The 121,896-nt window shown below is 43.6% G+C and overlaps 8 protein-coding genes across 10 annotated transcripts; 2 read left to right on the top strand and 6 right to left on the bottom strand.

Moving 5' to 3' along the window:
* Positions 1 to 1,211: 1,211 nt before the first annotated feature.
* LOC118079672 (zona pellucida sperm-binding protein 3-like) lies at positions 1,212 to 10,615 on the bottom strand. The gene is made up of 9 exons (XM_088656351.1): positions 10,612 to 10,615; positions 8,660 to 8,838; positions 7,217 to 7,329; positions 5,721 to 5,824; positions 4,159 to 4,330; positions 3,591 to 3,702; positions 2,931 to 3,114; positions 2,251 to 2,460; positions 1,212 to 1,536 (listed from the first exon to the last, which is right to left on the bottom strand). The coding sequence occupies exons 1-9, from the start codon at positions 10,613 to 10,615 to the stop codon at positions 1,271 to 1,273; spliced, it is 1,344 nt and encodes a 447-aa protein (XP_088512477.1). The 3' UTR covers positions 1,212 to 1,270.
* A 3,510-nt stretch (positions 10,616 to 14,125) lies between these two features.
* Positions 14,126 to 27,199, top strand: CBLIF (cobalamin binding intrinsic factor). 2 transcript variants are annotated; one of them, XM_060277242.2, is made up of 9 exons: positions 14,126 to 14,258; positions 20,709 to 20,879; positions 21,005 to 21,148; positions 21,679 to 21,828; positions 22,556 to 22,731; positions 22,849 to 23,029; positions 24,716 to 24,860; positions 25,407 to 25,525; positions 26,948 to 27,199. In XM_060277242.2, exons 1-9 carry the CDS (start codon positions 14,189 to 14,191, stop codon positions 27,007 to 27,009), a joined length of 1,218 nt encoding a protein of 405 aa, XP_060133225.2. In that variant the 5' UTR covers positions 14,126 to 14,188; the 3' UTR covers positions 27,010 to 27,199. The 2 variants fall into 2 exon arrangements, with proteins under 2 accessions (XP_060133225.2, XP_034980199.3); XM_035124308.3 differs by lacking the exon at positions 14,126 to 14,258 and adding an exon at positions 19,761 to 19,913.
* A 1,739-nt stretch (positions 27,200 to 28,938) lies between these two features.
* MRPL16 (mitochondrial ribosomal protein L16) lies at positions 28,939 to 33,968 on the top strand. Of its 2 annotated transcripts, none has more exons than XM_035124320.3 (4): positions 28,939 to 29,076; positions 30,441 to 30,506; positions 32,956 to 33,104; positions 33,286 to 33,968. In XM_035124320.3, exons 1-4 carry the CDS (start codon positions 29,025 to 29,027, stop codon positions 33,769 to 33,771), a joined length of 753 nt encoding a protein of 250 aa, XP_034980211.1. In that variant the 5' UTR covers positions 28,939 to 29,024; the 3' UTR covers positions 33,772 to 33,968. The 2 variants fall into 2 exon arrangements, with proteins under 2 accessions (XP_034980211.1, XP_088520617.1); XM_088664491.1 differs by having other exon boundaries at positions 28,939 to 29,298.
* Positions 33,969 to 37,391: 3,423 nt separating this feature from the next.
* STX3 (syntaxin 3) lies at positions 37,392 to 76,431 on the bottom strand. Its single transcript, XM_035124343.3, has 11 exons — positions 76,056 to 76,431; positions 50,571 to 50,651; positions 49,912 to 50,011; positions 49,319 to 49,393; positions 47,958 to 48,025; positions 46,734 to 46,842; positions 46,466 to 46,539; positions 46,041 to 46,175; positions 44,557 to 44,667; positions 42,235 to 42,341; positions 37,392 to 40,006 (listed from the first exon to the last, which is right to left on the bottom strand). Exons 1-10 carry the CDS (start codon positions 76,083 to 76,085, stop codon positions 42,255 to 42,257), a joined length of 870 nt encoding a protein of 289 aa, XP_034980234.1. The 5' UTR covers positions 76,086 to 76,431; the 3' UTR covers positions 37,392 to 40,006; positions 42,235 to 42,254.
* A 5,623-nt stretch (positions 76,432 to 82,054) lies between these two features.
* On the bottom strand, positions 82,055 to 82,996 carry LOC118079727 (olfactory receptor 10V1-like). Its single transcript, XM_035104262.1, has one exon. The coding sequence runs from the start codon at positions 82,994 to 82,996 to the stop codon at positions 82,055 to 82,057; it is 942 nt and encodes a 313-aa protein (XP_034960153.1).
* Positions 82,997 to 88,895: 5,899 nt separating this feature from the next.
* LOC118090297 (olfactory receptor 10V1-like) lies at positions 88,896 to 89,843 on the bottom strand. The gene has a single exon (XM_035125927.1). The coding sequence runs from the start codon at positions 89,841 to 89,843 to the stop codon at positions 88,896 to 88,898; it is 948 nt and encodes a 315-aa protein (XP_034981818.1).
* A 9,764-nt stretch (positions 89,844 to 99,607) lies between these two features.
* LOC118079784 (olfactory receptor 10V1-like) lies at positions 99,608 to 100,549 on the bottom strand. Its single transcript, XM_035104399.1, has one exon. It carries the CDS (start codon positions 100,547 to 100,549, stop codon positions 99,608 to 99,610), a length of 942 nt encoding a protein of 313 aa, XP_034960290.1.
* A 4,526-nt stretch (positions 100,550 to 105,075) lies between these two features.
* On the bottom strand, positions 105,076 to 106,017 carry LOC118079840 (olfactory receptor 10V1-like). Its single transcript, XM_035104530.2, has one exon. The coding sequence runs from the start codon at positions 106,015 to 106,017 to the stop codon at positions 105,076 to 105,078; it is 942 nt and encodes a 313-aa protein (XP_034960421.1).
* Between the last annotated feature and the right edge of the window lie 15,879 nt (positions 106,018 to 121,896).

Below are 121,896 nucleotides of genomic sequence, written 5' to 3'. Positions count from 1 at the left end.
GATGGGAGTTATAGTCCCAAAACATCTGGAGGCACACTGGTTGAGAAACACTGGCCTAAGGCAGTGCCTAAGGCAGTGTTTCCCAACCAGTGTTTCCCACTGGCCTTAGGCCAGTGTTTCTCAACCAGTGTGCCTCCAGATGTTTTGGGACTACAACTCCCATCATCCCTAGCTAGCAAGACCAGTGGTCAGGAATGATGGGAGTTGTAGTCCCAAAACATCTGGAGGCACACTGGTTGAGAAACACTGCCTTAGGCTACTCAAAGCATTAGCATATTGTTTTTCCTCAGCTGGTCTTCATTGGGGGAAGGCTCATTTTAAAGTGAGAAAGAACTGCAGAGGAAGGGCATTCCCACCCTACCAATATCTCCTAACTGCTAGCCCACTTTAGTGTTACATGACAAAGGCAGGTGGGGAACTCCTCTTATTAGTCCCCCTAATTTGTAGTTATTCTGCCCTGATTAGCTGGCTCAGTGGAAGAGGGCAGCAAGCTAGGAACTTAAAGAGTTTACAAGAGAAAGGGGCCATGCTTGTTTCTTGTGGCAAAGGTCCCATGGGTCTGCCTATCTTCCAGCTTGCATATCTGAAGAAGCACACACATGATCACATAGAAATATGAGTGGGTGGTGATAAAATCACAATGACCTCCAAATAGGGGTTGGCAAATCTGTCAGTTTTGATTTCTTTCCATTTCACTTTTTCCAAATATTGAAATCAGTATGGAGGAAAAAAGTCCTCATGAAAACCCATCAGCATGTTAGAGCAAATTTCTCCTAATATACACAGATTTGTATGCAATTTCCCCATCTAGACACATTTTTCATAGCACAATTTTCCTCAATATACTTTTTGCATGTTTTTTTCACTCATATATGCATTATTATGCACAAATTACTTCACTGGAGAACCGCATTGCAAAATTTGGACAAGAGCGAATTTCAAAGGATGGCACTGCTTCAGAACTCGTATAATTTCAGGAAGTGTGAATTTGGTAGGTTCACCTTTAAATGCAAACTGAATCACATTTCTCCATCATTACTTTCCAATTTCGAAAAGGTCCTAAGGTCTTTCACAGGCACACTTGGCAAGCAATTTCTAGAGAGCAAAGGAATACATCCATGGGCCTCCCCTTCCATTTTTGTTTTCAACTCTCCACCTCAAATCCCTTGTGTACAGTTTTTAATAAAATGCCACCACACTTTTGTGTTTTTGCACTGTCAATCATTTATTTGTTAAACAGACGAATCTTCGGAGAGAAGCCATTTGCCCACTAGCTGCCGGCTACTCTCCTGTCAGGTCTCTTGGAGATAGCTCTGGATTCCCCAGAGGAGACAACAGCTACTGAGCCAGTTGCTGCAGGTGCCATGGCAACAGCACTAACTTCCACCAAAGCTGCGCGGATGGTCTTCACGCGATATCCACGATGGGACCATCTGCTGGAGCAGTAGCAGCCCATAATCGACATAAATACAATGAAGGCACAGGTCGTTATTATGACCAGGGTGGCAATGGAGAAGGGGAAACGGAGGTAGAACCCTATTAGCGGAAGGAAAAAAAAAGGAATGTCAGCAGTGGCAGTTCAGAGATGTTATGGAGCTGGTTGTTCCTTACTTCATCCACATCACAGAACTATTTGTACTTCAAAATTTAGAAAGCCACTGTGCATTAAAACACAGAGCTTACTGGGTGTCAAGGCTTTCAGACCTACAGGCCTCCAGTCTCAAATAAAGTAACTGGTTGTTGCTTTTCAGAGGCATGGGAAGTGTGCTCTGCAGATGCCAAAAGGCACATTTGCTGGGGGCAAATACAGGTTTTGGATCTGAGCCCAGGCTCAAATCAAGCCTTATAGAAAGGGAACGTCATCTACTGCATCAATAACAGCCCCTTCTCCACACAGCAGTTTACTGCGGAGTTGGTGCTGTTCACACCTAGATGTCTTGCACCATGTCTACACAAAATAATGCCACCCCATATGACCCAAGTGACAAAACCTAGTTCAAATCTCATGGAATTCCTAGGTGACAAACTGAAGGGCCTGTCCCCCTGCTATAAAATGGAAGAGGGCTATTTCTTAATTCCATCTTATTTCACTCCTAAATCTTATGGCCAAACAACATGCCAGGGTTTTGTGCAGCTGAATTTTGTTGTTTCATGTTAACGCACATAATTACTTTTCAGTATAAATCCGTGCTGTGCTGAAAAATTTATCCCTGTGTTTGGACCATTCTCCATTAATTCTGGAGCTCTTACCAGATTCTTCCTTCACTCTCCCCCTCACGATAATAGTCACCCTCTGGTTAGCAGGCAACTCAGCAGCCTGGGGAGCCTTGAGTGTGGCATAGCTGGTCACCACAGGCATCAGCTCAGAAGTGCTGGAGTCATTCAGTTTGGAGGAGCTGTTTGTTGGCTTCCCTTTCAGTGCAATGGGACCAAGCTTGAGGTTGGCTTCTCCAGACAATCCTGCAAGGAGGAAGCACAAATCAAAGGCTCACGAATCCAGACCTACTCGCCCATTTGTTGTCATCCCACTGCCTTAACACAGTATTTTCAGCCTTCCCTGTACAGCTCTTGTATAGAAATGAACAGGGCAAGCTGTTTTAACTCTCCTCCAAATATAGGACATGGTTGGAAATGTTCCCCCCAGCATTTATGGTGAAGCGAGTGAGTGAAGCCATATAAGTTACAAATAAGTGGCTGTTTCTGCTTGGGTGCCAAATAGAGCCAGTTGGCCAGTGGAAGTCAACATGGTGTCCTTCAGATGTAGACTACAATTTCCATCCATCTCTGACCACTGACCATTGTGACTTGGGAATGTTGGAAGTTGGAGTCCAACTGCATCCCTGCAGTAGGCAGTCATTCTTTTGAACCTTTTGATTAGCAGGTACATAAAGTTAATGATTACAAAATAGGTTTTAGGGAGAGGATTTCACCTTTCTTCTGCTGTTGCCTTCTCTTCCTCTTCTTGCTCCCACATCCACTAGGAGAAGCACAACAGGAGCAATCTCCTCCTTCATAGGAACTCCATGATGCAGTAGTGAGGTCGTAGGAGCATGCCTTGTTGCGAGGGTCCGCAGAGCCAACATGCACCGCCTTCAAGTGACATATGAGGTAGATCTAGACAATCAAATTAGGTTGTACATTAGGTTGTCACTCTGTTCCTAGCATTTACATGCCAGGGAGGGCCGTGCAAAACTAAATCTGACACGCACAACAGCAGGTTCATCAACCCAGTGGCAGAGTGCAAATGTATGGCATGGAGACTCGAAGGCTCTCACCAGCACCGCCAAAACTAGGATGCATCTGTTATTGTGGATGGGCCATTCAAGCCCCTTGTGAGATAAATGGGGGGGGGGACAACATGGCCCATGGACCCTCACAGGATGGGGAAATTGGAAGGCTAACAGAAGTATGCCCTCATCACTCACACAAACTCATTGATGTGAGGCGGTGTCTCATCCATAAAGTTGACACTAGATTTCCCACATGCTCACTAACTCCATCGTCCCCCCAAACAGCAGTTGACCATAAAACTAGTGTAGTAATAGTCCCATATTGGAGGTTCAGTTCCCTTCCCCCCCTTCCCCGTCAACCTGGTGGTTGGAGGCCCCAATGAAGGTGAATGTGTCCAGCTGGAGGCGGGAGATTCCATCTTCCTGCGTGGGGAGGAAACGGGAGTTGCTTTGCTGCCCATCTACAAGGCACCTGCAATACAGACAGAAGCAGGCATGAATGATCCAAGTTCCTCCAACCTATTATTGGTATGAGTGCCACACTCATGGCAGTGCTGGTCTATTTCTAAACAAGCTAAACATCTATCTTTCAAGAAAAAAGAAGCGAATGTACTCTTATTTCAACAGGCATATAGTGTTCAATATCTCTTCATTTCTTTTGCACAACAACAATTTGTAGCAAACTCTGGATCCAGCTAAACACAATGGCGGCAGCAGCACATGGCTCTGCTGGTCAGCGCTGAAGGGAGCTACCCTCCAAAACATCTGGAGGGCCCACAGCTTTGCCACCTCTAGCTTAGAAGAGCTTTCCCACCCTTCACTCAAGTCCCATTTTCAATTAACTTCAGTGTTGAATGTGGTCACAGCTATAGAACCAATTCCAGTTTTCTTTTCCCCATGTCTGGGCCTGCCACTCCCCATCTCCTACCCATGGTTTGTGATGACTTCATATTTCACAGAGGACTCAGCGTTTGGCCGGGCAACACACTCATCAATGTAGATCTTCAGAGGAACATGGCTGCCCTTCCTTACTGATGCTTGGATGTTGATTAGATCCCCAAGATAGTAAGTGGGGTCAGACCTAGGTGCTGACCAGGTACCTGGAAGGAAGAATGTAGAATTGTTACATACATGGCAGTAAAAAGCAAGCCAAGAGCTACATAACTACAAGCCCCCTGCCGGTCTCCCTCGCTAGAACACAGCACTTCACCTGCCAGTATTACTGCCAGGTTATTTGGGAGGACTTGGGTAAGATGTCTTTAATGGGCCCCTTCTGTGTAAGCCATTTCCTCCTTGCTGCTGTCCCTCCTCCATTTTAAAACAAATTTCTATTGGTTTTTAAACAAATACAAATACAATAACCATTAAACACTTAGCAAGCAGCACATCTAATGGTGTTTGTTTTATCCGCTGTCTCTACTCATACTTACACATTCAACATTCAAACATACTGCATAATGTAACCTCTCCACTGACTGATCAGCTGAGAAGGGGCCTATGTGCCGGCGCATGAATGTGTTCTGCAAGAGCATGAGGTGGCCATGCCCACCCCTGGCAATTAGCCCCCTAGCGCAGTGGTTTTCAACCAGTGTGCCATGGCACCCTGGGGTGCCTTGAATTCTGGCCAGGGGTGCCACAGGCAACAGTGGCCTCCATCCCTCTTTCTTTCCTCCCCTCCCTCCTCTGATGCCTGCTTGCATCTCTGCTTCCCAAAGGCTTGCACAGCTGTTTATTGCACCAGCCCTGGCCACAAGCTCCCCAGGCGAATGGTGCCTCTGGGGCTGGCCAGGGGGTACTGGTTGCCAGGAGCTGAAGTGGCCTTGGAGTAAGCAAGCAAGTGGGCGAGGGAGTTCAGATGGGGGTGGAGACGCTCCTTCAGGTATACTGGGCCGAGGCCAAGGGAATTGGCCAATGGTGAATGCAGCCTGTGAGCAGGGGCGTAGCGAGGCACCGCGACATCCGGGGCGGCAAATTGCATGCACCCGGGGGCACGCCATTGCTACGTAATGATGCATGCATGGTGGGCTTTCTGCTTAGAGTTTGTAGCTGGAGGCGCACGGCTTTGGAGGCGTGGGGGCGGCAATACCCCACCACGTAACAGTGCACCATTGGTGCGGACTTTTTACTGGGAGGCTGGGCTTGGGAGTCGCGGGGGTGGGGGCACCAAGTGGCACCCCCCCCAGAGTGGAACCCGGGGCATACCACCATTGCCCCCCCCATTGCGATGCCCCTGCCTGTGAGCCAAAGAAGACCAGCCATTACTGTATAAAAGCTTACCGAAACAAAAAAAAACCTTGCAGAGGTGCAAATGGAACACCAGAAGCAAACGACCCTGTAACAAAACACCTTCTGTTCCCCAGATAAACTATTGTCACCTCTCTCCAGCCAATGTTTAATCAAGTGGGCAACTCTGTTCCTAGGTTTAACTAATATTACAGCTTACTGTAAATTGGAGAGAGGCATGCAAGCCTGCTGATTAAGAGCACTCACTGTCATAGACCTCAAGGGCAAACTCCAAGCGCTGATTTTCCATCACTGTGGATCTGAAAGGGATCCATGTGGGCTGTATTCCAAGTGAGGAGACATTCCATGACCTAGAAGAGAAACCAGGTTTCACCTACTTCCTTCTTATACAATTCAGAAGGCTCATTGCTTTTCCTGTAGGACAGATCTTATGCATCACATGCCTCTTTCTTTTTGCATGCTGTTATTATCCTTGTAGGGACCCAGGTGGCGCTGTGGGTTAAACCACAGAGTCTAGGGCTTGCTGATCAGAAGATCGGTGGTTCGAATCCCTGCAACGGGGTGAGCTCCCATTTCTTGGTCCCTGCTCCTGCCCACCTAGCAGTTCGAAAGCACATCAAAGTGCAAGTAGATAAATAGGGACCGCTCCAGCGGGAAGGTAAACGGCGTTTCCGTGCACTGCTCTGGTTCGCCAGAAGCAGCTTTGTCATGCTGGCCACATGACCCGGAAGCTGTCTGCGGACAAACACTGGCTCCCTCGGCCTATAGAGCGAGATGAGCGCCGCAACCCCAGAGTCGGACACGACTGGACCTGATGGTCAGGGGCCCTTTTATTATCCTTGTAGGCCCCCAAAGTACATGGTGTTTTAGCAGCTGCAGACTAAATTGCCACACTTTGCTAAGGATTAAGCCTGAGGGGCAGACACCAAGGACATCTCAACATCTCCTTAACACAATTCATCCATTAAAACATTCTTCCTAGAATGAAAGATGCTACCGTGCCCAGATAGCCAATGGGAGAAGCTAGATCCACACATTTAAGTATTCGGAGACCAGATGGGATCAAAAGCATAAGAGACATGCTGCCGGAGGCATTGTAGACCCCTCAGACTTTGCATCTGTTCAAGGGCTGTAGGTGATTTATATGACAAAACAATTTCATAGTTGGCACATTCCTACTAAACATGATTTATGAGTACTGGATATATTCCTACCAAACATTTATGAGTACTGGATATTTTTTTGTATACATATGAACCTTGTATCCCACTACTGAATATATGCTACACATTTATGCTACTCATTCTTTTTCTAGCTCTTTTATTTTTATTCTCCTCGGGGCTTTTTTTCCCAGCCGGAACTCTCCGGAACTCAGTTCCGGCACCTCTCAGGTGGGTGCCATGGCTATTCTAAGAGAACAAGTGAGGCGTTCATGGTGAGTTCTAGGACCTCCTTTTCTAGAAAAACAGCACTGATTCTCCTTACTGTTATGACTGGGGTTTTTTAAATTAAAAATGTATTTTAGTTTGCTCCTTTGCTTATTGTCTTTTGCAAATCGAAGAAGAAGAAGAAGAAGAAGAAGAAGAAAAAGAAGAAGAAGAAAAAGAAGAAGAAGAAGAAGAAGAAGAAGAAGAAGAAGAAGAAGAAGAAGAAGAAAGCCCCGCCTTCTTTTTTTATATACAACAATGGGATAGCCCAGCATCTCTCACTAGCACAATATCCCTTCCAGAACCAAGACTTACCTTGGGTAGAAACAATCTATGGGATGTGAGAAGCGACTGGTCCGGATCACACCACTTGTAGCAGAAGGTATGTAGTAGAGAATATTTCTATAGTGGATACGGTCTGGGAGGAACTAGGAGGCAGATATAAGTCTTTAGGATCTTTTACAAGACTGTGAAAGATATCGCATTTCAGGGAAACCCCATGTTATTGAGCCTATTTATAAACTCCCAGTCTTCTTACCACCCACCTGCTCAAAACAGAAATCAAAGCTATGCAGTACAGAGTCAAGTGCACCCCCCCCCCAAGTCCACTGAAGCTGTCACCTACAGCATAATGCTAGAATGTTAAATTTATTTTGTGGTGTCAAACTGCTATAACACAATCAGGTTAGATTTAATAAAGGAGCATTTAAAGAAATTCTGCTCGTCACCCTTTGGTCCCCCTCCTTTCTTTAAAGAAAAGAAAGAACCCTATTATAGCAATATAGCACAGCACACCGAGTCTTTTGGGGGAAAAGAACAAAAGAAACAAAATAGGGTCATAAAAGGGCACACACCACAAAAGGTTACAATGAATGTATGCCATGATCCAGCGCCCCTGCCCTGTGATGTGGATGTAACAGAGAAGAAAAAATTATACACAATGCTCCCAAACAGGGCCATCTTAAGCAGGTCGGGCGCCCTGGCACCGTGGTGCACTGATCGCTCCAGCGCCCCCGCCCCGTTTCTTCCCACGGCTGGTGGGAGGGCGCAGCGCGGCTTCACCGTGCAGCGCCCCCCTGTCCACCCGGCACCCCGCGCCACCCAGCCTACCCCTAGAGCCGGCCCTGCTCCCAAAGGTGTATAATCAACTGCAAATCTACTTGTAGCTTATGGTGATAGTACCATGACTGGCTAGTGCCAAGAGGCATCCTTCTGGAAACAGCCACAAATATAGTTTACGCCACACAGAGCTACAGTTCCCAGCACCTTTAGTGAACTACATTCCCCAAGATTTGGGGGGTGGGGGCGGGGCGGGGAGCCATTCCTGTTTTAAATATATAGTGTGGATGTGACCTGCGAAGTGAATTTTTGGATAGAAATTCCTCTATAACCAGAGCCGTAGTAGTAGCTAGGCGATCTTGCGTCCCTGGCAGAACTGTCCAGATTGCACCCAAGAGCCACTGACAAATTAGCTCTTCTTTCTGCCTCTCCTCCAAACCCGCCCCCAATTCAATTCATCCTCTATTTAAAACCTTTTCCTGTGAGGCAATAATCAATATTTATAGACATATTTGTGGGTATATTTTTTTGGGGGGGGGCTTGCCTGCACCCCTGGCGGGGGCCCACCTCACCATCCCCTAGCTATGACTCTGTATATAACCCAGACAAGTCACAAAGGCTCCTGGAATCCTAGATTTGGAAGGGATCTTCGAGATCCATCTAGTCCAGCTTCCTCACTTCTGTGTAGGATTTTCTTACTTTTCTGATGGCTCCACATGCATGGAGAGGGTATTCGAGCTGCAGCACATCTCGGTGAACAGCAGTCACGGAACAGCCAGATCCCAGGGTCAGTTCATGAACATCAACAGCCACGCCCTTCCCAAAGAGATCCACCGGCACTGTGATCAATACGTGCGAGCTGCCGCATGACACAGACACTGCAGAAAGCACAGGGACGGGTCAACCAGAAGCAACATTTAGTGAACACTGACACACTTCATTTTACAGTCATGATGAACGGAACCAGTATGTTACTGTAAAGAATATGGCAGCTAGTAGGCCAAACACTCAGCCCTGCATCTTGCTTCTCACAGTGGCTAACCAGACACCTCTTGAAATCCCCGAAATAGGATGCCAGAGAGAGTGGCAGGTGATGGAGGGAGCAGCAAACATCCTCACCTTGGTTGGCATAGTATGGCTATGCTATGACGCACCGGGGTTGTCACACCATCCTCCCTTCTTAATTTTAAGAATTTGTAGTTAGGGAGCAGTTGGAGAGATATGTACTGTACACAGTTACAGATGCTTCTTTTGTTTGTTTTTTACTTTTAAAAAGATCTCTTTTTCTAAAATAAAACGGACCTATTGCCAAGTAAATGGGTTCAGCACCAGGTCAGCAGAAGCAAACCCCAATGTATTCCTGTGCTCCTGGTAGTGCTATCATTCATCAAGCGAGTTTCAGCTTAAAACGGGAAATTGCACATGTTCAGAGAATTGCTTTTTCAAACAACAAACAAACAAAAAACCAGAGGGAAACTTGGCCATCAGGCTGAAAAAAAAAGTTGCCCAGAAGGTCACAAAGTCAACTTTAAGGACTCAAAAGTTTGTTCATTATTTTTGAGAGTATATTTAATAACGACCTATGGTAACATTCCGACGGCCCCACTCCAGATGGAGCTACAATTTGTGCATGTTTTGGAGAATGGGAAAGTTAACCTATCAAGAAAAGGTGTGTGTTTTTGTTTGTTTGTTTTGGGGAAAAGGTGCTGATACTCACTATGAAGTTGTTATTGTAACTATTCTTAACAATAACAAGTGCCACACTTTTAACATGGGGGGGGGAGGTGCTGGTACTGCATACCCATGAGAACCCCCAGAAAAGAAAACACTGAAGAGAAGTATGCTAGAAGCAGAGGATTATCCCCTGCCACCTTGGAATGGGTGCACCCTCCAGCCACTAGGCAAATGGGTTTTCTTCACACCCTCCAAGCCCTAGCCCAAGCATCCCCAAACAGCGGCCCTCCAGATGTTTTGGCGTACAACTCCCACGATCCCTAGCTAACAGGGCCAGTGGTTGGGGAAGATGGGAATTGTAGTCCAAAACATCTGGAGGGCCGAAGTTTGGGGATGCCTGCCCTAGCCAATAATACCCAATTTAGCTTCTATCTACCTAGTGCACCACCTAAAATGTATCTTCAGCTTTATTAATATAAAGGCTACCACATATTTCTCTCGAGGTCTGCCTCACAGGGAGTCAGGGGATTCTGCTTCTGGCTGGAGCTAGAGCCTAAGTAACTGCTGGCATTTAAGTTTTCAAAATAATTGTGGGGAATGCTGCCTCTTATTGCTTTGTCCAAGTTGTCCAGTGTGCAACTGGAAACCTGGTGCAGTCCAGTCTAATTAACAACCTTCTTTGTATGCTTCCTCAGAGAGGAAGTCCCACAGGAGTCATGGCAACAGAATGCTGCTGCCGCCCCACCTTCCAGTGACTTTTCGGCTCTTTCTTCATAGCCAGTTTCCCCACTCCCACTTCTCATTTTGTGAAACATAACTCATATGTTTGTTCATCACACCCTGGTTACTCCATCCAATAACATTCTGGTATTTCTATCATAAAGGGCTTTTCTCTTCCTCAGTCCACATCCATCCGCCATTTTGAATAACAGCCTGTCTGAAGAGGAGTTCTGGAAGATTCAAATGCTTTCCCTCACCCATGTTAGTTAGCCCTAGCTAGTAAAGGTAGCCTGCTAGCATGAAACACCCCCCCCCCCAAATGAATTCTATGCAAGTTAAAGAAAGTTGTCCAGCTATCTCCACTTAGATCAATCAATCAATGCTGGCCAGTACCAGGCAGCTTCATAGTAAACATTTGCCACCAATCACTGCCCAGACTAGTTTTTCAATTACAGGTAGGTAGCCGTGTTGGTCTGGATCGAAGTAAAATAAAACAAATTCCTTCAGTAGCACCTTAAAGACCAACTAAGTTTTTATTTTGGTATGAGCTTTCGTGTGCATGCACACTGAAGAAGTTTGCATGCACACGAAAGCTCATACCAAAATAAAAACTTAGTTGGTCTTTAAGGTGCTACTGAAGGAATTTTTTTTATTTTAGTTTTTCAATGACCTTGTTCCTTGGCTGGTTTCATAACAGGAGGAATTTCCTCTAAGAACACCACAAAGCATCTAACAGCAAAGACAAAGTCAACACCAAATAAAACCAACCTCATGAGAGTTAGCATACCATTAAAAAAAAAGTTTCAACAGTTCCTGGTTAACCCTTCCACACAAGAGTATTTCAACTTCCCCTTCTTCCCCCAGCATTTACCAGAGTTATTTTGGGCAGAAACAGCAGCACCACCACCAGCAGCAGCTAAAAGAAATAAAGCCCACAGCCTTAGGTGGTTCTCCATCCTTCACTGCTACAAACCAGGAGCCAGCCAGGTGGGAAAGAAAGTTTCCTCCTCTCCCATTGGCTCCATTTATAGCCCATGCATTGCTCAGGTGTCTCTGCATCCTCCAATGGAACCTGCTCATTCATGGTTCTATTTCCCTTTCTAAACTGGGTAGCCATTTCCTAGCAATTCGTTATGAAACAATTATAATAACATCAGAGGCGCTGTCCTGTGAAAACTGCCTCTGAAAGTTCATCATTGATGGTTTGTATATGGAAGACTTGGTGAGTCCTTCATTCTCAGGCTCGAGGACCAAATGGGGGAGCATGTTGAGTCATGGCATATACAACCACTTGGTTGTTTACAGCAATGGAGAAGGGCAGATGCAATCCTACATGTACTTACAGTATCTGGGAGTAAGCTCCATTGAGTCCAATAGGACTGGGATGCATGGTTGGGAATGCAGTCCAAGTCTAACTGTGTCCAGTGGGGCTTACTCCCTAGTAAATGGTAGTAATTGAAGCAGTGCAGCAGAATCCTAAGCATGTCTACTTAGAAGTAAGGCCCACTGAGTTAATTAAAGCTTCCGCCCAGGTGTGTTAATGAGATTACATGGGCAGCTGTTGAGAAGTCAAATGTGTGTAAGATTATGCTGATGTTCCTTTTCAGTTTTTTCACCACCTTTCCTTCTTGGAGTACTCGAGACATAGAATATTGTGCAAATCAAGAGTTATAGTTAGGTTGAATTTGCATTTCTCTGCTGTCATTATCTTATACCCAGAAATTTCAACTTACTTTAGTAGCATGAAATAATTCTTCACCACTACCTTTTACATCCTAAAATACTGGTGTTTTATTTACTTATTTCACTTATGAGTCACTTTTTAAAAACAAAAAGTAACTGAAAGCCGCTTACAAAATAGTACAATGATTCAAACATGTATGAAGCTAAAACTGAATAAAAACCTTAAAACATGTGAAAGGCAGGTGTAACACATTCCACCCACTGAAAGAGGCTACAAATACATTGTTGCACGCTACCCCAATCTCTGAGTGATGAGAGATTCCAGGGGTTCCAGGCACTTACCCAGAGTTTGTGTTTCCTTTTAGAATGAGGCACAATGGATACTGTGGTGTCTTTATTATATATGGTTTATTTACACATATATAAGCCCTACACAAGAACAGACTGCCTGGCATGCTCTGGTCCATGGGGTCACGAAGAGTCGGACATGACTAAACAACTAAACAACAACAAAAGCCCTACACAATCTTAAACATTCACTTGGATAAGCCATATTGTAAGAATGTTTATGATTGTGATTTGCGGCTATGTGTGTGAGGGGTGCCCTTTTATTCTGGAATAACAGCCTGTGCCTATGCAAATGTTCTCACCCTTGCTTGTTCAATGGCACTTAATTCTAAAATAACGTGCTTAGTTGTAAAGCATTTATTGCTGGGCTGGAGAGCATGTTGCCCTTCAAATGTTCCTGAACTACAACTCCCATATAAGTTGGGGCTGATCGGAGCTGGAGTCCAACAACATCTGGATAATTAAATTTAGATTGTTGCATGTGTCAACCATTTGCCTATAATGATACAGTAATAATATCTACTGCTTTCATGCAGTTTTGTACTTATTCCATGTTCACATTTACTTCTGTTCAGCATTTGTTTATGAAGTGATCGTTCATCAGAAACTACTCTGTTCTTACAGATGTTTCTCTAGCCATAAGCCTGTAGGCCTGGCTCTTTATCAGGCATAGGCAACCTTTGCTCTCCAGATGTTTTGGAACTACAACTCCCATGATCCCTGACCGCTGGCCCTGTTGGCTAGGGATCATGGGAGTTGTAGTTCCAAAACATCTGGAGAGCAAAGGTTGCCTATGCCTGCTCTTTATCTAGCTTCCCTTCCCTTCTGTATCTGCCGAGAACAGGCAGAGGCGGAGCTAGCTGCTCCATCACCTGGAGCGGCGTACATGCTGTGCCCATGGGGGCGGGGCTAGCATCTCAGGGGCAGGGCTAGCTGCCTGTGGGGCGGGGCTAGTGTCCAGGGGGTGTGCTGCCACTGGCAAGCGTTCCTGGGGGGCACCGCCCGCGGCGATGTCAACCCCCCCCCGGATGACACCTGGGGCAGGCCATACCCACCGCACCCCCTTTCTCTGCCAGTGGGAACAGGGAGGAGCTGCCACTTCTAAATAATAATAATAATAATAATAATAATAATAATAATAATAATAATATATTCATACCCAGCCCATCTGGTTGGGTCTCCCCAGCCCCTCCCAACAGAATATTAAAACATGATAGAGGAGGGTGAAAGGTTGTTTTCTGCTGCTCCAGAGAAGCGGACACGGAGCAATGGATTCAAACTACAAGAAAGAAGATTCCACCTAAACATTAGGAAGAACTTCCTGACAGTAAGAGCTGTTCGGCAGTGGAATTTGCTGCCAAGAAGTGTGGTGGAGTCTCCTTCTTTGGAGGTCTTTAAGCAGAGGCTTGACAGACATATGTCAAGAATGCTTTGATAGTGTTTCCTGCTTGGCAGGGGGTTGGACTGGATGGCCCTTGTGGTCTCTTCCAACTCTATGATTCTATGATAAAACATCAAACATTAAAAATTTCCCTAAACAGGGAAGTTTCTACCTGTTTCTACCTCTACCTATGAAACACATTATTAAGAACTGTCATTCTGTCAATCTGTACTTTCCTGCAGGGCAGGGACACACATCTACGTACGTTACTTAGCATTGCTCAATCTCTTTCTTGTTATGGGGAAGCAACATGATAAGGGAGGAGTCCCTTGTACCTACCTCTTTGTCACTGCTTGGTTCCTGGTTGTAGTGCTCACATCCCCAGAGCAACTAAGAGGCATATACTGTACTGCATCTGAGTAATGATGATGGGACCTCTGCTGGGATTGGTGTTTCTGCTTCTCATCCAAGGACAATGCTGCCTGGACTGTAGTAAGTAGGAAAAGCCTGTCAACTGAATTTCACTCCCTTTAGGTCATAATGATACAGTGCTTACAAATCTCATTTATTTTAAGTGATTTATTTTTTAAAAATGTCCCAGAATGGCAGAAATTTGCAGCTTCCCTATAACGCTTCACATCAGCTTAAGTATTTCATTGGTCTCCCTCTTGTCTCTTCTTTTAGCCCTTCTCTTTGTCTCTGCTTTGCACTGCTTCATCTCTCAAGGCAGGTTGCTGGCTTTTGTACTGGTCTTTTGATTGGCAAATACCAGGGAATATAATAGATAAAAGAAGCTGTGTTGGCCCCTAAGAAAAATCCAGAATCCATATTAGCCAATCAAGATGTCACAAAATAGTGTGCAAGCTTTTGAGCTCTCCAGAACCCTGCACCATTTCTAAGGTCTTCCTCCCTTGCTGCCCCATCTTGTCATTCTGCTATCGGGATGGGGAACCTGCTTATGTTAGACTTCAACTCCTATCATCCCTGCCCATTGACCATGCTGGATGGGGCTGATGGGAGCTGAAGTCCAACAACATCTAGAAAGCCACAGGCTCCCAATCCCTACCCCCTCGCAGATCACATGGCCTCAGGGTGAGGTTGTAATTGTATGATACTTCTTCAGGTAACGCACGGGTTGGCACAGCAGCAATATAAAATGGATGAGTTTTATTTTTGTATTTGTTTGTTTTAAATATTTATACACAGTCCTTTTATCCAATTACTTCAGGGCAGTTTATAATAACAGCTTGTTAAACTCCATAGCACAATCATTCCTCTGTGCCTCTTATTCTTGGAAATATATACAGTGGTACCTCGGGTTTTGAACGTCTCAATTGACGAACATTTAGGTTTTTGAACACTGTAAACCCAGAAGTAAATGCTTCGGTTTTCGAACGCGCCTCAGAAATTGAACATGCCAAGCGGCTTCCACTCAGTGCAAGATCCTGAGGCCTAGCTGTGGGCTATTGAGTTTTTGGTTTTTGAACGTTTCAGAACTCAAACAGTCTTCTGGAAAGGATTACATTCGAAAACCGATGTGACACTGTATATAGACAGCATCACTTGTGCTTAATAATAATAATAATAATAATAATAATAATAATAATAAATATTATTATTTATGGGCAGAGAGGGCTCCGTTTTGTTTTGTTTTTTGTTTAAATTCCTGTTATTTTTTACCTATGTTATTTTAAACTGTATTAAGGCTGTATTCTTAGTTTTAGATTTTTATTTATGTGGAAATTGTTTTCCATTCGGATGTGTATTATTTGATGTGGTTTATGTATTGTTTGTGACTTTTATAATTGTGCTATTGCTGTATTGATTTAGTATTCGATTGCGAGCCTCCTAGAGTGGCTGGGGAGACTCAGCCAGATGGGCGGGGTACAAATAAATAATAATAATAATAATAATAATAATAATAATTTATTATTTATACCCCGCCCATCTGGCTGGGTTTCCCCAGCCACTCTGGGCGGCTTCCAACACAATAAAACACAGTAATCTATTAAACATTAAAAGCCTCCCTGAACAGGGCTGCCTTCAGATGTATTCTAAAAGTCTGGTAGTTGCTTTCCTCTATGACATCTGTTGGGAGGGCGTTCCACAGGGCAGGCGCCACCACCGAGAAGGCCCTCTGCCTAGTTCCCTGCAACTTGGTTTCTCGCAATGAGGGAACTGCCAGAAGGCCCTTGGTGCTGGACCTCAGTGTCCGGGCAGAATGATGGAGGTGGAGACGCTCCTTCAGGTATACTGGACCGAGGCCATTTAGGGCTTTTTCACATTAGCATCTTGCTGTTGGGTGAATAATGCAAATGGTCCAGCGAAAGGGAAGCTCCTAAAATAAGAGCAGCACAAAAAACCAAAACAAAAAACAGTTTAAAGAGGGACGAAGAGGAAGATTTCTTTGTTTTGAAAGTACTGCATGCCCCAGAGGTGCACTCCTATGGACATAATTGTGTAGCTCTTCATTAGTAGTATGCAGACAGTCAGTGGCATGTGTGTTTTAGAAGTTATCCCTTGGAAAGATGGCATTAGTTCTGAGGTTTCAAAGAAAGCCATTCCTACAGAGGCAAGGGTGGTGGTTTTGAATCATCAGCTTCTGATTAGGGTTGGATATCTCTTCACTGGAGTCCAATGCAGACCTCCCCCTCAGACTAGGTAAAATGAGGTGACAATTGCTGTGTATGCACACATATCTTGGGGGAGAGAGCTCTGCCTTGGTAAGGTTTTTCCTCTTGCTGCTTCCAGAGTTGCCAACTTTTTTGGGGGAAACCTGATTTCTACTCCAGTAATTTTTACAGCAACGTAATCTGCAGACTTTAGCAAGGTGATGATAATGACGACCTCTTTTCCATTCTTAGTTTTACATGTGGACTTGTGCAAACAAAGCTGCTGTTTAATGAGTAAAAGGAGGCCAGACTGGATTTTTCAAATCAGCTGGCAATCCTAGCTGCTACTATTTACAAGGAAGTAAAACGCAACAAAATAGCTATTACTGTAAAGGTCATCACACAGCTTCTCTTGGCTTAGAGAGCATACTGTATCTTCCTGCTTGCTTTATTATTGTTATACAGTATTCACCCCAGCTCTCCACATGATGGAAAATTCCAGGAGTGCAGTGCAGGGGTGCCAACACGAATAAAATATTGTGGGGGGACAGGTAAGCACCGCCCTGCATATTTGATCACATGACACAGTGCATGCGCACTATTTGAATCAGAATGTCCATCAACTTGGTGGAAGCCCAGCCACCTCAAATATTTTATTGTGGGGTCTGAAGCCCCCAAGGCTCCTATGGTACCCAGGTTTGGTTCCCTTTGGAAGAAGGCCTCTGAAGGCTTTTTGTTATTTTGTACTATTTGTGTATTTTCTAAAAAAAATACCCAGATTGACCATAGGCCATTGAGGTTCAGCATCCAATAGACAACACCACAAATACTGTTAGCTTATAGAGTCCAGTTTCAGCCTACAAGGCACATAGAGATATTAAAAACGAAGAGACTTAAGGAAATGTGTCTAAGAATTAGTTCTGCATTGCTGGACTATTGATACTCCTTTGTCAGGGTCAAGTATTGTGTCAGGGCAAAACAAACTATCCAGACACAACCCAGACTGTCATTATTTTCTGGAGGTATCCAAGCACATACCAGAATTTTAAACATGAAAAGGCGTGTATTGCACGCCTGTAATAATATTAAAAGGTCATGATTGCATTCAAAGGAGACATACAAAAGAAAAAAAAGGGCACTGTATGAAGCAAAATAATTACAATTAATTTATTAACACTGAGGCAGAATCAGAGGTGAGTAAGGCAAGGATTAATGTCAACTTGTATTCCGCATTGGACCAATGGACATACAGGTTTTGAAGATCTGCTCTTTCAAAGTGGCTTACAACTCAATTAAAATAAACATAAATTACAGATGAGGGTTAGGGGTGAGTATGTAATGAGACTTTAGCTATATCATGATTCATCACTAACTTATCCCATTGATTTAAAGGGAAATGAATTTCAGCTCAACAGCCAGGGAAGCAGGGCCCAGAGTGAATTGTGGGTTGTCTTGCCAGCATCATCCCAAAGTATAGAGCTACTGAAGGACTATACCAGGCATCCCCAAACTGCGGCCCTCCAGATGTTTTAGCCTACAGCTCCCATGATCCCTAGCTAACAGGACCAGTGGTTGGGGAAGATGGGAATTGTAGTCCAAAACATCTGGAGGGCCGAAGTTTGGGGATGCCTGGACTATACTATGGTCCATCCCTCCCATTTTCTCCTCAAGATAAGTATTGGGAGAGTGGGGGAAAGGCTCCTCGTGTGATTATTCCCCCCCCCCCTAGCTGTGAGTGTGGAATGGCTCCTCCTGGTGACTGATCTACTGAATAAGATGATGCATTCAGTCACAGACCTATCACAAATCCACCACATGTGGATGTAATCTCATTACATGTTGATGGATCTTCACGGGGACTTTATTTAACTGCTAAATGATTCAGAAATGTACGGAACTGAACTTAAGACTAGAAAAAGGAGAAATGAAGACACTGAAATGGACAGATTTGTACATTTCCAGTAACCACATCCATAGTTTCAACATTCTGTGCAATCCTTGATGTTCCCAGTTAAAGACTGCCAATAACTAGGCACAGGAAATGCCCCTGCCTGTTACTCAGAAGAGCTGGTGCTGTTTACCAGAGTAAGCAGTCCAGAGCATTCCATACTAAGTGTTTAGCGTGGAATTGCCACGCTTGGATCACACACCTTTTTAGGGAGCATACACACCATTCATTCATTTATTCATTCAGCTACCCAGCCTTCTTTCAGACTGCAAATGATCCATCTTAAAAACACACACACAAAAAACCCTTAAGTGAACAGTAGCACCATCTCTACAGGTGAGCTTGCAGAACTACTCTGTTGCCTTTTTAAAGGTACCTGTTTCCACAGCCCTCTCCCAATTCTCCAACTAAGCATACGTTTGCCATTTCTTTTCTGGTCACTGTTGAGAGCTCCTAATATTTTATTCATCCCTGACTCACTCCACCTATCCCTGCCCTGCAACTGCACTCCACAATTGGGGCCCTGCTGCAAGTACTGCATGCCCCAGAGGTGCACTTAGCTTGTACTAGAAAGTGGGCTTTTAGTGCTGCAGCTCCAGTCCTCTGGAATCAATTACCAGCCAAACTTGGGCAGGTGCCTTGTGTCATGATGATTAGGTGTCTACTGAAGGCTTTTTTCTTCTTCTTAACAAGGCTTTCACTGAAGGGTGACCCAGGCATTTATGGAATACAGTATTAATTGTGTATCTGCAGAAATGTATTTATTGGTTTTTAAAATAATCTGTGGATATGGTTCCTCTTGATTTTAGAGCTTGTGTTTTTATGTTTTATTCTACTTTTGTCCACTTGGATCATTTCATGGTGTGAAGCGGTTTATAAATTTGTTTTAAAGAATAACAAGTCAACAATAAATCATGGAATTTGGCCCGGGAGACAATTTTGCAGAGCAGTTTATCTTTCCTAACAAACAGAAGGCTGTCTGAGAAAGTTCTATGGGAGAGATGCCAGCGGGCTTAAATTCAGCCACTTCCCAGATGTCACGCCCAATGCTGAATGCAGGCAGCACCACCTGGTCTCAGTAAGGAGTGGGTCACACTTTATAAACAAACGGCCACTTTCCCATGAATGGTGATTAACCTTCACTTTCACTGGTATCACCTTGTGGAAGTCACAGAGATAAACAAATATTGTGTAAATCAAGAGTTATAGTCAGGTTGAATTTGCATGTCTCTGCTCTCATTATCTTATATCCTGGTCTCAGTAAGGAGTGGGTCACACTTTACAAACAAACATTTTCCCATGAATGGTGATTAACCTTCACTTTCACTGGTACAGTATCACCTTGTGGAAGTCACAAAGATAAACAAATAATACCAGAGATGAGGTGGCAATTGAAAAGCAAAAGGTTGGGAGGGAGGGAACCGGAGCTGCACTCACAGGTTATATAAAGGAAGCTCAAACAGGCTTTCGACCTGCGCCAACGTCTGGTGTTCTTGGAAAGAAAGACACACTCGCTCCAGTCCAAAATGTCCCTCTCGGCTGTTGTCCTTTTGTGCATGTTCTGCACAGTGACCAGTGAGGCTTGCGGTGAGTATTAAAAAGCTGAGGGTGCTTCCAGAGGGAAGTACTGTCAATGGGTCGTAACTGAAGAAGTGTGCATGCACACGAAAGCTCATACCAATGACAAACTTAGTTGGTCTCTAAGGTGCCACTGGAAGGATTCTTTTTATTTTGTTTCGACTACGGCAGACCAGCACGGCTACCTACTTGTAAATGGGTCGTTGAGGTTTCACAAGCAGGTTGTTGGAGACAAGGTCTTCAGAAACCAAATGGATTTCCTCCTGGGAAGGGTAAATCTGGACTAAATGGTGTGTGTGTGACATGGGTGGGCTAGCATTTTATGATAACAATGTCGCAAGGATGCTGCAGAAAACTTTGCATCAATGAGGAGCACCTGTCCCACGATTGATACCTGTCTGTAAGCACCCTTAGTTACCACATGTGCATAGGATTAAAAAGGTGCTTCCACAATACTTATAGTGCTGGTAGAAGTCTGGCAGATGTCATTCCTGCATTCTTTTAGATGTACCTCAAAAACAGTAGTGTTCAGTCTGCTCAGGAACATGATTTATTTTCATTAGCCAGTTCATTAGCACGCTCCTGATGTTTTTACTGAAGCTATTATAGTAGTATTGTGCTTTTATGTTGCACACCACCCAGTTATATTTTCCATCAGATTGCAATTTATAAATGTTCAAATAACATTTGAAAAAATAAAATGCATGTTGTCATAAGTTGAATTGCTGTCCTACTGAAAAGTTAGGTAAGTGCTCTGGGGGCAGTTGTTGCTTCTTGGTGAACGTCTGCTTTTCTCGGTTCCAGCTGTCCCCAGTGCTCAGCAGTGGCTGGTTACAGGCCTCCAGACTCAGCTAGAAAATGACGTGAAGCAGCAGAGTTCACCCAGTCCAAGCGTTGTGATGGCTTTGAACCTGGCTGGGGGCCGAGATTCCAGAGCAACAAAGCGGTTGATCCAGGATATCAAGGGCATAAAAGGTAGGATGTTGAGAATGAGAGGTGTCAGCTTCCCCTAGTTGTCCAACTGGAGCACTAGAGGTTTGTGAACCAAGCCATGTTTGTTTGGAGACATGATATCTGTCTTTCCCCATCTCTTTCTGCAGAGATGACCTCTGGCAAAGTGGCGCTTTATGTCCTATCTCTCCAATCATCCTGTGTGGATCCGAAGGATGTCCCCGCAGCAGGGGGAAATATCAACGTGGTCTCTGCCTTGGAAGAGAAAACCGATGAAGAGATCAAACATTACTGTAAGAAGACAAATGGGTGCTGAACTCCTCCCATCCTTAGGCTGTGTCCTCTCCCAGCTCTTGCATGGATGGTGGCTCTCAGCTGACTGAGTTTGAGATGCCCGAATCCTTCAGGAAGGTCTTCCCGATATGCTACCGATAATATGCCCTTGGATGTGCTCCCAAAACACTGGCTACTTACAACTACCTAGTGCAGTGGCTCCCAATGGGTGGTCCGCAGATGCCGGGGGGGGGGTCTGTGTAACTCACCCAGGGGTCCATGGCACTATTCACAGAACAACAACTACAATAGTGGTGTCAACATTTTCAAAAGTGGCTTGGCTTTTGGAAAACAGGGGGGCCACAGTACTTAGCTAATTGGGAACCACCTACCTTGTGCGACTGAAGCTAGCACCCATCTTTGCCATCTGAGGATGACCACATCCCTAGTCATTATAAGAACCCAAGAGTGTTGGGCTGAGCGTGGGAGCCTGCTGTGGTCAGGAAGCAGCTGCAATGGATAACACACAGCTACGGTATGTTCATTGCAGATGACACTGGGGCCCCCAAGACTACCTACTATCAACTGGCTCTAGATATCCTGGCCTTGTGTGTGGAAAAGAGTCCGGATGCCAAAAATGCCGCCGCCATCCTCATTAAGGCAGTAAAAGACTGCCAGACCAAGGGCTGCTTCGGCGTAGGTAAGATTACCACACTTGACTTGTACTTTTTCTTTTTTTAAAGTAATTTTCAGTTTTATGTTTATTCTGCCCTTTCTCCAAGACGTTTAGTCAGGACAGTGTACACACTTATCCTTGCAATAAGTAAGCCACAGTGGGGTGAGATGGTGACTTGCCCAAGGTCACACACGGGGAGTTTCATGGCTTAGGGGGTTTGAGAGTCGGGGACTCCTAGTGCAAAATCCAAAACTCAAAATCCATCCTGCCATGCGGTGCAATTTGACCTGCTTCCTCCCAGCACCTGCTTTTCAGCAGCCTTCATGCCCAATAGCTGCAGGGCTGACCTCCTTCACCTTGCCTAGTGTCCCTTCAGTGGGTCATCCTTTGCTGAGCAGGACATCAGAAAGAGAGATTTGGCCTGGTGCTCTCTATAGTCACAGTTGTTGTTGTTGTTTAGTCGTTTAGTCGTGTCCGACTCTTCGTGACCCCATGGACCAGAGCCAGAGCACGCCAGGCACTCCTGTCTTCCACTGCCTCCCGCAGTTTGGCCAAATTCATGTTCATAGCTTCGAGAACATAGTCGCAGTAGGCAGGGCTATTTGTCTAGAAAAAAGAGGTGACGGAACTCGCTGTGAACCCCTACTTCGTTCTCTTAGAATGGCAATGGCGGCCACCTGAGAGGTGCCGGGACTGAGTTCCGGCTGAAAAAAAGCTTTGTCAGTAAGCACTGATGATGTGTGATTTGCAGATACTGCCTCCATGGTGGCTTTGGCACTGACTTGTGTGCATGACGGAATGAGCAAGGAGAGCAAGATGGAGGGAGCCATTACTGAGACGCTACGTGTGATCACAGCCCAAATCCTTGGCTCGCAACAGGAGAGTGGCATCATTGGAAACATCTATAGCACTGGGCTGGCAATGCAGGTATGTATCTTGCCATGCATCAGAAGATGAAGCAAGGAGCATGTTCGTCACCGTTCGGGGTGTGTGTGTGTCCCATTGCCTTCTCTCCAGTGCAAGCTTCTCCTACTTGCTTTCCAGGCACTCAGTGTTACCACTGAGTTCTACCCTGCTGGGGCATGGAAATGCAGCAAGACCATTGACGAAGTGCTGAGGAAGATGTATGAGGGAGCCTTTACTAATCCTGAGGCGGGTTCTCAAATCCTGCCTTCTCTAGTGGGCAAAACATACTTGGATGTGGCGACTCTGAATTGCTTCTCAGGTAAGGCTGCACCCCACTGAGGCAATGCGAGAGCAGCATACAAGTTCCTAAAGGTCTGGAGCTGCAGCTTCAGACTTTTGGCATATAGGAAAGGCAAGGCCTAAATCAATCTGGTTTCCGACATAACCTTTTCATGCTGCTATGAAAAAAGCCAAGTAGGGTTGTCAGCTTTCCCCCCTGACAGATCTCCAGCATCTCTAAACAGCTGCATGGCAAATCTGGTTTCCCTACCATCACTAAATTTCCTTGATAGAAACACTTGAACTGTATCCGTTGAGCAATGAATAAAGGCATGGGAACTCTGTCTGGGGAAAACAGTGACAAGTAATATCCCAACGAATATTTCTTCCATATGAATGCTTTCATGAAGAATCCAAAGTTGTTGCTGTTTTTTTAATTGTATTGGTATTTGTCAGCTATATGGTTATTCTAGAATGAGGTAGAAAAACTGTGGCTCTTCTGTTTTTGCTGGGACTCCTACCTCCATTGGCTCCAGCCAGCATGGCCAATGGTCAGGGATTATGGGAGGGCTGTAGATTATCCACCCATGTTCTAGAACAGGCATAGACAAACTCGGCCCTCCAGATGTTTTGGGACTACAACTCCCATGATCCCTAGCTAGCAGGACCAGTGGTCAGGGATGATGGGAATTGTAATCCCAAAAGATCTGGAGGGCCGAGTTTGCCTATGCCTGTTCTAGAAGAACCCATTAATCTGACACTAGGGGTCTGCTGGCTCCTATTAATGGGGTCCTTCCATGTGGGTGAAAAGACAACTGCAGCTTACATAACATGTGGGGAGGAGTGTGTTACACACTCATCTATTGCCACAGAGTTCCAGCACATGCAACCAAATTGTACCTCTGGCTATGGATATAGCACTATTTATGATTCAGGGCAAACACAAGGGAGCTTGAAGTGGGAACTGGCAAGGGCATCCTAGCATGTGTTGGCTCCACTATAGAGTTTCCCCACATTCAGCGCGAAGGTTGGCAGAGGGATTCAAAACACATTTGGGTGAGCACGTTTAGAAGCCTCTGCACCATTGGGCACCTTGAGCATGCAAGGTTCCCAAACACATGGCAGTTTCCAAGTATGTATAAATGAGGTCCAGCTCCAAGGGCCTTCTGGTTGTTCCCTCACTGCGAGAAGTGAAGTTACAGGGAACCAGGCAGAGGGCCTTCTTGGTAGTGGTGTCTGCCCTGGTGGATTGCCCTCCCATCATTGTCTTCTAAAAGTCAAATTGTTTATTTCCTTGACATCTGAAGGCAGCCCTGTTCAGGGAGTTTTTTAAAAATATTTGATGTTTTACTGTATTTTGTTTTTAATGTTCTGTTGGGAGCTGCCCAGAGTGGCTGGGGCAACCCAGTCAGATGGGCTGCATATACAGTAAATAATAAAATTACTATTACTACTACACAATAGGTATGTTTGGTATGCAAATGTTGGAAGTGGCATTGGGGATAGTCCTTTCATGTACGCCCCTCCTGCACCTGTTCACTTGAATGCATGTGCAGAGCTTATGACAAGAAAGGGCATTAATAGCGCAGTGGTAAAAGCTTCAGCTCATTTTCCCAACAAGGTTTAGATCATGTCATGGGCTCCCCACTAGCTCTGTGACTACAAGACTGGCTTTAGATATTAAGGGCATCATGAGATATCTGCTTTCTCCTGTCTTTTTGCACAGATCCTAACATTACAGTGCACTACACTGTAATCAATCTGCTAATAGGACCCTATTTCAACTACTCCATAACAGTGAAGGTGCCCAAGGGCTCCGTACTGCTTGCTGCCTTGGAAGCTGCTCAGAGTGTTAATCCCACTATATTCAGGTAAATATAGTCCATGGCCTGGCAAGGGTGTGTGAGAGTGTGTGTCAACTGTAGCATTTCATGGGGGCGGTGAAACCCAGGATGCAAAATTGTGAAAATTTATTCTTAAAAATAAGCTAATACAGTGGTTGCAAACGGGATCCGTTCCAGAGGCCCGTTCGCAACATGAAAAAGCCGCATCCTGAAGTGCCGCAACTGCGCACACACACGACGCAATTTGGTGCTTCTGCACATGCGCAAAGCACAATTTAGTGCTTCTGCGCATGTGCGCAGGTTACAGACGCACCAAACCCGGAAGTAACCTGTTCCAGGACTTCTGGGTTTGGCTCATCCGTATCCCAAAAAGACACATCCTGAAGCGGACGTAACATGAGGGTATGACTGTACCATGTTTTGAGGGAAACTGAGTATCATTTTTAAACACTAGAATTTGGTGAATTGTTTCCAACATTTCTGAAACTTTCGGGACACTTCCCTTTCTTATTCCCTTTAAATTTATTGTTAATTTATTCCCCCTTAAATGATAGATTTCCCTTTAACTTACAGCTTTCAAACAGAATCGACCTCCTGGGGGCCCATGGTTATTTCTATCCATGGTGTCAATGGCAGCACCGATGACAAGACCTACTGGCAGTTCCTGAGTGGTGAAAAACCCCTTGACCAAGGTGGAGTGTCTGATGAAGAAATCTTTTGAGTCAAAAGAAATGGCCGTTTGCAGTCACAAGGGAGCATGTTCTCCATATAACTTCCACAGTTAATGGCAGTATTTCCTCTATTGTGTTTGAATTGTTAGTAGGACAGAGAGCAAAAACAGCAGCAGGGCTATGCCTGTGTTGTTTTTATATGCAATTAAAGTGGCAAGGAGCAAGGGGGGCCATTAATATTCAAATCTTAAAGGTAAAGGGTCACAGATGACTCTGGGGTTGCGGTGCTCATCTCGCTTTACTGGCCGAGGGAGCCGGTGTACAGCTTCCAGGTCATGTGGCCAGCATGACTAAGCCGCTTCTGGCGAAACCAGAGCAGCACACGGAAACGCTGTTTACCTTCCCTCTGGAGCGGTACCTATTTATCTACTTGCACTTTCTGGCATGCTTTCGAACTGCTAGGTGGGCAGGAGCTGGGACCGAGCAACGGGAGCTCACCTTGTCGCGGGGATTCGAACCGCCGACCTTCTGATTGGCAAGCCCTAGGCTCTGTGGTTTAACTCACAGCGCCATTATTATTAAATTATTAATCTTACCTATTAATAAATGGTGAGACACAAAACAAGATCAAGGGAGTTGCCTTGGCAGTGGCTGGAGTCCATGGATACAGGCTAAAGGAGGAGGTTAGGCAGACAGATGCTTCAGTGAGGTTACCAGCTCAAATGTGTGCATTGCTCAGGAGCTGGAGTTGAATGACGTCCGAGACAACTTTTATTATTATTTATTTCATTTATAAATTGCTTCCCATCAGACGCTGTGAAGTGATTTACAAGACCATAACATGTTACGTGTGATGTAAAAACAGATAAAACAGATAACAGATATAAAAATAATTACTAGAAAGTTTAATATAACAACAGTACATACAAATAACAATACAATTCACATCTGGAACAGATACCAACTGGTATAAAGAGATTAGAAGACTTGATTAAAGAGGACATCTTTAGCAAGGCACCTGCCTGGTACCCAATGGGAGTCAAAGTCAGATATGAATACTAAGCTGAGGCTTGAGGTACAGTAGCAAGGCAAAAAGGATATGACATAGAGAAGGCTGTGAAGCAGAATTGGGATACTAAACTTATTTACGTAGTTCACCTTTCATGTGCTCTCCTCGCAGTGGTAGGCTCTCTGTTTTTCATCTTCAGCTGATGGTACACATCCAGCATGAAACAAGCATGTGCTAGCTACAATGTTGAAGGCAGTAGTCAACAAATGTATCTGATGGGAAACTGACTCCTACACCTGCAGATTCCTGCATTTCAGGGGGTTGGGCTAGATGAGCCTTGGGGTCCCTTCCAATTCTATGATTTTATGAAAAAGCTATATATCCAAGCTGTAGAGCACTACTCACTTTTCAACATCACCGCTTTGTGTCTCCAGGTGTTGGCAGCTACAAGCCCACGGACAACGAACATATTGTGGCCAAATTCAGTACATACTGAGCAACCAACTGCCAACAGGAAGAACTACTTCAAATAAATATTTACCAAAGTACAGTTCCTGCTCCAGGTTAAAGAGATGTGCCAGCTTATTTGAAGATGCAACATTCAGCCATGCTGAATGCTACTTAAGAACAAATGCGCTATCTTGCAGTTCTGACAAGTTATAAATAAAGCAGTTGGGATTCCTGTATATCATACTGTGCATATTTCAGATTGTTCTACACCTTGGTCTCAATTTCAGTTAAGCACTGATTTCATTTATATTCACAAAGTAAGAATGGTCTTTGCCAGACAAAAATAGGAGTAAATATGATTTCTATCTTTAGCTTCCTTCTATACTGGATCACTTCTGGTGAGATAGTATGCAGATACTGTATGGACAAACTACTCTACCTGCCATTTTTTTAACCAATAGATAGGCACCAAAATCAATGAAGAAATGCTGGAATGGAATGCTTCTATTAAGAGTATGAAATGCTTTTCTATTCAAAATACAAAAAAGTTGAATAATAACAAAGATACAACCTACAAGAGAAATACATCGTAACTCTGAAGCAGCAGTAATATGAAAACTAATGAGCTAACCACCACCAAGGTAAGCTCTCAAACTGTCAAATTTTAATGATTTGGCAGAAGAGTATCTGGAATCCCACAAGGCACATTTCCCTAGACAGGGAGCTCCAGAGTTGGCTCATTGTCTGAGAAGGGCCTGCTCCAAGTTAACTGCCAAACTCATGTCGGAAGGGAGGTTTTCTTTGTTCCAGTGGGAAAGAGAACGGATATTGGGGAATAAAAATATATAAAAAGCCATAAAGTGGCTATTATTACATGCAAGGGTTACAATACGCAAGACTTAAATTAACAACACCTAAATTCCACCAGTGCTCTAATTAGCATTTTACTACATAATCACAGCTGTACTGTCCTGACTATACAGGGCATTTTCATGTGTGAGGATAACAGCTACCATTCTAGAAAACAGGTTTCTGAGGTCTTAGATGCATATTACTAAAGATCAACTTGGTGCATGGGTGTAGCTGCCCCCCCCCACAATCAATAAAAATACATAAAAATACATAAAGCGAGGTTCTGCCCCCCCCCCCACAAAAGGCTTGGCTTGCCCCCCCCCCCAAAAAAATCCTGGCTACGCCCACGACTTAGTGCCCTGAATCTAGGAAAACCCAAAAATGATTTCAAGAAAAAGAAGGAAAAATGTTTGCAGAGGATAAGGGTCCCCCCCTACTTAAAACGAAGCTGCTCCCAGTTACCTTTAATGTGCCACCAGGTTCTTTGCTGTGATGAAGGCTGCAAGCTAAGCTGTACCACCCAGGGCTGGATTTAGGTTTGATGAGGCCCTAAGCTACTCAAGGTAATGGGGCCCTTTATATGTCCAGCTGTCCTTTGTCAACAACAAATTGTCGCTGTTTTTTGTGTTGAATATACAGTATGCTATATGGTATCTAAAGACATTTGCACATAACAAATAGGAGCCTACACAACACAAAACACTGTTGCTGTATGTAGGTTTTATTTTATTTGTTCTTTATCTTATATTTTGGAAATGTACATCCAGTTATTTTTCCCTTTAATTTTTTTTGGGGGGGGCCCAAGAAAGTGGGGCCCTAAGCTATAGCTTGTTCAGCTTATACATAAATCCGGCACTGGTATTCACTGGTAATACCCCTCTTGCTCACTGACTGTTGTGCTGGAAACCAAGCTACCTTGTCCGCATGCCCCGTAAACTCTCCCTTGCTTTTTCTACCCACTGGGCAGCCGGGGACCAACCTCGTCCCAGGGAAGAGCCAGAACCGGCCCCCCGGGATCAGTTATTCGCCGGAACTAAACCGTGTCGCCGCTCGTTTCCGTACGTCCCCTTCTCACTAACACCCTCCCCACCGGAAGTAGAGCCCTGCACTTCCGTCGCGCTTTGGGATCAGAGGCTCGAGGTCAGGCGGAGCTTCTTTGCGAGAGAGCCTCCCCGCCCACCCTTCTGGTGCTCACGGCAGCGCCGCACGATGTGGAAGCAGCTGGGGCGCCCTTTGCTCGGCCTCCGCGGGACCCTGGCAGGTGAGGAGGCCTGTTTGGGAGGAGCCGAGCTGCCGGGGCAGAGCAGCCGGGGAAACGTGCCCGGCTCTCCGGTGCCCTCGCTTCGCCGTCCCCCCCTAGGCGGCTGGCTGGGCGTCGCGGGAGCAGCAGGCTGGGCCAGATGGGCTTCGGGCTTCATCCGGCCCCGCTCTTGGTTGTGCTCTCGCAGGAGAAGGAGCAAGGATCATCCCGGAATTTTCTGCGGTAGGAAGTCGAGGGAGAGGAGCCGCGTAGCTCCTAGTTCCCGCTATGGGGATAATAAAGCGAAGATCCTGCCTCTGGTGAAGGCAGAGCTCCTGAAGCAATCATGCAAAAGGGGAAACTTCGAGAAGGTGCAGTTTGCATCACGCAAGACTGCAAACCTACCTGTACCAAAAGATCCCGTTTTACATGATGAACACCAGCTTCGATGGCTTTAGAAGGGGTTTAGGGTGCTAGGGTTGCCATATGTTCTCCCCACCCCCAGGACACATCTTCTTTTTCGTGGGTATGTAAAATGAGAGTCCATAGTGAAAAGTAGAAGTCGGCAAATGTGTCCTTTTTTTTGCTCTATAAAATATAGCAACCCTAGTTAGACACGTTCATAGAGGATGGGGCTATCCATGGCAGCTAGTAAAAAGGACTATGCACTACCTTTGGAATTGGAGATACCATACCTCTGAATTCTAGTCACAGGGGAATAACTGCACAAGATCGCTGAATATACTGAAATAAGCCTTCAGTCAGATCCAGCAGGACTCTTCTAACCAGCAGGACACCCCTCCTTTGTGTCCATAGTGTCATCATTTCTAAGCTCTAGTAGAAAACCTGAATGGTTGTGGCATTCAGTTGAATGTGGAAAGAGAAGTCAATTATTTGTTCTCTGAGCATTCTTTGGGCTGCTGTTGTTTGTAATGTGAAATTGTACCCCTCCCCATGTGTGGACCAATTGATTAAGAATGCCGAGGTGTGGTGCATCTTCCCTGGAATCCAAAGGAAATTAGCAACCAAAGGGCTATCAAGTGTAGGGGACCTTTGGCCCCCCTGATGTTGCTGAACTACATCTACCATCATCAGTTGCTGGGGCTTTTGGGAGCTGTAGTTCAGCATCTGGACGTCCAAAGGTTCTTCACACCAGAGCTAGATGGTCCACAGCATGATGTCTTTGAAGAAACCATAAGAAATTATAACTAAGATTGCCTCTGCAGCACTTAGATTCCCCCCCCCCCCCCCGGTTTCTGGCAGCTTCTCTTCAAAGTATACATTTTTTGTGACGTTATCAGATACCATGTTTTGATGTGTTAAAGAGTGGATCTGTGTTTCTGCTTGACAATAAATTTAAGCACTGTGCCTTCTGTTTCTTCTAGATTCCAGTGGAACCAAAATTTTCACTGCTGGCTTGAAGCAGTATAAACTTCCACCAGATTACAGTGGTATGTTGAGAGCTAAGGGAGAGTGTTAATAAAAGTATGAAATGGATGTTTGATAATGAGTGTTTTATGGCAGGATGAAGTGCGGTAAGCATAATTGGTATTCACTCAGAGGTGTTCGACATTGTAAGAATAAATCAGGAATTAACGCAGGTGGTGCGGTGGTCTAAACCACAGAGCCTAGGGCTTGCTGATCAGAAGGTTGGCGGTTCAAATCCCCGCAATGGGGGGAGCTCCCGATGTTCAGTCCTAGCTCCTGCCCACCTAGCAGCTTGAAAGCACATCAAAGTGCAAGTAGATAAATAGGTACCGCTCCGGCGGGAAGGTAAAGGGCGTTTCCGTGCACTGCTCTGGTTTGCCAGAAGCGGCTTAGTCATGCTGGCCACATGATCCGGAAGCTGTCTGCGGACAAACGCCGGCTCCCTTGGCCTATAGAGCGAGATGAGTGCACAACCCGAGAGTCATTGGCGACTGGACCTAATGGTCAGGGGTACCTTTACCTGAAATCTCATGGAATGAAACACTGGGGTAGTATTGTTCCCAAAAGAATGATTCTCCTCTCTAGAGAGCTGTTCGCAGAACATGTAGCACCTGGAAAACTCTCCCATCTCCTCCCCAATACAGCAAAGACACTGTGCACACAGAAGTTGCCTTCCATGTATGTAGCCTCAGCTAGCTAGGAAATGCCAAGCATTTGAAGATCCCACTGCTGGCTTTCTCCATCCAGCTGCAGTGACTGCATAGGCACTGAAACACAGTGTTGAAATCATACAGGTTAGCTTGGCTACCTTTGGCAGTATTGTTTGAAGGAGTTGTGAGGGGGTTAAGGTTCTAGATTTAACCCCCTCCTCCTGATTAGGAAGAAGAAAAACCTTGATTGAGGTGGTTGGGGCATAGAGTGACTGTTGCTTTCTGGGACCAGAACAGATACTCAAAAAATGCCCACTTTGTTCTGGGCAACAAGTGCACTTAGTGTACATTATTTTCTTAAATATATTTTGTACTAGGCAGACAGTGATCACATGAAATGTGTCGAATATGCTTCCCTGTGTAGTAAGTGGAATCAAAAACACTTAGTAATGATACTGTGCTGGAATGCTGTAGTTAATACAAGCATGTGTGCCCGAAGAGCAGGGGACCCAACTCCCTGCTGCTGTTATTGTTGTAGTAAAAGAGCAAATAGAGCAACTATACTTTTTGCTAAGGTTTGGCTCTTTTATGCAATAGCCCTTTCGGCTGCTCACGCCTGTCCCATTTAACAGAAGGAAATTTCATTCCATTTCAAACTGCTGCCTTATTACAGCAAATATAGCTTCAAATTAACTTCATGAACCAACATGGTGGTAATAAATCTTAACGCTGCAGTCCTATACAAATAGTTCCATTGGTATCTGGGATATTGGTGCCCAACTGAAGGCCAGTTTATGTTAGCTTAGCAAAGTGTGGGCACATACACAGACTCTTGCCTGTATTAAGTCTACAAAAATGAGGGAAGCCCTAAATAGGGAAGCAGTTCTGAAGAGCACCGCTGAGACCCATTTTTCTCTTCACTAGGACCATAAGGGCAAGGAGGAATCTGCTTTTGGCGCAGAAGAGTCCTGTTACCAGTAGCTTCTAAATCCACTACAATTTTTGGTATTGCACTAACTTGCTGGTGGCATCTACTGTCTTCCTCAGGAGGCTCTTAAAAAAAGAGACCCTATGTAAAATCAACTTAAAGGACACAGAAAGCTATTTTTTTGAGGTGGGGGAAGGTATTTGAAAAAAACACACACAAAAATAGTATCGGCTAGCCTGTTTACTGTAGCTGGGGGAGGCAAAGTGATGTTTAGAATCATAGAATTGTAGAGTTGGAAGGGACCATGAAGGTCATTAATCCAAGTCATCCGGATATACAGTGGTACTTACGAATGACTCGACTTGCAAATGTTTCGAGTTACGAACAGAGTTCCGTCCGTCTTTTTGGATGCAGTTTAGATAGGATTTTTTTGACTTACGGATTTTAAATCCCCCCCAATTGGCTTTGACTTGCAAATTTTTCGCCTTACGATGGTCCGTTTGGAACAGATTAAATTCGTAAATTGAGGTACCACTGTAGTCTGTTATCAGCTCAAATGTTAACTTTGACTTAAAATCTTCTAAATATTTGTTAACGTTACTGGCTCTAGTGTTCCTATATAGCAGGCATCCCCAAACTTCAGCCCTCCAGATATTTTGGACTACAATTCCCATCATCCCTGACCACTGGTTCTGTTAGCTAGGGATCATGGGAGTTGTAGGCCAAAACATCTGGAGGGCCACAGTTTGGGGATGCCTGCTGTATTGCTTACAATAGGTAGCTAATCAGGAAGCACAGCTATGGATGATGAGCTGAGATTCCTGGACAAAACTCTTTGGTAGTCTAGGTGGGAGACTGTTATAAGAAATATTGAACCCAGTTTTATTCTTCTAGGCATCACTATTCCTGAGAAAAACAAACTGAAATTTGTTGAAAGAGTTCCAGCTGTACCAAAGGCCAGGCGAGAGTTCAAGAATTTACGTGACATCCGTGGTCCATCTGAAGAAGCCACAGAATTCACAGAAGGACAGTATGGTATTCTGGTGAGTGTGAGCATTGATGTGGCTTCTCACTTACATAGAAAAAGAATATGAGGAGATTAAAGTCATGAAGCTTAGAAAGGGGAGATATCTGTTAACGTGATTTCAGGAGGAGTTTGTGTGCCTGACACATATTTTCCTATTTCTGAATGGTGAAAATACTTTTTCCTCCCCTTGCCTGCAGGCTCTTGGTGGTGGCTATCTCCGCTGGGGTCATTTTGAAATGATACGTCTGACCATCAATCGGCACCTGCATCCCAAGAAAATGTTTGCAGTGTGGAGAGTCCCTGCTCCTTACAAGCCCATCACACGCAAAGGTCTAGGGCAGCGCATGGGTGGTGGCAAAGGTGCAATAGACCACTATGTGTCAGCAGTGAAGACTGGCCGCCTCATTGTGGAAGTAGGTGGGTTCTGTGAATTTGCCGAGGTGGAACGCTTCCTAACAGAGGTGGCCAAGAAGTTGCCTTTCCCTGCTATAGCTGTCAGCCGGCAATCCCTGCAAGAGATGCGGGACAAGGAAGAGGAGAGGAGGCGCAACAACCAGAATCCATGGACATTTGAACGCATAGCCACAGCTAACATGCTAGGGATAAGGAAGTATTTGAGTCCCTATGACTTGAAACTGAAGGGTCGGTATTGGGGAAAGTTCTTTCTACCCGACAGAGTATAAACAGGAAGTCATGGGACGGGCAGTATTCTGCTCCAAAGCATCAATTCTTCCAGAGACTTTCCCTGTATTTTTGACTTTTTATGGACAATGTGTTATGGTTGCTTCCTCACATGTTCTATACTTGGAAATCAAGTAGATGTGGAGGGTGATGGAGCGGCTGTAAATACTTGGCTGAATAAATCTGCCATTTTCTTGTCCATTTTTGTTTTTCCCACACAGATGCAGGGCCTTTAAGGAGGACTTGTCAGTTTGCAATGCAAACTGAATTTGGAAGAGTTGTAATTGATAAAAGTATATTCAAAGCCAAGTTTGCAACTTCTAACCTTTTGTATAGCTCATTTTACAGCCGGAACATTTCAAAGTGCTTGTGAGACGAGGCATGCATAGTCCTGAGATAGCTTAATTTTTATATACGTTGGTGCTGAATTCTGCCATGTTGCCAGTGAAGCTAGATTAGCTGTGAAATAAAAAGGGCTGTATAGGGTAATCGCTTGGGCCTGTGCCTATTCTTGTAAGTCTAAATGGGGTAGTAAGATTTTAGGGGTCCAAAAAAGCTGCTTCTGTACCAGGCAAAAGCCCTCAGACTTCTTAGCTGTCAATTCTTGGGAGTCCTTGCAGTACATCTGGGTGAGGAGCCCCTCCTCTCCAGATATTGTTTGGACACCAGCCCCAGCCAGCACGGGCAGTGCTCAGGGATGATGGGAGTTGCAGGCCAGCAGCATCTGGAGAACCACCCACTCCCCTTCCCTATACAGTGGTACCTCGACATCCGAATGCCTCGACTTCCAAAGGTTTTGACTTACCAAGTCGGCAAACCCTGGAAGTCTTTTCGCCGCATGCGCAAAGCACGCTTCGCACATGCACAAAATGGACGCTTCGACAACCGAAGGTTTCAACTTACGAAGAGCGCCGCAGAATGGATCGCCTTTGTAAGTCGAGGTACCACTGTACTAGAAAAATAGGTTGGTTATGTAGTTTTAGTTCATTTAGTCTTTCACACATAACAGCAGATCAAACAAAACTCTTTATTCCAGAGGATTTCTGAACATCCATGTCTTTTGAGCAGCAAGAGAGTAGCTTTCATAAGTCACAGTTATGAGGAAATGAATAAGCCTTTTCCCTTCCAAGTCCAGAGCATCCAGTGGCCCCTCTTGCGCACGGGACTTCTAATTTTTATAATTCAAAGGGTGGGTCGTCAGGCAGTTGCATATATCTCCCTTCTTCCTAGTGACTGGTTTATCATTTAAAGGGGAACAAACAACCTGAGGAGTTGCCCCAGCTGGAGAAGGAGCTACACCGTTGGCCAGGATTAAAGGAATTAAAAGTGTTCCAGCTACATGCCCCCTACAAGAGAGGTGACGGAAGGGAGGAAACAACATATAGTTGAGTAAATACAGCTTAAGTTGTTTAAATAAATGACCACCTTCCTTCAAGTACGTGAGAAATTGTGGGATAGTTCTATATACAAGTATACATGTTAATACAACCAGTGTCAAATCGGACAGAACACAATGATTTACAAGGGGTGTGTGGCTCCCCTATGGGCATTTGCAGATTGCGCCTCAAGAATTCCCATTGATACAGCAGAATAAACGGACTGGCACTAGGACCACAAGGATGGCAGGAGTCTGCGTAAGCAACATTATTCAGCAGGCGAGGAAACAATCTGCTTCAGTCCATGCCATCATCCAGATGTTCAGCCACACACCTTTTGAGGCTGCTGTAAGAAGTTGTATCCCTTTCAACAAAGCATAAGCAGAAAAAGCAAACAAAACATAAATCACAGGTCTGAAAACCCACAGGCACCTGCTTGCCTACTGTCGATTGTCATAAAGGGAGGAAAACCTGTGGATTTTCTTCCATAAATAACATGAGCCGTTAGGGGTTTTCCCCTGGTGTGTTTTCAATGGTATATAAATCACCTTGAGATGCATGTAAGAGGAGATTCATAAATGAATAAAATAACAAAAGTACTTGGTTTCACTGGAGAAATCTAGGCAGGAGCAGCAAGTGTAAGGGGGAGTAAAGTTCCAATTAGAGCTGGTTAAGTATCAAGAGCAACCAAGAAGCTTGGTTGTAGCCAGAAGGCCCCTGTGCTCGTACTGTTCCCCTTCACTGTCTTACTTGGCTTTATGCTGGTGTACTAATCTCCTGAAATCCAGCAAAAGATTTTGAAGGGCAAATGGTTGGCTGTGACATCTCCATAAAGAGAGGAAGCACTGGAAATTGTAGGACCAAGGGAAGCATGTGTGGAGTGGGGAAGCCATCTTGCAAATCCATCCTGGAAGAAAGGAAACGGCAAGGAGCTGAGAAGGTTGAAGGTAAAAGGAAACAGATGACAAGTAGTATTGTAGCCTAACAACCAGCAAAAATTATGAGATCATACTACCCAGGAAGCTATCGCCCTCCTTTTATAAGCAAGATGCTCTTGACGCTCCGATTTAGAGCCTTTCAGTACATATGCATTTGTGAATTCTGATATTCTACTCTACTCACCCAGTTGGACTGCACAGACTTATCTCCAGCTTGATGGCTCCACCTTTCAAGCTTTTTTTTTTTTTTGGAGGGGGGTATTTTCTGCTAAGGTATTCTGCACCATAGCAATGGGTAGGACTATAAGGCAGTTTGGGAAATAGTAGACTGCAATGTCCATAAAAATGAGAATTACCTTGATTAAACAAACCTCTGGATCAAGCTTCTGCATGCAACTCACCTTAGACAAGTGGTGAGGGACAGGATATGAGCGCTCAGGTAAAGAAGCTGCCGACAGTAGAGGCCAGGATGATGGCAAGAATGATGCAGCATATCATGATCATGATCTTCTTCTGCTCAGCAAGAGGAAACATGAATAGCAATATACCCAGACATCTTTCACTGGTAGGGGGATGGTAGCAGGAACAAGGGGACAGAGGAGAGGGCTTGTGTTTTGTGGGTAACAGGCGGAGGATAAAATTAAGGAAGACAGGAAACTAGGGACATAAACACACCAGAGTTAAGGAGAGTATTATGGACAGGGCTGTTCTTTCACAGGTGCAGATAGCACTGAGACTGTTCCATTTCCTTTTTTATACCAACAGTTTTTTACATAACACAGAAGAACTCCATTCAATTTTGGGGTCCTGTACAACCCTTAAGTAGTTTAGATGGAAAGCGTATGGGTACTGACACTCTTAATGGCAGCCTTCCTCCTCCTTGGGTGCCCAGATGTAATTGGACTATAGCCCCCATCATCCCTAGCCAATATGGCCAATTGGTCAGAGATAATGGGCGTCATAGACCACAACATCTGCGGACCAAGGTTTGGGGAAGGTTGACAGGACAGAATCATCTTACCTGAAAGATCTGGCATAATGACAATGGGGAGCGGTGGTGGAATCCAGCCACTTTATGTTCCAGGTGTATTTAAGAGGCAGTTCCTCAATCCTGTGTTAAGAATAGCAAACCTTCTTCCCCAAGACCCACCCACTGCAAGGTGTGTTGCTGAAGCATATATAGGATATGGGCAAAAGCCATACAAGACCAAGAAAGTACACACCACCCCTCGAAACAATAACTATAATGGCTTGTATGGCTATACCCAGTCCAGAAGTTCAATACACAAGCACAGAGTTTACAGACTATTTGAACATCAAACTCATTTATTAAAAACAAAAAACCAGCTCATTAAAAAAAAGCATTGACAAAACCAAATTCCTATAATCTCTGCTGTCCATAGGCAGCACAGTATTTTGAAATCCAGTCTTCCCCGCTTTGCAGATGGCTCTCACGGGTGATCAGTCCACCAACTTTTTAAGCACCGCTTAACAATGTACAGACATCAAGGCCTAAAGGAAAGGACATCTCTAGGAAGACTTTCCTCTTCGCTCCATCTGTGCACTCAAAGAGGTCACTGCCAGTTGGCAGGAAAGTGTTTGTATGGTTACTGCAACATCAAGACTAGACAGGCTAGATACTGGCTGGAATTGAATGGTGGAACAACGGGTAACCAGCCAGATTTTCCTAGTGTCCAGGAGATGGTCATCTCCCCCAGGAAGCAAATCCTCAATTCCAGTCAAAGGGGCTTTCTCTCCCATGGGAGATAACAGCTACAGCAGACTTTCCGGTGAAGAATTCGTATAAATTAAATTTATATGATTTAAATTTCAACAGAAATTTCAACAGAAACTTAACTAAAGGACCTAAAGCTTTCTTGCCGTATTAATGTCTCTCTATCAACCCTTAGTTCCAGGATGATTCCCCACCTTTGAAAAAGGGAATGTGGTTCATTTAGTCTGTGAGGTAGGCTTCCGTGCAGTGAACTTATTGGTGCTGAAAGTGAAAGGTACTGAAGCATAGGCGCTTGCTTCTCAGAGAAGGGCCTGAGACTTGCTCCCATACAATGGCTAGCCTGAATCAGCCTTCTGTGCATTTTTGCTGAGCTAGATCATGATGCTTTCCTAGCCAAATTCATTTCTCTGTGCCTAATTCACAGTCATATCCCTTCGCTTCTGCGAGTGACACCCGCAGTAGGACACAGATATGACTGAAAATGAAGCAGTGAGGCAGCTGAATAACTTCTGAATAGGAAAAATAATAGCAAAGGGTTTCTCAGACAAAACCATAAAACTCATGTTTGGAAGCAGCAAGCCTTGAGGGGGATTTTACTTTACAAAAACACAAAAGCGTAACAACTGCTAGGACCACCCTTGAGAAAAAACCATATAAATATGCTCTTTTAACAAGCTTGAGGTCTTTTAAATGAGAAAGTAAAGTCTTCCCCAGCAGAAGTTATAGTATCACGAAAACATGCCTTATTTGTATGTCTTATGAACCAACTCACTGCCTTTCTCCACACCAGCTTTTCCCAGCTGTGCAAACCAAATTGGCTGAGTGATGAACAGCAATTTAATGGAGGCAACGTGACCATTCAAACAAGGTAGAAACCCTCAGTAGAAAAACAACACTTCCAAGCAAACAAAGCCTTTCATTTCTTCCCAATTAGTATGTCATCAGACAAACATGCACACACAGGACTGGGGGAGAGAGGGCATACACAACCATGCCTTCAGCACAGAGGCACACTCGCCCAAGGAAAACAAATATTTTAATGCAGGAAGGAATTGCATTCTACTGCTTTCAGAAATCTGAATGCATTCCAAACAAATAAGGTTGGCTACCCATTTTGTAGACCACACATATTCCCAAGGAGTGCTTTCCTCCATAGGCATCTAAGGACATCTTTCTTTTCAAACACAGACCAGTTCTAAGCACCCAAAACATCACACCTCTATTGCAATGCTGGCTGCTTTGAGCCAAGAAATTAGTACACAAGCAGCTCAGATTTGGAGGGCTTGAGTACTAGCGACTATATCCCACCTATGTAGCATGCAGTTTTCACAGCCTAATTTAGGGAAACTGGCTCGATTACCCAGCTGTTTTCATGCCTAGATGGCTGCATTTATGCCTGTGGTCCTAACCCGCTATCCCTCTCCCAAGATTGCCTCGATTGACTGCAAACTGTGCCACTATTTAGAAGTCAAGCTCTCTTTGGGGATAGCAGGGCAAGATATACTGTGGTATACAATAGGCTAAGATTTGTGTCCTGCAAAATATTTATGAGTCGCAAAATCTGCTCTAAACTTAAAAAAAAAAGGCAGAATGCTAGCCTCAGTATACAATGGGATGGTGGTCAGCAGTTATGTAGCAGATCCAGTTCAAGTCCTGGCCCTTAACCTGGGCAATTTTGACTAGCAATGTAATGTCTGACATCTCTAGTAAAGACATCTCCATTGTTAAAAGAAAAGGAAAAGGCACAGCTGAAAATAATCAAGGCACTGAGGTAGGCAAAGGTGTGTCCAAAATTCCGTCATTCCACCGTACTAGAGAATATTCTTGAAGGATGGGGGATTAAACATAGGAAATGCTTGATCTGGAGGCAGCAGGTGTTGTGGGAAGGAAGGGAAGGAAGGGTAAGGAGTAGATATGTTGGGAGGTTCTCTCTGGAGTGCTATGAGATTGCTGTACATCCTGGATTCAGCAAGGTACGTCAGACTCTTCTGGCTGCAGAGCTTTATCCAAGGAGGGAACTGGAACAGTATGTAGTTCTCACAGGAAGCACTGGTGCAAGTGAACTCATCCCGCAGGAAGCCATTCATACTGAATCCAAGAGGCCAAAGGCAGGAGGGTAGGCAGGGGAATGTCACATCATGGTGGTGAGGATCAGGAGGGGGAGTCTTGCTATCAAACCAGGGAGTGTCTGGAGGAAAGGAAAGGAACAAAATGGGAGGGAAAGTTATTCTCATGTAGGGCTGAACAACCAACTCACTATCGCCAGAGGGGTTCATCAAACCTCTAATAGCAGGAGTGGGGAACCTGTGGCCCTTCAATTGTCATATACAGTGGTGCCTCGACTTACGGATTTAATCCGTTCTGACGGCACCTTCGTAGGTCGAAAAATTCGTAAGTCGAAAAGCGCCATTGGAAACGCGGTTTCCCATAGGAATGCATTGTAAACGGAAAAATTCGTAAGTTGAAGCAACCCTATCTAAAAATTCGTATGTCGAAAAAATCCCTATCTAAAACTGCCGCGGTTTCCTTTCGGATGTTGAGACATTCGTAAGCGCACGGCCATTTGCCCCATTCGTAAGTTGAAAAATTTGGTTGTCGAGTCTTTCGTAAGTCGAGGTACCACTGTAGTGTAATTCCCATCATCCCCAGCTAGTGGCTCTGCAGGCGGGAGCTGATGGGCACTGAGTTCAACACTTGGAAGATCACAGGTTCTCCATCCCTCCTCTACAGTATCATAGGGAAAGGAAATAAATATACCTCCCCCTCCGCCCGCCAGCTCTCTAGAGTTCTTAGGGGAAATAGAAGCATCTCTCTCAATAACCCTCTACCTATTGTGGCCTGTGAGCTCAGCTGCCATAATCCTATATAATAAAGTGCAAGTGTCTCTGCGTCCAGTCCCTGTGTTCGCGCTACTGTGCATGTGCCCCACGGACACAGGGATTGGATGCAGAGACTGGACGCACACACACACGCGCGCTCTCCCCACCCCTCCGCCTACCGTTTCCCTTGCAGTCCTCAGAAGAATCGCGGCCTTCTCCTGGGCGCCTGCTGGCCAGCTGGGCTCAGCAGAGTGCCCCAACGAAGCGGCGGCCGTGGGAGGGGCCAGCTGCCCCTCCCCACATGCCGCTGCCGCTGAAAAAGGTTGAATGTTCTAGCGCCCGTTTATTAAACGGGCTGAATGACACTAGTCTGTACATAAAAGATTGAGAGGGTGGAAAGAAAACCATGGAGTTTGAGAAACAGCAAAGGTTCACAATCCAAGTGAGGACCAGAGCGGGGAGGAGCAGGAGCGAAACACACATATATATGGGGGCTGTGGGAGAAACAGCTGTCCTTGACCTGCTGTCTAGGAACTTTGGGGTCAAAGGAAAGTCTCACAAATCAACTAAGGATACCCTCAGATGTTGCACTTATGCATCCTCAGCTGTACAATACAGCCTTGAAACACCATCAGATCTGAGAAATGATGTTGAGAGGACCAGGCAACCCTCCTTGGCCAACACATTTGAGGAAGAAGAGCTAACATGGAAACCATCAGCTATGGGGAAGATCATTGCTTCAGTTGCAGAGCTGTCACTTCTCCGAAGGGCCCAAAAACTTCAGAAACCATACCTTGTGCATCCAGCAGACCTCAGCCTCTCTCAGGCTGATCAGACACTCTCTCCCACCACATCCCAAACGCTAGGAGTTGAGAACCGCACACTCAAGAAACAAGAGCTCAAATGTACTGGTGAAATTTACAGCACAGAAAACAGAGACCCAAATAAACATATCTGCTCTGAAACCAGAGAACTACATGAAGCTCTATTACTACTATTATGCCTCAAAATTCTAGAATCCAGTGGCATCTTTAAAATCCTAGTTTATTATATAATGTTGCTAGTCCTCGTGGTTGTTGATTGTCTACATCAGCTTTATATACTGAAAACGCAGGAATAAAACTAAGCCTGGCAAAAGCTTCCCTATTGTTCAAATCAAGTTATTCCATATGATCCTATCGCTTCTCACAAGCCCCAAATCACCAATACCCTGACACTTTATCTATGTCCTTCCCTTATACCCTATGTGCTCAACCAAAAAAGATGGAATAGATTTTTGCAGTACAGCCCAATTTCTGTAGAATCACTCCTTGCACCCCCAGGTCACAAAGGTCGAGAGTCTTAATACAGAGCGCTAGCTGCTCTCTAACATACCCTGCACATTGTAGGAAGAATAGATGTAGGTACAAAATGCAACTTGCCACAAAGTTCTTTTTTGTTGATTCTGTTGATCAGACAAACAATTAACCCTAGTCCCAAGTCATAAACATTCACACACAGAGAGGAGGAGAGATTCAGAAGCCCATCCGAAAGCCAAGCAGCAGAGGAGATGGCAAGAGAGGTTGAAGTAATCCTTCTGCTTCCACAAGCTACTTACAGTTCAGAGCCAGCAGCCCTTCATGTTTTGAGCCCTACTGAAAGTCCAATAATGAGAGCTAAAATTCCCAGCAAGGAAACCACTATCACAATGATAATTATTGTTTTCTAGAAGGGTAAAAGAAAAGGTAGATTAAGTCATTATAAGTAATTACATAATAACAACGGGGGAAATGCTGTGCACACACCTAGAAGGCAGCTTCTGGTTAAGCTAAAGCACTTAGATTGATACCATTTAAGACTAATTGACACCTGCATAGTCATCACTCAAAGGAATGCTACAGCAAGTGATGGCTTGTAAGTGTGAACCAGTCAAAGACAGAAAAGACAGCAAAGCATTTGTACTGCCAGACAGTACTCAAGTGGAATTGATTCACACATGCAGGTGCAAGGCATGAAGCAATACCTTATGGAGTGATGAATATGCATGTGTGAATACTCCATTAGGTACACTGTTTAAATAAGTTTGCATCCAATGACTTTGACTTAAAATGGGTTGTGCCAATAATGGGACAGGGCAGGGGGGCTGAGCTGGACCAGGACCATGGCATGGCTAGATGAAGGCTTTAATCCTTTGCTCTGATGCAGTCCTGATTTGACACCACCCCTCCCCTGCCCCTATTATTCACAATGGACGGAAAGCACACATTGTCCCCAAGGGGGACATTTTTCCTATTGCAAAGAGGAGGCATGACCCTCGATTCCAATCAGAACTGCATTGGGGGTAAATACTTTAAAAATACACACACAACTTCCCCCTCAAAAAATAATAATCCTGCATGCGAGGGCTAATATTAGGCATGTGACAAATATTATGCCTTTTTTGACCATGATTCTCATGCTTACATTTTGCCTCAAATATTAAAAATACAGTCATACCTTGGGTTGCATCCGCTGCGGGTTGCGAACGCGGTGGACCCAGAAGTGTTTACTTCTGGGTTCCGCCGCGTGCGCATGCGCAGAAGTGTTCTGTGCGCTTCGTGCATGCACAACAGAGTTCTGCGCGCTTCGTGCATGCACAGAAGCACTCTATTGCACTTTCGTGCATGCGTGAAAGAACCGCTCGGGTTGCGGACTTTTCGGGGTGCAAACGGCACCCCGGAACGGATCGGGTCCGCAATCCGAGGCACCACTGTAAAGATCAAGCATCCAAGAATTCTGCGCTTTGTAAAGCAAGGACAGAGGTCCTTGTTTTTTTTTATAAAGTTCAGAACAAAACCCTTAAATGAGACTTAAGACTCCAGTTCTATGCATTTATTCAGATGTCAAGTCCCAAAGAATTATGTAGGATTTATTCCAGGTAAGCATGCACAGAATGTAGCACAGAAAAGTGATAAAAGAATGGAAGGACACCCCAAAGCAGAAGACTGCAGAGTTGATGACAAGCAAACTAAAAAAGTTCAGCTCTCAAGTTCTCGAGACCCTGTTGAGAGAGTTTAGGAGCTGTGAAAGAAGAGACCTTCCTTATTCGGGGGGGGGGGATATAGTCTAAGCACTATTGGGAGAGCAAAACAATGCTTAACAAAACATTGCTAGCTGTTCATATAGTTCATTGCATAGTGGGATGAATTTTTGAACAGTCTGCAGGGAAGGTGGAGGAACTGCAAGTAGACAGGATAGGGGGTGGGGAAATGGGTCTTCATCTAATAAGACTGAACAGGGGTTTTGGTAGATGAGGAAGAGAAGGGCAAGAGGTGCTCCAGTTGGTTTGCAGGATATGAGTTCAGCAGTAGAACTCAAAGGGCGGATGGACAATAATCTAAAAACAAGGGTGGGAACCTCGGACCCCCTCAAAGACTCTCTATGTGACCATTGGAATTCTCTCCAGCAGGTCATGCCCCTTCCCAGTCCACGCCCATCTCCTCCATGCCCTTCTGAGTGCTTTTGTCATCTGGCTGGAAAGAGTCCTTGGACAGCGATAATTCATCTCGCTTGCCTGGGTGGGAGGGGTGTGTGTGTGTGTGTGTGTGTGTGTGTGTGTGTGTGTGTGTAGAAACCTTTGACTTTTGCATGAGTGGCATGCCCCCGGAATGAAAAGGGCTCCCCACCCCTGGTCTACGGGGAGGGAAGGGAGGGAGGGACTACATTCACTTCTTCCTCACCCTTCGCGCTTCGCTCTGATACTTTACGGCCTTTTTGGTGTCAGCCACAGCCCGTTCCACAAAGCCTACTGATTGGTCCATGTTGTTCTCTATGCGGTCAATCATGCCTCCCTTGCAGAGGAAGAGGAAAGCCGGCAGCGAAACAGAGAGGCAGAAACAGAAAGTGTCAGCCAGCAAGGCGGCCGGCAGCGCAGAGCTGGTAGTCCACGGGAGAGGCTCACCTTGCGTGCCTTACTCTTATATTTCAGGGCCTTTTTGGTCTCCTCGCGAGCTTTCTCTACGTGATCTAAGGTATGCGCCAGGTTGAGTTCTATGTTATCTACAATTTCTCCCTGTGGGAAAGTTTAAGGGACGGGGGTAGAGAAGCAAAGAGAAATAATGTTATCATGCTGCAAAACGCCTACTGCCATGGCTAAGACCCTCAGTTTCCCCCACCTAATTCTATGCAGCCTTCAGCTTATTCTCCCCACCCAACACGGATTTCCTGCCATATAATTCCTCTCCTCTCTTGAACGCTTGCCCTCTCCTCATGCAAGCCAGGAATTCGCCTCACAGCTGTTACCCTCCCTCTGAATGAATGGCTCTTCCAGGGATATGGTTTCCATCGACCATCAACTTGCCCATATTCCCTCCCTCCTCCCACCCAAACACTTTTTTAAATTCTGAAAACAAAACACTCACCATAGTTTGACCTGACCGGCAATTCCTCCGCATTGCATTGTGAGCAGAAAACAAGAAATGGGGCCTTAGTAGTATTCAGGCTTCCATGCTAATCTCTAAGCAGACTATTTCTGCCTCGTAACTGATAGGTGTTAATAAGCACAGCTGTGAAAACACCTTCTTTACTTTTTGGATAGCATAGTGCAGGCATGTCAAACCTGCGGCCCTCCAGATGTTTTGGACTACAATTCCCATCTTCCCCAACCACTGGTCCTGCTAGCTAGGGATCATGGGAGTTGTAGGCCGAAACATCTGGAGGGCCGCATGTTTGACATGCCTGGCATAGTGGAAGAGTGACTAGTAGAGAAGATGGTGACACAGCCTCTTTAGTCCAAGAGACAGAGCTCTATCCCCAGGAGTGTAACAGGGTAGCAAGCCACGCTCCAGACTAGTCAGACAGGAATCTATTAGCAAATGAAGTTACTCTCAACTCCAGTATCCAAATTACCTTAATAATGGACTTCATCAGGCTACCCTGGCCTACCATTATTGAGGTTCAGTCAGCCACATGCAGACATTACTCTGTCAACCCCTAGACAAGGGCTGCAAATTATGCTGGGGGGCATGCTTGTTAACTCAGAAGCGCTGTTACATTAACTGGTTGGAAAGCTTTTTTGCAAATGCTCCCTGTTAACTTATTTCTCTTCCCTCTAGCATCCCCTCTGCAACCCCATCTCTCTGCTCAACCCCCATTTTCTCTCGTTTCCCATGCCACAAACAATTACACTCTGTCTGACTATATGGACAAAAGCAGCATGCTGTTGGATCAGACCGAAGGTCCATCTAGTCTAATTTTCCTCTTACTCATTGGGCAACTTGATGCCCCTCAGGAAGCTGCCTTTACAGGTTGTCAACCTCATTTCCCATGGTTAAACAGATAACCAGCTCTGGGCGCTCTGCTATTCATTGCCACCTTTGCTTTTTATCAAGGTCTCCATTCGGTGATCCATTTCTCTCTCCACCCCCTGCCCCATAGCTCAGTTACCTGATTTTCCACTAGCATGGCAATGTCCACAAACATGTCGTGAAGCTCCTTGATGCTGCTTTCAAGCCGCAAAATGTCCTTATGCCGTCCCTCAATCTCACTCAATGCTTGCTTTGAGATCTGGGAATCCATAATCTAGGAAAAACCCCAAGATTTGTCATTTGCAAATGTACTATAGTGACCACGCTTTGCAGAACGTTGCTTCCAAAAGTTCTGCACTGCGGTTTTCATATGCTCCCCTTCAATCTATCCCAGCTCTTCTCACTGGATATACTCTTCCATTTCACAACATGCCCAAACTCAGCCGCCATCTTACAACTCCAACCAACAACCCTTGGTGCTCCTACAATCCACAGATATTCTTTTGCATTCTTCTCCCCTTCTCAAGCTTAAGCTGCCTAGCAGTCACCTTCACACACACTCACCCCAGATGTGAATATTGATGGATTTCCGCTCTCTAACATTTCCTCGAGCTCCTCATCTGTTGTATTCTTCCCGGCTGCATCCCAGGGAAAGAAACAGGGAGAGAACAAGAGTTTCAGGTACTGCAACAGGAACAAACACTTCCTTGGGAGCTACAAATCCTACCAGGGCAGGAAGGGGTGCAAATGCTTCTAGGCAGAAAAACCCAGCTCTAGCATTCAGGATCATGCTCTACCCAAAGGTGAAGGCCAAGGCATAAAGCATACATACTGATCTCAAGCTGTCGCTGAATCCTTCCTTTGCTCCGTTCCCGGAAGTCAACCTGTGCTTCGTTGTACTTCGTCATCACATCGACAAATTTTCGGGAAAGGACTGAATGCTGGAGATAGGAAGAAGTGATGACTCAAGGGACCCTGGCTCATTCACTCTGTCTGATCTACCAATTACCTACTGCCGTTATTTTTGGAAGCTGGAAAGTGATTTTTTTTATAAAAAAAACCCCGTAAGTCTTTGAGTCTGCATTAAAAAGAGACTTAATACCCTCAAGTTTTCAAGTGTGTGTGTGTGAGAGAGAGTGTTATCTTTAAGAAACTGAAAATCATTTGCATAAGCAAAAGCATTTTAAATATTTCAAAATTACAGTTAAGCAGCTTGTGTGAAATGAACTGCAAAAGATGCAGAGTTCATTCCTCACCCTTCCAAGCTACAGATCAGAAACCATCAGCTTCTTTCTCACTCTCTCTTTTTTTTAAAGCTAGCTATCAGGGCCAGATTTGAGCTAGGGGGTTCAACTTGGAACCAGTTTTGTTCCACCATGAAAAGCAAGCAGTCCTTCTGAGCATGTGGGGAAAAAAACTCTCATCATTATTAATTTAGTCATTGCTTCATTACAAAAACAGTGCTGAAATGACTTACAACAATATCTCATGGCTCATAAATACATCATTTAAAAGCAATACAACAGCTAATAATGTTAATTTTAAAAAATCCTCCCTGAAATACAAAAGTAGCCTCACTTGCTCCTGGATAAACACAGAAATAAACAAAATATTCCAAAAGCAGTTGGACTCTAACTGCCTGGTAGAATAAAAACAGCTCTGCCTGGCACCAAATATATGAAAATATCTCTTGGGGGGGGGGGAAATGGGAGAGAATGGCCTCATATGCTGATCTTAGGGTCCAGGTAAGTTTGCACAGGGAAAGGCGGTGTGTGAGGTATTAGGGCCCTGAGTTGTGTGAGGCTTTACTCGGTAGAACCAGTACTTTAAATTGGGCTTGGGAAGAACTGCAGCTAGTTCCCACACAATTGGGATTCAGATGCAGGCCTGAGAATGTGGCTCCCAAGAGGATTTGAGTTCCAGATTATTCCCCACTCCCCCCAGCAATTACCCTCTTGTTGCTTTCAAAAAAGCTTTTCTCCCTTCTTTTCTGACCACTGACTAACAGCGGGCAAAGGCATCCAACAGTATGGAATTGCCACAGAGCTCTGCTTACCTGGGACTTCCGTATCCGCAGGTCAGCTGATGATCGAACCTCATCCTGTTCAATACTCCTCTCCATACCTGTGAATGCAGGGAAAGGAGTTGACGGAAAGATGCTCTGGTTCTATCCTGAACAGTGAAGAAGCCTTAGTCCCTTTACCTAGACAAACCCCTATACCACTCTCATAGGTGCCAACTTCTAGGGGCTGAGGCATTTTCAGTGGATGTTGTACGACCACTGGCGGAGGAAGAGGAGTGCAGGGGGAGTGCACCGCCCCCGGCAGCGTGATCCCAGTGGGGTGCCATCACGGCTGTCCCCCCTGCAGGTGGTGCGCCCTACCCCCAGGACACACGCCCCACCCCCGGGACTGACGCCAGCCCTGTCCCCACCTGCTCTCCACCACCCCTACCCCCCGGTGCCGGAGCATGAAGCTCCGCCACTGTGTACGACATCTTGTCCCCCCCCCCGGTCCTCTGGAGAAGCTGGTGCCTCTGACCATTCTCCCTCCCTCCTTCTACATTAGTGTGTGTACTAGCATATTGCCATAGTATGTAGGAACAAGTCCTTTTCTTAAGCGTCTGCATAATTTAATTACTTTAGTGACGAGAGAGGAACATGCAGAGGGTGGCAACAAGAAGACTGGGCCAGGGTGCCCAGCCTGCAGCTACAGAAGAGAGAGACGCTAGTATATTGCTTACACTTTATGCTAGATGGGAATCTTTTTCCAGTAGTGGGTGGGTGAAGCGAACTCCAAAGTGGGCAAGGCCAGACCCACACAAAATGTCTCTCTCTCACAGACTCCCACACCCATTCTACTTAATCTTCCATTTTCTCCACTGATTTTTTTTAAACAAAGGTTATAAAAATAAACCGAAACCCTCTCCAATACATTTCTCTGTCCTAACTGTTCAAAAGGCAAAAAAAAGTCATTAATCCCCATGGAAGAATGCAAATGGCATCAAAACACAGCTAGGCTGAAGGCCCTAACTCACAGGAATTCAAGACCTCAAACTTCAAAAGGCAATTTTGAAGGCGTTCAAAAAAATTGCATGCATGCCGTTGCAGAATTCTTGACTGATTTCTTGCATATTTTCGAGGAACGTAAGTCTACCTCTCTTCTAAGACATTTTCTCTTCTTTGCAGAGATCAGAGTTGCAACTGCACACTTTGCACAACGAAGCCCTTTCTTCTCTCATCTGCTCTGTACTGAACAGCTGACGAGTAGAAGGCGACCCGGGGAGCCAGATTCTGGCAATATCCAGCCTGCAGGCTATGAGTTGCCCACCCTTGCTTTAAGCATTCCCTAAATGAGAGCTCAAGCAATATAAATTGGAACTTCCAAGACCAGTCTGCCCGAGGGACATGTTACTTACTCTTAAGTTTGTTTCGGACACTGTTAGCCATTTTCTTGATATCTGCTGTGAGCTGCTCCAGGTCGTCCTTAGTCTCTGCAGAACACAAGAATAGACATCACTGCTGAGCAGCATGAGAACAGCAGCAAGCATCCTCTTGGAAAGAATCCAGTTTTGAAGTCACGAGAGAGCAGGGCAAAGAGGCAAGGTTGGCACCAGCACCTGGCGCTTTAGAGCTGCTGGGACCACAGGGCCCTGGCAGGGCCCACCAACAATTTGGCTCCCAGCATTTACCTGGTGGCATCAGTGGGAGGTGGCCATTTAATTTCTCACAATGCCCCCATCATAGTATCACTTTGGGGCATTGTGGGAAATTAAACATTGTGGGAAATTAAACTTTGTCCACAGTCTTCTGAAACCTGAGAGGACAGCAGAGGAAGCCTCTTCAGACTGTTTACTCCCAAGTTTTAGCCTCTCACCCTCTTACACAGTATATCAAGAGGCAAGGAAGCATGAAGGGTTTAGCAGGTTTGGCTCTGTGTTCTCAGAGCAGGGGAAAGTCCATAAGAATCATTGCCAAAAATTTCTCTCAAGGGGGCTTGTGTCTTACTCACTCGGTTCAGGGATTGGGGCTGACAGGATGATGCTATACAGCTTTTTTGCCTCGTCTACATTTTCGGAAATTTTGTCAATATTCTGCCGGGTTTCTTCAATCTGCAAAATTATGGAAACAAAATGAAGAGGAATCTTACCACTACACTGACACCGCTGGGAGGGTAGGTGTGGGGAAATCAAGAGCCTAATCCCCACAGATCCAGCACCAAGCTCATTTACGCATACCTCACTTTAACTGTCCCCCCTCCCCAGGTCATACAATCATATTTAGGAACAGCTGCAGCCGTCACACCTTTGGATGCTGTCCATGTATGGTTCTTTCCTATCTATGTAATTGTATGTCACTTGACTACTACTCCACATGGAGGAAATGCAAACTGTTAAGGCTCCAGAGGAGACAGCACGGCTAAACACTGTTGAATATGAGACAGGAAAGTCAAATAATGATAAGGAGAAAACTTCACTTGGCACTTTTAGAACACCATTATTCACGCAAAGCATATTCTAGCTTCTGCCTGTATCCGCTTCCTGAGAAAGTGAGTACTTGTCACAAGGGAAACAAATAAACCAAACCTCATGAAAACCCAGCCTATCCATGTGCCATGATTCTTGGTTTTAATTTCAGGTCTACATTTTCTCTCTCCCAGACTCTCCTTACCTCTGCAAAGAATTCATCCATGAAAGCTGTGTTGTCAATAGCGATTTCCAGGTCATCATCGGCATCATCCTGGTCCTGTTTCTGTAAAGGGACAAGATGGCAAGAATTAAAGGAGAAGAATCACACAACCATATTTTACACCAAGTCTAACCTCCTTAGTCCAGCTTGGTGGTAAAGGAAACATCTTAATACTATAGGCTGGAGTTGCATCTTTTCTCTTTTTAATTGGCAAATTTCATTCTGCATTGTTTTTAAGTTACAAAGATTACTCTAGGTACCATTATGCAAAAAAATCTTAGAATAATAAATAGAACATTAAGAAGAAAAAATCCTCACACACTATCAGTAATATAAATTAGGGTTGCTATATGGGACATAGCTGGGATTCAGCAGTCGGAAATTGTGTCCTTGTGGAAATTGCTTTAATGTCCAGGGAAATCTGCACATATGGCAACTCATGTTGGTAGTGCTGTTTCCTTAAAAATAGATCATAAACTCCTTTTTTGTTTTTCAAAAAAGCTCAACAAATTTGGGCAAAATCCTTTTGAAATATGGCAACCCTAATACACGTACCTTGGAAGCCGAACGGAATCCATTCCAGAAGTTCGTTCGACTTCCAAAACGTTCGACTTCCAAGGCACAGCTTCCGATTGGCTGCCAATCGGAAGCCATGGAAACTGCGCCAGATGTTCAGCTTACAAAAGAACGTTTGAAAACCTGAACACTCACTTCCGGTTTTCGATCATTCAGGAGCCAGAATGTTTGACTCCCAAGGCATCTGGGAGCTGAGGTAAAGGTAAAGGGACTCCTGACCATTAGGTCCAGTTGCAGATGACTCTGGGGTTGCGGTGCTCATCTCGCTTTACTGGCTGAGGGAGCTGGCGTACAGCTTCCGGGTCATGGGGCTAGCATGACTAAGCCGCTTCTGGTGAACCAGAGCAGCGCACGGAAACTCCATTTACCTTCCCGCCAGAGCAGTACCTATTTATCTACTTGCACTTTGATGTGCTTTCGAACTGCTAGGTTGGCAGGAGCTGGGACCGAGCAACGGGAGCTCACCCCGTCGCAGGTATTCGAACTGCCGACCTTCTGATCAGCAAGCCCTAGGCTCTGTAGTTTAACCCACAGCGCCCCCTGCATCCTGTAAGCCACTGAAACACATGACAAGTTATTCCACATCAAACCTTGAGATTGAAACCAACCACCACAAACCACTTGATCACTTTTAAAAATGATGCAAATGCAGAAGGATTTCCCTCTTGTATCCTAAGCTCATGAAGCCCAGACTTGCTGCCACTGTCACCAACTGTCAGAAATCTAGGGAAGGTAGATCTACAGTAATAGCAAGAGCAGGATCTCCACCCGGTCAAAGGCTACAGATGGCTGCTTCCACTGTATGTTCTGTGGTTTGTGTCCATTTTTCCTTCCCACAGAAACTGCAACAGCAAGGGAAATACCAGGATGTGGAAGAAGACGGTGGCTCTATTCCATTACAAGAAAGGGCCCAATAAAAGGTATGGAGGCAGACCACACCTAATGCTGGTAGCCTTCTCCAAACTAGTGAAGAGTTGGAGATACTTTTCCTTTGTGCAGGTTAAGTAGAAAGGGAACCAAGGGTCTTTAGCCTCTCCCCCAAAGCTGTCCCCCCCCCGCTCCTTAGTCTGCTTTGCTCTTCCTGAAATGAAATGTCTGCCTTTATTTAACTATGCACCTCTACAATATTGACTCCAGGCTTGCAACGCCTGCTCTTAAAAATAGCACATCGTTCGTCATTACTTGTTGAGCAACAAAAACCAAACAAACCCCACCCTCTACAAACTACACCCTTGTAGGGACTCATTCTGCCTTGGGTGGAAAGGTGACAAAGGGATAACCAGGCCCTAAGGTCAACAAACTGTATACAGTAAAGCTGACTGACTGGAAGTCGTGTTGCACAGTCAAGGCCAAGGCCTTTCAAGGGCAGGACAAAGCACTGATGTTGGTTGTGCATCACAGGTCTCAGATGGAGAGGCAAGAGAACAGAGTGCAGAGAATAAAAGCTAAAGGGAGGAGAACAGACTGGGTACCATCAATTTGGGTGGCAAGCACAAAGTTATCAGAGTTTTCAGAATTCGGCTTTCAGAGATACCCAAAATATAAGCTTCTTTGATTAGGGTATTGCATTTTTTGTTTCGGGTGTGGGAGAGAGATTTACATGCTTTGTTTTTGAGGTAAATACAGTATATACAGTACACTAAACCTGCAACTTACATGGGAGTTAGGTTCTGGGGATAGCACCTAAAGCCAAAATTGTGGATAGTCAAAACACATTGGGTTCAATGGTGGGTGGGATTGCCAAAGTCTTCTTTCCTGGATGCCCACCTCCTTTTATTTTTATTTTTAAATTGCCAAGCACGTAACGCTGAATGTGCACAAGTTAATTAAGTAACAAGTTAATTAAGTAAGTGGGCTGAGGAAGAGCGGTCATCTTATCTCAATATTCCAGCTACTGCCAAGATCAGGAGGAGAAAAAAACAAAAATCCTTAAAAAGACCGGAAGATCAAGTGACAGATTCAGTAACCTTAGAGGCTGTCAGTTGTGAAGCACACAATGGCTTTTAAGATTCTAATAAATTATTACAGATTGTTGACTTGGATTGCAGCGAGGAATGCTGCCGTAGATCATGTGAGCCATGAGAAGGAAATATAGGCTTCTTGTAGAATGTGAGTTGATCGAAAGTTGGAAGAAAACACAAGGTACAGGTCAAACACAGCTTCTTAATGAAATGCTGGGTCTGTGACTATATAATAAAAATTGCTGTCTACAATTATAATAAAAATTGCTGTATACCAGTCACAACATTCCATAACATATAACTTAGGTCTGACAGGTCGACCCGGAGCAAAGACTCAATAATGAATTACAGGTATATTGCCCTTCAACAAAAGTCTAGAATGCCTGATTTGATTATCATTATCGTTACTATTTATTAAATTTGCTTACCACCCTTCACCCGAAGATCACAGGGCAGTTTGCAACATAAAGATACAAAATGAGAACCCAAACTACATAATAAAAACAAAAACAAAAACTTTTATTTCAGATTTAATTACTGTTGTTTCAGCACTTTGTGAGCCACTTCAATTATCTGCAGTTAGAAGAGCAGGGAGAAATCAATAAAATACATTGTCTTGCTGCCCAACAACATCTACTTCTCTATGCCCGCTTTGATTCTGTGTGACCCAAACGTGGCCAGGAGCAATAGAGAAGATGAAATCAGAAACGGGCAAAAAATCTATGTTTGCCCAAAAGTTGTCCAAGGGTACTGAGCAGCCTCCCCCAACCTTCTGTCCCTCCAGATATTTTGGATCACAACTCCCATCATGGTCAGTGGGGAAGATATAGTACAAAACATCTGGAAGGAAGATAGCTTGAGGAAGGCTGGTATGGTGCAATGGAATATGCAACTGCTATGCAGTCAGAGAAATATCAATTCAAAAGAAGAATGCTTCTTCCAGCTTTCAATTTTCAGTTTTTCCTTTCTATATCTTCCACAGGTCAAACTGAGCTGGACAGGGGATGCAGATGAGTTTTCTCCATGAATTTAATTTCAAGTTAATAGCATAGCTTCCAAACGCATGTATTTGTGACAAAACAGCCAGGGACAGGCATTTCATATATGATCGTGTACACATTTTTTCTTGACTTTAAACAGAAAAGAGGGTGGTTGAACATGATTATGTATCTTGTGTTTATTTTGCAAAATTAATAAAAATTTATTATAAAAAAATAAACAGAAAAAAACATTGTGTGTGAAGCAGCTTGAGCGGAGAAATGTACAGAAGGTCCGAGCCCTGCAGAAAAGAACACTGCGAGTGAAGAAGGGAACAGTTCCCGGCTGTAATTTATTGGATGCAAGCAATTTCAAGTTCTGAATCTGAAGCTGGAGCGGAGCCAGTGACCTAGAATTAGACGATTTCCATCTTTCACTTGCACCCCCCTCAAGCTACCCTCTGCACCTGCTAAAACAAGATTCAACAGTAAAAAATCAAATGAGAGAGCTGCCACCCAAATTCACTTCCTTAGTAAAATAAAATGTCATGCAAAGACTCAGGCAAATCATGAGAAATGTCGAGGGAAGATGAAATAATTTGTTCCTAGGTACAGGAGTGGGGAGTTTTATCAGTTCTGGACAGAGGTGCCTTCCCTCTGACGAAATAGGCACACTGTTGTTGTTGGGGGTTTTGGGGGGGGGCAGCGGAGAATCTAGAACCACCTTTGTCACTGTAGGCCCAAACAACTTCAGTGAGCACCTATTATCAACTGATTTTGGTGCAACAACTATGCCATTTCCTGTGACCACCGTGAGTTATGAGTTCCTCACAACTCGTCAACTGTAATATGCGTTATGTGGGGTTTCCCCCACATAACGCTGTCCCAGGCTGTTGAGTGGGACACCTGGAGCTACACATAGTACACCTGTTCCGAGGCAGCTTCATTGGCTGTCAATTAGCTATCAGGTCATGTCCAAGGTCTTGTTGCTAAGATACAAAGCCCTGAATGACTTAGAGACCAGGTTACCTGAAAAACTGCTTCCCTCTATTATCATGTGCTGTAGTATCACTTGGCCCATCTGAGGAAATTTTACTCACAGAATCACACCCTACAGAATATTGCAGGGCAGTGAACCAAAAACAAACAAAGCATTGCCTCTGGAATGAATGATGTGACACAGCATCAGTTGTTTCAGATGTCTTGTAAAGACATATTTTTGTCTAGGTTTCACTGGACCCTGTTATTACGAATTTTCTGTTTTTACATGGCATTTTTGTAACCAGATCTTAAAATATTGAGCAGTTTAGAAATGCTTTCAATTAGATAAATAGAATTAAAATGAAATGCTCCCACGGCTTACGGCTTCCCACAGCCAGTATCACTGCTGTTTATTGACTACATTTATATAGCTTCCGCCCATCAATAAAAAAAACACTTCCGAGATGGCTTACACTATTAAAGACACAATGTACAATAATTTAGAAACGATGAGAGCAAAAAAAAAAAAAAACTTCCTTGCAATGGAGACTATTACCCCAAAAGACTATGGACAGTTTAGCAGGAAATGTTACACGCCAGAGGATAAGCAAGCGCAACGTCTCTCCTTTCTACAGCTTCCTCGGAGAGAAAAGTCTCGTGGTTCAGACAGCAAAAAGCGGACTTTGGTTCTCTAAGTAGCACAGATAGTCCCTCCAAGGTGCTGCTACTTGGCTCAGTAACTAAAGCCACTATGGGTGAAGTGCTCTTCAGTCTCACAAAATGGAGGTCAGAGGTTATGTTAGTGGAAAGGTCACTGAGCCATCCGCATTCACAAGGAGTGCATCTAATCTCACATCTGGTCCTGAACACACACACACACACCGCAAGAGGTATTAACGGATTGCTGCTTGCAGAGGGGCGGGGGCGTCCTGCTCTCACACACGGAGACAGTCTGATCTGCATGCACAGAGACACGTCGTTCCACCCCCCCCTGCAGACGTTCCCCAAATTCCAGCCTTCCCTGTGATGCACTCAATCACTTCCAGGCAATCAGAAATGGCTTACACTTGCACCGTTCCCTTTCCTTCTTCAGCAGCAAATTTACTCGACTGTGCACTCAGAAGGTCTCCGTGTCTTACCCAGTTTAGGGGTACTCTCATTTTCCTGCTCATATTGAAATTCTGCCCCTCAATGAGGCCAAACTGAGATTCACAAAATGTTTAGGGGTATGCGTCCTCCCAGAAAAAAGCCCTTGCCGTACCTTCTTGTCATGCATTTTTTGCTTCCAATTCACCTCCCTCTAAATTAAAGGGGAACATGCATGTAACATCCCACATGCAGACAACAGCACTTCTTCTTGCCTAGGCATGGAGGGCCAAAGATGAGTGTGCCCCAACTCTGCCTCTACAGGAACACATGATTCATTCCTCAGCCTGATGAAAACCAGGACAGATGGCTAGCATCCTTGTTTAATTGCATTACACCCTCACAGCATGCTCTACAAAAACCCTCTGTCCTTCAGTCCAATGCATCTTGAGGGGGTGTGGGATGATAGCGAACAGTCAGAGCAGCAAACATGGAATGGGTGGATGGCAGAGGGGGGCATTTGGGGTGAGGCAGTACTGTAATTAAACGAAGGCTGGTAGGAAGGCACTTTGCAACTGGGGGGCCCTGTTAAAAATAAAAACATGTGTGATATCCAGCTGAATCATACTCAAAGGAGACCCACTGAAATTAAATCCATTGACTTCAGTGGGGCTACCTCAAGTAAGACTTACAGAACCATCTTAACCATGTCTATTCAGTCAGAAGTAAGTCTGATTAAATTAAGTGGATCTTATTCCCAGGTAAGTAGGTTTAGCTTGCAGCCTAAGTTGGATATCACCAAGGGAATTTGTTCCACTATGAGTCTTCTAAAAAATATTATTATTTATATTGCTGACATCCTGCTTTCATCATCAAATGATCTGAGGGCAGGCCACAACAATAAAAATTCAATAGGCAATAAGCATTAGAACAGAAATTGATCTCTCTCTTTTTGGCTTGTATGCAAGTCATACGAAGTATTTTTTAAATACCAAAAAAAAAGAACTTCATATAAATAAAACCCATCATAACTTTTCAAACTAGTTATACAGTACTGCATAAGCTCAAAATATACTTCAAGTTTAACTTTTTAAATTTCTGCATCCTTCCAAGCAGAATTTGGACTGCTTGACCTGGATCAAGTTTAAGAACAAACATCCTTATCTCCCAGTGGTGAAAGTAAGCAGGTACAGTTTGGTGTAAAAATTAGCAACATTACAGGGGCACAAATATAACCTGTGTTGCTATCACAGCCAGTTCCCTTTGCTCTAACGCAGCCTTGCCCTGCCTGGTTCACTCCCTAAGTCATGGGTGACAACTAACAATTAGCTCCAGCATGTTCTGTCTGGGGCTGAAGGAAGCCATAGTCCAAAACATATGGAGGTCCCCAGGTTGGGGAAGGGATAGGCTGCAGTTGCTCAGTGTGGCTCAGCCCTAGCACTGCAAGCAGATACTTGGGCTACAGCTCATCAGGAGGCACTTTTAGGCCGCTAAGAGAACCTGCAAAAGACTATTCAGCTACTTATTTCCTCAGGGGTACAAAGTTCAGGATATAGTCAGAAAGAATGCCCATTAGTGATTAATGTGCACTGACTGAAGGAAAATATTTACAAATTTCAGCACCCTCCATCATATAAGCTGCCAATCCTGCTGGAGTTTGTAAACCAGCCTGGGGTAAATATTATGAAATGTAGGATATAATTACCTTAAATAAATACAAAACAGTGATTGATGACCAAAGGTCTTACTTGATTCATGACACACCACATGCTGAACAAACACCTTCTGTTAATTGCAAAAAGGGCCCTTTTTAAATAAAGCGCTGTCATCTGTTAGACAAAAACCGCAGACATTCTAAAAACAGATTCAGTCTCACCTTCCTTAATGGTTAGCTCTAAAGAAGTGCCATTTTTATGACCTTCCATCATGACAAACTTTTAAAGCATATGGAGGGGACTTTCAGCTTTCAGTGAACAAATGGAGTGATTCTGAAGAGCAGAGATGAAGCGAGTAAAATATAGGTTTTCAAAATTTCAAGGGATTAAAGAACATGACTAAAAGCCAATACAGCACAGTGCCTAAGAGGCTGAGTCTGCAATCTCAACCCCATTGACCTGAGAGTAAGCCCCATTTAACTAAATAGGACTTCTGAGAAGGCATAGTTAGGATTAATCTGTGAGCTGTGAAGAAGGAAGACCCTGGTTCAAATCTTACCTCTACCATGGACCCACAACGTGGCAGCCATGCTCTCTCAACCTCAGTTCCTCATCCGCCATAAGGGGGACAATGACACTGGTTTATTTCATAAATGGGGAGCCTGTGACCCTCAAGATGTTGCTGGGATTACAACTCATCTCATCTCTGACACTAGGCATGGTGGCTGCGGCTGATGGGCTTTGTATTCCACAAGGGCACCATGTTGGCTACCCTTGTGCTATGCAATGTTAAGACTTAACAATAAGGAAGGGAACACAAGCACATTAAGTGCCCTTATTCAAACCTAACTCTGCCAATTTGTGTGGTGAGGAGAACTGATCCATTTTCACACTACTCTGATATTTCACTTTGCTTAAGGTTGCCATCTTAAACATACTTTCCAGGGAAGTAATTGCCAATTAATTCAGCAGAGCTCAGTCAGAATAAATATATGCTTCTTCAACCGCTAGGATCAATGATTCCCTAAAAGCAGCAGTCTGTAAGATCACAACAAAAAATAATAGAGGAAGACAGTGAAGGCCTATCTCAGAGCAAACTATTGTGGATACTGAATTCAGGTTAAACTATACTTCATTGTTGCTGTACTGAATCTACAGGTTGAAGGGAAAGCACTGCTAAATACTCTTATGTTCAGGAGCCCTAAAAAGAACCATCATGTATGGACAGATGCCTTTAATGTCACAAAGCATGAACAAACCTAACAATACTTATCCGCTACCTTATTCATTCATTCAGTGTTATCACAGCACAAGGCAAGATGTTTTTTTAACCCAGAATACTTTTGGGCAGGCTTCCACACAGTGATCATAATCTACTATGGTCCACAAAGAGTGAGCGAACGGCAACAGTAACTACAATATCCAGAACTTGATCAAACTGATCAGATCAAATAATGTTATGGTTTGGGGGACAATAAGCCTGGTAAGAACAAAGTGCAACTACACCCAAATGTATCACAACTCCACATAATAGAACAATGAACTGTCCTAAACAAGACAGTCTATTAAATTATTAGAATTTACAAAAATGAATTTTCATCTCATTTTTATCCCGTATCTTAATAGCTCACCAATCCCTTATGTCTTATTCTTCACCTGCTTTCTTTCAAACCTCCCCAACAGCCGTAACAGTTCCAGCACAAACACACACACACACACACACACACACACACACACACACACTATTTGGACAGTTTGATCTTAGAAGAATTCTGCAAAGACAAGCATGCAATTGCAATATGCATTATCTACTTTATTTAATTTAAAAATGTTTATACCACTTTTCTAAAAGAAACTGCACAAACCAAGACATCAACTAATTTCAGGGCAAAAGGAGGGTTTCCCTTCATTGGCATCAGCTAAATCAGTGTTGATGAACCTCTGGCCTGTGAGGCTGTTTTCCCCAAACCGTGTCCACCTGCCCCATGCCTGACAGCGTAAGTGATGAAAGGTGTGGGGCAGGTAGGATTCCCTGCACATCAGCTGAAACAAGGAGTTCAAACCTGCTTAGCTGCTAACGCCTGCCACCCCAGCAGGTCACCTTTGACAGGTAGACAGGATAACTCACATCATTGGGACATCAGATGATTGACAGGTGGGTGGTCCTGCCCACCTGTTGAAGTTGGCCAATGGGGAGAGGGAAAGAAAGTCCCCCACCCCTGAGCTAAATGTAGAGAAGGAAAAAGAAGAGTCTGAGAAATTGTAAGTCACCAGCACCCGATTTTTAGGGAAGCCTATCTATATCAAAACTGTACTGTATATTTCAGTTATATGTTAGTCTCCATGGCGCAGACTACACAGCCTTGCCACTGGCTAGGAACACATGGGAATCAAAGGAGAATTCAGCAGCAGACATATTGAGGATTCATGCACGATGCTTGAACAAGGAACTTCAACAGGCTGGACGGCAAAATATGGATTGAAGGCAATAAGGCTTTTGAAAAGGATGCATTCATAGGGCTATTGCACTCCTTACATTGGCGTCCGGGACATATACTAGGTTATTTGACTTTTAAAAAGTGGGCTAATGAAGAAAAGCAGTGTCAAGCCCTTCAACAGGCATTGGTATTGTAGCCTTCATGTTTCTTATAAATCATTTTTCTAACTATTTACTAAGCAGTCCTCTGAGGGAAATTACAGAGTTTACTTATATTGATGCACAGACTCAGCAGCTATACTTGCTGCTTAGATTAAATTGCATGTTTGGGTCACACCAAGCGCAAACAGCAAGGGGGAAGACAGCACCCCCCCCCCCGTTGGCTCTGTAAAGTATCTAGCAAGACAACTCACAAGATGGAGTTCCTTAAAGTTCCTTGTTTAAACCTTAACCTCCCTTTGCAGGTGAAGTAATGTTTCTGCCTTTGTGGGGGGAACCGCATAGACCTAGTCTAGACAGGAACTTCTAAATACTTAAACGATACTTCTCTCCACATTTTCCCCAGCCCCATTTCAGTAAGCGTACTTAGGGTTGTGCCTGCTGGGTTTTAAAATTACTGTATCTCATATTTTAGCGCCTGAAGTGAAGAATATTGTCAGCACACTTTGGGATAACTGGCAAATAAAATACGTTTGGATCTGGAAGAGTCAACGGAATGGAAGAAGGAAAATGACTGAAAGGAGATGTCAGAAAATTGTGCTTTTAGTATATGTTGCCAGTAATTAGGATGAACTCAAAGGGAGCTGCCTCAGGAACATAACCATTTCCACTAGCAACACAATGGACCGAACAAGGAGAAAGTTAGGGGTGTAGGAAAATAATTACAATGCTACTTGCAGAATTGTAACATTCCAAGAAGCAGAAAACACCTCCCAGAATGTTCTGGCAGGCACTCACATGCCCACAGGCAATTTAAAGATATGAACAGATCACATTTGCCACCAATGCTGAAAATGAGGAATTCCTCAAAATGACAATGGGCGAGTTTGAGTCCATGCTTTTTATTTAGTAGGGTGCCTTTGCTTGGATTCATTTGGGGAAGTACTGCTTCATAGGACTCAGTGAATGGTGACCCTCAGGGGTCATAATCATGCAAAAAGCCAAAGCAAAATAAAAATAAAAATAAATGCCCAGGAACTCTAGTCACAGCTCAGTGTGAATTCTGTACTATTCAGTGGGAGGAATTCAAGATCGTGTTAAGGTGATTTTTTTCAGCAAAGCAAGCATTTCTGCTTGCCAGATGGAATGATTCCACCTCTCCTCCCCCTGTGAGCTGTACCAGGGCTCCTCCCAACTCCCCTAAAGTCAATTTTGGGGTGTGTGCAGGGGGAGGAGATGGGGAGGGGAAGCCCCGTTGCGCAACTGGTGGGAATCATCCATTGAACCCGCACAATATTCCTTTCCCCAGCCTTTAACAGTATTTTCTGCTCTATTTACAGAGTTGAAATTAGAGATAGACATAGGCTCTGGAGACATCTGCTCTTTTTATCTCTGCCTCCTCACATGCAAGATTCTCATGCGACATCATCTTCCCCTGCTTGGTCTTCTCCCTTGTCACAGAACCTCTAAGGAATACCCAGCTCCATTGCTGTGGATACAGGAGCTTGAACTCAACACATTCCTCTGCTTGAGCAGCAGAACCTACAGCAGGCAGGGAGAAATAATACAGCGCTGCCTTAAAAACGATCTCCTTCAAAGCAGAAAGGAGATGCCACGCAATCTGCCGGAGAAGCCTTTCGGCAGTATTCTGACTGGGTACTCTGCTATGGGAGTAGTTCTCAAACCTTCAAGCTAAGCCATGTTGCCTTGGCAGATACAGCTATATGTCGGTCCCAACTTCCTTGATTCATTTAACCCATTTAACCTGCCTCTCCACAACTTGAAGCAGCTAATGTAAACATTAAATTCCAATTTTCACAATAGGCCAATTCTTCCTCCAATCCACTGCTATCCCGGCAAACATCTGAGGCCCTCAAGATGTTGCTGGACTCCAACTCCCACCAGCCTCAGACAGTATGGCGAATGGTCAGGGATTATGGGCACTGGAGTCTAGCAACCTCTGGAAAGCCACAGGTTAGCCACACTTGCCATACAACCGTAATGATTTTGTTTAATATAACAAGCCCACGCCAGAGAGAGCTACTAGGCTTCTAGTTATTAGGGATAATGAGGCTCTCTCAGCGGTGGCTGCACAGCCTTGGAACTCCCTCCCTGGAGAAATATATAGGGCTTTGTTGATTAAAAAAGAACTATAAATGCATTTTAATTATTTTCTATGTTGGATTGAGCTGTGCTGCATATGAGGAGGCAAATCCTGCCAGTGTGCGCTCTCTCTCATCTTAGTTTGTGGTTTAAATGTTGAAATTGTAGCTATTCTACTTTAAGGTGTTTTAGAGTCTTGCACACCACCTCATGAGGCCACTGCACCTTGAAAGGTGGGTTAAAAGTCTTTCAATTAAAAACTAAGCTAAACAGCATGAAATTAAAATAAAATTGCACAATTCAAAAATGGCACACTGATGTGCTGCTGGGATTCCTTTCCTGTGTCTCAAGTCCAGTCTCAGCAGAAATAGCTGCACCACATCAGTTGTTCCGCCATACTATTAAGAACTGAGAACATTCTGTCAAAAGCTGTCATGTCCACCAAGAGAGATCAGTTTTCAGCCTTACACATTATGTGCTCCATAATATGCTATAATTGTGATAGGAAGTATCACATTAATGTATTGTGCAGAGGAGCTTGATCTTGGAAATAGGAAGCCTTGATGCAACTTACATATTTCTTGGAGATGAGAGAGGGTATTACAGGCCTGAAGTGTAATGGTGCTTACCCCCAGGTAACTGTGTATGGTGGGCCCAATTAGCTTTGGGCTGCAGATACACGGAGCTCAAGGGTCACTTCCAACTCTACAGTTCTATGATTCAAGTGGTTTACCCAAACCACTACTCTGTGCTGAGGTCCTAGGCCACACTTTCAGGAAGGACCAAACACGGTACAACTAGCATATCATATGATTTGTATCCTCATTTTTCAAGGAGATATAGCTTCTCAGGATCAGCCCACTTGTTTCACCGATTTCCCCTGGGAAAACCGCTGAATCGGAGAAAAACGTCTATTGCAGGGGTGGCCAACTCCCAAGAGACTGTGATCTACTCACAGAGTTAAAAACTGGGAGTGATCTACCCCCTTTTGGGGGGTTCAGGTCAAAGCTGTTGAGTTTTTTTTAAGGAAGGGAAGCCCTGTTTTTTGTGGTTTAAGTCAAACTTGTTGAGCTTCTTTTAGGAGGGAGGAAGGCCCATTTTTGTTTAGGGCTTCAGGTCATAGTTGTTCAGCTTTTTTTAGGGAGGAGGGAAATTTTGGGTGAGCTTTTTCTGGGGTGCCAGTCATCTAGCAGTGATCTACCACAGACATCCAGTGATCTACCGGTAGAACACGATCTACCTGTTGGACGTGCCTGGTCTCTTGGGTTTCTCCGGATTGATGTTTGCTCCAATTTAGCTCTAAAGAGTAGGATATCTGGGGGGAAGTGGCAGGGCAAAGGCAAAACCACTCAGACCTGTTCTTTCTAGGTGCAGAACAAGCGGAAGTGTGTATGAGGCCTCAGACAGGATAGCAGAAAGCTGACTTGAGACCAGGGAAAGGCCTTTTCCCTGTCTGAAAAGCAATGGAGATACCTGTTATAACCGCACCTTCTAGGAGGTTTATACCTCAAAGGGATAACATCCAAACACAGGCCCAAAGCAATAACTGCTTTTGCTAAAACCAATGCCAGCAGGAAACTAGGTGGAAAGGTAATACATGACCAGCGGCAGAAGACTAGAGAACTGGAACAACTTATCACCTGATGTTCTCATGAGGGATGACTCCCATGGCACTGGCTACTTCTACTCCTCAAAGGATCCAAGGTCAAGATATGTAGGCTCTGGGCACATTTTTCACCGCTGCATTCTGTCCTCACAAACAATTCTGCTGAACTTTACTCTCACTACACTCAGCTAAGCACAATTGCTGACACAGCTGCCCCCCTTCTTCCTCTCCTTGCAGGGGAGAAGAGCAGAAGAAGGCTGGCTGCCGATTTCATCATCCAGTTCACAGAGCAATAAGTTTCATTCCAACTCTGACCGTCACATGCTCAGAGAGCCAGCCCCCCCCTTTTTTAACAAAGAACTAAATTTGAAGTTTCTACTCAGGAAACCACTGAGAACAGGATGCATGTTGGTCATCTGGTAGGGATTTGTAAGCCAAGCAAATAATCACATATCGGCCAGAGTTTTGATTTCAGAACTGATAGCAGATACAGCTGCCTTACCAACAGTAGTCATCTGCATTTTTGTCATTTGAACACACAACTTGACAGTGGGGGTCCAATCTTCAAAGTCCTGCTCAAGTCACCGAAGACTACTGGGTAGTCTAGAGAAAATCTTAAAGAGTTATTATGTAGAGATAATTATAATGCACTTTGCATACAAAACCACTATTAAAAAATAACAGGCCACCACCTCTATTTTCCTTGTTCATATATGCATTGTGTGATATACACACTTTCAAAGTGTGACTTGTAAAGAAACTGCTCCGTCACGATCAGGAAAATAAATTTTAGGCACGTGTGTCAACTAATCCTAAGAGTCAGATTTCCTTGCACAGAAACCAGCCCAAAGTACAGATGCCACATGCCACAATTGGTTCTTAGATCTCCTCAAAGCATCATGCAGCACCTCCTGCAGAACCAGGATGCAAAACAAGTCTACCATGTATTGCAGATATTGTCATCCTGGCCCTGGAAAAAAACAAAATGGCCCAACACACACAAGACAAAAATAGCCTTGTTCTCTTATGTTACATTCTAACCTTAGACTTGCAGGATTTCCATATATTCTGCTGACTACCAGCCACCACAACTGTACAGGAAATTCTGTTCACAGCAGGATTGTCCAATGAACACTGCCTAGGATTAGATTGTTACTTACAGCAGATTCACAGCCTTGCATTACCACACAGCCCTCTGATGTGTTTATGTGTGGATGATGCTTGTCATCACACAGCACCATTTATGAACTACAGTAGTACTGTGGAGAGATCTTGCATATACTGCTAGCTTTGTGCTAACCCATCACACCCATTCGTCACCACAATCCCTTAAAAGAAATGGATGTGAAATGATGTTATATCAAGAAAAGTACCTCCGAGAATACATAGTACTTTACCCTGGGGGTGGGGGCAGAGTGCTGGTCCCCACACACATCAAATTAAAAAGCAGAAGCTTATAGTGACTACTACCACTCCACAACAATATGCTGAGACTTCATGCCTACCTTTCACCACTGGTGAAGTACTTACTTCTGGTGAAGTCTAGCAGCATGCCATGACTTCAGCAGCCGCTGAAACAGGAACCTTTAGTTTCTCTTCAAGTGCCCTAAGAGATCTTAGCCAGAAGCACATAATTGCAACACATTATATGTGGAGCTGCCTTTGAAGACTTCCTAAAAACCTCAGAACACAACTGCTTTCCAGTGGCCCTGGAAAGCCCATCTTGCCAGTTTTGAAACAACTTCCCCGACTGCCAGCCCATTTCCAAGCACAATTCAAAGTGCACAATGCAAAGCCCTACCTTTGTCCACAAGTATCTGCCTGTTTGTTAACCACCATCAGAGCCCTTGCCTTCCGAGGTGAGGCGGAATGGCTGTAGTACCCCAGCTCTGGAACACAAGCATTGCCTGGCATTTACTCTTAGGTCTCGTCAGTGTTAGGAAGAGACCTTTTTAAATGTCAGCTCACACATTTTTCTTCTGCTACTGTTTCAGTTTGTAGGTTAGGCTGCCATGCTGCTTTACTCTTCTAATTGGCTTCATTTGGCCTTGAGCTGCCCTGAAAGCTCTTGCTGAAGGGTAGGGCAGGCATCTGCTATATGTACACAAAAACAAAATGTCTTTTCCTCAGAAGCAACAGCCTATCCTTCTGACTCAGGGCTTCCCCTTTGGTCGAGGCTGCCTTTGTTCTGCCATTCAAATTCAAAAAGGAGAAATTCTAGAGAAAAGAAATGAAGAAATACTAAAGTAGCGCCTTCCCATAAAGTCACTTCTGTTTGCTAGCCAAAGAAATGAAGCCCCTCAGTTCAGTGTAAGGCCTAAGGCAGGGGTCTGCAACCTGCGGCTCCGGAGCCGCATGTGGCTCTTTTACACCTTTGCTGCGGCTCCGGAGCGGATACGAGGGGAGGAGGCGCCTGAGCCATGCACCGCCTGAGCCATGCGGCGGCGCCTGCCACACCCGCCAGACACTCGCGCGGTGCCCACTGCCGCTGGAGCACACAGCTGCGGCGGCGCGCTATGCGCCTGCGCCCCGCTCGGCGCCCGCCGGAGTCCACAACTCCGCTGTGCACGTGCGCTGTGCAAAAAGGACGCAAGGTGACGTTAGCAGCCCGGGGAGCGTGGTCGGCCCCCTCCCTGCATCAGCCCCTCCCCGCCGCATTTCTGCAGCCAATAGGCTCACGGGGGCGGGGGCGGAGTTATTTATTTTTTAAAACGGGTGTGCTTCTTCCCGCCCAGCAGCAGAAAAGGCTTGCGGGCTCGGAGCGCGTGTTTGCTGCTGCTGCTCCTGCCTGCGGCCTGCCTGTGGCCTCCTGCCGGCCTGGTTAGGAGATTGAGGTAGATGTATTAATCAATGGGTTGATTCAATATGAGGAAATTTTATAAGTTCACTTGATGGGAGCAACACACATGAAACCATACAGGTGTCCTAATAAGGGAGTCAGAGTTTTGCCCATTCCCAGTAATCAAGGCAGCCCAAACTCAAAGTTATTTTTATAATGACGAGGATGACATTGGGCCCTCATTATTAATTATTATTTACATCAGGCACCGATTATGATTTATGGTACACTGGGGCCCTGATTAATTTTCTATGGCATTTTGGGGCATTGATTATTGGGCATAGCAAATTTTGCTATGGGGCCCTCTGATTTCTAATTACGTCCCTGTTTTGCGGCTCCCAGTTTATTTTTTTTCTTCAGAAACGGGTCCAAGTGGCTCTTTTTGTCTTAAAGGTTGCAGACCCCTGGCCTAAGGCTAGAATGGAGAACCTGTGGCCATCCAGATGTTGTTGGCTTCCAACTTCCACCAGCTCCTGCCAGCATGGCCAATGGTCAGGGATGTAGTTCACAACATCTGGAAGGTGGGCTATCCCACCATTTCCCTTTGTTATAAAGGGCAGGGCACTTGCCCATCCAAACAGTCATTTGCCTGGACATGTAAGAAGAGCTATTATTTTTGCTTTGAACTTTATAAGGCATGCTTCTGGAGCCACAAGTTCAAAAAGGTACAACATTTAAAACAACTAAGGCTGCAAGCCAAGCCACACTTAGCAGAAAACAAGTTCAACTTAGGTCAGAGGGAAGGGCAGCAGAATCTTAACCATGTCTACTCAGAAGTAAGTCCTATTAAATTAAGTGAAGCTTACTTCCATGTGAGAAAGGTTAGGACTTCAGTCTTCCTTCCAAGCAGCCACAGAACTTTAGCTGGTACCATAACTGGCTGGAAAGTTAAAGAAACAGCTAACATCTCAGTTAACGTCTTTTTTAAAATTAACATATAAACTGTTCTAAAAATGATTTTCAAAGTATAAGTTTAAAAGTTTTGTATAAGCTGAAACACAGCTTTCCCAGAGTTTTATCTGACACAGACCACTCTCTATGACTTAAAGGAACATTGTCATTCCATATACCGTAATAAAAACTCTGGAACTTCTTGTTTGAGAGACAGAGAGTAGTGTATCTTGTATGAGAAAAGGGTCAGATCCACACCATATATTTAAACCACTTTAACAGTCATGGAAAGCCTGGCTTGTTTTCAGGGTGCTAGGAATTGTAGCTGTGTTAGGTCAGCACTCTTAAACTGCAGTTCCCAGTGGTATAATAGTCTTTTAAATGTATGCAGTGAATGTGACCATGATCTCTTAAGAACTGTAAGTCCCCAAGTTCCTTAATTCATGCTGACATAAAAAATAATAATTCTATAGCTTTCTGTGAAACTAATATGGTTGATCTACAATGGAAATAAATTCACAATTCAAGCACACAGCTTTCCCCAAAGAATCCTGGGAACTGTAGCTTGTTTAGGGTGCTGGGAATTGGAGATCTTTGGGGGGGGGGCGTCAATTACAGTTCTCATTATTCCGGGTGGTGGTGGTAAATGTATGGTGTGTGTGTGTGACTTGTCAGAGGGTCTTCATGCAGCAAACCTGGGACAGAACAGAGTTGGAAACTCATGGAATACAACAGAAGCCACTGCTGCCACAGATGAACCACAGTGTTCTCAGTGGACAACATGAGTTTTAGAAGAACAAAAGGATAAGAGGGACAAACAAGTGCTGATGATCAGAGGTAAAGAGCTTCTCTGATTTCCTTAAAGGAAACAACCACCAAGATAGGTGGGGCAGGTTAGAACAGTTTACCAGAGGCTAGGGTTTGTTGATGCCCGTTTTTTGTTGAAGTTGGCAAGCCTACAGAGAAGGGAGAGAAAGCATACACAGGTCACAAAGTCACCCTAAAGATCTCTCTCTCTCTCTCTCTCTCTCTCTCTCTCTCTCTCTCTCTCTCTCTCTCTCTCTCCCACACACACACACACAGCTCCCCACCTTGGAACCTAGATGCTCTTAACGAAGAGATCCAAAGTTACGAGCCGTGACATTAGCATGTAAAAATAATTATACTAAATAGCTGCAAATTGAGATAAACACTGAACACGGCTCTTTTGGACCAATTATATTCCGGGTAGCAATCTTTCTCCATGCATGCAACTATAAGCACGTTTTGCTTGTTTTCAAATAAAAGCAGAGATTCTCATGATTTTAGGATTTAATAATGCCAGTGAAAGCCCTAAACCACAACATCTGCAAAAATATCAGATGCCAGTCCCATTGATTCCTTTTACTTGCTATTAGAAGAGAGGAGAGTTGTCAGTTCTCACAAGAGTCCTGCCTTGAGACAAGAAGCACAGCACACTTTATGAAGGGAACTTAAGACCCTTCCAGATGTCCTTCATATTTCATATTTATAATCATTTGTGCACATGATGCTATCAGAGCAGTCACATGTGATGCCAACTGCAATACTGTTTGAGCCTGCAAAAGTTTTCGGGTTGCTCACACTCCTTCATTCCAAATGAGTGTGCATATCCTGTAACTTTCTGCAGAAACTCCATGACTTTTTAACACCGCAAATGTTCTGGTTTATTCTTCTCCTGCTTTTGCTACGCTATAGCCCCACTGGAGCACAATAAAATTTGTGGCACTGGGTGAGCATCACAGAACAAGCTGACACACACATAGATTGACCACAGTCAAAAGCTGCCATATGGGGAACCTTCAAGGGACACCCAAGCAGCACCCGCTTCTACTACCGTTGCCCACAGCTAAACTAGGCCAATACCAAGCCAGAATGAAAAGCAACCAAGACCCTCCTCAGGCATTCTGCTTGTGTGTAAAATCGATCCCACCAAGCTCTGCGTCCCTGTTGCCGGACTTGTCACCTTCCAACTTGAGGAGGTGAAAGCTCTGATGCAGGAAGCCTTCCCTACTTCCCAGAAACCTGGCCATGCAGCACACTACTGTCACATTCACACAGCACATTCAAAGTGCATGCCTGGCTTTCCCATGAAACATCCTAGAAACTGTCGTTTGCTAAGGGTTTGGGGATTTGTAGCTCTGTGGGGGGTAAACTACAGTTCCGACGATTTGGGGGGTGGGGAGAGGAAGCTAGGTATGCTGTTGAATAGGCATAGGCAACCTTGGCTCTCCAGATGTTTTGGAACTACAACTCCCATGATCCCTGACCACTGGCCCTGTTAGCTAGGGATTATGGGAGTTGTAGTTCCAAAAACATCTGGAGAGCTAAGGTTGCCTATGCCTGGTGTTGAAGGTAGCTAAAATCCCACGAGACCTTTGCCCTCCATGAACAGAAAGATAATGGTGGGGAGGGTGAGATTCAGAGGTTTGTCCCCCACTCATGTATGTGAGCACAACTCTTGAATAGGGCGTATGCCTCTTAAAAGGGAGAACCTACGCGCTGAGAGTCCCTCCTCAACACATCCACCTCCTGGGAAGAGCTCTTCCTTCAGGAAAAGGATCTGCAAGCTGTTCTCTGGAAACGCTCCCCCTCCCCTCGGCTAAGATCTCCCCCTGTCCGTTTGGGACTTGAGTCTGCTGAGGAATAAAAATAAAATTAATCCCCTTCTCTCTCCCAAGCGTTTTATCTCCTCTGGCCCTGGCTGATGGCTTTATAATCCCGACTAAATCCCTGTCACTCCCTCTCCTTTGCTCCCTTTGCCCTGCCCCCATTTCTTTTGAATCATGGGCAGAGAAACAACCAAGTCTCTCTCACAGGCGGGAAATGTGGCTCTTTCCTTAAAGATGGGGAAGGGGACAGCCCACACTGTCCCCAAAGTCATGGAACAAGCAAGAGTAACCCTGCTCTAGTTAAGCGAAACGCAGGTGATTCCCCTCACAGACCTCACTTCCCTAGGGACAAGGTCACATCGGGTCTTTTGAAGGAGAGGTGGGCCTTAAAGGAATGCCTCCCCTTAAAAAATACTGGGAAATTATTATATAACCTTTGTGACCCACTAGCTCCAGAAAAACGACCTTAGATTTACACTAGAATATAGCAAATGCAGGCCTATACTTTGCATTTCCCAACTTAAGTCACAATAGACACAAACAATAGAGGTTTTTTTTGGGGGGGGGAGGTCCCTAGCAATTGCTCAAATCTCCATAAAGAAATCCACTTCATTCTTTCAGAACTGGGCCATAGCATAATAAAATATAGTTTTTATTTAAAATGATTTTTATTTAAAAACATAGACACGGCAGGAAAAGAGGCACGAGAAGCAGCTGCTGCAACATTTGATCCCAACTGAAAATCAGAAACAATGCCTTATCTCTCAGAAATGAACATATTGTTCCAGTGAAAACCAAGACAGAGCTAGTGAAGCCCCCTTGGTTTCTAGAGTGGGGGGCAAAAATAGCTTCAGTACAGAAATGTAATAATAAAATAAAGCAAAACTTAATATCCGGTTCTCTGGCAGAGCATATCTGGATTAGGAAAGACAACCAGTCAGAGATGTATTAAATCTGACTTTTTTTCTAACAGCCTAATAACCACGCATCCAGTATTGGCTATGGAAACTGAGGCCAAGGAGCACAACCTATTGACAAAGATCTCACTTCAAAGCTCTAGCTCTGCAGGTAAGAAGTCTAATAGACTGGCCCAGGTGGGAAAAGGCAACTTCTGTCTCTTTATATATAGCATAACACAGAGAAAAGAGCAAAAGCAGTATTGCAGCTCATTCTGCTATCCCGAGTCCCAAGCCATAATGGAGTCATTGATAAAAAAGGAAGTTTCTATTACAGAGTCTTTCCTTACTGACTACCTGGCACCTTTCAAGGGGGATCTGTCATCATAGCAGTATTTCTTCTATTGTATTATAGACAAACTAGCTGCTGGTTAAGTTCACCTTTAAAAACCTGTCTTCCAATGAAATAGAAAAAAGAGCATAAGTAACATTCATCACTTCTCTCTGAGTTAAAGCAAGGAGCACTTATGGAACATATTCCCCTTTGTTCTAAACTAAGTAAGGAATGAAAACTCAGTTCTCTCTGGTTCATAGGATTGCTACTTCCCAGCCTGGAGCAAACACAGACCAAGAACAGAAACTTACACTCCCAGAAATCCAGAGATTACTGTCAAGGTTGTGTCATCTCCCCCAATTCCATTCACACAGAGAACAGAAGATAATTCAGCATCCTGACAATGTCAGCTTTTCCCCTTTCTTTTTTTAAAGAATGTTTTTCACCTTTAAGTAACAAATTGTGTGTGTGTGTGTAATGTCCAGTAACATTTTCAAAAGACAGGAAAAGGTTCTGTTAGCAGCCAGGGAATGGGGAGTCAGTACATTGCACAGTTCACTGCATTCTCCCTTGACTTGCAGAAGCACAAAAAATTATGCAAACTGAGATAATAGGTGCAAGTTTGCATAATTTGGGCAAGTTACAGAATCCAGGTTGCTTCAGTGCATGTTTTTTTAAAAAATTAACGAAGAGCACACACAATCCAGAGGACTCCCCTCTTGATACAAATTTCATTCCTATTTTACAAGCAGGGGGGGGGGGACATCACAGTTAACAGCATCCAAGGACTCTCGTGGCACCTCATACAGGAATAGATTTATTGTGGCACAGCAGAAGGACTTTGTTAGTAGGTGATGGCATAATATGCTGGAGGGTGGAACAAGTGCCAACAATGCTTTTATATGGTCTACACAGGACGAATTTACACAGCCCTGGCATTAAACAACTCAGTATATTTAAAAACTCAAAAACAGAGGAATACTTTACTGCAGGACATTTAGATGCTGACCCAGAAGTCACCATTATTTGAAAACAATGGTACAAAGGAAGACAGCAGAAGGCACCAGCATGAAACTGATGCGCCAAGGTTCATCAGCAAATTTGATTCCACTGATTTAGGTCTTCATCAAGAACATGCCCCCCCCCAATTATGGACATTACGTTACCATAGCAGAGCTGGTAAATAGCATACCAATTACTACCACTGGTAACAGACTATTTTGTATCAGTTTGAACTTCACATACAGATGCCACAGGCTTGCAATCTCTCTCAAGGTCCCATTCCTGCCCCCTGCTGCCTTCTCTGTATTACATATGAATCTGTTGTTGCACCTCTGAGTATAACACCTCATGGACTTGCACCCACCAAAAACAGTAGCCATGTTATCCTTTCTGATATCCCAAGACTCTCGGGCCTTCATTGGTTTTGCCACAATAGACTTGCATAGTTATTGTTCTGGAATTCGCAACAGAAAAGGGTAGTGACATCTCTTCTGATATGACTAGGTCACAGGCCCCTCATCTCCTTATGCTGCAGCCTGGTATTAGTTTCTAGCATTAGACAAGTTCGGGTTCAGTTTCAAAGTTGTACAGATATTTCAGCTCAGCAGTGCTACTGCCCCTCAACAGTGTTGGTGTGTGTGTGTAAAGCAAGGTATGCCTGTGAAACCTGAAGTTTGACTTCATCTGTTTGACATTTCTATTTAACCTGTGTCACTTGAACTGGAAAAATAAGCCAGATAAGTGTTCTATATTCTCTCTTATCGGAGGCATAACAAAGGTTCCAAGCTAGGACCAGCCCCACCCATTGAAGACTCTTGCCATAACCCCCCTCACTGGATTGTCAGCCTTATCTTCCCGACTGAGTTTCTCTCTTCCCGGTTCTGTCTGCTTCCAGTTATCTCCAATCACACAGCCACAGCTCAATCCCAGGTCATAACGTGAAATCATTCCTGCATGCTCAGCACCTATTTGTAAACCACTCTGAGGTATTTTTTATTCATTATTTACAGTCTAGAAATATATAACATTCATGAAACAATAGATAAACAAACAAAGTACTGTAACGTCTGGTGCCATTTGCTACATCCCTCCCCCAGAATGGAATAGTTTACAGAAAAATGGGCAAGATGTATCTAGGAGTTATTCCTCATTCAAGGGGGACACAGTATATATACCCCTCAGAAGATTTATGTGGTCGAATGACTTTTGCACTACAAGCTTCGGCAATATTTCAACTGAACTTGTCACAATCCCTCAAATGAATCTGACACGAGTTTGCAGAATATGGGCAAACGCCATTTTCTCATGACCAAATTGCAGCAGCCAGCCCTTGGTACATTTCAAATTCAGGGGCACTGGCAGTGATTCTCCAGGCAGAGCTGAGCACCTCTCTTTCTTTACTAGTCAAGCCATTCCTGTGGCACTAGCCCACTTTTGGCATCTTGCCAACCTTCTTTCTGGCTAAGCTCTACATTTCATAACTCTGCAAGAGCAAGGAGAGGGGCATGGTGGCACAGCCACAATTTCCACAGCATCCTCCCTCGACAATTAGGCAACTGGTTAGTCCCAACAGGCAAGGAGGTCTTGTTGCGCTGGAAAGTGGGAGATGAAATAGAATCAAACTCTGCACCCAAAACAAGCACAAATATAACATGCCCCTTTCTATTATTGTCATTTGCATGGTGTAAGAGAAAACAGTGGGTTTTGAACCAGGCCTTTCCATCAGCTTTGAAAGGAGGAGCATGTCCAGGCACTTAGCCTGGCACTCATTGAACTAGTTAACACCTTCTGGCAATAAAATCTGTGAGAAATTAACCTGCGCTGAGGATCACACTATGTGCAAGCAACTTTGCAAGGATTGTGCACTTTAGGAGAATTGCAGTGAAACTCTCATTGCAAGCTAGCTTTGTGTATTTTATATACAGCTGAAAGGTTAATTTAGGAAACTGGCTTACCTGTCTAAGAAAAAGTCATGTTCTGAGAGAATGTGCATTATGTTCTGTCAACAGTGACCCAAAAGTATGAATGGAGGAACATTAGTTTTGAATAAGGGCTCTTTCACAGCATCTATAAGTCCCTGAGGGTTATGTTTCAGGTTATATGAATTTAGTACCTAAGCCCAAGATGCCGATCCCTTTTGAGACATCTTGCACAGCCATGTCCTGGGGCACATGTTTTAGTGGAAAGTCTGTGTGCATGGGTGGAGAAAGAGAGAGAGAGGAGTGTCACATGGAGGGAAACCAAAAGGAGGAAGTGACTAACTCCAGTTTTCTTCATGCAACATGTGGGGGGAGGTGAGGAAAAGGAGACCCCCAACTCCTTCCAGGAATCATCTTCTCAAATCTGCCCCTCCATTAATTCTCTTCAAACTTCAGGAAACGACTCCTTTCCCATTGCCTCCCAGCCAGCTTTTCACATTGCTCTGTTGTTTTTAACACGTACATCGAAACTGTGCACACACAAATGCATATTCAACTGCCCCACCTTACAAGTACATGTGCCAAGGATTTGACAGTTGCTGCAGCTCCCAAATGTGCCGCTGTGCCTGTGCAAGATGCAATAAACATTTTTGCTGCTGTGTAGCATTTACAACAGTGCCTAGTCTCACAACCCTTTGCTTCTGATGTCAGGTGGAAGCAAATTCACCTTTTTGGTCCCTCTGCCAGGTAAAGCTTATAACCTGCTGCTGCTATTGGACTGTAAGCCTCCTCTCTTCCCACCAACCCCCACCCCCCAATTTCATTTTTACTTCAAAATATGTTTAAGCACTTGTGCTCCCAGAGTGTGGACAGCAGAGCCACTCAACCCGCTTCTGCTTGTGGGGAATATACAACCAGCCAAGGGGTGGGATAGCAGGTGCCGCTGAGCTACATTTATATCCTGCATTTCCTCCAAGGAACTCAAGGAAGCACATACAGCTCCTCCCCTCCTCCACGAATCATTTATTATAGGGTCACAAACCTGCTAACCCCTCTCTCCATTTTAATCCCCACAACAACCCTGAGAGGTAGGCTAGGCTTAAAAACGGTGACTGGCCCAAGGTCACCCAGTGAGTCTCATGGGCAAATGGGGATCTGAATCTGGGTCAAAGTCCAACGCTGTACCCACTACACAGGATCCCTCACTATATAGACCCCCCCATCTTCAAAATAGACCTGGCCTCGTTCCTTTAGCCCCCCCCCCCGGTGAGGCTTTGCCCTTTCCTTTTCCGCTGCCAATACCTTCCCGAAGCCCGATCCCCTCCCTGTTTACTCGGGAGTAAGCTCGGCGGCGCTCGATGGAGCCCAGCATTACACCCTGAGAGGAGGAGAAGGAAAGGAGGCTCCTCACTCACCGACTTCAGTTGCTCCAGCCGGTCCTTCATTTTGGACAGGTGCTGCTGTGGCTCCTCCTCCTGCTGCTGCTGTTCTCTCCAGGTGAAGCCGGGATCCCCGCCGAAACTCCGCACGGGAAGGAGGGCTTCTCCAGGAAGTGGAGTCCCAGCCCGGAGGGAAGGTTCCTCTTCCTCGTCCTCGCCCCGATCGCTAGCAGGAACGCGCGAGTTTCATCCGTGCAGAGGGTGGGGAGGGACACACACCACGCACGCTCACATCCCTTCCTCCCGCAAAGCTAAATCTGTCTCTCCCCCACCCCGCTGTGTGTGTGTCTGATCCTCAGGAGCTGAGCTGGCCGCAGCTGCTAATCCGCCGTGACATACGCGGAGGGGAGGCAAGAGGGGAGGGAACGAGAGCAGAGGCGCCGCCCACTTTTACCTGGGCAGAAATCGCTCTTAAAGAGACATGGTCGCACACCCTCGTTTGTTTTTAACATATTTTTAATTAAAGATTTATTGGTTTACAAAAGTATGTGCAATGTCTCTTTTTTCAGGTTACGTTTTCTACATGTCAGTTTCATTTGGTACGCAGGCTGAGACCCTACCTGCCCGCAGATTGTCTCGCCAGAGTGGTGTTATCTCCCGCTTGGACTACTGCAATGCGCTCTACGTGGGGCTACCTTTGAAGGTGACTCGGAAACTGCAACTAATCCAGAATGCGGCAGCTAGACTAGGGACTGGGAGCGGCCATCGAGACCTACATTGGCTCCCAATATGTTTCCGAGCACAATTCAGAGTGTTGGTGCTGACCTTGAAAGCCCTAATCGGCCTCAGCCCAGTATTGTATACCTAAAGGAGCGTCTCCACCCCCATCGTTCAGCCCAGACACTGAGGTCCAGCGCGAGGGCCTTCTGGCGGTTCCCTCGCTGCCAGAAGCAAAGCTACAGGGAACCAGGCAGAGGGCCTTCCCCGTTGTGGCGCCCACCCTGTGGAATGCCCTTCCATCAGATGTCAAGAAAATAAACAACTATCTGACTTTTAGAAGACATCTAAAGGCAGCCCTGTTTAGGAAAGCTTTTAATATTTGATGAACTATTGTATTTTAATATAACAACAACAACAACAATTTATTATTTGTACCCCGCCCGTCTGGCTGAGTCTCCCCAGCCACACTGGGCAGCTCCCAATTGAGTATTAAAACAATACAGCATTAAATATTAAAAACTTCCCTAAACAGGACTGCCTTCAGATGTCTTTTGAAAATAGGATAGCTGCTTATTTCCTTGACATCTGTTGGAAGGGTGTTCCACAGGACGGGTGCCACTACCGAGAAGGCCCTCTGTCTGGTTCCCTGTAACCTCACTTCTCGCAATGAAGGAACCGCCAGAAGGCTCTCAGCGCTGGCTCTCAGTGTCTGGGCTGAACGATGGGGGTGGAGACGCTCCGTCAGGTATACAGGACCAAGGGGCTGTATGCTTTCTTTGGTTTTTTATTTATTTTACCAGAGTAGCTTAAGAAGGTCCCTTTCTAGTAGAGCAGGGTTTCCCAAACTTGGGTCTCCCGCTGTTTTGGGACTCCCATCATCCCTAGCTAGCAGGACCAGTGTTCAGGGATGATGGGAACTGTAGTCCAAAAACACCTGGAGACCCAAGTTTGGGAAACCCCGCTGTAGAGCTAGCTGTCCAAAAGGATAGAGACCAGAGGAGGAAGTTGAAAAGGGTGCAAAAATGCAGCAGCAACATTTGTTTTGTTTCACATGCGTTGATGGGTATAAGGCACTTTTGGAAAGAGAGCTCCAGTCCAGGCATAAAGAATAGCAGGGGAGAATAGATGGGGTTGTTGAAGGCAGGGTGGCAAACTTGTGGCACTCCAAACACCCTCCAATTTCCATCTCCCATCAGTTCTAGCCTGCAAGGACAGTGGCCAGGGATAGTGGAAATTGGAGGCCCACTTCCAGTTAAAGGGAGTACAGTATTGGACTTGGAAATACAAGTCAGAAAGCTCCCTGGTTTGCCTTCCACAACACACTAATCTTTCGCATTCCCTACCTTACAGGGTTGCTGTAATAATGAAATGGTGCTCTTTGGTAGAGAAATGAGATATAATACATTTTGGCTTTCTTCAGCCTTTTAAGTGTATAAACTAAAATAGAGGCAAGGGAGAATAATCCTTGTTACTGTAATACAACAGATCATGCAAACTTGCCCTGGTGGTAATCACAATGCACAGAGATGCTAGCAGACAAGGTCCAGGAGCAGCCCACTGTTCCTTAAAGACTATTCCTCTGCTGAAATGACTATGACCCCATGTTATGTTGCTGTTGCACTGCTGTACATCTACTGTTACAAAATTCATTATTCACTCACCCATCCTCCACACTGAAAAATTAAACTCTGTTGGGACTGCCAGGCTGGGGAAATTGTTAGAAAGCTGAAAATTCTTAGACAAACAATTACACAGTATGCAAATAATTTGCCTTGAGGCCTTGATAAATAAATCAGGACGCTTACAAGTCTCAGGAAACGTGCAAATTACTGTAATTATATGATGATGCTAAATAACAACAGTATGTAGAAATCAAGCATCAAGATTCTTCTGCAGATACCTCTGAAAAGCAGTTGACAAGATTTCAGTTTTAGCTTAGGTGTAACTGGAGATAATCACATCATAGCTGCCAAGTTATCCCTATTTTAAAGGGATTTTCCCTTATGCTGAATAGGCTTCCTCGCGAGAAAAGGGAAAACTTGGCAGCTATGAATCACATAAGCATTTTGTGCTGATCCCTATTCACAGGAAAGGTGGGATGGAACAGAGTTGTACTGATCTGGGGGAAATTGAGAAAGATAAAAGAATATAGGCAATGGGGCTTGCACCAGGTAGATTGTTCCTCTCTAATGAAGCCATACTGTGCAATAAGTCGCAAAAAAGAATATGTAAATGACAGTATATGAAATAAAACAATGTGATGTGAGTTCCATTCCAGAAACATCTAGAAGGTGCCACATTGGCATCCCTCAGTATAAACTATGGCTAGTGTCAAGATGTCCCCAAACTCGGGAGACCTGGGTCCAAGTGTCAGCAAGGTACATTCTCTAGGGTTCAGTACTTTCCCTGTAAAATGGGGATAATAATGATACACGTCATGGAGCATTTGTATGGCTAAGTGGGAACATAAATTGCTTCTTGTGGATAAGTCTATAAATAGCAACCCAGTGCAGAATTTCTTCATAACATCCTGTCTGGTAACTTCCCATTTGAGGCTGAAAGTCTCCTCGGAACTTCTCACACTGATATTCCTATTCCTTACAGCAGGAATGGACAGTGGTATAATCAGGGATCAAATCGTTCTTATGAGGCCATTCTTTTTAACCACACCTTGATTAAAATCTGGTCGAGATGACAGGCAAATGTACTTTGGGAGGCAGATTCACATGCTTTCAGCTGGCAATCCCTGTGCTATATAGCCACATTGCAAGACAACAAATAGTTAACTTTTATGGGATACCTCATTCTCTCACACACAATTAACCCTTCCTTGAGTAAAAGTAAGGAAACTATGATTTTGGAGGTCGATGTGTGGGATGATCAGATGGGCTTTTATTCAAAGATGTGCTCACTTCAAGGACTGACTGATTAAAGCTATCAATCTCACCATTAAAATAATGGCCTACATTTTTTAAAAGTTTTCTATGTTTGAAGAGAATTTTATTTGAAGCACATGGTGTTCTGAATTCTCTGAACAAACATTTCCTGGTTTGTATTTCACAATCTCTTATATTTTCAACCAGGATGAGGGAGTACCCATCTACTTTTAAGAAAAGAAGCCCTATAGAATCCTTGGAAGTCTATAAAGTTTGTATAAAGAAGACAGCCATTGTGTTAGGTGGCACTCCTTTCACAGAGCCAAGAAAGAATCGTGGAATCCAGAAGCTCAACATTCCATCGCTGACTGACAAATACCTTGTATAACTTTTGAGTAAAGATGCCATTTTAGCTGTCTGTGATGGTAACTATTTCACTGCTGATCATTTCAGCAGCGATATTGCCATCTTCCCCGTAGCTTTTTGAGAGTATTAATAGGAAACATGTATACTGCTTTTTTTTGAGATTTCAGAATGCTTTCTGCCCAAAATCTCAGTAATCTTTATGACAATCTTGTCAGGCATGCCAGAGTTCTCATAATGAACATGTGGGCTGGAGACTTCTTGTGGCTACCTAATGTTTGCTATTAAGGTGAGATTTGAACCTTTGTCTCCCCAGCTCATGTTTATAGCCACTATCAAACACCACCTTTTGAAAATTCATATAAAGACATATTCAGCAGGTGAAGTTCCCACTCATCGTTGTATCTGCATATCATGAAAAGCTCCACCTGCTGGATTTACTGTATCATAAAGGTGTTAAAATGGTCAATAGACTTGCCTGGGGAAAAGTGGATAATTCTAACCTCCATCCCTCCTCATGTGTGCTTATTCTTATACTGAAAGGTGTTCCTCACCCCTTTCCAGGTACCAACTGAGCCAGTTCTCTGCATCTACTGAGATCTACAATATTCTAACTTGGACAGTGCCTAATTGAATGCCACATGTACAGTTTAAAAAAATCTGCAGTCATCCCAAAATTTAAGATGTGGAGAAACAGCAAACCTGACATTAGCAAGCAACAAGAAAGCTTTGGGTGAGTGTGCATAACCAACTCAAAATGAATGTTTTAACAGACTTAAATGTGATAAGATTTGCTGTTTGGTGTACCAGTTATAGTGCTTTAAATGTATGGTGTGCTAGAGGAAGGGCCGGAGTAGCCACCTGGCTCCAAAGCCAGCCCAATACATTTTACTGCCTGATGTAGAGCAGCAAAGAAAAGGGCATACAGTAGCACATGAACAACACAGTAAATCAGACAACAATTTCCTTCCGTTTAATGTCACTTTCAATATCAGCTACCGAATGCCACTTTTCCGTGAGGATGCCCTTAGGGCAGGAAAGAAAGAAAGGCCTGCTGCTGTGTCCAGGGCTGAGAGAGAGTCGAAGCTGAGGTCCAGAACATGGAACAGAATGGGAGGCAGAGACCACGTCCGTTGTCTTCCTCTGGGCTCAGATTTTATCCATCTCACCCATGGGGATGTATGTGTCAAAAATAGATCATGTCAAGTTTTGAAAGAGTTTTGGACTTTAAAAAAATAGAAATCTCAGTTTATATCACTGTATTACGGTAGGAATTAACCCTAAGTCCCTTGTAAATCAATAAGCTTAAGACTACTCCTTTCAGCAGACACTAACATTCTTTATGCCAGTTAAAGGAAGTATATGCATTGGACCTTCCGACAACATTAGGCAACAATATCTGTTTCACTTTTAGATGGCTGGTTTTCAAGCATGTGCTCAGTTTCTTCTCCAATTAAGTGTTTCAGTTCCACTATGTGATGGCAAACAAAGAGGAGAAGCAGTCCACTTTCTGCTACAAATAGAAAAGTCTTTTCATATTTACCATGTTGATGACGGCAATATGAAGAACAGAGTTCAGAAACCAAAGGTCAGCCTCTGTAGACAGAACTATCGTGACACCTCAAATGCACTAATTTGCACCAGTGCCCATGGTTCGACCTATGACTTGAGGGTATTTCCAGGATCTTGCTAGTTTGGGCTAGAATTCCATCACATACTGGCAAACTCAGGTCATGCAATTATAACGGATTGCAAGGTCATGCACAACAAACCTGCTTCCCCAAAAGATCAGCCTTTTTTTTACAATAAGGGAAGTGAAATGTGGGGAGAACACTTGCCTGGATGCAACTTCATCTAACTTCCCCACAAACAAATCGGCACAAATGCTCATTTAACAACCAAGGTTGTCTAATGTCCCTGAAAACAAACTAGGATGAATGTTTAATAAGCAAAACATTTAGTGATTTATGTGCATGTGCAAATAGGTCCTCAGCCACATAAAAACCGATGTGTGTTTGGCTGCTTATATTGTGAATTCCAACCACAGTGTGAAACACATTAGAATATCCAAGGCTCTCACTGGGACATCACTTCCTTCCTTAGTGTTCTACTGAGTGCGTTCTTTAACTCTTTGTTCCTCATGCTATAGATCAAGGGGTTCAGCACAGGAGTGACAAAGGTGTAGACCACAGACACCACTCGACCTTCCTCTGGTGAGTAGCTGGAGCTGGGACGCAGGTATATCAAACTGCCACAGCCATACTGCAGAAGAACTACCATTAAATGGGAGGAGCAGGTGGAGAAAGCCCGCTGCCTACCTGAGGCAGAGCGGATGCGCAAGATGGCTGCCACAATGAAGGCATAGGAGACACAAACTAGAAGGAAAGGGGCAGTCAGTATTACGGCACTGATAATAAAGAGGGCAGTCTGATGGATATGGGTGTCGCTGCATGCGAGCTTCAGGACAGCAGGGAAGTCACAGAAGAAATGGTCAATCTCCTTATTGCCACAGAATGGAAGGCGCAGTATCAGGATGGAGAGCTGAATGCCAAACAGGCAGCTCATGCCTAGCGTCCCAGCTACAAGACTCACACACACCCTCCAGTTCATTATGGTAGTGTAGCGCAGTGGGTGGCAGATTGCCACATAGCGATCGTATGCCATAACAGATAGCAGGACGCAGTCGCCACCTCCCAAGAAGATAAAGAAGAACATCTGTGTGCCACATCCTGCCAAAGAGATGGAGGCTTTTGAGACAGAGAGGAGGTTGGCCAGGGTGAGTGGGGCAATGACACAGGAGTAAGCAATCTCCAGGGCTGCCAGGTTAGCCAAGAAGAAATACATGGGAGTGTGGAGGGAGCGCTCTGTACGAACAATGAACACAACCGCAGAGTTTCCCAAAAGGCTGAGTAGGTACAAGACCAGAAAAGTCCAGAAAAGCAACAGCTGAATCTCTGGGACTGTTGAGAAGGGGTGGAAGTAGAAATGTGTCAGGCTAGTGTGGTTTTCACTCTCCATAGGAATTGGTACATATGACCTGGCACGAGATAAAAAGAGAGAGGCTGATAACGGAGAATGTGATATCGCCACCAAGATGTCAATTTCTAAACATGTACCTGTACAATAAACCAAGCTGCCACTGGAGGGCAGACTCCCCCCTTTTGCAAATAAAGATCTCCGTGTTGTCTTCCAAGACAACTGCTGTCTTAGAATCATGGAGTCATAGAATTGTAGAGTTGGAAGGGACATCAAGAGTCATGTAGTCCCACTACCTGCAATGCAGGGATCTCAACTAAAGAATCCAGGACAAATGGCCACCCAATCTCTGCTTAAAGATCACCTTCTGACAGAATCCATTCTACTGTTGAACAGCTCTTACCATCGGAAAGTTCTTCCTGATGTTTCATCAGAATCTCTTTTCTTGAAACCATTGGTTTGGGTCCTAGTTAGTCTCTGGAGCAGGAGAAAACAAGCTCGCTCCATCTTCCATGTGATAGCCCTTTAGATATTTGAAGACAGCTATTATATCTCCTCTCCGTCTCCTCTTTCCCAGGCTAAGCATTCCCAATTCCCTCAACCATTCCTCATAAGATTTGCTTTCCAGACCTCTGATCATCTTGGTTGCCCTCCTCAGCACACGTTCCAGCTTGTCAATATCCTCTTTTCTGGCTTGCGTGAAATTGTACAGCACAGGCATAATCTAGAAGGCATTTCAGTTCATGCTTCTGCAAATAATGAGTAAGTTTAAACTTCAGGACTGTAAAGCATTTCACATGCTGCAAGCACATCTTTTGGCAATCCTTCCATAGACCACTGCAGCTTCACTTTTCCTGCTCCTTCCACTATCAGTTAGCAGTTCCCTGAACTATCTTCACTAAATCTTTTACGAAACCCATCTCTCCCTATGCTGTTGCCTTGTTAATTTTATTTGCGGACTTTCTGTAGAAGGTAGTTCCATTGAAATCAATGGAATTTCCAGAGAAATGTGTTTAGAATCAGATGCTTAGATTGCATGCTGTGTCGCTTGTATTTTGTATTGCTTCCAGTACAAAATTAGATAAACAATAAATAGCCTTTACACTGGCACTGTATATTGTTTTTGCTTTACTGAGCTAAGGATTGCAAAACAATTGCATGCCAGAGTTCCTGTGGTTTTACTCCATTAAAATTAAATGGACACTCCATCCAAAAGTACTCAAATCTTCTTCTTCTTTTTTTAATGGAAGCAGTTGTGACAAGTGGGACCCATCACAAAATGTTGCAGTGTAGAGTGGTCCTGCTCAGGTTTCCAGCCAGAAAACCACCTTGATTTTCTGTTTGCCACCCACAACAATCAGCATTCTGTGTCTACCAGTATTCACTGGACTGTTGGAGAAGTTTCTCCCCTTAGTTCCCCTCTGCAAAATCTTGTGGTCCCCCTTCCCTTTCTTTCTCTGTTTTTATTTTTATTTGGATTACTTTCTTTTATCTTATTGTATTATGAAACAGCTTTAATAAAATCTTATTTTAAAAATAAAAATCTTGCTGTCCCCCCAAGGTTACTGATACCTCCTCCTTCTTGAGTGGAGATGGTGTCATTTTGGAAATGTAAGCACCGCCTCTCCTGCCTGAGCATCAGGGGGGAAAAGGATTGACTAACTTTTGCTGAATCGTGCCCACTAGTGTTATATATTTTTCTTTTGTTTTTAGATGTTCTTTATGTGTTTCGATGTTTTTAATTGTTTCTATTTTTAATTCTACTGTCTTACTACTTTTGTGTTTGCTGCTATTGTTTAAGCTATTGTTAGTATGACAATGTAGAATTTGCCACACCATCCTCTGCTACTCACTATTTTGGAGTACAAGTGGCGAGTATCCATGCATTTTTCATTTTAATGGCCCAGAAAACCACATTTCCACTGGAAGGTGGAAGCCTCCCTCTTTGCAAAATAACATTTGGATGTCACCTTAAAAGACAGCAGTTGTCTTTTTAGCGCTGGGGTAGCCAACACGGTGCCCTTCAGATGCTGTTGCCCTTCATCACTGGCCATGCTGGCCGGGACAGATGGGAGCTGGAGTCCCACAACATCTAGAGGGCATTCTGTTGTCTATTCCAGTTCTAGTGCCTGTGGAATTGTATGCTATGGCACAGCCATAGTCTAGAAACACCTTCCACATCACCTGCAAATAGGAATGTCAAATGTAAATAACTGAGCATTATTTATCATTTCAGTGTTGGCTTCATTAGGAGGCAATGAAAGTGTTGCATAGAGGTGGCAAAAGCAACTTCCATTTAGGCTTAAACCTCTTGCTACACAAAGAGGAACCGCAACATTTCTGTAGAAGGAAATGTTCCAGAATCTTTCCCATTCAGAACCTCGCACCACTCCTAGGAAAGCATTTGCCTGGAACAATGCTCAACGTTGTGGTCATTATTCTTGCTCACAAGTAATTCAATGTCCGCAGCCGACACGATGTCTAAACTCTTCTGACAATTGCAAGCAGTACCATTCTGGCCCTGATTTACTTCAATTGTATGCCCAACTGTTTTTATTGTGAGAAGGGAAGAACAGCTTTTACTGGCTGGCTGGCTGGGATAATCTTACTAACCTGTTGTCCGAGCTGATATTGGATGCCGCTGCCCATTCCAGAAGAGAGCTCTAGCTCTGTGGGCTTTATAAACCTTGCAAGATCCTTAGAGGAGCAAGGTAATCCCAGTCCCTCAGTGATGCATCAAAGTCCCCATAAAAGTAAATCACATACAAGCAGCCAACAAGAGTAGAGGTCCCTGTTCTCTGAGGACAAAGGGCAGCAGAGAGGGAGGGAGACAAGGAGTCAACTCACTGCTCCATTAGAGGGGAGGATATTCAATACCAATTGTTCTCTCACCATGCAAAAATACTTCTTTGTGAGCATCTCCACCAACCAAGGAGCCTTTCTGCCACGTTTGCCCCAGTGTAGCTCAGGTTTTTCACCACTTGTGCTCTAGCCAATTTCTCTCCTGTTCCAAGGCAGGTGTAAACCAAAAGATCAGTGAGAAGGAGGGGGAGAGTGTTAGGGCCATGAGAGCATGGGGTTTTGATAGCCTGTGTTGGGGATCTAGCCTAGCGAACTATACAGAGCTGTGTGTGCTCAGGCCTTAGTCTGCATCTACGCTGGAATTGTTTTTAGGTGTTTTAATTATTTTGTGATTTATGCGTTTGCCACCCTGGGCTCCCTAGAGAGGAAGTGTGAGATGTAAATTTAAATAAAAACAATTCCATCTCACACCAGGATAGCAAGTTACTAAAAATGTAAATGGTGTCTCATATTCTTAGTGCATGCTGGTACCAATTGGTACCTGTAGTGATTTTGATATATAATGGCTTTAGAAGTACCGTACTTTTCTGTGTATAAGATGAGGGGTTTTTTAAACTGTAAAATAATGTCAAAAGGGTGAGGCGTCATATACATGGATAGTGCGTTGGGGGGGGGGGCGGACGTGTGATTGGTAGCAAAAAAAGCTCAACAAGCCTGTATAACATGCCCCCCAAAAGCTCAACAACTCGGGGCCATCTCCCCCCATTTTCTTAAATTTGAGTCCCCCCAAATAGGGGACTTATTTATAGTCTTATGCATGGGGGCATGTTATATACGGAAAAGCACGGTAGTTTTTTAAATATATGCAACAGTTTTAACAGTTTTTATATGTGTGTTTTTAATATTTTTTTAATATGTGTCAGGATGCCTCGTGGGAATTGATTCATGTGTAAATAAATACAGTCATAAGCAAGATAGCAATGGGATGACTTCACTAGCAGCATTGGGAATGATGGTGTGAATTTGAATTGATGTGGAGGGAGTGAAGATGTAAGTGAGGAACTGACACAGAACACACACACACACACACACACAAGCTACACATTTTTGCAGGTCTACATTTTTGCTTTTGAAAAAGTAAATTAGATCTATAGGCCAGTTATAAAGACATTTTGTCCATTGGTTCCCCTCCCCTCCCCCACAAAACCCCTCTTCATTTTCCTTGCCCAGTGGTTCTAGTGCATTTCCAGAGGCACTGATGCTATACACATGGAGCATTCTCTGACACGAACAAGATTCGTTTATTTTAAAAGTGTACACCCCATCATTCATTGCAGGACCTAGACCAGGTTACGGCAAGCATATACATGAAAAACCCATGAAAATATCAATCACATCGGTAATTAGTAGGTTGTTGTTGTTGTTTAGTCGTTTAGTCGTGTCCGACTCTTCGTGACCCCATGGACCATAGCACGCCAGGCAGTCCTGTCTTGCACTGCCTCCCGCAGTTTGGCCAAACTCATGTTCGTAGCTTCGAGAACACAGTCAAACCATCTCGTCCTCTGTCGTCCCCGAAGTAGGTAAGGCACTATAAAGGCCAATAGGTAATTGACCCTGACATTTTGCTCAAAACTGGAACTACTAGCAGGGCCTCTGCAGCAGATCTCAAGCGGAATGTAGTCTGCCCATTAGAAAAACACAGCACTTTCAGCAACAGCTTAGATATATACATGACAGTTTGCTTTCATGTTTTGTTTTAATCTGCATATATAGGACCTTGTTTACGCCTTACTAGGTATGACCCCCAGCCTCACTCACCCAAGGAATGTTTGTATATCAGTGCTAGTCCTATGGCAGGGCTGGGAAGCCTGTGGACCTCCGGTCGTTGCTGGATGACCCCTCCCATCCCTTGACCCTGACCACTGGCAATGCTTGATGGGTTTGTTGGTTGTTGGAGTCCAAGACTATGAGGCTAAAACCTGCTAGTGTCATTTTGGGTGGGCAGATACGGGGAAAATCACTTCAACAGGAGGGCAGTGGAGGTGCATCTAAATCAGGCACCCCCAAACTGCGGCCCTCCAGATGTTTTGGCCTACAACTCCCATGATCCCTAGCTAACAGGGCCAGTGGTCAGGGATGATGGGAATTGTAGTCTCAAAACATCTGGAGGGCCGAAGTTTGGGGATGCCTGATCTAAATGGACCGACAATGATGTTTCTGGTTCATCCACATGTCGTCATCACCACCACTGCTGCCTTATCCATGAATATGTCTAATTGCATTAAAATTGGTCCTCATATCACATCTTGTGTAGGTATAATTGTGTGCAGTGTGAAGTGCTCCGTGTCTGCCCTGAAAGTGCACCCCACTTCCCCCCAAAACACCAGGGAATTTTTGTGTTACTATAACCTTGTGTGTTGTATATTAGAACAGTTATCAACAATTTTTGTGATCTTATTTTTATACTCTGGAATGTCACACAGAAAGTGTCATTCCTTGTCCCATTCTGCTCAGAGGTCAAAACAACAACAACAACAACAACAACAACAACATAGACTCTCTTTGGGAGCATGCCTGTATGTGCATTTATTAACAAAAAACAGAATCATCAGTCCAATTCATCGGCTGAAGTTGTCTCCAGATGAATACGAGGTCCAATATCCCCATGCCAGTCCCATCGGGCATTTCTGCCTAGTCTTGTTTGAGGTTAATGTCTGCCTCATTTGCTACCTTCCTTTGCTGACATCATTCCAGCCTCTTCTTGAAGTATTTTCCTTCTGTCGCCTCACAATATCTTGTATTAGTTCTCTCTGTGGCTGGAAACTTGTCCAGGTTCTCCTGCCCATCAAAACAGAACTCAGCGTCACTAGCGTAACTGTTGTTCTGCTTGCTTTCAATCAGGCATTTGTTTCATTTCCTTCAAGAATACCAATACTGCATTCGGGTCAATTGGCCACACAATGCACTGGCGCAACTTCTGCTACAGGCAAAGAACGTTCCTTTTGAGGCACAGTTGCAGATTAGTCATAGAGCCTACCTATGCATCCTTTCATCACTGACCTGTGGTTTCAGTTCCACCATACCATTTCAACAGATGGCAGCAGACGGTGTACCATTCCCTGGTTGCAATTCAACGCTGTCATTTTTTCTGGGACAGCACAGCTCTTTTTAAGGCTCTGATTAGTGCATCCTTTAACTCTTTGTTCCTCATGCTATAGATCAAGGGGTTCAGCACAGGAGTGACAAAGGTGTAGACCACAGACACCGCCCGGCCTTCTTCCGGTGAGTAGCTGGAGCTTGGGCAAAGGTATATCAAACTGCCAGAGCCATACTGCAGAAGGACGACCATTAAGTGGGAGGAACAGGTGGAGAAAGCCCTTTGCCTGCCTGCAGCAGAGCTGATCCGCAAGACAGCAGCCACAATGAAAGCATAGGAGATAGAGATTAGGAGGAAAGGGATGGCGAGGACAGCAATGCTGACAATAAAAAAGACAGTTTGGTGGAAATGGGTATCGCCGCAAGCCAGTTTAATGACAACAGGGACATCGCAGAAAAAATTATTGATTTCCTTATTGGCACAGAAAGGCAAAGTCAATATCAAGATAGAAAGCTGAATGCCAAAGAAGCAACTCATGGCCAAGGTCCCAACAACAATTTTCACACATACCCTCCAGTTCATGATGACAGTGTAGCTGAGCGGGTGACAGATTGCCACATAGCGGTCATATGCCATGATTGCTATCAGGAAACAGTCAATACTTCCCAGGAAGGTAAAGAAGAACATTTGGGTCCCACAGCCAGCCAAGGTGATGGAGACCTTTCTCGAAGAAGCAACGTGGGCCAGAGTGAGGGGTGCAATGGTACAAGAATAAGCGATTTCCAGACATGCCAGGTTAGCCAAGAAATAATACATCGGGGTGTGAAGAGAATGTGTGGTGTAGATAATGAGAACAATGGTAGCATTCCCAAACAGGCTGAGCAAGTAGAGAATCAGAAAAGTCCAGAAAATCAGCTGCCTCGTGCCTGGGTGCGTTGTGAATGGTTGGAAGTGGAACTGTATAATTCCAGTTTGGTTTCCAGTCTCCATATAAACCTGCATATCAGTTTTGCTATGGGTTAAGAGGAGAGAGGACAAAATTACTGAGAAGCCTGCATTGGGCAAGCAGGAAATTAAGTAACACAGATAAATTGAATTGCAACAAACAGGGAGGATGTTGCAAACTTGGCTGATAGTGAATGTGCAATTGATCAACATATCCTTTAATACTGAAGTTCAGACTTCTGTGGGCAGCTATTAACAAGAATGAGACCAGGTTCTTAGAGTAGGTTGTTCACGGACATGTCTACATCCATTAAAACTGAGCGACTATTACACTGCCTATAAATGGCTAGGTTGATATTGAAATGTTTTACAATTTTGTATGTGCTGTAAGCCGCCCAGAGTAGCTGGGGAAACCCTGCCAGATGGATGGGGTATAATAATAATAATAATAATAATAATAATAATAATAATAATAATATGTATTGGGATGAATGTGTACTGGAAAGCTGACAACTTCTTATGAGGACTTCAAAACTAATAATAGCAAACAGATGTGGAGATCTGAAATTAATAATGGAAAAACAGAAAAACTGAAAGGCACCAAAGTTGATACATTTATCCACCCCAAATTGATGGGACCATTTATGCCACAAACTTTTTCTGCTTTGTTATAACCATCAACAGTGAGAAATAGCCATTTTAAGTTCTCATTGTTTACTTTCCAAATTCAAGCCATTTCCAAATTTATTCATATTTTGGACAGAAGTGTTTGATTCTTTCAGTGAAACTTGTGGCTACAATTTCACAGTGTGTGTGTGTGTGTGTGTGTGTGTGTGTGTGTCTGCTGCAAACTGGAACGAAACAGGAGTAGCAGTACTGAAGGCACAGCTGACAAAAACAGGATAGATTGTTCCTAGTCGGGAACCATCTATATCATGCTTTATCTCAGCGGCTAGGGTGTTCTTTATGCAATTCCTGCATTCTGGATGTGGGGTGAGGTTTTTGTTTCTGATATCTGCCACAGGACAGTCTGTCTCAAAAATGTTTTCTAAAGAACCCTGAAGCTTATTTTTTTACCCCCTCTCCCTAACTCTGGTGTTTGCGTGCATTTGACATATCAGTACATATTTTATTTGTTTTGTTTGTACTTTCTTTGAGGGATAGTCATTTATTAGTGCATTTTTAAAAAAATCTACCTACCTTCCTACCCTGACAAAGTCAAGAAAACTTGCTAAATGAATTCCCCACCACCACCACTCTTCTTCTGTTGACTTAACATACGAGCAGCAACCTGGACATGAATATTTACTTCCCATTGTTGCTGTTAAATTCAAAATTATTCCTTCCTTCCCTTATTTCCTTTGTAAAACATTCTCATTGGGGTCAACACATGCAGCCGTTTTAGCATATCTACTCTTCCATGTGAGTGTCTTTCTTACCTGTATTGAAACCAGCAGCTGCTGTCTTTTCTTCACATCTCCCAGCATTCGAGGCATTTTAACCTATCTTCTATAGCCCCTTGGGAGTGAACTACTGAAGCTGCCTCTCACCACAGCTCCTATCAGCAAGAGGTTTGGTGAACATTCAGCCTGATTTACTTGCCCAAAAATTGGGAGGTTAGACATTATTGACTGTTTATTGAAAATTCATTCTGACTGGTTTGCAGAGAGGTTATATGACCTTGCATCAGGTGTCCTTCCATACTTTCCTTTGCATTTTCCTGACACTTTCCCTATTACCACACACACAAAAAGGTTGGGGAGGGGGAGATGAACCAGCTTTATTGCACAGACTTTGACTGAGCTGCCTAAATTTGCCAATATATGACTGAATCCCACTGAAAATAGCAACAGTCTGAAAGCACTGTGGATGATGCAGAATCTTTTTCTAAGCTCATGGGCGGATTGAGAGCAGTGCTTGGAATGAACTAGTTGAGCTCTATGAAGTTTACTGAAATAGTTTAAAAATCTCCGAACTACACCTGAAAGTTGAGCCCATAATTGGCAGGTGAACTAAGGTGGATTCAGTTAATTTGGGGGTTCAACTCCAAATGATTTCATCTTCCTGTCTATTCCCTCTTCTTCCCACAGCAAGAGGCCCAGACTCCTAGCTTTCATTTAAAAAGTCCATCAGACATCTACAAAGAAAGTTAGAAAGCAAACTGTGGAGACAATGTCCGAAGTCTTATTAAGTGGATACAGAGGTGCTGCTGTTGCTAAGGGTGCTTAGTCACTTAACCATGTTTGCTAAGCAACCAGAATAAAGGATTGTGTGCCATTTCCTGTATCTTCTCTGCTGAAGAGAGTCACTCTCTTCCAACAGGAGCAGCTTGCAGCAGAAAGCACAAATAAAGCAAAGGAACAAAACAAATGATGTTTTGTTGGCACAATTTAAGCAGAGTAAACAATTTTTAGTATGGAAATACAATTATGTGGCAAGGTTCATCTGTTGACATTCTCTCTATTAGGCATCTTGTGAGTGGTCCCTGATTACCCTGTAGTTCAGCCCAGGAGCTTCTAACTTTCTGAATGCTGAAGGTTTTTGTTCTTTTGCAGAAGATGAACACTTTATGAACTAAAAAGTTCATTTGAATGAATGTGAGCAGAACTAGCTTGTCTTATAAAATGATGAACTTGAACTGAAATGAACTTTCGAAGCCCTGGTTGAAAGTTTACTGAGGGTTTGGATTTGGTGCACACATAGGCCACCTGTGAATCCAGCAGTTGTATTTGTTGCATTTTTTCATACTTTGGTTACTGGTTGTTGTTGGGGCTCTTTCCTGAAGACAAATCAGCTCTTAATTATCCAGTAATAACTTCTACATCTCCTCTTCCCCTATATGATCTTCATTCTTGATTGGCCAAGAGGAATTCATCCTTTTAAATCAAATTTTGCCCTCATTGTCACCATCTTTGAAGAAGTTTCTGGATTTTAATACAGTTAGATTTTAATACAGCAAAAAGGAAAGGTATTGTTCCATGTTAATGAATGAAAAAAATATTTTTGTAAGATGTATGATAATGCAAGGTGGTCTTCAAATAGTATTAGGGATCCATAGAGGCCGAGAGAAATAAATAACAAGAAAGGGGCTGTGTTGAGGATATGTGTTGAGGAACTTTGGAGCACTAGGTTCATTTGTGGGCTAGAAATAAGAACCTTTATGAGAAAAATCTTGTTATTCTCAGTTCAGTGCAGATCAGTACTGAGAGCTGTAGTGGCAAGAGGTGACTCTGGAGTGTGCAAGGTAGAGTTTCGCTGATGAGTAGATTGTCCACCTGGCATGTCTATGGGTGGAAAAAGAAAAGCAGCAGCAAAAGCCAGCAAGGGACAGCAATCATTGATGAGTTCAGTGCTGCAGTGGAGAAAGATAAAACCAATTTAAAATTAGGATTTTTGGCTTCCTGTTTCCGGCGGTGAGAAATGGCTGACTCCCATACCCCAGCAGTGCCAGTAATTCAGGGCTGGTATGGGGGTAATTAGCCCTGGCAGACTTCCTAGGATGGGGGAGGAGTGTCTTGTAGACCCGCAGATTATCCGAGATTGTCAGCTTGCATCAAGGTGGAGGCGGCAGGACACTGGGTCCCAGAGCACAACACAGCCGGCACTCTCCAAAGCCACTCTCATAGCCAGAAATATCTGTTTGATAAGATAATTAGATTTGGACAATAAACATAGTCTGGACCAAAGAAGACTGAGAAAAAACCTGCAGATTTGTACAGTCCCTGGCTAGGGCTTCAAGGCTCGGAGACTTCAAAGAGATTCTCGTCATGGTGTTTGGATTAAGGAGCTATTGGCACAATCTTTTTTTCTTTACAATACTTTAAATTGGTCTTTCTATGCCTAGCCTCATTAAGCAACCTAATTTATTTTGAGGAGTACAGATGGACTTCTATTGATTGGATATTCAATTGCGCAGCTTTATTTGGTTTGAAAGACTTGATAAAGAAAAGAAGAAACAAGATGGCGCTTGATAATGACGCAGCACAGAAAAATGTGAGTTCCTCCCTGGTTCGAAGGAAGTGGAGGTGTTTGCTGGCTGACTTTGTAGTGATTTGAGACAATAATTTGGGATAACATGCAGTGCAGCTGTTTGCAGAGTTTCTTCATTAAGTGCGAGAGAGAAGGCTAAATGGATGTCTAGCAGCCCCCCTCCTAGGGCCCAGGAGGAGGGAATGTGTCATCTCCGAAAGCCGATTGATCGTCAAATGATTTATATCTGTGGAATACAGTTTATTTACATTGCAAGATGCAAACAGTATGCCTTACATCAAATGACAAATTTGGACAACAGCCTGGATGGGAAAACAAAATAAAAAAATCATTCCAGTAGCACCTTAGAGACCAACTAGGTTTGTCATAGGTATGAGCTTTCGTGAGCATGCACACTTCTTCAGATACACTGAAACAGAAGTCACCAGACCCTATGTATAGTCAGAGGGTGGGGAGGGTATTACTCAGAAGGGGGGTGGGAATGGGTGATTGGCTGATAGGAGTGGAAACCTGTTGATGACTGTTAACGACTGTTAATGAGTGCAATAGGTCTTGCAGGAAAAAGCAAGGGCTGAGGAAAAAGCAAGGGCTGAGGTGCTAAGCCCGGATGGGAGTAACTCAACAACTTAATAACACAGGAGTTGCTGCATCATTAAACATTAAATGAGGACTTGGGCAACAGCCTGGATCGGAAGATTGGAATGAAGTCAGGAAAAGCTGCACTGGTAAATAGACAGTTGGAAAAATACATATTTACAAATAAAGCTTTACTCGATGGATGTAAAGATATATGATTTTTGACATGATTGAGAATCGCACAGCCAGGGACGGAGAACTTTAAAGTGTTAAAATCGGAATGTGGAAAATAGGAGAACAACAACAAGAAGGCAGGAAGACAACAAGAAGACAACAAGAAGGCAGGTCCAGACTACGGGAAGCCTGGAAAAAAATTAATAATTAATAATTTGGATTACAATTTTGTCTCTTTTTTCGTTTGTTGTTTTTAATTGGATTATGATTACATGTTGATTGGCTGTTTTTATTGGAAAATTAATTAAAATGATTTTAAAAAAAGAAGTAAAGTGGATAACGAAGATGTGTTTAAATATTACAAAATAGAAAATTAATAAAAGATATTATTAAAAAAAAGAAAACTAAGATTTTGGGTGGTGGAATTTCTGCATAGCCTGAGCAAATTTGGTGGCAGTTTTGGAAGTGGAGTTGGGTTTAGGGACAATAGCACCAGTGGGGGAGCAATCAGCTGGCCGTAAGGGCAAGAATTACATGTCCCACAGGCCACAAGTACCTGGTCACTTATGAGCTAGATGGACTAATGGCATGACTTGGTATGTGCCATATATGTATTTATATGTATTTTCCTTATGAGGAACCGAAGTTAACAATGACTTTGCAATGCTACTCAATCTGAGCTTTCAACCTAAGTGTTCCATATACAAGTCAACCATTTTCTCCATTGAACTACACTTAGATATGGAGTTGAGTCTTAAAGTGGCCGTGTAAATATTTACTTACGCCAGAAAAGTCCTTGGAGAATTGAAACTTTATAAACTTACAGCCAGTTCTCTGAGGGTGAACATCCCTTGAAAATTGAAGCATATATGTGCAAGACTCTTGGCCCAGATCAACAATTGCCTCCTCTTAAGGGACAACTTTATCTTTGGGGAACCAAGTATCTTTCTCTGGTGCATAAACTTGTAAAGTCCTAAAGCATCTTTCATGGCCGTCAGAGAATTATGTTAACTTGTGCATGTCTCATAAGAGATCTCCTAGTTTTAACAAGCCTCTAAGGCATTCTGTCTTGAAATTATTTGTCTCAACAGAGGGCGGGGGGTGCGGAGAGAGAACCTTTGCCTCCTTAACAACTTTTCTCACCATCTTATCCATAAATCCCAATAGGATGTTACTTATTTATATTTAAGAAAGTTCTACAGAACTTCCCAAAATCAGAGAAAGCATCTCAAGGTCCTAAGAGAGGGACAATTTCAAGGTTATTTCTCATCCTTAAAGAAAACAGTAGCTGTTGCAGTGTTTGTTAGCATCACTTTCCCCAGAGATGTAATGTATTAGAATTTGAAAGAACTAATTACCGTCTTATAATCGAGGAAGGAAGGACAGATCCTGAAGCTGAGGCTCCAATACTTTGGCCACCTCATGAGAAGAGAAGACTCCCTGGAAAAGACCCTGATGTTGGGAATGATGGAGGGCACTAAGAGAAGGGGACGGCAGAGGACGAGATGGTTGGATAGTGTTCTCGAAGCTACCAACATGAGTTTGACCAAGCTGCGGGAGGCAGTGGAAGACAACAATCGAGGAAGAGGGACAGTCTATACTAAATATTGTGATGGATAAATACCCTGTTTCTAATATTTTAAGACATACCCATAAAATAAGCCATAGCAGGATTTTTAAGCATTCAAGGAATATAAGCCATACCCCGAAAATAAGACATAGTGATAGGCGCAGCAGCAATGCCGGCCGCGGCAGGAGGAGGAGGAAAAAAATAAGACATCCCTTGAAAATAAGCCATAGTGTGTTTTTTTGAGGAAAAAATAAATATAAGACGTGTCTTATAATATGAGAAACACGGTATCAGTCACCACCACCCCTCCAAAAGCATTCCCCCAAACAAAGGTTGGTGTCCAATGAACAGGCCCAGCAACCCATTAGTGACCTAATCATCCACACACTTGGGCTGCTGTGTGGTTTTACTGTGGTGCTTTAATTATTTGATTCGTTTATCAAGAAGTTTTCATTCTTTTCCACAAGTCAGAAGTACATTAGCACAAATGAGCAAAATTTTGCAGGCATAATTCTAAACCATGATTCTATAACCAAGCCTCTCCCAAAAGTACTATCACTCTCTAAACCTTTGTTTCCATAGCCATATTCACAATGCTCTTGCTAGAAAAACAATTGACTAAAATTATTCAAATCATTCAGTTGTAAAACAATCTCTTTGTACTGTTCCACCTGTGAATTTTATGAAACTGATTTTTGCTGTGACTGAGGACTCCTCCTGATATAAAGCTCTTTATCAATCAATGACTGGCTATTCCCTAATAAGAGGGACTGCTCAGTTTGTAGCGCATCCTTGTTCCAGTAACAATAACGGTTCTTATTTCTGGACTATATTGCCACATATTTACCTAGTGCTCCAAAGTTTCTCAACACATACCCTGCCCCTTTCCAGTTATTTATTTCTCTTGGCCTCTATGGATCCTTAATACAGTGGTACCTTGGTTTAAGTACACAATTGGTTCCGGAAGTCTGTACTTAACCTGAAGCGTACTTAACCTGAAGCGAACTTTCCCATTGAAGTGGATTAATCCATTCCAGACGAGTCCTCAGAGTACTTAAACTGAAAGTACTCAAACTGAAGCGTACTTAAACCGAGGTATGACTGTACCAAATGAAGACCATGTATCATATAATATACAGGAGAAGTTAAACACGATACTGTCTTCTCTCCCCCCCCCCAATCATATATTTCTCCAGTCTTGTGGGACTATTTCCTCTGAGGGCACCTTTATATAGGGCACCTGGTTTTCTGCTTGCTGCACCTTCTTGTTTGGATTGCCCTGCCTGAGATATACGAGTTCTATATGTGATGTGGTCTCTTTTCAAATCCGCAGGGAATATGGGATCTATCAGGTTCAGAATACACAAGAAAACCAGGGAAGGGTTATTTCTATGGTTTCATTATTCTAAAATTTTCCAATAATGATCCAGCAGAAACCTGGTCTTTTGTGAAGGTTGGCATTTATTATTATTGCATAGAAGAAAATTTATAAAATTAAGTGCTTTTACTTCCATCATTTCTCCTTCCAGTGTTTCAACCACCATCTGAAGAACATACACCACAGTATGAAAGCAGCTTGAGACTTGCTGCTCTCTGATCTTTAAATTTTTGTCCTTCTTTACTCAAAATGATCGCTATAGGGAATGAGAGAAAGGAGCACAAAACTTTTCTTTCCTAAAGTTTAGGAGTCTGGCTTTGTATGAGAATGTGAACTCCCTTGTGACTGCTATTAGACAGGGATGGAGGGAAGTGTGAAGTACCAGTACTTGATGATGACAAGCAAGCCCCTAACTTTTGGTATACTTACGTGACTTCTCTGAGTGGTGAGAAGTTCTGGGGGATGCAGTGTTCACGTGGCTTTAGATGCCTTTGGAAATAATTCACAGGAGAATTATGGCGCTTTGTGACATTTCAGTTTATTTATTTAATATATATACATGCATACAGAATCTTAGACTAGACGCAGATTATTGTTTATTCACACACCCACACCCACACACTCAAATACAGAAATAAGTAAATACAGAATAATTAAATAAAATACTGTAAAATAAAATAAGTAAATACCAAAAATAATTACATATATGTTACATTTTACAATAAAGCAAAAAGGTTGCAAGGATGAATATTATGCTGGAAGTTCTTGTTCCAGAATGAAAAAGAGACTCCCCTTCTATTAATCTATGTGACAGTTTTCTATTTGTTACTCTGAAACATATAAATGTAATCATTTTTTATATCCCAGATTTTCTCAAACCAGTGAGATACTAAAAGAGTTGTGCCCCCTCACATTCTAGCAATACATATTTTTGCTGCAGAAAAGTTTAGTGCCACTTCTAAATATTCCTCTAGAGCTATGTTTTTCAAATATCCCAGTAAGAGGCATTTGAGATCATGTGATAATTTCCAACCAATTATCAAATTACATAATTGCATACCCCCTTAAAATGAATTATTGGACAGTCTGCTTGGAGTTAAGATCAAACCTATCCATTCTGAAGGAAATCAGCCCTGAGTGCTCACTGGAAGGACAGAAGTTGAAGCTGAGGCTCCAGTACTTTGGCCACCTCATGAGAAGAGAAGACTCTCTTGAAAGGACCCTGGTGCTGGGAAAAATTGAGGGCACAAGGAGAAGGGGACGGCAGAGGAGGAGATGGTCTGACAGTGTTCTCGAAGCTACCAACATGAGTTTGACCAAACTGCGGGAGGCAGTGGAAGACAGGAGTGCCTGGCATGCTATGGTCCATGGGGTCACATAGAGTCGGACACGACTAAACGACTAAACAACAACGACAACAAATAAATTTGATTTAATGTGTGTGGAACCCCACACAGACAGTATTAGTATAGTTATGTAAGAAAATGTTTAAATATTTCTTAGTGACACAATCTCAGCTTCCACAGCCACCGCCTGTCATGAACCACCACGGACAAGATTGGCAGAAACTGCAGCAGATACATTCTATGCTTATGAAAATATTCTATTTTCTGGTTAATTGTACTGGTTTAAGTGGTTTATATTTGACTTCCTTTAGTAACATTTTATTTTGAAAAGCTTAATGTATTTTTGTTAACTTTTCTTGATTAGATATTCATTCTGCAGTTGAACTCCTTCTTAATGTTTTATTTTGAAATCTTTAAGGTAATGTCTTAGTTTCCTGTTTATTATGTTGCTTTGAATGTTTATTTTATACGTGGCTTTCATTCGTAATCTTTTGTACTGGATTGTTCTGTCTGATATTTTAATGTGTTGTAAACCGCTTTGAGATTATTTTCTTAAAAATATAAAGCAACATAGAAATGAGAGGAATAATGATGATGAGGACAGTAGAATTGCATTGAGTTCCTCTCTCTTGTTACAATCTCACATGACATCCTCTACCTATAGATATTACCATGGGGCGAGACGCTGCATGGGGGTCGTACATTAGCTACCTCTGCTGCTATCAGCCTGTTCCTGTCATCCCCATGGTCTAACTTTAATGAAGACTGCTGGCTGTCAAACCTTTTGGGGGGAAAACACTCTTCTTCGAAAGGCTCTCCTCAGTGCCTCTTTCAGATCCTTGTTTCTCATGCTATAGATCAGAGGGTTCAGTAGGGGAGTGACAAAGGTGTAGACCACAGACACCACTCGACCCTCCTGTGGTGAGTAGCTGGAGTTGGGCCGTAAGTATATGAAACTGCAACAGCCGTACTGTAGGAGGACAACCATCAAGTGGGAGGAGCAAGTGGAGAAGGCTTTTTGCTGGCCTTCAGCAGAACGGATTTGCAAAATGGCCACCGCAATGAAGCTATATGAGATACAGATTAGAAGGAAGGGTATGGTGATGACTACAACACTAACTATGAAGATAACCGCTTGTTGGATGTGGATGTCACTACAACCCAACTGCAGAATGACTGGGATGTCACAGAAGAAGTGATTGATTTCATTTTGGCCACAGAATGGCAAGCGGAAAATAAGGGTGGTCAGTTGTAGAGACAACACAAAACCCAGCAGCCAGGATACCACGACAAGGGAAGTACATACTGTTTTGTTCATGATGAGCATGTAGCGCAGCGGATGGCAAATTGCCACGTATCTATCGTATGCCATGATGGCCAGTAGGACACAATCAGCTCCTCCTAGGAAGACAAAGAAGAACATTTGGGTTCCACAGCCACTTAAGGAAATGGTGGCACTTTTCCTGGACAGAAGGTTGGCCAAAGCCAATGGAGCAATGGCAGAAGAGTAGCAGATCTCCAGAGCTGCCAGGTTGCCCAAGAAGAAATACATGGGGTTATGGAGAGAGTGGTCGACATGGACAATAAGCACGACAGCAGCGTTCCCACAGAGGCTGAGGACGTAGAAGAGCAGAAAGAGAAGGAAAATGACCAGCTGTGTCTCAAGCAAGGTGGAGAAGGGACGGAAATAGAATTCAGTTTGGTTTTCATATCCCATGAAGATGGTAAAGAGGACCTGAAAGGAAAATAAAGATCTGGGTCAATGAGTTACCTTAGCTCAGCAGTCAGGATACCCTCATCCTGCAACCTGGCTTCCTAAAATAACGTGTCTGCACCAACTCTTTTCAGTTCTTAGTACATAAAAGGTTATACAGTACTGTATAGAACATTCAGATGGGGAGCATTCCTTCAGCAATCTATTTTATTTTTCCTCAGAGGACTGCACTTCCCGTACTGGTACAATTCATACATTGAAATTCATACATGTTGCCTTCAGTGCTGTGGATGAAACATAGCAGGAAGCAAACACAGAAGAAGCACAACACTCCAGATAGTCAATTGCTTCTCTTTTTGAGACATTATTCAAATATAAGTATGCTTGGTTAATGTTTTGCACATTATTGTCCAAAAGAGTCATTTGCTCTCCTCAATTAAATGTCAAAATAGTATTTTACTTTAGTCTGCATATCATGGCCGATTTCGAAATACACATTCAACTTGAACCGAAACAAAATATATGTTTAATAATGATTGGGAGACAGTGACATGAACTACTTACACTTGTATGGTTCTTGGCATCAGCCCTTCATTAGTATTATTATTTTTGTGAGGAGGAATTAAAGAACCTTTTAATGAGGGTGAAAGAGGAGAGCGCAAAATATGGTCTGAAACGCAACAACAACAAAACCAAGATCTTGGCCACTGGTCCCATCACCTCCTGGCAAAATAGAGGCAGTGAGAGATTTTACTTTCTTGGGTTCCATGATCACTGCAGATGGTGACAGCAGTCACGAAATTAAAAGACGCCTGCTTCTTGGGAGAAAAGCAATGACAAACCTAGACAGCATCTTAAAAAGCAGAGACATCACCTTGCCGACAAAGGTCCGTATAGTTAAAGCTACGGTTTTCCCAGTAGTGATGTATGGAAGTGAGAGCTGGACCATAAAGAAGGCTGATCGCCGAAGAATTGATGCTTTTGAATTATGGTGCTGGAGGAGACTCTTGAGAGTCCCATGGACTGCAAGAAGATCAAACCTATCCATTCTGAAGGAAATCAGCCCTGAGCGCTCACTGGAAGGACAGATCGTGAAGCTGAGGCTCCAATACTTTGGCCACCTCATGAGAAGAGAAGACTCCCTGGAAAAGACCCTGATGTTGGGAAAGATGGAGGGCACAAGGAGAAGGGGACAACAGAGGATGAGGTGGTTGGACAGTGTTCTTGAAGCTACCAACATGAGTCTGACCAAACTGCGGGAGGCAGTGGAAGACAAGAATGCCTGGCGAGCTCCGGTCCATGGGGTCACGAAGAGTCGGACATGACTAAACGACTAAACAACAACAACAAAGTTAGAAGGGGAACCGCAATTGACTTTACATGGTATCTGGAGTGTTGTGCTTCTTCTGTGTGTGCTTCCTGCTATGTTTCACCCACAGCACTGAAGGCAACACTCCATGTGACAAACTGGACTCTTTTTAATTGTTGGCACTTGTGAAATTTACACTTTCCATTGGAAGCTCTGCTCCATCAGTTGATGTGGGTGTTACTACTCCAAGCTAAATTTATGGGGTTGATTTTAACCCTGTATCTTTTTATTCTTTTCTGAGGAGTACAGAACGATTGTTTATCCCACTATAACTGTACAGACAAACACATAAAGGTAACCATTCAAATTCATAGCATTCATGCTAGGATGAAAAATTTAGGCAAAATGCCCAGTTAATGGAGAAAGGCAGATAGGCATTTTACATGTAGCCCAATTGACCAAGTTCAATGGGAAATGCACACTGGGTCGGAACCTTGGCTCAAGTAATTTTGAGGCACATTAGATGTGACAGCAAAGCTCCAATGTACTCTAAAAACATACCTCCAGACTATTCTGTTAAACGCATATAGTACTCATCTAAGCTGGAATGGGGTTTTTCCAGCTCTGATAATGTGGCAGTTTCAATGGAGTATGCATCGGATGGTAGGGGAAATAGATCACATTTAAAAAATAATAATAATAAAGTAGCGAAACCTATTTAGAAAAGCACTGGATGTGAAATCCATATGCATTCATTTGTCATATTTAGGATATTTTGAGGATCTTATTCGATCAAAACACTGAAAGTCAATGGGCAGGAACTGATGGATGAAAGCATCTGCTACATTGAATGTGTTTAGGGTTAAATCATGGTTCAGAGGAAAAGAAATTTAAGAAATAGATTGCAGCTATCTGAAGAATGAACAAGTATCTGCTTCTCCATTTATTCAGAACAATCTCAACAGTATTTTGGCTATGATCTTGAAAAATCTGGAGCTTCTTCTCCCCTTTCTTTTTCACTGCACAGAATCTGGTTTTGTACACACCATACATTTTGTACACACAACCACATTCCCCATGTCCCAGAAAAAAGAATCCTAGGAATTGTACATTTTACTCACCACAAGGGTACAATACCCACCACCCTTAAACTGCAGTTCCTAGGATGGTGGGGAACATGCTATAAATGCCATTTACGTGTATGATGTCTACACAACCTATGCATTTTGATTCTAGAGTCTGGAATCTCATACACTAAGGATGGGGGGAAAGGAAAATGCATGCTGAATAGAAAACTTGTTGAATAGAGAATGAAAGGCTTATGAAGTAGGCAAGTGGATAGAATCCACATCCACAGAAATGACTTACTTGGATACTCCTGGTGCTGGACTGCCAAGGGAAATCTACAGGCATTTGCTGTTGCTCTGTAACCAGAAAGGGAAAAGCGAGTGGTGTTGATAGACCACAAATAGTGGCAAAGTTCACAACTGCTCCTTTCACAATGAATAGTGGCAACGTTCACAACCAAGGAATGAAGGGCTAAGAGAGCATCCCTTTGGCACATCCATTTTGTTTCCTGGTTGTGAAGACCCTCCTTTAGAAAGCATGCAAAGACCCTTAAGGGAGCAAGAGTGAGGAGAGAAAATTTTCTTTCCTGGAGTGCAGGCATTAGGCTTTATATGAGAGAGTGAACTCTCTTGTGGCTGCTCTTACACAGGAATGGAAGGAAGTGTGAAGTACTTGATGATAAAAAAAGTAAGACTCTAACTATTGGTATACTTTCATGACTTCTCTGAGTGGAGAGAAGTTCTGGGAGATGCAGTGTTCACCTGGGTTTAGATGCCTTTGGAAATAATTCACAGGAGAATTATGGTGCTTTGTGACATTTCAGTTAGTTTATTTAACATACGGTACATACATACATAATCTTAGACTAGAGGCAGATTATTGTTTATACACACACACACACACACACACACACACACTACAGAAATAATTAAATACAGAATAAGCAAATAAAATAAGTAAGTACCAAAAAATTACATATATGATACATTTTACAATAAAGCAAGAATGTTGTAAGGATTAATATTATGCTGGAATATATTGCTCCAGCATGAAAAAGAGACTCCCCTTCTACAAATCTATGTGATAGTTTGTTATTTGTTACTCTGAAACTTTTCAATTTAATCATTGCTTATATCCCAGATTTTCACAAACCAGTGAAATACTAAAAGAGCTGTGGTCCTGTCCCCATCCCCCACCTTCTAGCAATGTATATTTCTGCTGCAGAAAAGTTTAGTGCCACTTCTAAATATTCCTCCAGTTTTTTTTTTCAAATATCCTAGAAAGAGGCATTTGAGATCTTGTGATATTGAATTTCCAATCAATTATTAATTTACATAATTGCATACCCCCATAAACTGAATTATTGGACAGTCTGCTTGGAGGCTGTTACATCTCTAGCATTTTGGGTGCTTCTAAATAAATTTGATTTAATGTGTGTGGAACCCCACACAGACAGTATTAGTATAGCTATGTAAGAAAATGTATAAATCTCTCTCGCGCCATTTTGCATAAGGTGTAGAGTTCATTAAATGATATGGCCATCTTGGCTGTCTCTTAGTGCAAACACAGTCTCAGCTTCCACACCCACCGCCTGTCATGAACCACCACAGACAGGATTGACAGAAACTGCAGCAAATACAATCTATGCTTATGATAATATTCTGTTCTCTGGTTAATTGTACTGGTTTAAGAGGTTTATATTTGACTTCATTTGGCAACATTTTATTTTGAAATGCTTAAAGTATTTTTTGTTAACTTTGCTGGATTAGATATTCATTCTGTAGTTGAACTCCTTCATAATGTTTTACTTTGAAATCTTTAAGATAATGTCTTAGTTTCCTGTTCATTATGTTGCTTTGAATGTATATTTTATATGTGGCTTTCGTTGGTAATCTTTTATACTGGATTGTTCTGTCTGATATTTTAATGTGTTGTAAAGCGCTATAAGATTATTTTCTTAAAAATATAAAGCAATATAGAAATGAAAGGAATAATGATGATGATTATGACAGTAGAATTGCATTGAGTTCTTCTCTCTTGTTACAATCTCACATGACACCCTCTACCTATAGATATTACCATGGGGCGAGACGCTGCTATCAGCCTGTTCCTGTCATCCCCATGGTCTAACTTTAATGAAGACTGCTGGCTGTCAAACCTTCTGGGGGGGAAACACTCTTCTTCGAAAGGCTCTCCTCAGCGCCTCTTTCAGATCCTTGTTTCTCATGCTATAGATCAGAGGGTTTAGTAGGGGAGTGACAAAGGTGTAGACCACAGACACCACTTGACCCTCCTGTGGTGAGTAGCTGGAGTTGGGCCGCAAGTATATGAAACTGCAACAGCCGTACTGCAGGAGGACAACCATCAAGTGGGAGGAGCAAGTGGAGAAGGCTTTTTGCTGGCCTTCAGCAGAACGGATTTGCAAAATGGCCACTGCAATGAAGCTATATGAGATACAGATTAGAAGGAAGGGTATGGTGAGGACTACAACACTAACTATGAAGAGAACAGCTTGGTGGATGTGGGTGTCACTACAACCCAACTGCAGAATGACTGGGATGTCACAGAAGAAGTGATTGATTTCATTTTGGCCACAGAATGGCAAGCGGAAAATAAGGATGGTCAGTTGTAGAGACAACAGAAAGCCCAGCAGCCAGGATGCTGCTACGAGGGAAGTACATACTGTTTTGTTCATGATGAGCATGTAGCGCAGAGGATGGCAAATTGCCACGTATCTATCGTATGCCATGATGGCCAGTAGGACACAATCAGCTCCTCCCAGGAAGACAAAGAAGAACATTTGGGTTCCACAGCCACTTAAGGAAATGGTGGCACTTTTCCTGGACAGAAGGTTGGCCAAAGCCAATGGAGCAATGGCAGAAGAGTAGCAGATCTCTAGAGCTGCCAGGTTGCCCAAGAAGAAATACATGGGGTTATGGAGAGAGTGGTCGACATGGACAATAAGCACGACAGCAGCGTTCCCACAGAGGCTGAGGACGTAGAAGAGCAGAAAGAGAATGAAAATGACCAGCTGTGTCTCAAGCAAGGTTGAGAAGGGACGGAAATAGAATTCAGTTTGGTTTTCATATCCCATGAAGATGGTAAAGAGGACCTGAAAGGAAAATAAAGATCTAGGTCAATGAGTTACCTTAGCTCAGCAGTCAGGATACCCTCATCCTGCAACCTGGCTTCCTAAAATAACGTGTCTGCACCAACTCTTTTCAGTTCTTAGTACATAAAAGGTTATACAGTATAGAACATTCAGATGGGGAACATTCATTCAGCAATCTATTTTATTCTTCCTCAGAGTACTGGTACAATTCATACATTAAAATTGCTTCTCTTTTTGGAGACATTATTCTAATTTAAGTATGCTTGTTTAATGTTTGCCACATTATTGTCCAATTCATACATGTTGCCTTCATACATGTTGCCTTCAGTGCTGTGGATGAAACATAGCAGGAAGCAAACACAGAAGAAGCACAACACTCCAGATAGTCAATTGCTTCTCTTTTTGAGACATTATTCAAATATAAGTATGCTTGGTTAATGTTTTACACATTATTGTCCAAAAGAGTCATTTGCTCTCCTCAATTAAATGTCAAAATAGTATTTTACTTTAGTCTGCATATCATGGCCGATTTCGAAATACACATTCAACTTGAACCGAAACAAAATATATTTTTAATAATGACTGGGAGACAGTGACATGAGCTACTTACACTTGTATGGTACTTAAAAAAATTTTTTTTAAAAAAATTCGTTTTTAAAAATAAACAAAACACAAACAACAAATGTACATAAAAACAAACAAAACACACACACAAATAAATTTTTCTTATACCTTTCTAACTTATTATTTTACATCATATGGGGACGTCCCTCAGTCCCTCCTTCTGAGCTTCATTTTCCTCCATTCTTTTTAGCAGGTTCATCTACAGATACATATCTCTAACATAAATTTAACTTAATTTCTATGACCAAATAAAATCCTAATACATACTGAAAACCTAAATATACTTCCCTAAGGTAACTTATATATTGCAAAAAAAAAAATTCAAATAAATTCTAAAATTCTTCCAATCTTCTTCAATCTTCTCCTCCTCTTGGCCGCGGAGTCTCCCAGTCATCTTGGCGAGTTCCATATATTCCATCATCTTCATCTGCCAGTTGTTGATAGATAGTATCTCTTGTGTCTTCCATAATTTTGCTAATAACAGGTAGCTGCTGTTGTGGCATACAGAAAGAATGTTCGATCTTTAATATTAATTTCTTCTCCAACAATTCCAAGCAAAAAGGCCTCTGTTTTTTTTTTATGAAAAGTGTATTTCAATACTTTTTTCAATTCATTATAAATATTTTCCCGGAAGTCTTTTAGCTTGGGGCAAGTCCAACACATGTGGTAAAAGGTACCTTCTTTCTCCTTACATTTCCAGCATTTATTATCAGATGCATAATGCATTTTTGCTAATTTGATGGGTGTTAAATACCACCTATACATAATTTTCATCAAATTTTCTTTCAATACATTACATGCAGTAAATTTCATACCTTTTCCCCACATTTTCTCCCAATCATTCAACATAATATTATGCCCCACATCTCTTGCCCAATCAATCATTACTGATTTCACTTGTTCATCTTTTGTAAGCCATTCCAACAATAAATTATACATCTTTTATATTCAACAATTCCGTTTCCAATCTCGCTTTTTCCATTGTAAAACCAGGATTTTTGCTATCTATCTTGAACATTTCATTTATCTGGTGATACTGTAACCAATCATTTAAATTATCTTTGAGCTGTTCATATGACTTTAATTTATATTTATTATATATTTCAGCCAATAAATCACTGTATTTTAACCACTTAGTTTCCATATTTGATTTTTTATGGGCTTTGGCTTCCAATGGTGATAACCACCAGGGTGTTTTCCTTTCTAATAAATCTTTTGTTGTTGTTGTTGTTTAGTCGTTTAGTCGTGTCCGACTCTTCGTGACCCCATGGACCATAGCACGCCAGGCACTCCTGTCTTGCACTGCCTCCCGTAGTTTGGTCAAACTCATGTTCGTAGCTTCGAGAACACTGTCCAACCATCTTGTCCTCTGTCGTCCCCTTCTCCTTGTGCCCTCCATCTTTCCCAACATCAGGGTCTATTCCAAGGTTTCTTCTCTTCTCATGAGGTGGCCAAAGTATTGGAGCCTCAGCTTCACGATCTGTCCTTCCAGGGAGCACTCAGGGCTGATTTCCTTAAGAATGGATAGGTTTGATCTTCTAGCAGTCCATGGGACTCTCAAGAGTCTCCTCCAGCACCATAATTCAAAAGCATCAATTCTTCGGTGATCAGCCTTCTTTATGGTCCAGCTCTCACTTCCATACATCACTACTGGGAAAACCATAGCTTTAACTATACGGACCTTTTTATTCCATACATTGAACAATGATTTTCTAATTATATGATTTTTAAATCCTCTGTGAGCCTTTATCTTGTCATTCCATGAATATGCATGCCAACCAAATACATTGTCAAAACCTTCTAAATCCAATAGATCTGTGTCTTCCAATATGAATCATTCTTTAAGCCAGCAAAATGTCACAGCTTCATAATATTTTTTTTTCTGTGTGTGCTTCCTGCTATGTTTCATCCACAGCACTGAAGGCAACATGCCATGTGCCAAACTGGACTCTTTAATTGTTGGCTCCATCAGTAGATGTGGGTGTTACTACTCCAAGCTCAATTTATGGAGTTGATTTTAACCCTGTATCTTTTTATCCTTTGCTGAGGAGCACAGAACGATTGTTTATCCCACTATAACAGTACAAACAAACATACAAAGGTAACCATTCCGATTCATAGCATTCATGCTAGAATGAAAAATTTAGGCAAAATGCCCAGTTAATGGAGAAAGGCAGATAGGCATTTTACATGTAGCCCAATTGACCAAGTTCAATGGGAAATGCACACTGGGTCGGAACCTTGGCTCAAATAATTTTGAGGCACATTAGATGTGACAGCAAAGCTCCAATGTACTCTAAGAAAATATCCCCAGACTATTCTGTTAATGGCATCTAGTGCTCATCTAAGCTGGAACGGGATTTTTTTCAGCTCTGATAATGTGGCAGTTCCAATGGAGTATGCATCGGATGGTAGGGGAAATAGATCACATTTTAAAAAATAAAATAAAGTAGCCAAACCTATTCAGAAAAGCACTGGATGTGAAATCCACATGGATTCATTTGTCATGTTTAGGATATTTTGAGGATCTTATTCAATGAAAACACTGAAAGTCAATGGACAGATAAGATAAGATAAGATATCTTTATTGTCTTTTTTTTTTAAATACATTTTATTCCAATTTTCCGAATTCAACAAATTAACAAAACCAATCTTTTATACAAAATCTTATATTCACATCTTTTACCTTGCTCCGCCGAGCTATGACTTCCCCCCCTCCCTTCATGCGGGTTTCTTGTTAATTCCTTTTTTTGCAGTTCCTTTTTTAACATATTGGTCAATTCGTAAGGTTTATTTTAATCCTGCGAGAGTTTTTAATGATCTACAGTTTTTCTCCATATAGTCCACATATTTACTCCAGTCCTTTTGAAACCTTGTCTCCCCCTGGTCACGAATCTTGCATGTCAATCTAGCAAGTTCAGCATAGTCCATCATTTTTATCTGCCACTCCACAATTGTAGGTAATTCCTGTAATTTCCATTTTTGGGCTAACAAAGTCCTAGCCGCGGTTGTTGCATACATAAACAGTGTTTGATCTTCTTTTCTAATCTCTCCTCCTATTATTCCTAACAAAAATGCTTCTGGTTTTTTTGGAAAGGTATATCTAAACATCTTTTTCAATTCATTATATAAACTTTCCCAAAATCTTTTAACTTTTTCGCATGTCCACCACATATGATAAAATTCACCATCTTTCTCTTTACATTTCCAGCAACTTTTATCACTCATTCTATACATTTTAGCTAACTTAACTGGAGTTAAATACCATCTGTACATCATCTTATATACATTTTCTTTCAAGGCAGTACATGCTGTAAATCTTAAAGTTTGATTCCATAGTTTCAACCACGCATCATATTCAATATTATGCCCCAAATCTTTTGCCCATTTAATCATCACTTCTTTTGTCAACTCATCTTTTGTATACCACTCCAACAACAGATCATACATCTTTGCCAAAAGCTTTGTTTTGCCTTCTAGCACTTCTATTTGAAATTTGGATCTTTTATCCTCAAAACCTATTTTTCTATCTTCTTTAAGCACATCATTTATTTGATGGTATTCTATCCATCCTGTTAACACTCCTTTAATGTCCTCAAAAGGTTTTAAACTCCATCCTTTTTCAGTTTTCGTCAAGATTTCCTCATACGTGGCCCGCCTCTTTTCCATATTTACTTTCTTAACTGTTAATACCTCTGCTGGTGAAACCCACCAGGGTGTTTTAGTCTCTAACAGCCTTTTATTTCTTTCCCACACCTCGTACAGAGATCTTCTTATCACATGATTCGTAAACCCGAAGATATCTTTATTGTCATTGTCCCCTTGCGGGAACAATGAAATTACTCGGTTGCTACATCCACTCAGATAAAGCATTCTGCATAATCCAAAATTACAAAACCTAATTAAAAACAGTAAATATAATACAAAATAACAAGTAAAATAAGATGACTTTCCAGGCTTTCCATTTAAGGCCAAAATCGCTCTAGAGAAGAAACTGTTCCTGAGACGGCTTGTTCTTGCCTGCATTGTTCTGTATCTCCGTCCCGATGGCAGGAGCTCAAAGAAATGGTGACCAGGGTGCGTTGGATCTCTTGATATGTCTAGTGCTTTTCTATGGCACCTGGTGGTGTAGATTTGTTCTAAGGTGGAGAGTGAGCAGCCAATAATGCTCTCTGCTGTTTTAATAATTCTACACAGCCCTGCTCTATCCTGAGAAGTACAGGAACTGATGGCTGAAAGCACCTGCTCCATTTAATGTGTTTATGATTGATTGATTGATTGATTGATTGATTGAATCTTTATTTGCATCAGCCACCAGCCACAGCAAACATAAAAACAAACAAAATATGGTATACAGAGGATAAAGATAAAAGGTCAATTATATAAACTATATTTTGGGGGTTTAGATCAATATTCAAATAACGGATCTTATTCTAATTGCCCCAGCTAAAAACCTGGCAACCTTTGCTGTCATCTGCTCATCTTGATCTGCCAAGAGAAACTAGACTGTAACAGTGGTTGGACGACCCAGAACGGGCAATAATAGAGGGGTGATAACCTCACTCCTCAAATCTTTATAAAGTGTGCAAGCAAGAAGGACATGGGCCACCGATTCAGTACTGCCATCTCAATGTGTTTATGGTTAAATCATGGTTCACAAGGAAAAGAAATTTAGAAAACAAATTGCAGTTATCTGAAGAATGAACAAGTATCTGCTTTGCCATTTATTCAGAACAATCCTTTTCTCCCTTTTCTTTTTCACTGCACAGAATCTAGATTTGTACACACCATACATTTTGTACACACAACCACATTCCCCATGTCCCAGAAAAAAGAATCCTAGGAACTGTACATTTTACCCACAACAGGGGTACAATACCCAGCACCCTTAAACTGCAGTTCCTAGGATGGTGGGGAACATGCTATAAATGCCCTTTACGTGTATGATGTCTACGCAACCTATGCTTTTTATTTTAGAGTCTGGAATCTCATGCACTAAGGATGGAAAAAAACATGTTGAATAGGGAAGGAAAGGCTTATGAAGTAGGCAAGTGAACAGAATCCACATCCAGAGGAATGACTTACTTGGATACTCCTGGTGCTGGACTGCCAAGGGAAATCTACAGGCATTTGCTGTTGCTCTTCAACCAGAAAGGGAAAAGCGAGTGGTGGTGATAGACCACAAATAGTGGCAAAGTTCACAACTGCTCCTTTCACAATGAATAGTGGCAACGTTCACAACCAAGGAATGAAGGGCTAAGAGAGCATCCCTTTGGCACATCCATTTTGTTTCCTGGTTGTGAAGACCCTCCTTTAGAAAGCATGCAAAGACCCTTAAGGGAGCAAGAGTGAGGAGAGAAATTTTCTTTCCGTGGAGTGCAGGCATTAGGCTTTATATGAGAGTGTGAACTCTCTTGTGGATTCTCTTACACAGGAATGGAAGGAAGTGTGAAGTACTTGATGATTAAAAAAGTAAGACTCTAACCCTTGTTATACAGTACTCACATAAGTTTCCTAAGTAGCAAGAAGTTCCAGGGAATACTGAGCTGACCTGGGTTTAGATTCCCTTGGGAAAGCCACAGGAGGCTCATAGCATTTCATAATATTTACAAATATACAGGTTGAACATAGGTATCTATTAAATATTATAAGATTTGACTGCTCCCACATGAGATCACTATAGAGGCTCCAACCAGAGCTCCAATAATCCTCTTAATTGGAGCCCTAATTGGAGCCCAATCCTCTTAATTGGAGCCCAAACTCAGCTCCACCTGTCTCCTTGCCCATATTTGTCTCAATCCCATTCGAAAACTATGGTCTCTATTTTTTTTTCATGAATACAGAACTTGATTCTGTCATCAGCTGTGAGTGTGAGAATAGTAAGGCATGTCCCACTTCAGATATATCCTACCCACAGAGTCAGTAATCAAAGGGGTTTGGCAACTTTGCCACATACAAATACAAAAAAGAACTGGGTATGGAACAACTGATTGGTTCAAAATTGGGAAAGGAGTACGACAAGGTTGTATATTGTCTCCCTGCTTATTTAACTTATATGCAGAATTCATCATGTGAAAGGCTGGACTAGATGAATCCCAAGCCAGAATTAAGATTGCCGGAAGAAATATCAACAACCTCAGGTATGCAGATGACACAACCTTGATGGCAGAAAGTGAGGAGGAATTAAATAACCTTTTAATGAGGGTGAAAGAGGAGAGCGCAAAATATGGTCTGAAGCTCAACATCAAAAAAACCAAGATCATGGCCACTGGTCCCATCACCTCCTGGCAAATAGAAGGGGAAGAAATGGAGGCAGTGAGAGATTTTACTTTCTTGGGCTCCTTGATCACTGCAGATGGTGACAGCAGTCACGAAATTAAAAGACGCCTGCTTCTTGGGAGAAAAGCAATGACAAACCTAGACAGCATCTTAAAAAGCAGAGACATCACCTTGCCGACAAAGGTCCGTATAGTTAAAGCTATGGTTTTCCCAGTAGTGATGTATGGAAGTGAGAGCTGGACCATAAAGAAGGCTGATCGCCGAAGAATTGATGCTTTTGAATTATGGTGCTGGAGGAGACTCTTGAGAGTCCCATGGACTGCAAGAAGATCAAACCTATCCATTCTGAAGGAAATCAGCCCTGAGCGCTCACTGGAAGGACAGATCGTGAAGCTGAGGCTCCAATACTTTGGCCAACTCATGAGATGAGAAGACTCCCTGGAAAAGACCCTGATGTTGGGAAAGATTGAGGGCGCTAGGAGAAGGGGACGACAGAGGACGAGATGGTTGGACAGTGTTCTCGAAGCTACCAACATGAGTCTGACCAAACTGCGGGAGGCAGTGGAAGACAGGAGTGCCTGGCGTGCTCTGGTCCATGGGGTCACGAAGAGTCAGACACAACTAAACGACTAAACAACAACAACAACAATACAACAAAACAAAACAAAACATTTTTGTTATTCTCACCCTATTTATCTCTTTGTGCCCAAATTTCCACTCTTTTACAACAGTATCGACAAACATATGCGACATTTCCTGGGCTAAAGAACAGCATACAGCATAGTTTACAATCAACATGGAAAGAATCAGGATTTATTCTAGGCTTCACAAGAAAGGAAGTTCTGACTAAAGATTAGGAGTTGCTTTCTGACAATCTCTCCTTCACTGGAGGTTTAAAGCAGAGGTTGGACAGCTGTTTGTCAGGGACATTTGAGTTGTGATTCCTGCATCACTGGGGGTTGGGCTAGATGGCCCTTGGGATCCCTCCAAACCATACAGTTCTCTTCTTCTTCTTCTTCTTCTTCTTCTTCTTCTTCTTCTTCTTCTTCTTCTTCTTCTTCTTCTTCTTCTTCTTCTTCTCTCTCTCTCTCTCTCTCTCTCTCCCTCTCTCTCTCTCTCTCTCCATTGTGCAAGAAGCCAGCACACCCCTGAACCTAAAAGGAAGAAGATGAAGGAAAAGACCGGAAGAAAAAATAACAAAGAAATACGGAAACACAGGAAATGAAAAAGACAGTGAGGGAGAAGGATGTGCCTTGGAAACAATGGGAGAGTAAGGGGAAGAAATCCTTTCCTTTCCTTAACCAACATTTGGGTGCTGAGATTCCCCCACAAAGCATTAACTATGAAGCTGAGTCCATATTCCAAATTATTTTTGTGATTAGGAAAACATATTGTGACCCTGTAAAATATATTGAATATTTTATTTATTGTTATAGTCTACTCATGGTTACTGGAGATTTTCACAAAATTGCTACTCAAAAATTGTGTATTGGTTGCCTCTAACTCATGTGTTTATAGGGACGCGGGTGGTGCTGTGGGTTAAACCACAGAGCCTAGGGCTTGCCGATCAGAAAGTTGACGGCTCGAATCCCCACGACAGGGTGAGCTCCTGTTGCTCGGTCCCAGCTCCTGCCAACCTAGCAGTTCGAAAGCATGTCAAAGTGTAAGTAGATAAATAGATACTGCTGCAGCGGGAAGGTAAACGGCGTTTCCGTGTGCTGCTCTGGTTCACCAGAAGTAGCTTTGTCATGCTGGCCACATGACCCGGAAGCTGTACACTGGCTCCCTCAGCCAATAGAGCGAGATGAGCGCTGCAACCCCAGAGTGGGTCACGACTGGACCTAATGGTCAGGGGTTCCTTTACCCTTACCCTTTTAACTCATGTATTACAACACTGTCTAGAATAAGGCCCAGGAGTGGACACAGTTATTAATACATAATATATTGATTAATATAAATACATCTGCCTGTCCCTCCATTTGTCTGGGGACCTTGTGCATCAGAGCCTAGCTAGGTCAGTCTGTTGGACATAGCAGAAGGAATCGTTGTCTCAGCCTAGGATTCTCCATGAGATGCTTGTTGGTAAATTCAGTTCCACCTTAAGCATTATACCTTAAGAGTTAGACATGTTGCTGAGATAGTGTGTCACATGTCTATGCTTTTCTGTTTTATGCGCTGTATTGCTATTGGAGTTGAGGAGGAGTATAGGAGGAGAAGCACTGCTCTCTCTCTCTTCCAAGTGTTGTTGTTGTTGCTGTTTAGTCGTTTAGTCGTGTCCGACTCTTCGTGACCCCATGGACCATAGCACGCCAGGCACTCCTGTCTTCCACTGTCTCCCGCAGTTTGGTCAAACTCATGTTTGTGGCTTCGAGAACACTGTCCAACCATCTCGTCCTCTGTCGTCCCCTTCTCCTAGTGCCCTCAATCTTTCCCAACATCAGGGTCTTTTCCAGGGAGTCTTCTCTTCTCATGAGGTGGCCAAAGTATTGAAGCCTCAGCTTCACGATCTGTCCTTCCAGTGAGCACTCAGGGCTGATTTCCTTAAGAATGGATAGGTTTGATCTTCTTGCAGTCCATGGGACTCTCAAGGGTCTCCTCCAGCACCATAATTCAAAAGCATCAATTCTTCGGCGCCAAGTGTTCTAAGATGCTGTAAATAAAACTGCTTATGGAAATACAAGATGCCTCTCATCTGCTTCGTCTTCTCGCTAACACTGCTAACCCTGTGTGCATAAGCTCTGCTAATTGCGTGCCCAGGCTACTGCGGTCCCTGGGTCGTGTTCCGTTCGAGACACCGGCTCCAGGAGGGAGAGAAGAAGGGGGGCTGTTGGCTTCCCAGTTCCGGTGATTGTCTCAACAATGCTGCCTTCTCTTGAACTGAACTTCCCAGAAGCCTAGTCGTGTAACTTGAGTCTTCTTCAAGGCGGAGAAAGTGAAGGACAAAACTAATACCAGAAAACAGGAATGAATCTCCAGGAATCCTGGGAATTGTAGTATGACACAGCGAAGGCCTGCCCTATGCTGTAGCTGTTGTTATAACTGAGAAAACGAGAAAGAACTAAGGCCTAAGTTTCTACTAAAGGGCTAAGCAGGAAATTGTCATTTGAGAACTGTAGCTGCTGGAGACCATTTTTAGACCATAGGCTGCTGGTCACTGACTCACACCACTTTGTCCTTTTTTCCTGGGAATTGAAAGGGCGTTCAAGGAAGAGCTTTTGTTTGATGCTCATATCCTCACACATCCTTGCTTCAGGCATTTTGCAAACTTGGGCCATTTAACCAAGCCACACCCTCCGACATCAGAGGTGAGGCAGGTGAAGATACAGCTGAACCGAAGGGGTTTCCAAGCTCCACCTATCAGCTGATTGGCAGCTCCTGAAAAGACCCAACTATAATCTGGTTATCAGGATTTGCAAAGTGCCACATCCAGTGCTGTGCAAGCATCAATGATCGTTAGGGCTTGCAGAGTATGCAAATCCTGGGGATCAGATGATTGCTGGGACTTGCAGAGTATCAGCTGATCTGATCTGCCTGCAAACTCCCTTTGGCTCAGCTGTCTCTTTACCTGCTCTGCACCTATGGTAGGGACTGTGGTGATATAATCCAAGCATCCCCAAACTGCAGCCCTCCAGATGTTTTGGCCTACAACTCCCATGACCCCTAGCTGACAGGACTGGTGGTTGGGGAAGATGGGAATTGTAGTCCACAACATCTGGAGGGCCGAAGTTAATCCATCAACTTTCTTCTTTATCCTTCACTGCCCTCTAGTGCTGCGTTTATTTTATTTTTATCCCGCTACCATGTCAATATTGAACTGTTGGGAGAAGAAAACACCTACGAATTAGAGAGAGAGTGTGTGTGTGTGAACATAGATCATCTAGCCACATCCTATGCTTGTGGAGACTTATAGCCATATTAAAAACTGTTACATTCCATAATAAAAATATCAAGAAAATAAAAACTAAAATGTTTGATGGGTCCTGGTGCTCAAGGTGACTTACATTATATTTAAAATAGCAACATCCCATACTGAACACACACACACACACACACAAAATAAAACTTAAAATGTTTGTGGCATTTTGGTGTGTGAGAGAGAAAGAGAGAGAAATTCCAGAGGGGCCATCTGGTTGGGCTGCAATAAATTATAATGGATTGCTCTGAAGTCATTTCAGCACCAGGTGGGGGCAGAGATCACCCCAACACCTCCTGCCCACCACTGTGATCTGTCCTGTATTTTGCTTTTAATCTTCCACCCTCCTGCAGCTCCAATCTGCATCTATGTGCAGCAGGGTCATATACCTGCAACTTGCATTGCAGAAAAAGTTCCCATTCATTTCAGAGGCAATGAATTAGCCTTGTCTAGGATGCTGACATGGGGGTAGTGTGCTTTGTGCTCTCAAATCATATGAGTCTGGATTTTGCCACTTGTGCTCTCTGAACAAGATAGATCACACACATCTCTTACAGACTGTGCTAAATAGCTGTACAGCGCAGAGATTCGTTTTTAAAAAGGTCTTCATTAGCGTTGCAGATTTCTCTGAAGGGTATTTCTTGTCCAGCAGATGGCAGTCATAGCGCTTAGTATTTTGGCTCTGCTGTACTACATCATTAAATAAAAAGCCAGCATTATTTTTTACACAAGGGAAGCTTCAAGCTGCTCTTGTTCCAGACACATTTGTAATTTGAATGTGAAACGTATTGGTCAGAAAGAATGCTTGGCTGTATTACAAATAACAAATAACAACCCTCTGATTTCTCTTCCACATGGACGGTGAATGTATTTTTAAAAAGAAAATAATAATAGCTGGGTGGAGGGTCAAAAGTGAGGAAACCCTCAGGTCTGGAAATGCTTAAAAAACAATACTCCTACATTGCAATCACTTAGCTTGTTCTGCATGCAGCAACACATTTTTGCTGCCAGATGACCGTTTCTAGCACTTGCAATTTGGATGCCAAGTATACAATAAATGGCAGGGAGATTTTCTTTCCTGCAAGCCAGCCCATTTATGGTGATGAAAGTCTGCCCACCTCTTGCTCTAAGTATAAAGTAAGGACATATTCATCCCTAAGGCAAACTGTATTTTCAATGTAGTGGGAATAAATGTGACCTCTTCAGGATTACCCAAACATCACACTTTGCCACCAAGGCTTATTTCAAATATCCTTGTTTTGTTTACAAACTGATCTCCTTCTCCCTCTCAGCCCCAAACCATACATGATGCATGCAACTCATGATCAGGATTCCTGACTTTTTGAAACAACTTTTAAAATAAGTGAAATAATCTTCAAATTTGATTTGTGCAGTGGTGCTGAAGAAGGAATTGCTTAATCCTTTCCCTCAAGCTGTTTCCTGGTCTAATTTACCCCTCACGTGATGCTACAGTTAGGTCTATGGAGAAAATATAGTTACCCCCGCTTCTCCCAGAGTTACAATTAACTCTTGACATCTCTTGACAAACTGCCCAGAGTTTTTTGAGGGGTAATGTGTGTTTCAGTGTGCTTTAAAGGCACAGGGTGCATTCAGCACAAATTTCACAGTACTTTCTTACAATGTAATCCTAAGCATCTTTGCTTACTCCCTAGTAAATATGTTTTGGATAATAGCCCAACTCTGCAATCCGAACCCCCTTTGTCCTGGGCATGCAGGTGTGTGTGTGTACTGCATGGGTAGGCACACTAAGGCCTGGGGGCCGGATCCGGCCCAATTGCCTTCTAAATCCAGCCTGTGGACGGTCCGGGAATCAGCGTGTTTTTACATGAGTAGAATGTGTGCTTTTATTTAAAATACATCTCTGGGTTCTTTGTGGGGCCTGCCTGGTGTTTTTACATGAGTAGAATGCGTGCTTTTCTTTAAAATGCATCTCTGGGTTATTTGTGGGGCCTGCCTGGTGTTTTTACATGAGTAGAATGCGTGCTTTTCTTTAAAATGCATCTCTGGGTTATTTGTGGGGCCTGCCTGGTGTTTTTACATGAGTAGAATGTGTGCTTTTCTTTAAAATACATCTCTGGGTTATTTGTGGGGGCTGCCTGGTGTTTTTACATGAGTAGAATGTGTGCTTTTCTTTAAAAATGCATCTCTGGGTTCTTTGTGGGGCATAGGAATTCGTTCATTTCCCCCCCAAAAAATATAGTCAGGCCCCCCCACAAGGTCTGAGGGAACGGTGGACCCGCCCCCTGCTGAAAAAGTTTGCTGACCCCTGGTGTACTGGGTAAAAGGGTCCCTCTTCCCAGTCCTGCTGGCTTCTACCTGCAATGTGACACCACTGCCATTCTGCCAACACAGAATTCAAGGATATGCCTACTGAATTTGCAATGACAGTCCACAGAAAGCCCCAAAGGAGTGTTCTAGAAGAGCGGTGGGAAGGGGCTGAGCCAGACCAAAATCTGATGGATCCCAAGGTGGCCCCACCACTGTTACATGGCAGCTTCAGGCTAGCAGCAGCCAATAGGCTGCACACTTTCCAGCTCAGAACTCAGATCAGGTGCAGAGCTCTGATGCAGCTGCTGGAGACTGAGGAACAACTGAGACTGAGGAACAGGAGCCCCCAGAAGAATCTCCTGGATCTGCAGGGTACCTTCATGGGCACCTTCCCCTGAGGAACCAAATACCTCCCCCAGAACCTCTTCACCAGTCCAGCAATACAGGGAACACAAGACAAGTTGGAGGCGAGAGAGCAATGGAGGAGTGCTCATCAGGCCATTGGCATGGCCCCTTTAAGAATCTAGAGTTATTCACAAGTGGGTGGAGTCTGAGAGAAGTTGCACTGAGTGCAGAGCTTAAATAGGCTCAGTCTGCTCCTAACCTTTACTGGAACAAGTTGTTCACCTAGAGCTGTCTGTGGTCCTGTAAGCCTGGCCAGCTTTCTCTATGGGGTCTGGCATTAGCTTGCTTTTTGCCCTGGGTGGGGTGTGTTTCAGGGCTGCAGATGCATCAGTGATGGGGATTTGGGTTGATGCCCAATGGCATACTCCTCTCTGTGTCTGTTTAGAGGTAAGTACTGCTGAGTTCAGTGGAGCGGACTTCCATGTAGAGCTGTAATTTGGGTTTCTTCTAAAATTATTTATGAAATGCTGTGTATTTTGCTACTTTAAACCCTCCCCTTGATAGCACAGCTTATTGCCCTTGTCTACTGCCTACCCAAATTTGTGGCTGTGCAGTGGGAAAGGGCAGGCAGCAGTGGTGAGCTGGCTTGGGGAATGGGAGTGTGATTGGGGAAACCCCAGCTGTGCTGTTGCCATGCTGCTGCCCCACCCCAGTTAACTGCCATCGCCCGGTAAAGGGAAGAAAGAAGGCTGTCGTCCACTTCTCAGTATACTGGACAAATAGCAGAAGAAGAGAACACTGGACTGAGCTGGAAATACTGGGCCACCCTATTTCTATATTTGCTTCTGAATAGCAGCTGCTGGGGGACAATAGTAGTAGAGGTTATTCTTCCTGGGGCTTCCTAGAGGCATGTCCAGTTGGCCATTGTGGGAAAATGGGGTGCTGGACTAGATGGGCCTCTGGTATCATCCAGCAGCGCTCTTGGTAAAGTTGATGGAAGAAAGGATAGCAAGCTCAAGCCCTTACTCACCACTGTCCTATTTCAGCCCCTTGCCCCACCTCCTCCATCTTGCTACCATGGCAATGGCTGCTGAAGGAGGGCAAGGAGCTAAGAGTGGAGGGTTCTTCTGTTTCTTCCACACACATCCTGTCTCATCAGAAGCCATCATGGCCAGAGCAACAGTCAGAGCCTATCCTGTTTCTTCAAGCCTGTCTATGTTCCCATATCACCCTGGATTCTCCTTGGCCTTGATAAGGAATTATTCTATCTCCATGCCCCAACCAGGAGCTGCATTTGTGTTTCTGCTTAAGTCATAATAATTATTACTCTGTGTGTGTATGTGTATTATTTATCATATGCAACTCCACATCCTTTTTTCACTGATGCATTACCTCTTTTTTGGCAACATGTAACTGGCAGCCCTATAATGCTCTGTGCTGCCTCTGCCCTTCTTCTCACTCCTGAATATGGCCCTTGGCGATGCTTCCAACATATACTGCCCCCATCCCTGCCATTCTGGAACTGTCTTCAGTAGATTAGTATGTAGGTAAAGGTAAAGGTAAAGGGACCCCTGACCATGCGGTCCAGTCGTGACCGACTCTGGGGTTGCACGCTCATCTCGCATTATTGGCCGAGGGAGCCGGCGTACAGCTTCCAGGTCATGTGGCCAGCATGACAAAGCCACTTCTGGCAAACCAGAGCAGCACATGGAAACGCCGTTTACCTTCCCGCTGAAGAGGTTCCTATTTATCTGTTTGCATTTTGACGTGCTTTCGAACTGCTAGGTTGGCAGGAGAGTATGTAGGTAGAAAGTAGTAAAAAGTGCATAATTATTGTATGGATGAAGAAATTTATTTGTATAGTGCAAGGATTCTTGGGGTGGTGGTGCAATGATCCATTATGGGTTCCTCTGGATTGCCTATTTATTCTGAATGATGCTGTTCAATTTTGTTTGTTGACTTTAAGAATTATTATGAATGTGTTTTTTATCATTAGAAATATAGGAAGTTGCCTTACTGAGCCAGACCGTTGGTTCATCTAGCTCAGCATTGTCTGCACTGACCGGCAGTAGCTCTCCAGAGTTTCCAGCCAAGGGCCATTCCTAGCGCTGCCTGGTGATGCTGAGGATTGAACCTGTGACCTCGTGCATGCAAAGCAGATGTCCTACCAATGAGCCACAGCCATTGCTGTAAGTTGTCATGTGCTCCATTTTTGAAGGAGGGGACCTACCGTATTTTTTCGTGTATAACACGCCCAACACGCTCCCATGTATAAGATGCCCCCAATTTTGGGGGGATTCCTAATTAAGAAAATGGGAGGCAATTGCCCAGAGTTGTTGAGCTTTTAGGGGGGGCTTGCCCAGGGTTGTTGAGCATTTTGGAGGTGGGGATTGCTGAAAATTGCTCACCCG

The sequence above is a fragment of the Zootoca vivipara genome, chromosome 1 (assembly GCF_965207765.1).
Source record: "Zootoca vivipara chromosome 1, rZooViv2.hap1.1, whole genome shotgun sequence".
Taxonomy (NCBI): domain Eukaryota; kingdom Metazoa; phylum Chordata; class Lepidosauria; order Squamata; family Lacertidae; genus Zootoca; species Zootoca vivipara.
Note: the sequence above shows the minus strand (reverse complement) of the source record. Positions and strands in the feature narration are given on the sequence as shown.

Coding starts and splice junctions, on each gene's coding strand:
- LOC118079672 (XM_088656351.1), bottom strand. Junction 7,330..8,659: donor CATGTGGAGCCATCAGAAAA/GTAAGAAAATCC, acceptor TCTGCCTCCTAG/TTCCTCCCAGACCGTATCCA. Junction 4,331..5,720: donor TGCCCTTGAGGTCTATGACA/GTGAGTGCTCTT, acceptor TCTTCCTTCCAG/GTACCTGGTCAGCACCTAGG.
- CBLIF (XM_060277242.2), top strand. CDS start 14,189: ATGATGATGGGACCTCTGCTGGGATTGGTGTTTCTGCTTCTCATCCAA. Junction 14,259..20,708: donor ACAATGCTGCCTGGACTGTA/GTAAGTAGGAAA, acceptor TCTCGGTTCCAG/CTGTCCCCAGTGCTCAGCAG. Junction 25,526..26,947: donor TGAAAAACCCCTTGACCAAG/GTGGAGTGTCTG, acceptor TTGTGTCTCCAG/GTGTTGGCAGCTACAAGCCC.
- MRPL16 (XM_088664491.1), top strand. CDS start 29,025: ATGTGGAAGCAGCTGGGGCGCCCTTTGCTCGGCCTCCGCGGGACCCTG. Junction 29,299..30,440: donor TCATCCCGGAATTTTCTGCG/GTAGGAAGTCGA, acceptor TGTTTCTTCTAG/ATTCCAGTGGAACCAAAATT. Junction 30,507..32,955: donor ACTTCCACCAGATTACAGTG/GTATGTTGAGAG, acceptor TTATTCTTCTAG/GCATCACTATTCCTGAGAAA.
- STX3 (XM_035124343.3), bottom strand. CDS start 76,085: ATGAAGGACCGGCTGGAGCAACTGAAGTCG. Junction 49,394..49,911: donor AGCCCCAATCCCTGAACCGA/GTGAGTAAGACA, acceptor TGTGTTCTGCAG/AGACTAAGGACGACCTGGAG. Junction 46,843..47,957: donor TGCGGATACGGAAGTCCCAG/GTAAGCAGAGCT, acceptor TCCTATCTCCAG/CATTCAGTCCTTTCCCGAAA.
- LOC118079727 (XM_035104262.1), bottom strand. CDS start 82,996: ATGGAGAGTGAAAACCACACTAGCCTGACACATTTCTACTTCCACCCC.
- LOC118090297 (XM_035125927.1), bottom strand. CDS start 89,843: ATGGAGACTGGAAACCAAACTGGAATTATACAGTTCCACTTCCAACCA.
- LOC118079784 (XM_035104399.1), bottom strand. CDS start 100,549: ATGGGATATGAAAACCAAACTGAATTCTATTTCCGTCCCTTCTCCACC.
- LOC118079840 (XM_035104530.2), bottom strand. CDS start 106,017: ATGGGATATGAAAACCAAACTGAATTCTATTTCCGTCCCTTCTCAACC.